Here is a 143,771-nt window from a genome sequence, read left to right on the forward strand (position 1 = left end):
AAGTTAAATTTCTCACGTACTAAATATTTGTGTTGCAGTCAACCAACTGATAAACCATTCAGGACTGAACACATGAGGCGTCTTGAATTTGCCTTCTGGTTCAAGGTAAAACTCTTCAAATTTTTCTACATTTATGAATGCACTCTCGCTAATAGTTATGTTGTGATTCCACCAGGTAAGCACGCCACCGCGACGTAGCGGTGGGAGGAGGAGCAGGATAGGGAGAAGCAAGACCCACAAGCGCTGGCTTCGACGAGAGCTGGGCATAACCAATGATGTCACGTCGCTTTTGCAGGTATCTGACCATAATTTGCTCGATTTGGTTGTGCAACGAGATCATGATTGGATTTTTTTTCTTTTTTGTGCCTGTTTGATTTCTGGTCTCCTTTTGTTTTGTTTCTTAAATTAATAATTGTAGTGATCGCAAAGCAAGCAGGAAACTGTATAAAACGGATACATGTGTTGCAGGAATTGCATTGATATGCTTAATCTTAGCAGAATATAAGAGGAATTCGTTCTTGATGATTTGATTTAGAGGTTGAAGAGTGGTGGAGGAACTTGGAAGCAACTCATGAGCCATGTATGAGCCATGGTTGTTCTGGTTGGCTAGACTGATTGATGGTGATGAATTGCAATGAAAATTCCAAGTCTGGAGCTTCGTCGAGGTGTGCTGGTTGTCAAGGTTCTGGCTTCAAGGTCCAAATCCGGCAGTTGGGACATGGAATGATTCAGCAAATGCAACATCCTTGCAATGAGTGCAAGGGTTCTGGAGAGACCATCAGCGATAAGGATAGATGCCCACAATGCAAAGGTGTTAAAGTTGTGCCAGAGAAGAAAGTTCTTGAAGTGGTAGTTCAGAAAGGTATGCAGAACGGGCAGAAGATCACATTCCCTGGCGAAGCTGATGAAGCGGTAATGACTCCTTAGTCCTCCGTTCTAAAGTTATTCCTCTGGCACAAACTAAACTTCTGTTCTAACTAATGTGTGCAACCTTGGGTTCTAACTACCTTGTGCTCGTGTGCAGCCTGATACTGCCACTGGAGATATCATCTTTGTTCTCCAGCAGAAGGAGCATCCCAAGTTCAAGAGAAAGGGCGATGACCTCTTCTATGAGCACACACTGACCTTGACTGAATCTCTATGTGGCTTCCAGTTTGTTCTGACTCACTTGGATAACAGGCAGCTGCTGATCAAATCGAACCCTGGCGAAGTTGTGAACCCCGGCGAAGTTGTGAAGCCTGGTAAGGAATCCGATTCATTGTGTTCAGGGCTGCTTGCGGTTTGAATTTGATAGTATTTGTGTTTGTGCCAGTGATCAGCCGGCTACACTACCACCTGAACCGGTTGCATTGCATAGACTCTTCCGAGTTTAACAAGTAGGTGTTGGTAGTTCGTCAGGGGCGTTTAGTTATTGACAATGGGGGATTTGGCTGCATTTTGTTACCTTTTGGTATATGTACTTGTTGGCGTTTCGAGACCGGGGGGTCCCTAAGCCGACGAGTGAATGTCGCTGCGTGCCCCAGCCCAGATGGGTCGAGCGCGTGGGCGAGCGCGAAGGGGGGAAGCGAGGTGACCGGAGACGGGCGTGAGAGAGGTGGAAATCCCGCGGCCTTCGTGTTCGTCCCGCGCCCAGGTCGGGTGCGCTTGCAGTAGGGGGTTACAAGCGTCCACGCGGGTGAGGGAAGCGAGCGGCCCCAAGAGAGCGCCTGTCCCGTCCTCGTCCCCGCGCGACCAACCCTCTCTAAGAGGGCCCTGGTCCTTCCTTTTATAGGCGTAAGGAGAGGATCCAGGTGTACAATGGGGGTGTAGCAGAGTGCTACGTGTCTAGCGGGGGAGAGCTAGCGCCCTAAGTACATGCCGATGTGGCAGCCGGAGAGATCTTGGCACCCAGCTGGTGTGATGTCGTGGCCGTCGGAGGAGCGGCGGAGCCTGGCAGAGGGACAGCTGTCGGAGCGGTTGAGTCCTTGCTGACGTCCTCCTGCTTCCGTAAGAGAGCTGAGAGCCGCCGTCGTCACAGAGCTTGCGGGGCGCCATCATTAACTATCTGGCGGAGCTAGCCAGATGGGACACCGGTCTTGTTCTCTGCGGCCCCAGTCAGCTCGGGGTAGGGTGATGATGGCGCTTCCTGTTGACGTGGCTGGCCTGCGCCCTAGGTTGGGCGTCGTGGAGGCTCCTCTGAAGCCGAGGTCGAGTCTGTCTTCCGTGGCCGAGGTCGAGTCCGAGCCCCTGGGTCGGGCGAGGCGGAGGTCGTTCGGCAGAGGCCAGGGCGGAGTCCGAGCCCTTGGGTCGGGCGAAGCGGAGTTCGTCGTCTTCTGGGGCTGAGCCCGAGTCCGAGCCCTGGGGTCGGGCGGAGCGGAGTTCGCCGTCTTCCGGGACTTAGCCCGAGTCCGAGCCCTGGGGTCGGGCGGAGCGGAGTTCGCCGTCTTCCGGGACTTAGCCCGAGTCCGAGCCCTGGGGTCGGGCGGAGCGGAGTTCGCCATCTTCTGGGACTTAGCCCGAGTCCGAGCCCTGGGGTCGGGCGGAGCGGAGTTCGCCGTCTTCCGGGACTTAGCCCGAGTCCGAGCCCTGGGGTCGGGGGGAGCGGAGTTCGCCGTCTTCCGGGACTTAGCCCGAGTCCGAGCCCTGGGGTCGGGCGGAGCGGAGCTTCCTATGGTGCCTTTGGCAGGACCTGACTGCCTGTCAGTCTCACTCTGTCAAGTGGCACTGCAGTCGGAGTGGCGCAGGCGGAGCTGTCCTTCTGTGAGGCCAGTCAGTGAAGCGGCGAAGTGACGGCGGTCACTTCGGCTCTGCCGGGCGGCGTGCGTCAGGATAAAGGTGTCAGGCCACCTTTGCGTTAAATGCTCCTGCGATTCGGTCGGTCGGTGCGGCGATTTAGCCAGGGTTGCTTCTTAGCGAAGGCAGGGCCTCGGGCGAGCCGGAGATGTGTCCGCCGTTGGAGGGGGGCCTCGGGCGAGACGGAAATCCTCCGGGGTCGGCTGCCCTTGTCCGAGGCTAGGCTCGGACGAGGCCTGATCGAGTCGCTCGAACGGACTGATCCCTGACTTAATCGCACCCATCAGGCCTTTGCAGCTTTATGCTGATGGGGGTTACCAGCTGAGAATTAGGCGTCTTGAGGGTACCCCTAATTATGGTCCCCGACAGTAGCCCCCGAGCCTCGAAGGGAGTGTTAGCACTCGCTTGGAGGCTTTCGTCGCACTTTTTTGCAAGGGGACCAGCCTTTCTCGGTTGCATTTTGTTCCGGTGGGTGCGCGCGAGCGCACCCGCCGGGTGTAGCCCCCGAGGCCTCGGAGGAGTGGTTTCACTCCTTCGAGGTCTTAATGCCTTGCGTAATGCTTCGGCTGGTCTGGTTGTTCCCTCATGCGAACTGGCCGTAGCCCGGGTGTACGGTCGGGGCCCAAGTTCTCGGGCTGGTATGTTGACGCTGTCAACGGTTCGGCCGGAGCCGGGTTTGCGAGAGCAGCCCCCGAGCCTCCGCACAGGGCGAGAGGACGATCAGGGACAGACTCGGCTTTTTTACATACGCCCCTGCGTCGCCTTTCCGCAAGGAGGAGGGGGGGAAAGCGCCATGTTACCCTCGATGGGCGCCGAACATGGTGTCTCCGGTGAGCTGCAAGCGGGTAATCCGAGTGGACGTCCGTGCCCCGTTCGTTAGGGGTCGGCTAGGGGCCCAGAGGCACGCCCAAAAGTACCTGCGGGTGATTTGCCGGACCCGGTCCCCTGGCGACGGGGTCCGAGGGCTCGATGCCTCCCTCCGATGGGATTCCGTTACAAGATCGCTCCCGCTGGTCTTGGAAATGTCCTAGGGTACCTCGGGAGCGCAGCTCGAGCCTTGGTTATGTATCGAACGTACCCCTGGTCATCCCTCGCTCGGCGTCTGAGGCGGCTGTGAACCCTTCGGGGGGCCAGCCTTCGAACCCCTGATCAGTAATGGGCGCGGAGCCTGAGTAGCCTGAGGCGGCCGTGGAACCCTTCGGGGGGCCGGCCTTCGAACCTCTGACCAGTAGTGGGTGTAGGGCCCACGCGATCTGAGGCGGCTGTTGAAACCCTTCGGGGGGCCAGCCTTCGAACCTCTGATCAGTAAGGAGGCTCGGAGCCTGGTTCCTTCATGGGGAAGGATCTTTTTCGGGGTATCCCCCTTTCCCGGTCCCTGTTGCAAGAGATAGAGAAAGAGGAAAAACGAAAAGGATACAAAATCGAACGACGTGGCGTACCTTTTTTTGGCGCGGTTATTACGGCGAAGGCGAAGCGTCGCCCGCTTCTCCTGCCAGAAGCGCCGCCTGTCCTGCCGCGGAGTTAATGCGACGGGGCGAGTGGTTGGCGGGGCGGCCGTCGCGCGTGCGCGAGCCGTTCGAGGAACGGATCACGGGCGCGTTGTCTTCACGCCGTGAGAGGAGGTTCTCTTGCTGCCCCCGGATGGGACGTGAGCTTGGCTGACGACGTGACCGCTGCTCCCGCCCGCCTGCCACCGTCATTACTGCCGGCCCACTTTCGGTCGCATTGACCGCCGCGCCAGGCTGGCGCTGCTGGGACGTGTGCCTGGTCGCCTCGAGTCGCGGTATTGGTTCCGCAACCGAAGAGGCGCGGTGGTGGCGCAAATGGCGGTGCAGTTGCTTGCATACAGCGTCCGGCGCGCCGGTTGCGTGACGCGTGGGCCTGGGCCTCCAGGCTGGGCGCGTTGGGAGTCGGAGGAGCGCGTCCACTTGGCGCGGTTGCATGCCGCCTGTATGGCTGCCCGCCTTTTTCGCCCGTTGGTCTGGGCAAAAGTGGAGGGTCACTTGTAACCGCCGGGCGGTCGTGTGTGCACCACTCGCGACGGTTTGGCTTCTTCTGCTCCGAGCCGGTTTGCATGACATGCGGGACCCAGCCCCCGCGCCGCAGGGGAGGGCCTTGGAGCGTGTTGGAGAAGACTCAGCCCGTGACGGTTGGGGGCGCTAGTAGGGAGAGTTGCCTTTAAAAGGAGGGCGACCCCTTTCGGAAGGCGACCATGTCTTCTCGCTCCCTTATGCATCGCGTCTCTTCACCTTCCAAGCCCCCGGATGGGGGATACCCGCCATCTTTTCGCCTCATCGTTGGAGGAACGCAACTCCGTGGGAGTTGGTACCTTTCAGCCATCGTTCGGCTTCAAGGATTTTCATCTGCCAGCCCGGCTGTACCCCCCCGCCGGTGGTCACCCAAGACGGTGACCACCAGTTCCTGGGTGGGGAGAAGCAAGTCGGGCTGCGATCTTGGTCCCACCCTCAGCTTCAAGGATGTTCATCATCCTCGCTGGGGTGGGGGCCGGGCTAAGCCGGCGCTCTACCTCCCGCGCGGGTTCGTGGGTCACCCTCTCCCGCGGCGTTCGAGGGAGAGGGCGCTCACTGGCCCTGTGGGCGGCCCGGACTTCGACAACGCGGGGCTGGTCGACGGCGGGCGTCGTCACCTCCAGTGTGTCGGGCTCGTCAGCTTGGCTCCCGGCGGCCCCTCCTGCCGGAGGGCGGCTGCCGCGCCGTGTGCACGGGTGGACCACCCCCAGATGCCGCGCGCTGCTAGGGCGGCGTTCGTGTTCTAGGGTGGTCATGCCTTTGCACCGGCGTGGCATCTTCACGCGGAGGATGGTGCCCCACTCGTCCGGGAGGATTTGAGTGGGGATCTGCCGGAGGGCTGATGGCCCCTGTCGTCGGTGCCGAGGCGGAGGCGGTTCGAGAAGTCCCCATCGCCGACGGGATCACCGCCACCATCCGCGCTTCGGGCCTCCGGCTCTTTGTACTTGTCCTCGCCCCTCGAGCGTTGGCGTGGGCGAGGGCAAGATTGCAGCAGCGCCCACCTTGAGGCCTGCGCCGCTGCAGTTCGGCCGCCCGGAGCGGGGGGCGTTGTCGTCGTAGTCAGAGCGGGCGGCGGCGAGCCGCTCGTCAGTCTTCTGTTGCTCCGCAGGCCTTCCCCCATGGAGTGGGGTTGTTCGTACCTGCGGAGGGGGAACCGGAGTTCCGTTTGTAATGGCACTTTGAATGCCAGTGTTTTTGTTCATTATGGTTGTCGAGGCCTGAACATGTATGTAATTTTGGCACGGAGCCGTGTTTTTTCCTCATTTTCGAGCACTAAGACTCGCCTGTTGATTATCTGAACCGCTTCACCAAGCATGAGTCGCCCCGTGTCAAGGTGACGAGTGAGGTATCCGTATCCCGGAGGCGTAGGAGTCCCTCGGCTCGGTCGGCCTTGTTGTCTGAGACTCCTCTAGCTTAGTTAAAGGGACCCCTTGGCCGCTCTTTGACGAGCCGATGCCAGGGGTAGCGATATCAGCACGAACAGAGGCGGAGTTGGCTCGAAAATGAAAACCTGGTTGGCCGGAGCCTAGCCGGGTCGTCCGTTAGCGGGACCGACGCCGGAGTTGACCAGCCGAGGCCTCGGGTCGGGTTGGCGCCCTTGGAAGATGGTTGGCCGAGGCCCCAGAGGTGACCGGCTGAGCCGCCTGCTCGGGCCGGATTCCCGGAGAAGACCCTGGCGGCGATGGCCCGGGCGTGGCAATGACGTCGTCCTTCGGAGTGGAGGTCTTCGGACCGCGTCGCCGTCCGAGGCTAGGTCGAACCTTGCCGAAGTTGTCGTCGATGCCGAGGGTGCTGCTGCCCCCTTCCAGCGTCAAGGCCCGAGCCTGCAGGATCAGATTGTCTTGTAGCGTGTGCCTTCTGCGGCCGCCGAGGCCAGAACACACACCCTCGCTGCGTTGTAAAGCTGCGTCTCCTTTCCTCTTGTTTCGAGTATCTGGACTTTTTTGTCGGTAACAGGGATGTTTGTGCGAGCGAGAGTTGCTTCTCGCGGAAGGTGATGAGTGAGGTATCCGTATCCCGGAGGCGTGGGAGTCCCTCGGCTCGGTCGGCCTTGCCGCTTACGCGCACTTTCACCCGTCCATGAGGCCCTGTCACCGACTCAGTCGAGAAGGCTCGAAGGATCACTTCGGCAGAAGAGCTTTCGAACGTGAAGACTTGTTCGGTCCGCGGAATCACTTTATCCGAGCGCGAGTTACTTATCACAGAAGGTGATGAGTGAGGTATCCGTATCCCGGAGGCGTAGGAGTCCCTCGGCTCGGTCAGCCTTGGCTGCTTACGTGTACTCCGTCGTTTTCAGGATCCACTTTTCGAAGTAGTCAGAAAGCACGAAAGATATTCTGGTAGAAGAGATCTTTTTTCGAGGAAAATTTCGACGCAGAGGGGGTTCCCCCCCTTTTAGCCCCCGAGGGAGGGTCGGGCTTTGCCGAGGCGAGGCCGACCCTTCCTTGATGACTAAACTTTGCGTGGGTGCGAGGTATATGAACAACTTTGAAAACATCTTAAGGGTAGAAGCGACGTAGCTGTTGGATGTTCCAAGCGTTGCCGTAGACCTCGCCTTGACTGTTGGCCAGCTTGTACGTTCCGGGCTTTAGAACTTTGGCGATGACGAAGGGCCCCTCCCAGGGGGGCGTGAGCTTGTGCCTCCTTCGGGCGTCTTGCCGCAGCCGAAGCACCAGGTCGCCCACCTGGAGGTCTCGGGGCCGGACCCCTCGGGCGTGGTAGCGTCGCAGGGACTGCTGGTACCGCGCCGAGTGTAGTAAGGCCTTGTCCCGAGCTTCTTCCAGCTGGTCCAGCGAGTCTTCTCGGCTAACTTGGTTGCTTTGATCGCTGTAGGCCCTCATCCTCGGGGAGCCGTATTCCAGGTCAGTGGGCAAGACGGCCTCGGCCCCGTAGACCAGGAAGAACGGCGTGAAACCCGTGGCTCGGCTCGGCATTGTCCTCAGGCTCCAGACCATCGAGGGGAGTTCCTTCATCCATCGCTTGCCGAACTTGTTGAGGTCGTTGTAAATCCGAGGCTTGAGCCCTTGTAGAATCATGCCGTTGGCACGCTCTACTTGCCCATTCGACATGGGATGAGCCACGGCGGCCCAGTCCACCCGGATGTGGTGATCCTCGCAGAAGTCCAAGAATTTTCTGCCGGTGAACTGGGTACCGTTGTCGGTGATGATGGAGTTCGGGACCCCGAAGTGATGGATGATGTTGGTGAAGAACGTCACCGCCTGCTCGGACCTGATGCTGTTCAGAGGTCGGACCTCGACCCACTTGGAGAATTTGTCGATGGCGACCAGCAGGTGCGTGTAGCCCCCGGGCGCCTTCTGCAAGGGGCCGACGAGGTCCAGACCCCACACAGCAAAGGGCCAGGTGATGGGTATCGTCTGCAGAGCCTGAGCGGGCAGGTGGGTCTGCTTCGCATAGAATTGGCACCCTTCGCAGGTGCGGACAATTCTAGTGGCGTCAGCCACCGCCGTTGGCCAGTAGAAGCCTTGCTGGAAAGCATTCCCAACAAGGGCTCGAGGCGCTGCGTGATGGCCGCAAGCCCCCGAGTGTATCTCTTGCAGGAGTTCCTGACCTTCGGTGATGGAGATGCATCGCTGGAGGATGCCCGAGGGGCTGCGGTGGTAGAGCTCCTTCTCATCACCCAGCAAGACGAACGATTTGGCGCGTCGCGCTACCCGCCGAGCCTCGGCTCGGTCGAGGGGTAGCTCTCCTTGGCGGAGATATTGCAGGTACGGGGTTGCCAATTTCGATCAGGCGTGGCTCCGCTCCGCTCCTCCTCGACGTGCAGTGCCTCGCCCTCGGAGGCCGAGGGTACCTCGGGCTGAACCGAGGGCGCCTCGGGCCGAGCTGAGGGTGCCTCGGGCTGTGCCGAGGGTACCTCGGGCTCGGGCGAGTCGTCGATCTTGACGGAGGGTTGATGCAGATCCCGGAAGAAGATGTCCGGGGGAACCGTTGTTCGCCCCGAGGCTATTTTTGCCAGCTCGTCCGCAGTCTCGTTGTAGCGCCGAGCGATGTGGTTAAGCTTGAGCCCGTAAAACTTGTCTTCCAGGCGCCGAACCTCATCGCAGTAGGCCTCCATCTTTGGGTCGCGGCAGTGGGAGTTCTTCATGACTTGGTTGATGACGAGCTGCGAGTCGCCACGGGCGTCGAGGCGCCTGACCCCTAGCTCGATGGCGATCCGCAACCCGTTGACCAGAGCCTCGTACTCAGCCACATTGTTGGACGCCGGGAAATGGAGGCGTAGCACATAGCGTAGGTGTTTCCCGAGGGGCGAGATGAAGAGTAGGCCCGCGCCGGCTCCCGTCTTCATCAGCGACCCGTCGAAAAACATGGTCCAGAGCTCCGGTTGGATCGGAGCCGTCGGTAGCTGGGTGTCGACCCATTCGGCTATGAAGTCCGCCAATACCTAGGACTTGATGGCCTTCCGAGGGGCGAACGAGATTGTCTCGCCCATGATTTCCACCGCCCACTTTGCAATCCTGCCCGAGGCCTCTCGGCACTGGATGATCTCCCCCAGGGGGAAGGATGACACCACAGTTACCGGATAAGACTCGAAGTAGTGTCGCAACTTCCGCCTCGTCAAGATCACTGCAAACAGCAGCTTCTAGACTTGTGGGTAGCGGATCTTGGTCTCGGAGAGTACCTCGCTGACGAAGTAAACTGGCCTCTGAACGGGCAATGCATGCCCCTCTTCTTGCCTCTCGACCACAATCGCGGCGCTAACCACCTGAGTGGTCGCGACGACGTAGACCAAGAGGGCTTCTCCATCAGCTAGAGGCACCAAGATAGGCGCCTTTGTGAGGAGCGCCTTCAGGTTCCCGAGAGCTTCCTCGGCCTCAGGGGTCCAAGCGAAACACTCGGCCTTCCTTAAGAGGCGGTACAGAGGCAGACCTCTTTTGCCGAGGCGTGAGATGAAGCGGCTCAGGGCCGCGAGACATCCATGACCCTCTATACGCCTTTTAAGTCCTTGATGGGCCCCATGCTGGTGATGGCTGCGATCTTCTCCGGGTTGGCTTCGATGCCCCGCTCGGAGACGATGAACCCCAAGAGCATGCCCCGGGGCACCCCGAAGACACACTTCTCGGGATTGAGCTTGACGCCTTTCGCTTTGAGGCATCAGAATGTCACTTCAAGGTCGGAGAGAAGGTCAGAAGCTTTCCTTGTCTTGACTACGATGTCATCGACGTAGGCCTCGACCGTGCGACCGATGTGTTGGCCGAACACATGGTTCATGCACCGCTGGTACGTCGCGCCCGCATTCCTCAAACCGAACGGCATGGTGACATAGCAGTACATGCCGAAGGGCGTGATGAAAGAAGTCGCGAGCTGGTCGGACTCTTTCATCCTGATTTGGTGATACCCTGAGTAGGCGTCGAGGAAAGACAGGGTTTCGCACCCAGCGGTGGAATCCATGATTTGATCGATGCGAGGCAGAGGGTAGGGAACCTTCGGACATGCTTTGTTGAGACCAGTGTAGTCTACACACATCCGCCATTTCCCCCCTTTCTTTCTCACAAGCACAGGGTTGGCAAGCCATTAGGGATGGAATACCTCTTTGATGAACCCTGCTGCCATTAGCTTGTGGATCTCCTCGCCTATCGCTCTGCGCTTCTCCTCGTCGAATCGGCGCAGAGGCTGCTTGACCGGTCGGGCTCCGGCCCGAATATCCAGCGAGTGCTCGGCGACATCCCTCGGTATGCCGGGCATGTCCGAGGGACTCCACGCAAAGACGTCGGCGTTTGCGCGGAGAAAGTCGACGAGCACTACTTCCTATTTGGGGTCGAGCCCGGAACCGATCCGGATCTGCTTGGAGGTGTCGCCGCTGGGGTCGAGAGGGACGGCCTTTACCGTCTCCACTGGCTCGAAGTTGCCGGCATGGCGCTTCACGTCGGGTACCTCTTTTGAGAGGCTTTCCAGGTCGGCGATGAGGGCCTCGGACTCGGTGAGGGCCTCGGCGTACTCCACGCACTCCACGTCGCATTCGAACGCGTGTTTGTACGTGGGGCCGACGGTGATGACCCCGTTGGGGCCCGACATCTTGAGCTTCAGGTAGGTGTAGTTGGGGACGGCCATGAACTTCGCGTAGCATGGCCTCCCCAGTACCGCGTGGTAGGTTCCTCGGAACCCGACCACCTCGAACGTCAGAGTCTCCCTTCGGAAGTTGGAGGGCGTTCCGAAGCAGACGGGAAGGTCGAGTCGTCCGAGGGGCTGGACGCGCTTCCCGGGAATGATCCCGTGGAAGGGCGCAGCGCCTGCTCGGACGGAGGACAGATCGACGTGTAGGAGCTTTAGGGTCTCGGCGTAGATGATGTTGAGGCAGCTGCCCCCGTCCATCAGGACCTTGGTGAGCCTGACGTCGCCGACGATGGGGTCGACGACGAGCGGGTATTTCCCCGGGCTCGGCACGTGGTCGGGGTGGTCAGCTTGGTCGAAGGTGATGGGCTTGTCGGACCAGTCTAGGTAGACTGGCGCCGCCACCTTCACCGAGCAGACCTCCCGGCGCTCTTGCTTGCGATGCCGAGCCGAGGCATTCGCCGCATGCCCACCGTAGATCATGAAGCAGTCGCGGACCTCGGGGAACTCTCCTGCTTGGTGATCTTCCTTCTTGTCGTCGTCGCGGGCCCTGCCACCCTCCGCGGGTGGCCCGGCCCTGTGGAAGTGGCGCCGAAGCATGACGCACTCCTCAAGGGTGTGCTTGACGGGCCCCTGATGATAGGGGCACGGCTCCTTGAGCATCTTGTCGAAGAGGTTGGCACCTCCGGGGGGCTTCCGAGGGTTCTTGTACTCGGCGGCGGCGACAAGGTCCGCGTCGGCGGCGTCGCGTTTCGCTTGCGACTTCTTCTTGCCTTTCTTCTTGGCGCCGCGCGGAGTAGACGCCTCGGGAGCATCTTCCGATGGGCGGCCCTGGGGCTGCTTGTCCTTTCGGAAGATAGCCTCGACCGCCTCCTGGCCAGAGGCGAACTTGGTGGCGATGTCCATCAGCTCGCTCGCCCTGGTGGGGGTCTTGCGACCCAACTTACTCACCAGGTCACGGCAGGTGGTGCCGGTAAGGAACGCGCCGATGACATCCGAGTCGGTGATGTTGGGCAACTCGGTGCGCTGCTTCGAGAATCGCCGGATGTAGTCCCGGAGAGACTCTCCCGGCTGCTGCCGGCAGCTTCGGAGGTCCCAGGAATTCCCGGGGCGCACGTACGTGCCCTGGAAATTGCCGGCGAAGGCTTGGACCAAGTCATCCCAGTTGGAGGTCTGCCCCGGAGGCAGGTGCTCCAACCAGGCGCGAGCAGTGTCGGAGAGGAACAGGGGGAGGTTGCGGATGATGAGGTTTTCGTCGTCCGTTCCACCCAGTTGGCAGGCCAGGCGGTAGTCCGCGAGCCACAGTTCCGGTCTCGTTTCCCCCGAGTACTTTGTGATAGTAGTCGGGGGTCGGAACCGGGTCGGGAACGGTGCCCGCCGGATGGCCCGACTGAAGGCCTGCGGACCGGGTGGTTCGGGCGAGGGACTCCGATCCTCCCCGCTGTCGTAGCGTCCCCCACGCCTGGGGTGGTAGCCTCGGCGCACCCTCCCGTCTAGGTGGGCCCAACGGTCGTGATGATGGTGCTCGTTGCCGAGGTGGCCCGGGGTCGCAGGCGCGGTGTTGCGCGTGCGCCCGGCGTAGACCGAGGCTTCCCGCATGAATCGGGAAGTCGCGGCATGAGGCTCCGAGGGGTATCCCTGCCTTCGGGAGGCAGAGCTCTCGGCCCGTCGGACCGCAGCGCCTTCCAGGAGATTCTTGAGCTCTCCCTGGATTCGCCGACCCTCGGTGGTTGATGGCTCCGGCATCGCGCGGAGAAGCATCGCTGCTGCAGCCAGGTTCTGACCAACTCCACTGGATGCGGGTGGTGGCCTGAGCCTGACGCCGTCGGCGACGCGGTGCTGGAGACCCTGGGGCAGGTGACGTATTTCTCCGGCCGGGGGTTGGCTCGCCCATGCCTGCCCGACGTCCCGCGCGGATCGGCTCAAGCGCTCCTGCTCCCTCGTCGAGCCTGGCCTGCGCCCCGCGGACCTGCTCGAGCTGTGGGTCGTGACCCCCCGCCGAACGGGGACCACAGCTAGCTCCCGCGGGATGTCCGCGCGAGGCACCGACCTAGGGAGATCACCGTCCTCCGGCATGCCGAGATGATTGCCTTCGGAGGGATCCCCTAGCTCGACGTGGAAACATTCGCAGCTTGGGCCGCAGTCCTCGTCGTCGAGGCTGCGGCTATCGTCGGAACAATCGGAGAGGCAGTAGTCACATGCGGTCATGAAGTCCCGCATGGCACTGGGGTTGCCAAATCCAGAGAAATCCCAACAGATGTTGGGGTCGTCATCATCCTCGGACCCAGGGGGCCCGTAGGTCGAGACGTCCGTCAGCCGGTCCCAAGGCGACCGCATGCGAAACCCCAGAGGGGTTGCACTCGCCTCTACGAGAGCGCCTGCCAAAGCAAGGTCGCTAGGCGGGTTGAGGCTGAGTCGAAATGACGTAGGATAGGAATCGGTGGGTACCTTTCGGTCGGCGAGCAGCGACATAGTCACGTCGAGGACTGATTGCACCGCCGTCCCAGGTACGAGGGCGACGTCCTGCAAGCTCTCCGCAAGTGCGCTGGCGTCGTCCGCTTGCTCAGGACTGGCGTGTCGCGGGGAGACGGCGCTCGCCTTTGTCTCAAACGCGGGGTCGACGCCCGGCGCGCCCCCCGTTGGGGCGCTGGGGACGTCGACTCGCTCGACAGCCGACGAGGCGCGGCCTCCCGCTTGGCCTTGGTTGCCCCACCTCCTCCTCCTTTGGCGGGGGAGAGGACGGGACGAGCTCGAATGTTGTTCTTCCACCACGCGGGGAAGACGTCGTCGATTCCGCCGCCGGCGGGCGGGCTGTCGGCCGCCATTGTCGTTGTCGCGCGGCGGTGGAAGGAGTATCATGTCGTAGCTGCCGTCGAAGGACATGAACCCAAGACTCCCGAAACGGAGCACCGTCCCGGTCCGGAGAGGTTGCTGGAGACTGCCCATCTGGAGCTTGACGGGAAGCTGTTCGTCAACACGCAACAGGCCCCTACCTGGCGCGCCAACTGTCGGCGTTTCGAGACCGAGGGGTCCCTAAGCCGACGAGTGAATGTCGCTGCGTGCCCCAGCCCAGATGGGTCGAGCGCGTGGGCGAGCGTGAAGGGGGGAAGCGAGGTGGCCGGAGACGGGCGTGAGAGAGGTGGAAATCCCGCGGCCTTCGTGTTCGTCCCGCGCCCAGGTCGGGTGCGCTTGCAGTAGGGGGTTCCAAGCGTCCACACGGGTGAGGGAAGCGAGCGGCCCCAAGAGAGCGCCTGTCCCGTCCTCGTCCCCGCGCGACCAACCCTCTCTAAGAGGGCCCTGGTCCTTCCTTTTATAGGCGTAAGGAGAGGATCCAGGTGTACAATGGGGGTGTAGCAGAGTGCTACGTGTCTAGCGGGGGAGAGCTAGCGCCCTAAGTACATGCCGATGTGGCAGCCGGAGAGATCTTGGCACCCAACTGGTGTGATGTCGTGGTCGTCGGAGGAGCGGCGGAGCCTGGCGGAGGGACAGCTGTCGGAGCGGTTGAGTCCTTGCTGACGTCCTCCTGCTTCCGTAAGCGAGCTGAGAGCCGCCGTCGTCACAGAGCTTGCGGGGCGCCATCATTGCCTATCTGGCGGAGCTAGCCAGATGGGACACCGGTCTTGTTCTCTGCGGCCCGAGTCAGCTCGGGGTAGGGTGATGATGGCGCTTCCTGTTGACGTGGCTGGCCTGCGCCCTAGGTTGGGCGTCGTGGAGGCTCCTCCGAAGCCGAGGTCGAGTCTGTCTTCCGTGGCCGAGGCCGAGTCCGAGCCCCTGGGTCGGGCGAGGCGGAGGTCGTTCGGCAGAGGCCAGGGCGGAGTCCGAGCCCTGGGGTCGGGCGAAGCGGAGTTCGTCGTCTTCTGGGGCTGAGCCCGAGTCCGAGCCCTGGGGTCGGGCGGAGCGGAGTTCGCCGTCTTCCGGGACTTAGCCCGAGTCCGAGCCCTGGGGTCGGGCGGAGCGGAGTTCGTCGTCTTCCGGGACTTAGCCCGAGTCCGAGCCCTGGGGTCGGGCGGAGCGGAGTTCGCCGTCTTCCGGGACTTAGCCCGAGTCCGAGCCCTGGGGTCGGGCGGAGCGGAGTTCGCCGTCTTCCGGGACTTAGCCCGAGTCCGAGCCCTGGGGTCGGGCGGAGCGGAGTTCGCCGTCTTCCGGGACTTAGCCCGAGTCCGAGCCCTGGGGTCGGGCGGAGCGGAGCTTCCTATGGTGCCTTTGGCAGGACCTGACTGCCTGTCAGTCTCACTCTGTCAAGTGGTACTGCAGTCGGAGTGGCGCAGGCGGCGCTGTCCTTCTGTCAGGCCAGTCAGTGAAGCGGCGAAGTGACGACGGTCACTTCGGCTCTGCGGGGCGGCGTGCGTCAGGATAAAGGTGTCAGGCCACCTTTGCGTTAAATGCTCCTGCGATTCGGTCGGTCGGTGCGGCGATTTAGCCAGGCTTGCTTCTTAGCGAAGGCAGGGCCTCGGGCGAGCCGGAGATGTGTCCGCCGTTGGAGGGGGGCCTCGGGCGAGACGGAAATCCTCCGGGGTCGGCTGCCCTTGTCCGAGGCTAGGCTCGGACGAGGCCTGATCGAGTCGCTCGAACGGACTGATCCCTGACTTAATCGCACCCATCAGGCCTTTGCAGCTTTATGCTGATGGGGGTTATCAGCTGAGAATTAGGCGTCTTGAGGGTACCCCTAATTATGGTCCCCGACAGTACTGATTATATTATTTATTGGTCTATACAACCAATGGGGTACTAAACTATATTGCTGGTTGTTAAGATGTGATCTGTGATGATTTTTGCCAAGTGAGCACCTGATTTTTTTATGCAATCAATTTTAGGTGTGTAGACAACCTATTTTTTTAGTTGATATAGATGGTGTTGATTTGTTAGTTAAAGCTATTGTCTTTGATGGTCACACTTTTATTGGAAATCTGCAATTCCTTTTATGTTGTAACAAAATTTAATATCTAAAAATGTTGTTGGTGTCTTGGTGGTACCATGTCAGTTGTCAACAGTCCAATTCCATTCTCATGGCTTTGATTCTGACGTATGATTATGTTTATTTTAAATTTGTGCAGATTCTTTCAAGGCAATCAACGATGAAGGCATGCCCATGTATCAGAGGCCCTTCATGAAGGGCAAGTTGTACATCCACTTCTCGGTGGAGTTCCCGGACTCGTTGAGCCCGGAGCAGTGCAAGGCCCTGGAGGCTGTTCTCCCGCCCAAGCCAGTATCACAGTACACTGACATGGAGCTGGACGAGTGCGAGGAGACGATGCCCTACGACGTGAACATCGAAGAGGAGATGCAGAGGCGGCAGCAGTAGCACCAGGAGGCCTACGACGAGGATGATGATGTGCCAGGCGGGTGGGCAGAGGGTGCAGTGCGCCCAGCAGTAGGCAGCTTGCGGCAAATTTGCTGTTTCGCTTTGGGCGACTATTGAGTTTACTCGCTTGTATTGGTCTGATGATACTTCGGTTACAAGAGTGCAATATTACTAAGGATTAGTTCCTATATAATGGCACATTGGCACTAACATTGTTATGCATTTTAATGCACCCGTAGCAACGCACGGGCATAGACCTAATAATACATATGGATTGAGCTTAATACTGGACTACTCAAACTAGACCTTAAGCGTATTGCTAAAGACCTTGAATCGGATCAGGCCCCCACGTTGCCTCCCGCACGGGCGACTTGGGCGGCAACCCTAGCCACCACACCTTCTCCCAATCCCTCTCTTCTCCCGCTACGCTGCCACTGGAGTAGGCCGCCGGGATGGCGGCGGCTGGGCCCTTTGGTGGTGTGGTGGCGCGAGTTGGTGCCTTGTGGGGGCTCATGGCTGGACGGGCCTTAGCCTGAGCAGTGGTGGATCCGCGATATAGAGCTCGGAGGGAGACAAATCTGTGGGGTGGTGTTCGCTGCGTCGACCGGGAAGGGGCTCGGCACCGGCGCGACTGTCGAGGGCGGAGAGGAGCTCAGTGCAGGCATGCGTCTGCCGGAGATGGGAGTGGATGGTTGGAGATGGCCCTCGGTGTCGATGCCTTGACGGTGCTCGTGGTTGGCCGGTTTTGGCAGACCTCGTGCAGGGCCTGGACGTCGACGCTCGAGGAGGGGCGCGGGCGGAGAGGATGCGTCCAGTGGTCTAGCGGGGTGTGTCGGCAGGGCTGTGCAACCGGCCAAATGGTGGCGATAGGTCCTCCTATCGTGTGGCTGCATATGACGGCGCAGGGTGGCGTGGGCCGGCAGGGCCTGGTGCAGGGTGGTGGTGGCAGCCGTTGGCTTCGGTGGCCGTGTGTGCCAGGGCCGATGGTGACAGTCGGCATCGGCTTTGGCGCACGCGACAGTGTGGCGCACGTGGCCAGGTGTTGCCCGGCTCTCTGTGCCCAGCCAGAGGGGATGGTGATCAATGCAGCTTTGTGGCTGCTGCGGCAGCCGGCGTGTCAATGCCCTCTGAAGGGTTTATGCGAGATGTCAGGATGACAGCGGAAGCTGCATGCTTTATCTCTAGGTCTTGGCATGACAATGTGTTGGAGATTTCTTGGGCAAAAGCCTCGGCGACGGTGATGCCTGTGGACGTCGCTTCTCCTATTGAGGGTGTCGCATTCCCCAACACTGTTTTCCTTGGACGAAAGTTCGGTCCATCTTGGACAAGTGACGGTGGCGTCCTAGACATCACTCGCTTCCTGAAGGTGTCGTTATTGAAGTTCATCTCAGCCACGACATCGCCTTCGGTTGTTATTTTTGCTTCTCGGCATCTGGTATGCGTGTGAAGGTGGGGCTTTGCAACGTGAAGTCGAAGCTATTGCTTCAGGTGTTGTGGCTCGACAATGATGTCACGAAACCCCCATTCTTCGTGGACTGGATTGTTTCGGAGGTCGGGAAATTGCTGGGGGCGGTCGGAGAATCAAGCTCGTTGGTGAAGAATCGGAGCTGCCTCACATGGGGTGTGTTTAGACTTGGTACCGACGGCGCACCACAATCTTCTTCCTTATGTGATGGTGTTTGGATGTAGGCGTCGTCGTGTTCCTTTGGCCATGTATGGCCTGTCTCGAGGAGTTAGAGCTGCTTGTTCCTTGTGTTGAGTTCGACAATGATGACACTGGATGGGTTGGGGGCTGCCTTTGTTTAGGCTGTTGTGCAGACTGTGTAGGTTTCGGACCCGATTTTCTTAAAACTGGATTAATTCTATTCTTCTTAATTGGAAGACAGAGCTCATGTCATTACGTTCAAAAAATATACCTTATAAATAAAAGGAAACTGAATGGACTATGATCTACATAAGATGGTGTTGGCACTGATTCGGGTGCCAAACACGGGAACAGACCGCCTGGTGGGGCTCTCTGCAGAGGCACGGACGGACTGTGGCACAGGGTCGGACGGTCCGCGACCTGGCGTAGGAGCGGCTCCTCCTCTGCACACTTCCAGACGGTCCGCGCCTAGGGCCGGATGGTCCACGATAGCGCAGAGGGTCTTCTTCTCCGCAAAGAACCCTAGAACTTGCCCTGGGAGAGATCTCGTCGAGGGGGAGAGTTCCAAGGGGTTGCTCCGGGTCGGCAGGCCACAGGTGCTCCTCTAATCGGCGTAGGGTCGACTAGAGATTGTTGTGGAAGACTAAACTAGATCTAATCCTAAGGCTAAAATTATTCCTACTCCTAGGAATTGGAAGAACGAAAAGGTAAATTGATAAATAGATTTGACTTGATCGATTGTGGGGGGTTCAATCGGCCGTAGCCCTTCATCTATATAAAGGGGGAGGTCTGGACCCGTTACAAGTCATTTCTCGAGCTAATTCCGCAGTTTTAGCTAACACATCATGCAAGAAACTCAGAACCCTAACTGATTCTGCGCACGCGCGGACCGTCCGCGCTACCACCGTGGACCGTTCGGCCTTAGAGCCGGACCATCCGCACGACACTTTTCTGTGCTCAACATATGCCCTCTGCCTTTTGGAGGAGGTTGACGAACCAAAAAGCATATGTACTAAGCCTGATACGAGTCACCGACTTTTCAACCAATAGGGTGATCATTCAATAGAGTTCTAATGCATATAGGCTGTTTCAGATTGCATCTTTCTCGGCCATGACCATGGATCAAAAGGTATAGAGTAGAGATGCCCCCAGCCTAAATAGACAAAGGGACTATGCATGTATCATGGATTCATCGCCGTACCATTCCACATTTAGACAGGACAATATATCGACAATGAGTAGGCGGGTGGAGAGCATCTTGGCATCACATAATGAATAGGCGAGGCTTGTTGCGTCGCCTTTCGAGTTGTTTTATTCGGTTGTTTTGTTTGGGGTTTCTTTACTGGACGATTGCATAGAATGGCCTTCTTGCTAGCATATTTGGAGAGCAATTGATCAAAAGTAGGCCCGGTTTTGTCTAGCCGACCATGTGTGTTACATGTGCTTTGCCCCTGCATCCCCTTCTTTGCTTTATGTGGAGGCTGGTGCCTCTGTCCATGGGTGGACTGTCCGGCTCGGTTGGCTGGACCGACTGCATGAGCATCGGACCGTCCACGCGCAGGTGACGGACAATTCGCTATGCTCGCGGCAGGGACCTTTGCTCGACTGTTCGATTGAGTCCGCCCCCGGTGCCTCCAGACTTGTTAGTCTTTTTGTCTGAAGCTTTACGAGCAACTCCTCCTTGTGATATATTCGACATAAGAGAATCACCAATGATGATTGAAAGTCGCCTAGAGGGGGGGTGAATAGGGCGAATCTGAAATTTATAAACTTAAGCACAACTACAAGCCGGGTTAGCGTTAGAAATATAAGCGAGTCCGAGAGAGAGGGCAAAAACAAATCGTGAGCAAATAAAGAGTGAGACACAAGGATTTGTTTTACCGAGGTTCGGTTCTTGCAAACCTACTCCCCGTTGAGGTGGTCACAAAGACCGGGTCTCTTTCAACCCTTTCCCTCTCTCAAACGGTCACTTAGACCGAGTGAGCTTCTCTTCTCAATCAAACGGGACACAAAGTCCCCACAAGGACCACCACACAATTGATGTCTCTTGCCTCGGTTACAATTGAGTTGATCACAAAGAATGAGAAAGAAAAGAAGCAATCCAAGCGCAAGAGCTCAAAAGAACACAACAAATCTCTCTCTCTTTTATCACTAAAGCTTTGTGTGGAGTTGGGAGCGGATTTGATCTCTTTGGTGTGTCTTGTATTGAATGCTATAGCTCTTGTAAGGTGTAGAAGTGTAGAAACTTGGATGCCATTGAATGTGGGGTGGTTGGGGTATTTATAGCCCCAACCACCAAAATGTGGCCGTTGGAAGTCTGCCGTCGCATGGCGCACCGGACCGTCCGGTGCGCCAGCCACGTCAGCCAGCCGTTGGGGTTCGACCGTTAGAGCTCTGACTTGTGGGACAGCCTAGCTGTCCGGTGGTGCACCAGACAAGTCCTGTAGACTGTCCGGTGCGCCACCCGCGCGTGCTCTGTCCTCTGCGCGCGCAGACGCGCATTTAATGTGTTGCAGTCGACCGTTGCGCGTGAAGTAGCCGTTGCTTCGCTGGCACACCGGACAGTCCGGTGTTACACCGGACAGTCTGGTGAATTATAGCGGAGCGGATTCCCGAAGCTGGCGAGTTCAGAGTTGCTTCTCCCTGGGGCACCGGACACTGTCCAGTGGTACACCGGACAGTCCGGTGAATTATAGTGGAGTGCCTCTGAGATTTCCCGAAGGCGAAGAGTTGAGCTTGGAGTTCCCTGGTGCACCGGACACTATCCGGTGGCACACCGGACAGTCCGGTGCGCCAGACCAGGGCTGCCTTCGAGTTGTCTTTTGCTCTCTTTGTTTGAACCCTTTCTTGGTCTTTTTATTGGTTTGATGTGAACCTATGGCACCTGTAAAACTCATAATCTAGAGCAAACTAGTTAGTCCAATTATTTGTGTTGGACAATTCAACCACCAAAATCTATTTAGGAAAAGGTGTAAGCCTATTTCCCTTTCAATCTCCCCCTTTTTGGTGATTGATGCCAACACAAACCAAATCAAATATAGAAGTGCAGAAATAAACTAGTTTGCATAATTTTAAGTGCCAAGGTTACTTAGAATTGAACCAATAAATATTCTCATAAGATATGCATGGATTGTTCTCTCCATATTAAAATTTTGGACCACGCTTGCATCACATGTTTTGTTTTTGCAATTTTTTTCTAAAATCTTTTCAAAGTCATTTTGCAAATAGTCAAAGGTAAATGAATAAGATTTTGAAAAGCATTTTCAAGATTTGAAATTTTCTTCCCTTGTTTCAAATGCTCTTCCTTTGACTAAACAAAAACCCCCCTTAATGAAATCCTCCTCTTAGTGTTCAAGAGGGTTTTAGATATTAATTTTGAAGAGGGTATACCAATTAGAAATTATATCACAAATAAGATACCAATTTGAAAATCTTTTTTGAAAAACTTCTTTAAATACAAATTGAAAATTTTTGAATTGGTGTGGTGGTGCGGTCCTTTTGCTTTGGGCTAATACTTTCTCCCCCTTTGGCATGAATCGCCAAAAACGGAGTCATTAGAGCCCTTTTAGCTACTTTCTCCCCCTTTGGTCAAAACGATAGGAGTGAAGATTATACCAAAGTGGAGAGCGATGCGGAGCGACGACGAAGGATGAATAATCGATGGAGTGGAGTGGAAGCCTTGTCTTCGCCGAATACTCCATTTCCCCTTTCAATCTATGACTTAGCATGAAATACACTTGAAAAACACATTTGTCGGTGTTTCGAAACCCGGGGGGTCCCTGGACTGACGAGTGAATTGTCGCCGCGTGCCCTAGCCCAGATGGGTCGGCGCGAGGCGGAACGCGAAGGGGGGAGAGAGCAGCCGGAGGGAGACAGGCGTGGGAGGTGGAACCCGCGGCCTTCATGTTAGCCCCGCGCCTAGGTCGGGTGCGCTTGCAGTAGGGGGTTACAAGCGTCCACGCGGGAGGGAGCGAGCGGCCTTGCGTGAGCGTCGTCTCGTCCTTCCCCGCGTGGCCAACCCTCTGTAAGAGGGCCCTGGACCTCCCTTTTATAGGCGTAAGGAGAGGATCCAGGTGTACAATGGCGGGTGTAGCAGTGTGCTAACGTGTCTAACGGTGGAGAGCTAGCGCCCTAAGTACATGCCATCGTGGCAGCCGGAGAGGTTTTGGCACCCAGTTTGTGTGGTGTCGTGGCCGTCGGAGGAGCGCTGGAGCCTGGCGGAAGGACAGCTGTCGGGGCTGTCGAGTCCTTGCTGACGTCCTCTTGCTTCCGTAAGGGGGCTGAGAGCCGCCGTCGTCACAGGGCATGCGGGGCGCCATCATTACTGGTATAGCAGAGCGAGCCAGATGGGACGCCGGTCTTGTTCCCCGTAGCCTGAGTCAGCTCGGGGTAGGGTAATGATGGCGCTTCCTATTGACGTGGTCGGTCCGTGCCCTAGGTTGGGCGAGGTGGAGGCTCCTCCGAGGTCGAGGTCGAGTCCGAGCCCCTGGGTCAGACGAGGCGGAGACCGTCGGCTGAGGCCAGGGTTGAGTCCGAGCCCTAGGGTCGGGCGAAGCGGAGTTCATCGTCCTTCGGGGCTGAGCCCGAGTCCGAGCCCTGGGGTCGGGCGGAGCGGCGTTCGTCGTCTTCCGGGGCTGAGCCCGAGTCCGAGCCCTAGGGTCGGGCGAAGCGGAGTTCGTCGTCTTCCGGGGCTGAGCCCGAGTCCGAGCCCTGGGGTCGGGCGGAGCGGAGTTTCCTATGACGCCTGAGGCCGGACTTGGCCGCTGTCAGCTTCACTCTGTTGAGTGGCTCAGCAGTCGGAGCGGCGCAGGCGGCGCTGTCCTCTTGTCAGACCAGTAAGTGGAGCGGCGAAGTGACTGCGGTCACTTCGGCCCTGTCGACTGGAGGGCGTGCGTCAGGATAAAGGTGTCAGGCCACCTTTGCATTAAATGCCCCTGCGATTTGGTCGGTTGGCATGGCGATTTGTCCAAGGTTGCTTCTTGGTGAAGACTGGGCCTCGGGCGAGCCGAAGGTGTGTCCGTTGCTGGAGGGGGTCCTCGGGCGAGACGTAGATCCTCCGGGGTCGGCTGCACTTGCCCGAGGCTAGGCTCGGGCGAGGCGTGATCGCGTCCCTCGAATGGACCGATCCTTGACTTAACCGCACCCATCAGGCCTTTGCAGCTTCGTGCTGATGGGGGTTACCAGCTGAGATTTAGGAGTCTTGAGGGTACCCCTAATTATGGTCCCCGATAATAGCCCCCGAGCCTCGAAGGGAGTGTTAATACTCGCTTGGAGGCTTTTGCCGCACTTTTTTGCAAGGGGACCAGCCTTTTTCGGTTGCATTTTGTTCTGGTGGGTGCGCGCGAGCGCACCCGCCGGGTGTAGCCCCCGAGGCCTCGGAGGAGTAGTTTGACTCCTTCGAGGTCTTAGTGCGTTTCGCAACACTTCGGCTGGTCTGGTTGTTCCCTCATGCGAGCTGGCCGTAGCCCGGGTGCACGGTCGGGTCCCAAGTTCTCGGGCTGGTATGTTGACGCTGTCAACGGTTTGGCCGGAGCCGGGTTTGCGAGAGCAGCCCCCGAGCCTCTGCACAGGGCGAGAGGACGGTCAGGGACAGACTCGACTTTTTTACATACGCCCCTACGTCGCCTTTCCGCAAGGAGGAGGGGGGAAAGCGCCATGTTGCCCTTGGAGGGCGTCGAACATGGTGTCTCCGGTGAGCTGCTGGTGGGTAATCTGAGTGGACGCCCGTGCCCCATTTGTTAGGGGTTGGCTAGAGGCCCGAAGGCGCGCTCCAAAAGTACCTGCGGGTGATCTGCCGGACCCGGTCCCCTTTTGACGGGGTCCGAGGGCTCGATGCCTCCCTCTGATGGGATTCCGTTACAGGATCGCTCCCGCTGGTCTAGGAAATGTCCTATGGTACCTTGGGAGCGTAGCCCGAGCCTTGGTTATGTATCAAACGTACCCAGGGTCATCCCTCGCTCTGTGTCTGAGGCGACTGTGAACCCTTCGAGGGCCAGCCTACGAACCCCTGATCAGTAGTGGGCGTGGAGCCCGAGTGGATTGAGGCGGCCATTGAACCCTTCCGAGGGGCCGGCCATCGAACCTCTGACCAGTAGTGGGCGCAGAACCCAATCGCTCTGAGGCGGCCGTTGAACCCCTCCGAGGGGCCAGCCTTTGAACCTCTGATCAGTAGGGAGGCTCGGGGTCTGTTTCCTTCACGGAGAAGGATCCTTTTCGGGGTATCCCCCTTTCCCGGTCCCTGTTGTAAGAGAGAGAAAGAGGAAAAGGAAAAGGATACGAAATCGAATGACGTGGCGTACCTTTTTTGACGCGGTCATTATGGCGAAGGCGAAGCGTCGCTTGCTTCTCCTGCCTGAGGCGCCGCCTGTCCCGCCGCGGAGTTAATGCGACGGGGCGAGTGGTCCGCGAGGCGGTCGTTGCTCGTGTGCGAGCCGTTCGAGGAACGGATCACGGGCGCGCCGTCTTCACGCAGTGAGAGAGGGTTGCCTCGCTGCCCCTAGATGGGACGTAAGCTTGGCTGACGACGTGACCGCTGCTCCTGCCCGCCTGCCACCGCCATTACTACCGGCCTATTTTTGACCGTATTTGACCGTCGCGCCTGGCTGGCACTACTGGGTCACGCGCAGGGTTGCCTCGAGTCGCGGTATTGGCTCTGCAGTCGAGGAGGCGCGGTAGTGGCGCGAGTGGCGGTGCAGTTGCTCGCACGTAGCAACCGGCGCGCCGGTTGCATGACGTGTGGGCCTGGGCCTCCATGCTGGGCGCGTTGGAGTCGAAGGGGCGCGCCCACTTGGCGCGGTTGCATGCCGACTGCATGGCTGTCCACCCTTTCACCCGCTGGTCTGGGCGAAGGTGGAGGAATGCTTGTAACCGCTGGGCAGTTGCATGCCCTGCGCGCGGCGATTTGGCTCCTTCTGCCCTGGACCAGCTTGCATGACGCGTGGGGCCCAGCCCCCGTGCCATAGGGGGAGGACCTTGGAGCGTGTTGGAGAAGACTTAGCCCGCAACGGCTAAGGACACAAGTAGGGAGAGTCGCCTTTAAAAGGAGGGTGACCCCCTTAAAAGACGACCATGTCTTCGCGCTCCCTTATGCATCGTGTCTTTCCACCTTCTGAGCCCCCGGATGGGGGACGCCCGCAATCCTTCCGTCTTGTCGTCGGAGGGACGCAACTTCGGGGAAGTTGGTACCTTTCAGCCATCGTTTGGCTTCAAGGATTTTCATCAGGCAGCCTGGCTGCATCCCCTCGTTGGTGGTCACCCAAGACGGTGACCACCAGTCTCTGGGTGGGGAGGAGCAAGCCAGGCTGCGATCTCGGTCCCGCCCTCAGCTTCAAGGATGTTCATCATCCTTGCTGGGGCGGAGGCCGGGCTGAGCGGAGCTCTACCTCCCGCGCGGGTTCGTGGGTCAGCCTCCCCTTCAGCATTCAAGGGAGAGGGCGCTCATTGGCCCTGCGAGCGGGGCGGACTTCGACAACGCGGGGCTGGTCGACGGCGGGCGTCGCCGGCTTCAGCACGTTGGGTTCGCCGGCTTGGCTCCCGGCGCCCCCTCCCGCCGCAAGGGCGGTTGTCGCGCCGTGCGCACGGGTGGACCGCCCAAGACATCGCGCGCCGCTAGAGCGGCGTTCGTGTTCTGGGGCTGTCCTGCCTTTGCAACGGTATGGGGCCTCCGCGTGGAGGTCGGTGCTCCGCTCGTCCGGGAGGATCCGAGTGGGGATCTACCGATGGGCTGACGCTCCGGTCGTTGGTGCTGAGGTGGATGCGGCTCGAGAAGTCCCCGTCGCCGACGGGATCACTGCCACCATCCGCGCTCCGGGCCTCCGGCTCTTTGTACTTGTCCTCGCCCCTCGAGCGTCGGTGTGGGCGAGGACAAGGTTGCAGCGGCGTCCGCCCTGAGGCCATCGCTGCTGCTGTGGGGACGGAACCGGAGTTCTGTTTGTATTGGCACCTTGTATGCCGGTGTTTTGTTCATTGCGGCTGTCGGGGCCTGAACATGTATGTATTTTCGGCGCGGAGCCGTGTTTTTTCCTCATTTTCGAGCACTAAGACTCGCCTGTTGGTTATCTGAACCGCTTCACCAAGCGTGAGTCGCCTCGTGCGAAGGTGACGAGTGAGGTATCCGTATCCCGGAGGCATAGGTGTCCCTCGGCTCGATCGGCCTTGCTGTCCGAGGCTTCTCTTGCTTAGTTAAAGGAACCCCTCGGCCGCTCTTTGATGAGCCGAAGCCGGAGGTAGCGGTGTCAGCATGGACAGAGGCAGAGTCGACTTCGAAAAGAAGATGTGGCCGGCCGGAGCCTGGCCGGATCGTCCACTGGCGGGACCGACGCCGGAGTTGAGCTGCCGAGGCCACAAACCGGGCTGATGTCTTCGGGGGACAGCTGGTCGAGGCCTCGGGGTGGCCGGCCGAGCCGTCTGCTCGAGCCGGATTCCTGGAGAAGACCCTGGCGGCGATGGCCCGGGTGTGGTGCTGATGTTGTCCTTCAGAGTGGAGATCCTCCGACCGCGTCGCCGTCTGAGGCTAGGTCAGACCCCGCCGAAGGTGTAGTTGACGCCGAGGGTGCTGCTGCCCCCTTCAACTGTCAACGTCGGAGCCTGCAGGATCGGGTTGTCTTGTAGCGTGTGTATGTTTTCTGCGGCCGCCGAGGCCCAAACATACCATCGCCGTGTTGTAAAGCTGTGTTTCTTTTCCTCCTGTTTCGAGTATCCGGACTTATTTGTCGGTAACAGAATTGTTTGTGCGGGCGAGAGTTGCTTTTCACGGAAGGTGATGAGTGAGGTATCCATATCCCGGAGGCGTAGGAGTCCCTCGGCTCGGTCGGCCTTGCCGCTTACGCGCACTCTTACTCGTCCATAGGGTTCTGTCACCGACGCAGTCGAGAAGGCCCGAAAAATCATTCCGGCAGAGGAGCTTTCGAGCGTGAAGACTTGTTCGGTCCGCGGAATCACTTATCGGAGCGTGAGTTACTTATCGCAGAAGGTCATGAGTGAGGTATCCGTATCCCAGAGGCGTAGGAGTCCCTCGGCTCGGTCAGCCTTGGCTGCTTACGTGTACTCCATCGTTTTCAGGATCCACTTTCGAAGTAGTCGAAAAGCACGAAAGGCATTCTGGCAGAAAAGATTTTTTTTCTTTTTTCGAGGAAAATTTTGACGCAGAGGGGGTTCCCCCCTTCTAGCCCCCGAGGGAGGGTCGGGCTTTGCCGAGGCAAGGCTGACCCTTCCTTGACGACCAGACTTTGTGTGTGAACGGGGTGTACGAATAACTTGGAAGCATCTTAAGGGTAGAAGCGACATAGCTGTTGGATGTTCCAAGCGTTGCTGTAGACCTCGCCTTGACTGTTGGTCAGCTTGTATGTTCCGGGCTTCAGAATTTTGGCGACGACGAATGGCCCTTCCCAGGGTGGCGTGAGTTTGTGCCACCCTCGGGCGTCTTGTCGCAGCCGAAGCACCAGGTCGCCCACCTAGAGGTCTCGGGACCGAACCCCTCGGGCGTGGTAGCGTCGCAGGGGCTGCTGGTACCGCGCCGAGTGTAGTAAGGCCATATCCCGAGCCTCTTCCAGCTGGTCCAGTGAGTCTTCTCGATTATCTTGATTGCTTTGGTCGGCGTAGGTCCTCGTCCTCGGGGAACCGTATTCTAAGTCTGTGGGCAAGATGGCCTCGGCCCCATAGACTAGAAAGAACGGTGTGAAGCCCGTGGCTCGGCTCGGTGTTGTTCTCAGACTCCAGACCACCGAGGGGAGCTCCTTCATCCATCGCTTGCCGAACTTGTTGAGGTCGTTGTAGATCCGAGGCTTGAGTCCTTGCAGAATCATGCCGTTGGCACGTTCTACCTGCCCATTCGTCACGGGGTGAGCCACGGCGGCCCAGTCCACCTGGATGTGGTGATCCTCGCAGAAGTCCAGGAACTTCCTGCCGGTGAACTGGGTGCCGTTGTCGGTGATGATGGAGTTCGGGACCCCAAAGCGATGGATGATGTTGGTGAAGAACGCCACCGCCTGTTCGGACCTGATGCTGTTTAGGGGTTGGACCTCGATCCACTTGGAGAATTTGTCGATAGCGACCAGCAGGTGCGTGTAGCCCCCGGGTGCCTTCTGCAAGGGGCCGACTAGGTCCAGACCCCACACAGCAAACGTCCAGGTGATGGGTATGGTCTGCAGAGCCTGAGCAGGTAGGTGGGTCTGCCTTGCGTAGAACTGACACCCTTCGCAGGTGCGGACAATTCTAGTGGCGTCGGCCACCGCCGTCAGCCAGTAGAAACCTTGTCGGAAGGCGTTTCCAACAAGGGTTCGGGGTGCTACGTGATGGCCGCAAGCCCCCGAGTGTCTCTCTTGTAAGAGCTCCTGACCTTCGGCGATGGAAATGCATCGCTGGAGGATGCCCGAGGGGCTGCGGTGGTAGAGCTCCTTCCCATCTCCCAGCAAGACAAAAGACTTGGCGCGCCGCGCCAACCGCCGAGCTTCGGCTTGGTCGAGGGGTAGCTCTCCTTGGTTGAGATATTGCAGGTACGGGGTCTGCCAGTTTTGATTAGGCGTGACCTCGCTCTGCTCCCCCTCGACGCGCAGTGCCTCACCCTCGGGGACCGTGCCGAGGGTACCTCGGACTGAGCCGAGGGTGCCTCGGGCTGGGCCGAGGCCTTCTCAGGCTCGGGCGTGTCGTCGGTCTTGATGGAGGGTTGATGCAGGTCTCGGGAGAATACGTCCGGGGGAACCGTTGTTCGCCCCGAGGCTATTTTAGCCAGCTCGTCCGCAGTCTCGTTGTAGCGTTGGGCGATGTGGTTGAGCTCGAGCCCGTAGAACTTGTCTTCCAGGCGCCGAACCTCATCGCAGTAGGCTTCCATCTTCGGGTCGCGGCAGTGGGAGTTCTTCATGACTTGGTCGATGACGAGCTGCGAGTCACCGCGAGCGTCGAGGCGTCGGACCCCTAGCTCGATGGTGATTCAGAACCCGTTTACCAGAGCCTCGTACTCAGCCACGTTGTTGGACGCCGGGAAGTGGAGGCGTAGCACGTAGCGTAGGTGCTTCCCGAGGGGCGAGATGAAGAGCAGGCCCGCGTCGGCCCCCGTCTTCATCAGCGACCCGTCTAAAAACATGGTCCAAAGCTCCGGTTGGATCGGAGCTGTTGGGAGCTGGGTGTCGACCCATTCAGCCACGAAGTCCGCCAAGACCTGGGACTTGATGGCCTTCCGAGGGGCGAACGAGATCGTCTCGCCCATGATCTCCACCGCCCACTTTGCAATTCTACCCGAGGCCTCTCGGGACTGGATGATCTCCCCCAGGGGGAAGGATGACACCACAGTCACCGGATGAGACTCGAAGTAGTGTCGCAACTTCCGTCGCGTCAGGATCACCGCGTACAGCAGCTTCTGAATATGTGGGTAGCGGATCTTGGTCTCAGACAGTACCTCACTGATGAAGTAGACTGGCCTCTGGATGGGCAATGCATGCCCCTCTTCTCGTCTCTCAACCACAATCACGGCGCTAACCACCTGAGTGGTCGCGGTGACGTAGATCAAGAGGGCTTCTCCGGCAGCGGGGGGCACCAAGATGGGCGCGTTCGTGAGGAGCGCCTTCAGGTTCCCGAGGGCTTCCTCGACCTCAGGGGTCCAAGCGAAGCACTCGGCCTTCCTTAAGAGGCGGTACAGAGGCAGGCCTCTTTCGTCGAGGCGCGAGATGAAACGGCTCAGAGCCGCGAGGCATCCCATGACCCTCTGTACGCCTTTCAAGTCCTTGATGGGCCCCATGCTGGTGATGGCTGCGATCTTCTCCGGGTTGGCTTCGATGCCCCGCTCGGAGACGATGAACCCCAAGAGCATGCCTCGGGGGACCCCGAAGACACACTTTTCGGGATTGAGCTTCACGCCATTCGCCTTGAGACATCGGAATGTCACTTCAAGGTCGAAAAGGAGGTCGGAGGCTTTCCTCGTCTTGACTACGATGTCATCAACGTAGGCCTCGACCGTTCGGCCGATGTGTTCACCGAACACATGGTTCATGCATCGCCGGTACGTTGCACCCGCATTCCTCAAACCAAACGGCATGGTAACATAGCAGTACATGCCGAAGGGCGTGATGAAAGAAGTCACGAGCTGGTCGGACTCTTTCATTCTGATCTGGTGATACCCTAAGTAGGCATCGAGGAAAGACAGGGTTTCACACCCAGCAGTGGAATCCACGATTTGATCGATGCGAGGCAGAGGGTAGGGAACTTTCGGACATGCTTTGTTTAGACCAGTGTAGTCTACACACATCCGCCATTTCCCCCCTTTCTTTCTCACAAGCACAGGGTTGGCAAGCCATTCGGGATGGAATACCTCTTTGATGAACCCTGTCGCCATTAGCTTGTGGATCTCCTCGCCTATGGCTCTGCGCTTTTCTTCGTCGAATCGGCGCAGAGACTGCTTCACGGGTCGAGCTCCAGCCCGGATATCCAGCGAGTGCTCGGCGACTTCCCTCGGTATGTCAGGCATGTTTGAGGGACTCCACGCGAAAACGTCGGCGTTTGCGCGGAGAAAGTCGACGAGCACTGCTTCCTATTTGGGGTCGAGCTCGGAGCCGACCCGGATCTGCTTGGAGGTGTCGTTGCAGGGGTCGAGAGGGACAGACTTAACCGTCTCCGCTGGCTCGAAGTTGCCGGCGTGGCGCTTCACGTCTGGCGCCTCCCTAGAGAGGTTCTCCAGGTCGGCGATGAGGGCCTCAGACTCGGCGAGGGCCTCGGCGTACTCCACGCACTCCACGTCGCATTCGTACGCGTGTCGGTACGTGGGCCCGACGGTGATGACCCCGTTGGGGCCCGGCATCTTGAGCTTGAGGTAGGTGTAGTTGGGGACGACCATGAACTTGGCGTAGCATGGCCTCCCCAACACTGCGTGGTAGGTTCCTCGAAACCCGACCACTTCGAACGTGAGGGTCTCCCTTCGAAAGTTGGAGGGCGTCCCGAAGTAGACGGGTAGATCGAGTTGTTCGAGGGGTTGGACGCGCTTCCCGGGGATGATCCCGTGGAAAGGCGCAGCGCCTGTCTGGACCGAGGACAGATCGATCCGCAGGAGCCCGAGGGTATCGGCGTAGATGATGTTGAGGCTGCTGCCTCCGTCTATGAGGACCTTGGTGAGCCTGACGTTGCCGATGATGGGGTCGACAACGAGCGGGTATCTCCCCGGACTCGGCACATGGTCGGGATGGTCGGCCTGGTCGAAGGTGATGGGCTTGTCGGACCAGTCTAGGTAGACTGGCGCCGCCACCTTTACCGAGTAGACCTCCCGACGCTCTTGCTTGCGGTGCCGAGCTGAGGCGTTTGCCACTTGCCCACCATAGATCATGAAGCAGTCGCGGACCTCGGGGAACTCTCCTGCCTTGTGATCTTCCTTCTTAGCGTCGTCGAGAGCCTTGCCACCCTCCGCGGGTGGCCCGGCCTTGTGAAAGTGTCGCCGAAGCATGGCACACTCCTCAAGGGTGTGCTTGACGGGCCCCTGATGATAGGGACACGGCTCCTTGAGCATCTTGTCGAAGAGGTTGGCACCTCCGGGAGGTTTCCGAGGGTTCTTGTACTCGGCGGCGGCGACAAGGTCCGCGTCGGCGGCGTCGCGTTTCGCTTGCGACTTCTTCTTGCCTTTCTTCTTGGTGCGGCGTTGAGTTGACGCCTCGGGAACATCTTCCGGTGGGCGGCCCTGGGGCTGCTTATCCTTCCGGAAGATGGCCTCAACCGCCTCCTGACCAGAGGCGAACTTGGTGGCGATGTCCATCAGCTCGCTCGCCCTGTTGGGGGTCTTGTGACCCAGCTTGCTCACCAGGTCGCGGCAGGTGGTGCCGGCGAGGAACGCGCCGATGACATCCGAATCGGTGACGTTGGGCAGCTCGGTGCGCTGCTTCGAGAATCGCCGGATGTAGTCCCGGAGAGACTCTCCCGGCTGCTGGCGGCAGCTTCGGAGATCCCAGGAGTTCCCAGGGCGCACGTACGTGCCTTGGAAGTTGCCAGCGAAGGCTTGGACCAGGTCGTCCCAGTTGGAGATCTGCCCCGGGGGCAGGTGCTCCAGCCAGGCTCGAGCGGTGTCGGAGAGAAACAGGGGGAGGTTGCGGATGATGAGATTATCATCGTCCGTTCCACCGAGCTGGCAGGCCAGCCGATAGTCCGCGAGCCACAGTTCTGGTCTCGTCTCCCCCGAGTACTTTGTGATAGTAGTCGGGGTTCGGAACTGGGTCGGGAACGTCGCCCGTCGTATGGCGCGGCTGAAAGCCTGCGGACCGGGTGGTTCGGGCGAAGGGCTCCGATCCTCCCCGCTGTCGTAGCGTCCCCCACGCCTGGGGTGGTAGCCTCGGCGTACCCTCTCGTCGAGGTGGGCCCGACGACTGTGGTGATGGTGCTCGTTGCCGAGGCGACCCGGGGCCGCAGGCGCTGTGTTGCGCGTGCGCCCGGTGTGGACCGAGGCTTCCCGCACGAATCGAGAAGTCGCGACGCGATGTTCCGAGGGGTACCCCTGCCTTCGGGAGGCAGAGCTTTCGGCCCGTCGGACCGCAGCGTCCTCCAGGAGATTCTTGAGCTCTCCCTGGATACGCCGCCCCTCGGTGGTTGATGGCTCCGACATCGCGCGAAGAAGTATTGCCGCTGCAGCCAGGTTTTGGACGACTCCACTGGAGACCGGTGGCGGCCTTACCCTGACGTCGTCGGCGATGCGGTGCTGGATGCCCTGGGGGAGATGACGTGCTTCTCCGGTCGGAGGTTGGCCTGCCCATTCCTTCCCGATGTCCCGGCGGATCGGCTCAAGCGTTCCTGCTCCCTCGTCGAGCCTGGACTGCATCTCGCGGATTTGCTCGAGCTGTGGGTCATGACCCCCCCGCCGGGACAGGGACCATAACTAGCTCCCGAAGGATGTCAACGCGAGGCACGGGCCTAGGGAGATCACCGTTCTCCGGCATACCAAGATGGTTGCCTTCGCCGGGACCCCCTAGATCGACGTGGAAACATTCGCGACTTGGGCCGTAGTCCTCGTCGTCGAGGCTGCGGCTACCGTCGGAATAGTCGGAAAGGCAGTAGTCACATGCGATCATGAAGTCCCGCACGGCACTGGGGTTACCAATTCCGGAGAAATCCCAACAGAGGTCAGGCTCGCCATCTTCCTCGGACCCTGAGGGCCCGTAGGTCGAGACGGCCGTCAGTCGGTCCCAGGGTGACCGCACACGATACCCCGGAGTGTTTGGACTCGCCTCTATGAGAGTGTCCACCGAAGCGGAGTTGCTTGGCGGGTCGAGGCCGAATCCAAAAGATGTGAGATGGGAATCGGTCGGTACCTTTTGGTCGACGGGCGGTGACGAAGTCACGTTAGGGACTGACGGCACCGTCATCTCAGGTACGAGGGTGACGCCCAGCAAGTCCTTCGCGAGCGTGCTGGCGTCGTCCGTTTGCTTGAGGTTGGTGTGTTGCGGGGAGACAGCGCTCGTCTTCATCTCAGATGCGAGGCCGATGCCCGACGCGCTCTCCGTTGGGGCGCCGGCGCCGTCGACTCGCTCGACAGCCAACGAGGTGCCGCCTCCTGCTTGGCCTTGGTTGCCCCGCCTCCTCCTCCGTCGGTGGGGGAGGGGACGGGACAAGCCCGAATGTCGTCCTTCCACCACGTGGGGAAGGCGTCGTCGATTTCCCCGCCGGCGGGCGGGTTGTCGACCGCCATTGTCGCTGTCGCGCGGCGGGGGAAGGAGTATCATGTCGTAGCTGCTGTCGAAGGACATGAACTCAAGACTCCCGAAACGGAGCACCGTCCCGGGTTGGAGAGGTTGCTGGAGACTGCCCATCTGGAGCTTGACGGGAAGCTGTTCGTCAACACGCAGCAGGCCCCTACCTGGCGCGCCAACTGTCGGTGTTTCGAAACCCGGGGGGTCCCTGGACTGACGAGTGAATTGTCGCCGCGTGCCCCAGCCCAGATGGGTCGGCGCGAGGCGGAACGCGAAGGGGGGAGAGAGCAGCCGGAGGGAGACAGGCGTGGGAGGTGGAACCCGCGGCCTTCGTGTTAGCCCCACGCCCAGGTCGGGTGCGCTTGCAGTAGGGGGTTACAAGCGTCCACGCGGGAGGGAGCGAGCGGCCTTGCGCGAGCGCCGTCCCGTCCTTCCCCGCGTGGCCAACCCTCTGTAAGAGGGCCCTGGACCTCCCTTTTATAGGCGTAAGGAGAGGATCCAGGTGTACAATGGGGGGTGTAGCAGTGTGCTAACGTGTCTAGCGGTGGAGAGCTAGCGCCCTAAGTACATGCCATCGTGGCAGCCAGAGAGGTTTTGGCACCCAGTTCGTGTGATGTCGTGGCCATCGGAGGAGCGCTGGAGCCTGGCGGAAGGACAGCTGTCGGGGCTGTCGAGTCCTTGCTGACGTCCTCTTGCTTCCGTAAGGGGGCTGAGAGCCACCGTCGTCACAGGGCATGCGGGGCGCCATCATTACTCGTATAGCAGAGCGAGCCAGATGGGACACCGGTCTTGTTCCCCGTAGCCTGAGTCAGCTCGGGGTAGGGTAATGATGGTGCTTCCTATTGACGTGGTCGGTCTGTGCCCTAGGTTGGGCGAGGTGGAGGCTCCTCCGAGGTCGAGGTCGAGGTCGAGGTCGAGGTCGAGTCTGTCTTCCAAGGTTGAGGTCGAGTCCGAGCCCCCGGGTCGGACGAGGCGGAGACTGTCGGCTGAGGCCAGGGTTGAGTCCGAGCCCTAGGGTCGGGCGAAGCGGAGTTCGTCGTCCTTCGGGGCTGAGCCCGAGTCCGAGCCCTAGGGTCAGGCGGAGCGGCGTTCGTCGTCTTCCGGGGCTGAGCCCGAGTCCGAGCCCTGGGGTCGGGCGGAGCGGAGTTCGTCGTCTTCCGGGGCTGAGCCCGAGTCCGAGCCGTGGGGTCGGGCGGAGCGGAGTTTCCTATGACGCCTGAGGCCGGACTTGGCCGCTGTCAGCCTCAGTCTGTTGAGTGGCTCAGCAGTCGGAGCGGCGCAGGCGGCGCTGTCCTCTTATCATACCAGTCAGTGGAGCGGCGAAGTGACTGCGGTCACTTCGGCCCTGTCGACTGGAGGGCGTGCGTCAGGATAAAGGTGTCATGCCACCTTTGCATTGAATGCCCCTGCGATTTGGTCGGTTGGCGTGGCGATTTGGCCAAGGTTGCTTCTTGGTGAAGACTGGGCCTCGGGCGAGCCGAAGGTGTGTCCGTTGCTGGAGGGGGTCCTCGGGCGAGACGTAGATCCTCCGGGGTCGGCTGCCCTTGCCCGAGGCTGGGCTCGTGCGAGGCGTGATCGCGTCCCTCGAATGGACCGATCCTTAACTTAATCGCACCCATCAGGCCTTTGCAGCTTCGTGCTGATGGGGGTTACCAGCTGAGATTTAGGAGTCTTGAGGGTACCCCTAATTATGGTCCCCGACAACATTAGTCATAACAAAGAAAGATATATGATCAAAGGTATATTCATGAGCTATGTGTGCAAAACATCAATAAAAATTCCTAGAGTCAAGAATATTTAGCTCATGCCTAAGTTTGGTAAAAGTTTGTTCATCCAATGGCTTGGTAAAGATATCGGCTAATTGTTCTTTGGTGCTAACATATGCAATCTCGATATCCCCTTTTTATTGGTGATCCCTTAGAAAATGATACCGAATGGCTATGTGTTTAGTGCGGCTATGCTCAACGGGATTATCCGCCATGCGGATTGCACTCTCATTATCACATAGAAGAGGAACTTTGGTTAATTTGTAACCATAGTCCCTAAGGGTTTGCCTCATCCAAAGCAATTGCGCGCAACAATGACCTGCGGCAATATACTCGGCTTCGGTGGTTGAAAGAGCCACATAATTTTGCTTCTTTGAAGCCCAAGACACCAGAGATCTTCCCAAGAACTGGCAAGTCCCCGATGTGCTCTTTCTATTAATTTTGCACCCTGCCCAATCGGCATCGGAATAACCAATTAAATCAAATGTGGATCCCCTAGGGTACCAAAGGCCAAACTTAGGAGTATAAACTAAATATCTCAAGATTCGTTTTACGGCCCTAAGGTGAGCTTCCTTAGGATCAGCTTGGAATCTTGCACACATGAATACGGAAAGCATAATATCTGGTCGTGAAGCACATAAATAGAGTAAGGAACCTATCATCGACCGGTATACCTTTTGATCTACGGATTTACCTCCCGTGTCGAGGTCGAGATGCCCATTTGTTCCCATGGGTGTCTTGATGGGCTTGGCGTCCTTCATCCCAAACTTGTTTAGAATGTCTTGAATGTACTTTGTTTGGCTAATGAAGGTGCCCTCTTGGAGTTGCTTGACTTGGAATCCTAGAAAATACTTCAACTCCCCCATCATAGACATCTTGAATTTTTGTGCCATGATCCTACTAAATTCCTCAGATGTAGATTCGTTAGTAGACCCAAATATAATATCATCAACATAAATTTGGCATACAAACAAATCATTTGCAAGAGTTTTAGTAAATAAAGTAGGATCGACCTTTCCGACTTTGAAGCCATTAGCAATAAGGAAATCTCTTAGGCATTCATACCATGCTCTTGGGGCTTGCTTGAGCCCATAAAGCGCCTTAGAGAGCCTATAGACATGGTTAGGGTACTCACTGTCTTCAGAGCCGGGAGGTTGCTCAACATAGACCTCTTCCTTGATCGGTCCATTGAGGAAGGCACTCTTCACGTCCATTTGATAAAGCTTGAAGCCATGGTAAGTAGCATAGGCTAATAATATACGAATGGACTCAAGCCTAGCTACGGGTGCATAGGTTTCACCGAAATCCAAACCTTCGACTTGTGAATATCCCTTGGCCACAAGTCGGGCATTGTTCCTTGTCACCACACCATGCTCGTCTTGCTTGTTGCGGAAAACCCACTTGGTTCCTACAACATTTTGATTAGGACATGGAACTAAATGCCATACCTCATTCCTTGTGAAGTTGTTGAGCTCCTCTTGCATCGCCATCACCCAATCCGAATCTTGAAGTGCCTCCTCTACCTTGTGTGGCTCAATAGAGGAAACAAAAGAGTAATGCTCACAAAAATGTGCAACACGAGATCTAGTGGTTACCCGCTTATGAATATCGCCGAGGATGGTGTTGACGGGGTGATCTCGTTGGATTGCTTGGTGGACTCTTGGGTGTGGCGGTCTTGCAACTTACTCATCCTCCTTGTCTTGAACATTTGCATCTCCCCCTTGATCATTGCCATCTTCTTGAGGTGGCTCATCTTCTTGATCTTCTTCTTCATCATCTTGAGCCTCATCCTCATCTTGGGTTGGTGGAGATGCTTGCATGGAGGAGGATGGTTGATCTTGCGCTTGAATGGGCTCTTCGATTTCCTTAGGACACACATCTCCAATGGACATGTTCCTTAGCGCGATGCATGGAGCCTCTTCATCATCTAATTCATCAAGATCAACTTGCTCTACTTGAGAGCCGTTAGTCTCATCAAACACAATGTCACAAGAAACTTCAACTAGTCCAGTGGACTTGTTAAATACTCTATATGCCCTTGTGTTTGAATCATATCCTAGTAAAAAGCCTTCTACAGCCTTAGGAGCAAACTTGGACTTTCTACCTCTTTTAACAAGTATAAAACATTTGCTACCAAAGACTCTAAAGTATGAAACATTGGGCTTTTTACCGGTGAGGAGTTCGTAGGATGTCTTCTTGAGGATTTGGTGTAGATACAACCGGTTGATGGCGTAGCAAGCGGTGTTGACCGCCTCGGCCCAAAACCGATCCGAAGTCTTGTACTCATCAAGCATGGTTCTTGCCATGTCCAATAGAGTTCTATTCTTCCTCTCCACTACACCATTTTGTTGTGGCATGTAGGGAGAAGAGAACTCATGCTTGATGTCCTCCTCCTCAAGGAAGCCTTCAATTTGTAAATTCTTGAACTCCGTCCCATTATCGCTTCTAATTTTCTTGATCCTTAAGCCGAACTCATTTTGAGCTCGTCTCAAGAATCCCTTTAAAGTCTCTTGGGTTTGTGATTTTTCCTGCAAAAAGAATACCCATGTGAAGCGAGAATAGTCATCCACAATAACAAGACAGTACTTACTCCCGTCGATGCTTATGTAAGCGATCGGGCCGAATAGGTCCATATGGAGGAGCTCGAGTGGCCTGTCAGTCGTTAAGATGTTCTTGTGTGGATGATGAGCGCCAACTTGCTTCCCGGCTTGGCATGCGCTACAAATCCTGTCTTTCTCAAAATGAACATTGGTTAGTCCTAAAATGTGTTCTCCCTTTAGAAGCTTGTGAAGATTCTTCATCCCAACATGTGCTAGTCGGCGATGCTAGAGCGAGCCCATGTTAGTCTTAGCAATTAAGCAAGTGTCGAGTTCAGCTCTATTGAAATCAACTAAGTATAGCTGACCCTCTAACACTCCCTTAAATGCTACTGAATCATCACTTCTTCTAAAGACAGTGACACCTACATCAGTAAATAGACAGTTGTATCCCATTTTGCATAATTGAGATACAGAAAGCAAATTGTAATCTAATGAATCAACAAGAAAAACATTGGAAATGGAATGGTCAGGTGATATAGCAATTTTACCCAATCCTTTGACCAAACCTTGATTTCCATCCCCGAATGTGATAGCTCGTTGGGGATCTTGGTTTTTCTCATAGGAGGAGAACATCTTCTTCTCTCCTGTCATGTGGTTTGTGCACCCGCTATCGATGATCCAACTTGAGCCCCCGGATGCATAAACCTACAAAACAAGTTTAGTTCTTGATTTTAGGTACCCAAACAGTTTTGGGTCCTTTGACATTAGATACAAGAACTTTGGGTACCCAAACACAAGTCTTTGATCCCTTGTGTTTGTCCCCAACATACTTGGCAACTACTTTGCCGGATTTGTTAGTTAAAACATAAGATGCATCAAAAGTTTTAAATGAAATGCTAGGTTCATTTGATGCACTAGGAGTTTTCTTTTTAGGCAATTTAGCACGAGTTGATTGCCTAGAGCTAGATGTCTCACCCTTATACATAAAAGCATGATTAGGGCCAGAGTGAGACTTCCTAGAGTGAATTCTCCTAATCTTATGCTCGGGATAACCGGCAGGGTACAAAATGTAACCCTCGTTATTCTGAGGCATGGGAGCCTTGCCCTTAACAAAGTTAGATAATTTTTTAGGAGGGGCATTAAGTTTGACATTGTCTCTCTTTTGGAAGCCAATGCCATCCTTGATGCCAGGGCGTCTCCCACTATAAAGCATACTACGAGCAAATTTAAATTTTTCATTTTCAAGTTCATGCTCGGCAATTTTAGCATCTAATTTTGCTATATGATCATTTTGTTGTTTAATTAAAGCCATATGATCATGAATAGCATTAATGTCAACATCTCTACATCTAATGCAAATAGAAACATGCTCAATGGTAGATGTAGAGGGTTTGCAAGTTTTTAGTTCAACAAACTTAGCATGTAAAATATCCTTTTCACTTCTAAGATCGGAAATGGAAGCATTGCAAACATCTAACTCTTTAGCCTTTGCAATCAATTTTTCATTTTCACATCTAAGGCTAGCAAGAGAGGCATTTAATTTCTCAATCTTAGCAATAGAAATAGCATGATCATTTCTAAGATTGGCATATGAATCATCACAAACATTTGAATCAACCTTAGCAACTAATTTAGCATTTTCATTTCTAAGGTTGGCAATAACATCATGGCAAGTGCTTAGCTCACTAGATAATTTTTCACATTTTTCCCTTTCTAGAGCATAAGCATTCTTAACCTTAACATGTTTCTTATTTTCCTTAATTAGGAAGTCCTCTTGGCTATCCAAGAGTTCATCCTTATCATGAATAGCGCTAATCAATTCATTTAGCTTCTCCTTTTGTTCCATGTTAAGGTTGGCAAAAAGGGTAAACAAATTATCCTCCTCATTACTAGAATTGTCTTCATCACTAGAGGATGCATATTTAGTGGAGGATTTAGATTTAACCTTCTTCCTTTTGCTGTCCTTTGCCATGAGGCACTTGTGGCCGACGTTGGGGAAAAGAAGTCCCTTGTTGACGGCGATGTTGGCGGCGTCCTCGTCGGAGGAGGAGTCGGTGGAGCTCTCGTTGGAGTCCCACTTGCGGCACACATGGGCATCGCCGCCCTTCTTCTTATGGTACCTCTTCTTTTCCTTTCTTCTCCCCTTCTTGTCGTCGCCCCTATCACTGTCACTAGAAATAGGACATTTTGCTATAAAGTGACCGGGCTTACCACACTTGTAGCAAACCTTCTTGGGGCGGGGTTTGTAGTCCATCCCCCTCCTTTGCTTGAGGATTTGTCGAAAGCTTTTGATGATTAAAGCCATCTCCTCATTGTCGAGCTTTGAGGCATCGATGGGGAGCCTACTTGGTGTAGACTCTTCCTTCTCCTCCGTTGCATTGAATGCGACGGGTTGTGCCTCGGGTGTGGAGGACGTGCCTTGCTCGATGATTTTCTTTGAGCCTTTAATCATTAGCTCAAAGCTCACAAACTTTCCTATAACTTCCTCGGGAGACATTAGCTTGTATCTAGGATCACCTCGAATTAATTGAACTTGTGTAGGGTTAAGAAAAACGAGGGATCTAAGAATAACCTTGACCATCTCATGGTCATCCCATTTTGTGCTCCCGAGGTTGCGCACTTGGTTCGCCAAGGTCTTCAAGCGGTTGTACATAGCTTGCGGATCCTCCCCTTGGTGAAGCATGAAGCGACCGAGCTCCCCCTCGATCGTCTCCCGCTTGGTGATCTTTGTCACCTCGTCTCCTTCATGCGCAGTCTTGAGCACGTCCCAAATTTCCTTTGCGCTCTTCAACCCTTGCACCTTATTATACTCTTCTCGACTTAGAGAGGCGAGGAGTATAGTAGTGGCTTGGGAGTTGAAGTGGTGGATTTGGGCCACTTCATCCGAGTCATAGTCTTCATCCCCTACGGATGGTACCTGTACACCAAACTCGACAACATTCTAAATGCTTGTGTGGAGTGAGGTTAGATGATGCCTCATTTTGTCACTCCACATATTATAATCTTCAACGTCAAAAACCGGTGGTTTGCCTAATGGAACGGAGAGTAAAGGAGTACGCTTTGAAATACGAGGGTAGCGTAGGGGAATCTTACTATACTTCTTGCGCTCATGGCGCTTAGAAGTAATGGACGGCGCGTCGGAGCCGGAGGTGGATGGCGATGAAGAATCGGTCTCGTAGTAGACCACCTTCCACATCTTCTTTTTCTTGTCGCCACTCCGATGCGACTTGTGGGAAGAGGATTCCTTCTCCTTCCCTTTGTTGCGGGACTCTCCCGATGGAGCCTTCCCGAGGCTTGTAGTGGGCTTGTCGCTGGTCACCATCTCCTTCTTGGCGTGATCTCCCGACATCACTTTGAGCGGTTAGGCTCTAATGAAGCACCGGGCTTTGATACCAATTGAAAGTCGCCTAGAGGGGAGGTGAATAGGGCGAATCTGAAATTTATAAACTTAAGCACAACTACAAGTCGGGTTAGCGTTAGAAATATAAGCGAGTCCGAGAGAGAGGGCAAAAACAAATCGTGAGCAAATAAAGAGTGAGACACAAGGATTTGTTTTACCGAGGTTCGGTTGTTGCAAACCTACTCCCCGTTGAGGTGGTCACAAAGACCGAGTCTCTTTCAACCCTTTCCCTCTCTCAAACGGTCACTTAGACCGAGTGAGCTTCTCTTCTCAATCAAACGGGACACAAAGTCCCCACAAGGACCACCACACAATTGGTGTCTCTTGCCTCAGTTACAATTGAGTTGATCACAAAGAATGAGAAAGAAAAGAAGCAATCCAAGCGCAAGAGCTCAAAAGAACACAACAAATCTCTCTCTCTTATCACTAAAGCTTTGTGTGGAGTTGGGAGAGGATTTGATCTCTTTGGTGTGTCTTGTATTGAATGTTATAGCTCTTGTAAGGTGTAGAAGTGTAGAAACTTGGATGCCATTGAATGTGGGGTGGTTGGGGTATTTATAGCCCCAACCACCAAAATGTGGCCGTTGGAAGTCTGCTGTCGCATGGTGCACCGGACAGTCCGGTGCGCCAGCCACGTCAGCCAGCCGTTGGGGTTCGACCGTTAGAGCTCTAACTTGTGGGACCGCCTGGCTGTCCGGTGGTGCACCAGACAAGTCCTGTAGACTGTCCGGTGCGCCACCCGCGCGTGCTCTGTCCTCTGCGCGCGCAGACGCGCATTTAATGCATTGTAGTCGACCGTTGCACGCGAAGTAGCCGTTGCTTCGCTGGCACACCGGACAGTCCGGTGTTACACCGGACAGTCCGGTGTTACACCGGACAGTCTGGTGAATTATAGCGGAGCGGATTCCCGAAGCTGGCGAGTTCAGAGTTGCTTCTCCCTGGGGCACCGGACACTGTCCGGTGGTACACCGGACAGTCCGGTGAATTATAGTGGAGTGCCTCTGAGAATTCCCGAAGGCGAAGAGTTGAGCTTGGAGTTCCCTGGTGCACCGGACAGTCCGGTGCACCAGACCAGGGCTGCCTTCGAGTTGTCTTTTGCTCTCTTTGTTTGAACCCTTTCTTGGTCTTTTTATTGGTTTGATGTGAACCTATGGCACCTGTAAAACTCATAATCTAGAGCAAACTAGTTAGTCCAATTATTTGTGTTGGACAATTCAACCACCAAAATCTATTTAGGAAAAGGTGTAAGCCTATTTCCCTTTCAATGATGTATTTTACTTTGCCTTTATCGGCCACTTCTAGCCGAACCAAGACCCTTTTGCCTGCTAGCTCTATTGTATTGATAGGAAATGGTTGTGTGTCCACTTGCATCTCCTGAATACTCAACCGACCCTCATTTATGGCCGATTGTATCTGTATTCAGAAAGCGTTACAATTATTGGTGGCATGGAAAAAAGAATTGATAGTGTTAGGTGGCAGGGTTGCGTACTACGCGAATCTGGTACCAGTCAAAGATAGCGAGAATAAACGAACACGGTAGGCTTCCCTATCAGCCAATTCTTCTAGGTGTACTAAGTACTGGCTTATGTGCTCATGCGTGCTCTTCCCGCCTTCACCGGGAAATTTGGAGAAGTCCGTGTTGGGGCGAAGGCAAAGACGCCACCCTTCGCTCGAGGCCTTCGCTGCAGCCGCTGGTCTGACAGAGACAAAACGGGCAGGGACACCCTTCACCAGATTCGGCACCAAACGAAGACCTGCGACGACGTCATCCCACAGTGCGGCCTCGTCCAGCTCAGAGGCCCACGTGTGATCCGGCCCATTGTAACGGGCCCTGCGTGACCGCCGCGTGTTACGGGCCTAATTTGTAAAGGCATCCCTGTAATTACAGTCTGTATCCCTGCTTTATGGGAATATTCTGGGGATAACCTAGGTAGCTGAGGGCACATGCGTCCTTAGCACAAGGTGCTGGGCGCTCAGGTACCTATAAATACCCCCACACAGTGCCCGTGAGAGGCCAGATTAACAGAGCTATTGCCATCTAGCGCGTAACCCTGTTAACGCCACTGTTCACCCTTGTTGGCCCCCCTTGCGAGTTGAGAGCAAGTTCCAACATTTGGCGCCCACTGTTCGTGCTACGAGAAAACCACCCGCGATGGCACCCAAGAGAGCTAACCCGAAGGCTGACGAGGCTGCGAAGGCAGCACTGCTTGCCGCAAGAAAGGGCAAGGCCCTCGCCCTCACCCAATCCACCCACCAAGAGGCCACTGAAGACAACGTTCCCCGCACCTATGAAGACGACACTCTCCGCACCTGTGGCCCTGAAGGACAATCGCAGCCACCCCCAGGCTTCGCCCCACTGGAGGGCGCGGACCTCACCGAGGATGGTGAAGTCCTCGGCGTCTTAGCGGAAGAACAGCTACAGCTGCGCGCCCTGCGCCTCAAGAACCGCAATCTCCAGAGGCAGAAAGAGATACTGGAGGCCAAGCGCCAGCGTGTGTCCGCACTAGCCAAAGTGCGGCAAATGATACGCGACGAAGAGCAGAAGGCCCAAGACCTCGAGCGGGAGATCGCGCTGATGCAGCGCGAAGGCCACCTTGGCCTGCAGCAAGGGCCACCCCTCCAGCAGCGCGCACAACTGGAAGACACGCGCGAAGGCCACCTCGGCCTGCAGCATGGGCCACCCTTGCAACACCGAGCACAACCGGAAGACCCGCGTTTCCCCCAGCGCGGCCACACCTTCCAGCACGCCGCGCCATTCCAAGGGGTCAACTATCTCGACGAGCGAAGTCCCCTGGCGCCACACCTGCAAGTGACGCCTTGGCCAACTAACTTCCGAGCAGGGACCTATCCCAAGTACAACGGCACCACCGACCCGGCGCAATACATAATGAGTTATCAGGTCGCCGTTGCATCTTCCGGAGGGACGACGCCACAATGGCGAAGTCTTTCATCATCGCCCTAGAGGGCCCAGCTCTCACCTGGTTCACCAGATTGCCTCCGCTGTCCATCGATTCCTGGAGAAGCCTCAGGGACAAGTTCCTGCTCAACTTCCAAGGGTACCGCCCAGACACCGACGCCTTGGCCAAACTCTCGCTCTGCAAGCAGCTGGAAAAGGAGACTCTGCGGGAGTATTACCGCAAATTTTTAACACTCAAGTCACAGCTGCCCTCAGTCAATGATCAGATCGCTATCCACTACGCTATCAGTGGCCTTCGCGCCGGCGTCCTTTACAGCCACTGCATCAGAGATCCGCCCAAGAACCTCCAGGAATTATATCAGCTATTTGAAAAGTACGCCAAATCCGAAGAGCTCCACCAGCGCAAGGTTGAGTCCCAAAGGAAGCCAAAAGATGCCCCACAGTCCAGCCGCACGTGGACGAGACTCCGCAGCCGGACTCCGGTCGAGACGGCCGCAACCAACAACAAGTGCACAATATCGCCAACCAGCACCCCGCTGCTGACGCCCCCTCGTCGCCAGGAGTATCCCCCCAGGGCCGCGGAAACGGAACTCGCGGTAGGGGTCGGGGGCGGGCGCAGCCGCCGCGCCGATTCTACTGCCTCTTCCATGGCGAAGACTGCGCCCACCAAACCAAAGACTGCCCAGAAACGAAGGCCACCAGAGATAGGATGGCACGGGCGCAGCCTGCCGACAACCCCAGAGTTGTCGCACACACTTACCAGCAACCCCCTCCACCATATATCCACGCCCCCGCTCCGCATCCACCGCACCACGCTTACCAACACCATTCGGAAGTACAAATCGTACCTCCCCCACCCCCACCACCACACCAACAACATCAAAACATCCCCCATGCTCCAAAGCAGGAAGACTTCGCCGATCAGCCATATCGCGGAGTCATTCACATGATAACTGGGGGGTCCAGCACTGACTTCGACACAAAGCGGCAGAAGCGGGACCACTACCGCAGCATCAACCACGTCGCCGTCACCGGCCCAGTCATGCAGACAAAGTGGTCCCACATTCCGTTAACCTTCGACGCACGAGACGTCGACCTACGCAGCGCCCCCCACTGCGACGCCATGGTTATCAATTGCAGCGTGGCTGGCTGGGACCTGCACAAAGTCCTAGCTGACAATGGCAGTCAGGCGGACATCATCTTCCTCCACGCCTTCGATCGCATGGGCATAAGCCACAGCCTGCTCAAGCCTTTGGACAACCCGTTGTATGGCTTCGGCGGCAAGGGCACCTTTCCTGTCGGTAAAATAGAGCTGCCTCTCTCCTTCGGTGTAGCACCCAATGCCCGAAGTGAGCAAGTAACCTTTGATATCGTGGATATGGTATATCCATACAATGCCATCATGGGCCGGGGCTCCATCAATAAGTTCGAAGCAGCCATTCACGGACTGTACCTATGTATGAAGATACCAGGTCCGTTAGGCGTCATTACGGTCTACGGCAATCAATAGACTGCGCGCAACATAGAGCGGGACTTCGTGCTCGGTCAGAGAAACCTGCACTGCCTCACGGCACAGCGCGAGGTCCCCGCGCCCGCCAGCCCAACCAATAAGCAGCACGACAAGGCACAGCTGCAGAGCAACGACGGGACCAAGACTGTCCCCCTCGATCAGGCCACGCCCAAGCAGACAGTCACTATCAGCGAAGACCTCACTTCGCATGAAGAGGAGAAACTCCTCTGCTGCCTAACCAAGAATAAGGATGTCTTCGCCTGGTCTGCCCTCGATCTGGTCGGAGTCAGCCGATCCATAATTGAGCACAGCTTGGGAATCGACCCTTCGGTGCGACCAAAAAAGCAGAGGCTTCGCAAAATGTCCGACGAGAAGACAGAGGCCGCCAAGGCGGAGGTGCACCGCCTCCTGGAAGCCAAATTCATCGAGCCCGTGGCTTATCCTACATGGCTCTCCAATGTTGTAATGGTACAGAAAAAAAGCGGGAAGTGGCGAATGTGCATCGACTTCACCAGTCTCAACAAGGCCTGCCCAAAGGACAATTTCCCGTTGCCGCGGATCGACAAAATAGTCGATAGCGCGGCCGGATGCGAGGTCATGTCTCTCCTCGACTGCTTCTCCGGTTACCACCAGATATACATGAAAGAGGAAGACAAGGCTAGCACCAGCTTTATAACACCCTTCGGCACATATTGCTTCATCAAAATGCCGGAGGGACTCAAGAACGCCGGGTCCACCTTCTCCAGGCTTACCAAAACAGTGCTCGAAGGGCAAGTTGGCAGAAATATATTCACATATGTGGACGACATCGTCGTCGCCAGCAGGAGCAAGGAGGACCATCTCGCCGACCTCGCCGAGACATTCGCGAACATGCGAGACGCACGACTCCGCCTTAACCCGGAAAAGTGCGTCTTCGGCGTTCGCCAAGGCAAAATATTGGGTTACCTGGTATCACACCGCGGCATCGAGGCCAACCCAACCAAGATCCAGGCCATCGTAAACATGACGCCTCCGCAGTCCGCTAGGGACGTCCAGCGCCTGACAGGCAGATTGGCCGCTCTCAACAGATTCATCTCTCGGTCCGCTGAGCGAAGTCTCCCCTTCCTCAAAACACTCCACGGTGCAAAAGACTTCGCCTGGGGACCAGAGCAGGCAGCGGCCTTCGCCTCACTAAAACAGTACCTGTCAGAGTTGGCCGTCCTCACAAGCCCCGACTCCTCGCTCCCCCTATTGCTCTACGTCGCGGCTTCGCCGCATGCGGTCAGCGCGGCACTAGTGCAGGAGCAGATAGTTGAGGGCGTGGTCAGGCAGTGCCCTGTTTACTATGTCTCCGAAGTACTGACACCGTCCAAGTGCAACATGACAGAGCTGGAGAAGATTGCCTACGCAGTCGTTATGTCTTCGCGCAAACTGCGCCACTACTTCGAAGCATTCAAGGTCCGAGTCACCTCAGACAGGGGACTCGGCGAATTGTTCAGAAACCCGGAGGCATCGGTGAGGATTGCCAAGTGGGCAGCCGAACTATCCGGCTACCACATCAGCTTCGAGCCCAGGACAACCATCAAGTCACAAGTCCTGGCAGACTTCGTCGTCGACTGGACTGGGCCAACAACACAGCCAGACCCGTCCGCAGAAAAGGTTTGGACGATCCATTGCGACGGCGCATGGTGCCATGCGGGGGCAGGCGCCGCTGCAGTCATCACCTCACCAGCCGGGGTCAAGCACAGATATGCAGCACGCCTCAGCTTCGCTCTGGAATCCGACAGATGCACTAATAATATAGCAGAATATGAAGCAGTCATCCTCGGCCTCCACAAGCTAAGGGCCCTCGGAGTCACCACCTGCATCATCAAAACAGACTCCAAGGTAGTTGCCGGCCAGGTCGAGAAAGACTATGCAGCAAAGGACCCCGCACTTATGCAATACCTCGCGGCCATCCAAAGTCTCGAGAGACAATTCAAGGGATTCACCCTGCAGCATGTGGATCGGGCCAAGAATGAAGAGGCCGACGCATTGGCCAAGGCCGCCGCCAGGGGCGAGTCCTTGCCCTCCGACGTGTTCTTTCACATCATCGGCACGCCAGCCGTCCGGAGCCCCGAAGGGCTCCAAATAACCAATGACAGCGAGGGCCACCGCATAGTCAACCTAATCATGACCGAAGACTGGCGGGCACCAATAACCCTGTTCCTACAGGGGTACTATCATCCAACCGACATCAGCGAGGCCAAGCGCCTCAGACATCGAAGCCGGGACTTCGCACTGATTGAAGGCCAACTCTACAAGAAAGGGGTCAGTTAGCCAATGCTTAAGTGCGTCACCGAAACCGAAGGCATCCAGATCCTACGCGAAGTCCACAGTGGCACGTGCGGCTCACACGCAGGGCCGAGGGCCCTAGCTGCTAAGGTGATCCGCTAAGGTTTTTACTGGCCTGCAATGATCTGCGCCGCAAATCGGGTCACAAGGTCCTGCGAAGCCTGCCAGAAGTTTTCTCCTCGGTCAGGCAGCCCCTCGCAGTATACAAAGCTGATCGCCCACACATGGCCTCTCCAGCGCTGGGGCCTGGACATTGTCGGGCCCCTGCCCACCGCCCAGGGGAACCTTAAGTTCACCTTCGTCGCTGTCGAGTACTTCACCAAATGGATCGAGGCAAGGGCTGTTTCCACAATAACGTCAAAAACTGCCCAGAAATTCTTTTGGCAAAATATCGTTTGCCGCTTCGGAGTACCGTCTGAACTAAAAGTTGACAACGGCAAGCAGTTTGACAGCCAAGACTTCAAGGATTTTTGCTTCTCCATTGGCACCAAGCTTGCCTTCGCCTTAGTCTATCATCCGCAGTCCAACGGAGTTGTGGAACGCGCAAACGGGAAAATCTTCACAGCTATCAAAAAGATGCTCCTCGATGAAAAAAAGGGCAGATGGACCGATTTGTTACCCGAGGCAGTCTGGGCACTGAACACAACTGAGTGCAGGGCGACCGGGTTTACTCCTTTCCGCCTTCTATACGGATCGGAGGCCATGACCCCACAAGAAATAAAACATGGGTCCCCGCGAACAGTTCCATCAGCCGTCCCCGACGTGGACGAGCCAACTTCAAAGGATCTCATTGACGGAGACCGAGTCTTCGCCCTGCAGGCCCTAAACAAATACCAAGCCCAGACAAAAGCATGACGCGACCACGCAGTCATCCCGAGGGAATTCAGCGAAGGGGACCTCGTACTCGTCCGAACAACTCGGACAGAGTCCAGGGGCAAGCTGGAGCCCAAGTGGGAGGGCCCCTTTATAGTCAAGACGAAAGCTTCCCCCAGCGCTTACAGGCTCACAACGCCAAACGGCGAAGACCTGGAGCACTCCTGGAACATCGACAACCTCCGCAAATTTTTTGTTTGACTCATCAGGGCTGATTTCGCCCTTGTAATTCGCAAAAACAATCTTATACCGGCCCGCACTCTTTTCCTCCCGGGGGTGAGGTTTTTAACGAGGCGGAGCCATGTAATATATGTGTGAAAAATTCCCCGCAAAAACATGCGTCGAAAAAAGACCGCGACGACGGTCTTCGACATTCGACCAATACGAGGTCACCGCGAGGCTAAGCGCTAGCCACCCTCGCGTGCGACAAATCCACGCAGAAGTCGCCTAAGGGTGCAGCCGGACTAGCACAACAAGTGCGAAAAAACCGAAGTCTACCGCGAAGACTATCCGCGCAGAAGTCGCCTAAGGGTGCAGCCGGACTAGCACAACAAGTGCGAAAAAACCGAAGTCTACCGCGAAGACTATCCACGCAGAAGTCGCCTAAGGGTGCAGCCGGACTAGCACAACAAGTGCGAAAAAACCGAAGTCTACCGCGAAGACTATCCGCGCAGAAGTCGCCTAAGGGTGCAGCCGGACTAGCACAACAAGTGCAAAGAAACCGAAGTCTACCGCGTAGACTATCCGTGCAGAAGACGCCTAAGGGTGCAGCCGGACTAACACAACAAAAGCAGAAACGACAACATCAAACCGTATGCGCCAAGACCGACTATACGCGCACCAGCACAGCATAACAAAACACACCAGACCAAGTACACAACGCCTTCGCAGGCATAGACAAGCGAGGGCACACAACCTCATCATACAAGCCTTTACACATATACAAGCGAGGGCACCACACTCTACATCGGCTCAACCTTAGGAATAATTCCCATCTCCCTATAATTAAATAACATTATCCTAAGCTCCTCACCCGCAAAAAGACTTCGCAGTTCCCCTTCACCTGTACTCACGGCGGCCAGCAAAGACAACAGTTCCTGCCGGCCAGCCCTACTCACATGAAGCCGACCCCCCTCCACCCCACTAACTCTACGCTTCGCAACCGCCCTTCGTCGCCGGCGCCCGGTGCTAGGACCAAGCACATCTTCTGTGTCCGCGGCGTGCGGTGAAGCCTCCGCCGCAGCCACATCCAAGGCCGCAAAGTAGTCCAAGTCCTCCTCCGACGACTCCTCAGTTCACTCAACCGAGCTCCCAGAGTCAGCAAAATCAGAAAACTCATATGCAGATCCACCACATTCATTACCACCATCCGCGGTCGAAGCCGCCAAAAATTTAGTAGTGGCGGTTGCGTGCGCAGGCCCAAAATCTTGAACCTGCGCAGCAACCAAAATTTAGCAACATATCCAAAATTCCCTAACTATCTACACCCACTACTCCACCTGCGGAGCCTCCGCCGTTGCCTCCGTCGTTGCCTCCGCCGTCGCCTCCGCCGCCACCGTCGCAGGATCTTCAACACTCGGCGCAGCGGCTGCGGGGGCATCAGGCGCGCCTTCGGCGGTCTCTGGGGGCAGGTCTCCGCTGGCCGCAGCGGATGCGGAGGCATCCGGTGCGCCTTCTGCGATCTCCGGGGGCGGCTCCAGGGCAGCCCCGGACACGGCCTCCGCCGGGGTCGGTTCCGGGTCAGGCAGCGTGTTGTTCAACGCCCCGAAGTCATCCACCCTGTCGCCACGCGCCGCCTAAGTCACAGCACGCAAATTCAGCAAAAACCACATATAGCCAACATCCAGCAAACTCCAAACAAACACCAAACGTTACCTGAGCCCTCGCCGTCTCGGCCCGCTCCCTAACCACCTCGCGACCGTGCGGACCCCACATCCGGTCGTAGATGGCTCCGGCGGATTCCTTCACTATGGGGTCCTCAACCTTGTAGATATCTCGCTCAAAGTCTTCGTCAGCTTGGTCGAAGACCTCGAAGTGCCGGCACCCTTCGCGAGAGAGCGCGTTCATCGCCCCTCGCAGGTGACCAGGGAGGCATACGACATAAACCCCTCCACGACAGTGGGGAGTGCCTGCAACTCCTCCTGCACCCACTCCAGGCAGCGAAGTCCGGGCTCTCGGTCCGGCACTTTGAAGTCACCAGTCCGCGCGCCCAGCTCATGGTATGTATCCATAAGCTGTTTGCGCGTCCGTTCGGCCTCCGCGCGCGTCGCGGCCACGGCCCTCTCCACGCGGCTCTCCAGGGCGATGAGCCGCTCCTGCAGCTGCTCGGCGCGCTCCCTGGCAAGATTGCCCTCCGCCCGTGCCAGATTAGCCTCCGCCTGCGCAGCCTGCGCCTTGACAAGGGCCTCGTTGGTCTCCCTCCTCTCCCCCGCCAATTGGCGTCGGAGGTCAGCCTTCTCTCCCTCCAGCGCGACCACCTTGTCCGCCAGCTTGCGGCACTTGCTGTCGGCGGCCGATTTCTCACGGACGGCGTCAGCATGTTGTGTCCGAAGTCTCTCGACTTCGGCAGACACAACTGCCGTGAGGGCCCCCGACGCTGTGCGGTTGGCGAAGTCAGCCACCTGCAGAACACACGTAAGACCGCGGCCCCAACAAGCCGACAAAAAAACGAATGAAGTCTAGCTCAGCGGACCTGACTTAGCGCCTCCGTCACCTCCTTCAGCCGGCGGGACGCAGCGCCCGCCTCATCCCTGACAGCCACGAGGGCCAACACCTCGCCTCCGGCGCTAAGAGCCCCGCCCTTCACCTTCGGCGCTACGGCAGCCGTCGTGGTCGCCGCGGCAGGCGCAACTATAGCAAGTTGGCCTTCGTCCGACCCTGCGACGTATCAACGAATAAATAAATAAAAAAAACGAGCCAACGACTTACCACCAAGGTAGTCGTCCACACTAATATCGGTGGCGAAGTCGGCGACACGCTTGCCTGCCGACGACAATGCTCGGGCCGCCTTCGCGACCTCCGGCACTCTGCTGGACGGCGGCACAGCCTTCATCGATTTGGAGCCTCCGGCGCCTGCCATTGCCTCCGGCGCTTTGCTAGATGCAGGGACGCCCGACTTCGCCTCCAGCGGCGGCTTGCCTCCGCCGGGGGCCGCAGCCTTCGCAGCCCCCCGCTGCCTCTTCGGCCTGGCTTCAACGAGCCTGACAACCGCCTGGCGCTTTTGTGCAGCTCCCTGGCGATCCTTGTCCATCACTGCCGACACAACAGCAGCAATATTCCGCCCGTAAGGAAAAACTCTCCATTCACGAACCATGCGAGATGTAAAAAAGTCCTCGCCAGCCGCGCGGGGGATAGGAACATTCCTAGGCCAACAACCCCCGGTAACCCTCAGCATCCGAGCCGAAGACTCCCGGAGCTCGGGCGAAGACATCCTTCCCCCCGGGGCCGCGCATGTCCTCATCAACTCTCTAGCAAAACCATCGGAAACCCCAAGTCCTCCCATAGCAGTACCTAATTTCCTCTTTTTAGAGGATGGGGCGGCCGCCGGCGCAGGGTCGTCTCCGGTCTCCACCACCGGCTTCTTTCCACGGCGGTCCACATCGTCTTGACCAGGATAGCCATCATACGGCAATTGATTCAATTCAAAAACCCTGTTCAAACGGTCATTCGACCCGCGGATATCCCAGCTGCGCTGGCCCTCTGTCCTCGGCACGTAACGTCCAACGAGCCGCACCGCCCCATCCTCCGCCTCACGCACAAAGGCGGCCGGATCGCGGCTTTGCAGATTCAGCGCGAAGGCGGGACTTCGCACCACCCTTCCACCATGGAAAGGCATCTGGCGAGGGCACACTTCGCCCAACGCCCAGCCATGCGCCAAGGGCCATACCCCGTACGCCACAAATTCTTCAACCAAATCGCGCCCACTGCTCAGGCCGGCGGCGCACCGAAGGGCCCCTTCGTCCGCATCCTCCTCCGCCACTTCAAAGGGCGGGTACGCTGAGTAAAAATGAGAATACATCTCGGACACGGGGAGTCCCTCATGGTCTTCGACGGTACCCTCAGCAACGTAAAACCAAAACTCATTCCAGTTGCCCCACTTGTTGCGGGCGCAAGGAACCAACTCGACTACCTGCATCGTGGTCTTGCCGGTCTTCGGCGTAAACGTGCAGGACCCATACTGAGCAACTTCGTCTCCAATCATCCTCTTCTGCCAGTGCAAACAATAATACTCCGCAAAGACTTCGACCGATGGTTGTCCGCCGTACGAAGTCGTCGACCAGACATACTTCGACAGAGCCACCACGGCATTCGGTGTCAGCTGATGTATCTGAACGTTAAACCTGCGCAGGACTTCGCCAACAAATCGGTGCGCAGGCAGGCGGAGACCGGCGGCGAAGAACACCTCGAACACAACCAACTCGCCCTCCGGCTCGGGGACTTCCTCCGTCCCCGGGACACGAGCAACTCCGCCGCCGAAGTAACCCAACCGCTGCATATCTTGCACGCGGACCGACGACATCCGCAGCACGCCAAAATCAACAGAATCGCCGGCGCGCAACTCCTCCACCATCAAACTACTCAGCGTCTTCTCAGACGAGGCGTCGACCGGCGGCGAGGGGTCGGCCGGTGGCGTAGCGGCAGCGGAAGAAGAGGAGGTCGGCATCGCTACGTATCGTCGGCGGCGGCGGGCGGTCTGCTTCACTCGAGCCAGATCTCCGGCGAACAAGAGCGCGGCGGGCAGACGAGCAGCAAGACGGTGAAAAAGGCGGCTAGGGTTTTCACGGAGCGCGGAAAGTGAAGTTCAAAAAGCGCCGACCCCCGCCCCCTTTTATAGACAGGGCGCGGCTCTTCGGGAAACCCACAATCCAACAGGGCGCGACGCTTCGGGAAACCCGCAATCCAACAGTACGCTGTCAATCAACGGTCATGTCAAAAACCCCCGCGGAACCACTTCGAGCGAGGGCAGCGTCTCCGCCATCTAGCGACGTCTTCGGCACCAGGTGACTTTGTCGAACTGGTCCCTCGGAGGGCAAATGTTGGGGCGAAGGCAAAGACGCCACCCTTCGCTCGAGGCCTTCGCTGCAGCCGCTGGTCTGACAGAGACAAAACGGGAAGGGACACCCTTCGCCAGATTCGGCACCAGACGAAGACCTGCGACGACGTCATCCCACAGTGCGGCCTCGTCCAGCTCAGAGGCCCACGTGTGATCCGGCCCATTGTAACGGGCCCTGCGTGGCCGCCGCGTGTTACGGGCCTAATTTGTAAAGGCATCCCTGTAATTACAGTCTGTAACCCTGCTTTATGGGAATATTCTGGGGATAACCTAGGTAGCTGAGGGCACATGCGTCCTTAGCACAAGGCACTGGGCGCTCAGGTACCTATAAATACCCCCGCACAGTGCCCGTGAGAGGCCAGATTAACAGAGCTATTGCCATCTAGCGCGTAACCCTGTTAACGCCACTGTTCACCCTTGTTGGCCCCCCTTGCGAGTTGAGAGCAAGTTCCAACAGTCCGGTATCCTAACCCCTTGTAGATATGACACAACGTCAAATCGGTGACTATAAGGTTTCCAATACGACTGCCCTATGCCTGACACACTAACACCGAGTTTGTCTCTAAACAACCCGGCTACCTCATCCCTAATTCTTTCCACCATATCTAGCGGCCCTCCACTAAGTTTGTGGGTGGAAATCCTAGGTTGCCTGACATCATTCTGTCGGCTTTCCTCCCAGGGATGTCCGAGATGTGTGCTAGGTGTCCTATTAATGTCACCTCCTCCTGCTCTACATCTCTAGGCTCTCTGGTGGCCAAAGAATATTCAGCCCTATGTTCATGAGGTGGCCTGGCATGGTTATAACATGTCGCCAGTGGGGCACCATAGTGTTGCTGCGATGGGTGTGGGAATTGTGGATATTGTGCAACTCTCGGTTCTACGTATGCATACTCGGACGGTCCGGCGTAAGGGGCCAGACGGTCCGAGAGTATATCCGGACTGTCCTACCGTATATGGTGCTGTCTGGGTAGTTTCGTACCCGGACCGTCCGTCGTAAGGGCTGGACGGTCCGCGATCGGGCCGAATGGTCCAGGGTTGTACCCGGACGATCCGGTCATGTATGGCGCGACTGGGGCGATCTGCGCGTGGACTCATGTAGAGTCGGACGGTCCGACGAAATACACCGTTCAGTCCATGACAAATCCGGGCGGGCTGGCGTAAGGTACCGGAAGGTCTGTGACAGAGCCAAATTGTCTAGGGTTGTACCCGGATGATCCGGCCATATATGGCACGACCTGAGTAATCCGTGTGCGGGCCTGTGTGGGGTCGGACGGTCCGAGAAGACTCTAGAACAATTCGACTGTGTCCAGAGCCTGTCGCGTGCCTGGTGACGACGACTGTGATGATGACACGAACGTGTGCATCGACATGCCATATGATGGTTGGGCCAAGGGTGACCCAATTGTAGCCGATGTGTTTGGCATGGGTGGCTCCGTATTAGACTCATGCGAGGGAAAACTAGGAGAAGTTGATTTCTCATATGAACGTATATACATTTTAATAGGTTCATCTACATATTGCTTTAACTGATCTCCTCGTTGTTCCATGAAAGTCGTAAGAGATAGATCTGGAGCACTTACAGCAGGAGCCTGGAGCGAAGGTAGGAGAGATTCCATATCGATCTCCCCTTGACGGATGATCTTCTGGTGGCGATCCACCGTGAAGTGTGATAGGTACTTTTCCGTCGCCTGTTTGCGCCGTTCGGAGAGTTTATGCAGCAGTTTCGCCTCCTCCTTGTCGCGTTGTTCGTTCCTTTGTCGCATGACCTCCTTCTCATCACGCATTACAAGGTCCTCAAAGGGTTGCTGGTCATCAGCCGGGAGTGCCTCCATGGCCGGCTTGATGATGTTGGTGGTGGAGAACTTGGTGTGATCTTTGGAACTGGCCATCTGTGAGCCGATTTTTAGCAGATCTAATCACCCTTGTCCCCAGTGGAGTCGCAAAAATGTGTGTTGGCATCGATCCGGGTATCAAAGACGGGAATAGACCGCCTCACGGGGCTCTCTGCAGAGGCGCGGACGGTCCATGGCACAGGGCTGGATGGTCCGTGACCTGGCGCAGGAGCGGCTCCTTCTCTGTACACTTCTGGACGGTTCGCGCCTAGGGTCGAACGGTCCGCGAAAGCACAAAGGGTCTTCTTCTCCGTGAAGAACCCTAGAACTCGCCCCGAGAGAGATCCTGTCGAGGGGGAGAGTTCCAAGGGGTTGCTCTGGGTCGGCAGGCCACCCGGTGCTCCTCTAATCGGAGTAGAGTCGAGTAGAGATTGTTGTGAAAGACTAAACTAGATCTAATTCTAAGGCTAAATTACTCCTAATCCTAGGAATTGGAAGAACGAAAAGGTAAACTAATAAATAGATTTGACTTGATCGATTGTGGGGGGTTCAATCGGCCGTAACCCTTCATCTATATAAAGGGGAGGTCTAGACCTGTTACAAGTCATTTCCTGGGCTAATCCCGCGGTTTTAGCTAACAAATCCCGCAAGAAACTCGGAACCTAACTGATTCTCCGCACGTGCGGACCGTCCGCGCTACCACCGCGGCACTTTTCAGTGCTCATCGGGTGTCTTGTTTGTCTGAAATATTGTCGGATGTCTTACTGCTATTCTCATGGCACTTATTTGTTTTGAAGTAATGAAACCGCAGTGCCTTAACTGTTCTCAAATTTTAATTTATGATTTCTATATCAAAGAAAATTGTAAAATTTAAATGATACAACACTGTAGTGAATTACACTGCGGTAGATGAACATAATGATTGCTGAGCATTGCTCTATATCTACCCAGCTTGTGCTTTCAAAAATCACAATGTAGTTCTGGATGAATGCTATTGCTATAATTTGCAGGGTTATGAGCTAATGTATTCTCCATCCACTAGTTGTTTTAAAAATACCGGTACTGGGGCCGCGCTGACATCTTGAATGTCCTGCAGGATATGAACTATCTGTCGCATGGTTGGCCTGTGAGCCTCATTGTCCTGAATGCACCAGCATGCAACCTTGCATGCTCTCTCTAGTTCTTGAAAATTCACGGCACTTAGTCTGGGATCCAAAATTTCAGAAATGTCACCTTCACTTATCCTTATTGCGGCCCACACTGGAAAGTACCTTATGGCTCCGCTCTCCATCAATTCTGAATTCCTTCTGCCCGAAATGATCTCAAATAGCATCATTCTATAGCTGTACACATCTGCTTTTGGTGTTATGGGCAGACCTCCAATCCACTCTGGTGCAAGATACCCTGCTGTTCCTCTCATAGTTGTCAAGGCCCTGCTAAAATGTCTATCCATAAGCTTCGCCAGACCAAAGTCAGCCAGTTTAGGACTGAAGTTTACATCAAGAAGTACGTTTTCAGGCTTTATATCACAATGTATTATGCACTCCTGACATTCATCATGGAGATACTGTAATCCCTTTGCAACACCTAGAATAATTAAAAATCTGGTGTTCCAATCCAATATCTTTTCATCCTTGAAGAGATGAGCATCTAAAGATCTATTCACCATAAAGTCATACACCAACATCCTTTCAGCCCCTCTCAAGCAGAACCCAATGAGGTGGACTAGATTGTTATGGTGAATTTTCCCTAAAACCCTCACCTCGGTGTGAAATTGCTTCTCTCCTTGTTTCATGCCTTGAAGCTTCTTGACAGCTATCGGTTTGGAGTCTGGGAGCAATCCTTTGAACACTGAACCAAAGCTACCTTGCCCCACTCTATCTGAAAAGTTCTTTGTGCAGTGCCGCAAAAACGAGTAATCATAGACGACGAGAGAGTAATTATCTGAGAAAGCCTTTCTAGATGAAGTCCTTTGAAACATCTTAACTGTTATGCTAAGAGCACATAGTGCCATAAAAATACTACCCAGCACTGCAAATAGCACAATAAGCCTCAGATGGTGTGCCTTTTTTTCGCTATCTTGAACTACATGATCAGATGCTGCAAGACGTATATACATATCTGAACCATCAGTATTACCATTAGGTAGTTGTTTAAGATCCCAGAGTTCAATATTCCAGATATTGCAATCCTGCTTGTGTGCATATGCAGTGCAAGAGCAAGTACTCAAGCATATAGATCTGCACCCCTCCATGCTTTGGACTTTCAGTTTTACTGGGTTTTGTGAAAACTTGATGTTGGTGATCTTGAGGAACGCATCACTCTCCTTTATGCCACTTGATATATTTGACTCAGCACATTGGATATCTGTTTGCCTAACACATCCTTGACTCCATGCTCCAAGACGCCAACTTCTTGCGGAAGCTGGTCTGAAACCTGGCAAGCAGAAGCATTGCTCATCAGAACCTGTCCTGCAGACTCCAAAAGGCCCGCATACAGAATATACGTCACATAGAGCTGCAGGAAAATACCACCCTGTTATCCATTCCTCCGAATCATTGGACCATGTGAGACGTTGTAGTTGACCATTAATGCTTAGAATTACTCTTGTGATTACTGACACATCCTTCGTAGTCCACCGAAACTTAAGCTCGCGACTGTTGTTAACGAAGTCATATATGAAGTCATGTACAGAATATACTCTTGTGATCTACTGGACTTCCTTGTGCTATTCGATGACCATATGGGTGCTCCTAGAGAGTTGAGTACTAAATTTCCATCCATAGTTATTGCAAGTTCTGGAGATGAAGCATTTGAAACAGGTATATCCCGATTGGCCACCCAAATAACTGTCCTCTTTGAAATAGTCCTGAACCAGATACCAACATAACAGTTCCCATTATTACCTGGGGAGAAGAATCCAAGCTCAAAATTCCCTTCTTTGGACACAATAGTTATATCGCCTGATAGAGGTTGGGTCCTGGAGATAGTATCAGTCGCACCAAATGTAATTGCGCAGAAATGGAGAAGAAATATGGGGAGAGTAATGGAAGGATGTGTCTTTTTGAGCAAAGCCATCACTCTGCACGGAAGTGTTGGACGTCTGGTGTTCAAGAATTTTATGCACTACTAGGGTGTTATCTTGGTCAAGCAGAGCGTGGTTTGATTTCTTTGCTCTTTGCTGTCAGCCTTCTTATTTGACTTGACTTCCCTTCACTTCTGAAATGGATGTCTTAATTTTTCTTCCTGAACTAATGGATGTAGTTGTTCCACATGGCACAAGCACAACCGTTCGATGATGTTTGTTAAGACATGAAACTCACTCACAGTTTAGTTAGGACAACTTTAGCAATAGTGTTGACACCTTTTTCGGGCGTCAATTACTCAACACGAATCAGCGGCTCTCTGCACAGGCGCAGACGGTCTGCGGCCAGGGGCCGGACGGTTCGCGACCTGGAGCGAGGCTAGGGTTTCCTGCCTGACGGCCGGACGGTCCGCGCGTGCGCAGGGGCGGCGGAAGTCGCCGGCGGCGCCTGGATCCCGCTCCCGGGAGGGACCCCGTCGGGGAGGAGAGATCCTAGGGAATGTCTAGGCTCGGCAGGCCGACCTAGACTCCTCTAATCGACGTAGAGTCTAAGAGAAGCGGAGAATTTGAGGATTGGGAGACTAAACCTAAACTAGACTAGAACTACTCCTAAGATAAAATGTAAATCGTATTGATTGAAGGTTCAATTGATTCATTAAATCGGTCGTATTCCTCTGCTTTTATAGAGGAGGGGGGCTGGACCTGTTACCAACAAAATTCCGAGCTTATCCCGAGATTCTCGCCAACAAACATAGCAAGAAACTCAGAACCCTAATCTGTTCGGCGCTTGAGCGGACCGTCCGGACCGCGGACCGTCCGGCCCCAGGGCCGGACCGTCCGACCTCTCATTCTGGCACCCAACATATGACCCCCTGCCTTTTGGTGGAGCTGAGCAAACCAAAAGCATCTTAACTCGATGTGATTACATCGGTTTTCTTAAGCATCTTGCCACATACTAGGATGGTACTGCTTGAGGAAACGCCCATTCAAAGCCTTGGGTAAATCCTTGCCTTGTAATGTTTGTAGTAAATAGGTGTTACCAGATATTACCTGTTTTACTTTATAAGGACCCTCCCAGCTTGGCGACAATTTTCCAAACTTCTGGTCTTTATTCCTTAAAAGCAGGATGGTCTTCCACACCAGGTCCCCTACTTGAAACGACTTTGTTTTGACCTTCTTGTTGTAGGCCCTGACTACCATGATCTTGTCCTTTTCTATTGCTCCCAAAGCTATCACCCTCTTGTCGGCTACCTCATCAATATTATCCATCATTGAATTATAATAATCAATGACGGTTAGATCATTTTGTTTGACGAACCTGACAGCATTCAAACTTATTTCCACAGGCAACACTGTTTCCTGCCCATAGACAAGCTCAAAAGGAGATACTTTAGTAGCACTATGTTTAGATATTCTGTGAGCCCATAAAGCATCAGACAAAATCTTATGTCAATGCTTAGGATTATCGGATATCTTCTTTTTTATCAAGTTAATCAATGTCCTATTACTAGACTCGGCCTGTCCATTGGCCTGAGCATAATATGGAGATGAATTAAGCAACTTAATCCTATATAATTCTGTCACACCCGGGCTTTAAGGAACAAAGTCGGGTGCATCTCATACATGCGCCAAAGAAGACAACATATATAATAACAGAGTGTATAGAGATAAATGTCACAATAAAATCATAGTACTTATTACATAGCGGAAGTCTTACAAAAATAAAATATGAATATCGCAGGAACTAAAATTTATCCTTGGCGCCAGAAAGCTTACTCGGAGACGCCACCTAGATCAAGTCGAAAGCCTCGGTGTTAGACGGCTCCTCTTCGACCACATGCTCTGTAACACCCAGTTTGTAATATATAGTAAAAGAGGAGAAAAGTCATTTCCTATATCTTATATATGTGGGATTGAACCTTTTTGCATCATCACATGTGAACCCCCTAGGAAAAAAACAAATAAATAATAACATAAAAGCCACTAAAATAGGTATCATGCTGGTTTTCATTTTTGTGTGCATCTTGTGACCACATAATAAATCATATGAAAAGAATATATTAAATCTCAAAGGGGAATTTGAATTCTAAAGGAAGAAGTCAAGAATTTAGAAAAGAGAGAAAGAAATATTATTCAATATAAAATAATATTATAATTAAATAACTTCACCACATGATGGGGTGACCAAATTGCATAGTCAACGAGAACTTGAACTTACACTTAAATTGAGTTCAAAAATTTAAATTCAAAAGAATTCAGAATAAAAGAAAACATAAAATAGTAAAAACAAAAGAAAAAAAGAAGAAAATCGAAGTGGGCTCCGAACCACCTTTTGGCCCAGTTTAGAATCATCCCTGCGCGGCCCGTTTAGTTTCCCCTCCCACGCGCGCGGCTGAAATTGGGCGTGGGCACTTGGCCGGCTTGAGGGCCCCATCGGGCGGTCTCTCTTGCGCGCTCACCGTCTCTCTGCGCGTGGACCCGGGACCTCGTGTTCTCTTATCTGTCGCCGACGTATGGGCCCTAGGTGTCAGCTCCATCCTCAACGAACACGCCGACTATGGCGGCATGCGCTGACTGCGCCCAATCGGTTGAGCGCCCAGCCGCGTCACGCCCATATAGGAACCACGACCTCGGGTTTGCCTCGCCCTCCTCTTTTTCCTACCCTCGCAACCACCGCCGCAACAGTGAGAGAGAGCCGTCCGCTTCACCAAGAGAAAAGAGAGCAGGGGGAAACGCCGCCGCGGATTCCCGTCGCCGGTGGGATTCAAGCGCCAGCGGGGCTATTCAGGTGTTGGGCTCCCCTCACAGCAACTGGGGGAAACGGCTAATTGGAGAAAACACGAGCTGTGGTAGGAGGAATTCCTCGCTGTCGCTGCACTTCCGCCGTGCGTCGCGGACAGGGCGGAACATCGCTCGAATTCTAGTAAGAATCCCGCCAACGCATTCCCACCATTGCCCTCTTCGTAAAGTAGCGTCTTCCGCAGGGACCGAGGGCTAGGAGCTTAGATCGGAGAACTACGGTGATGGCGCCGCCGTCTTCGTCGGTGTTGCGCCGCCGCTCGGCTGGGTGGAGAAGATAGGCTTTAGCCGTTGATTCATGAACGCGCGGTCCAGATTAGCCTGGGAAGAACTCTTCGCGTGCTTTAGATCGGGACCGTGCATTGTCGATCCATCGAATTCCAGGATGATCTGCTTACCGTCGTCGATCTGGGGATCGACGGTCTGGGTGTAAACGCGGCGACCGTCGTATCGAGTTAATCGGAGCCCTAGATATTAAATCGGACGGCCAGTAACTGGCCATACCCCTTCGCCCTGGTCATATTGCTAAAGAGTCCCTCTGCTTTCAGGAAATCAACCCGCCGTCCATGTGTTACTATTCTCTGTGTCTAGGCTATCTTACGCAGAGACCCCTGCGCTTTCTGAAATCGAGGCCTAGTCCAGAACCTGTATAAAATGAATAAATGAATTAGTAAATGTATCTTTAATGCAAAAACAATTGCTAGAACTTGGAAAATTCATATTTAGTTCATTTTAAATCCAAATTGAGCCATTCCAATTTCTAAAATTTTGTAATAAGATTTTCTATCATTTAGTGTCTCTGTTTGGACATGAAAACAGTTAGAAAATTAATTTATCAGTTAACCCTATTTCAAGCACATTAAATCTTAGGAAATTCATAACTTCAAATCTATAACTCTAAATTTAATGATTCCAGTTCCTATAATCTTATTTTAATATGTAGTTTTTTATCATGTATTTGATTTACATGTTTGGTGTGATGTTGATTTTTCCTATACTATGTATGTATTGTGTTGATGCGAGTAGACGAGCAAGCCACTGTGGATTCTGAGGTTCAGCAAGTAGAAGTAGCTGAGCAGGAGCTCATTGAAGGCAAGTCGTGCCCTTGATCACTTACTTTTCCCAGCCATGTTCTTATTAATTATAATGATCTGCATAGGTTAATTTTGATGGGATCCAATAGGTTACCCCAGTTTTGGTTATCTTTAAACCTTGATCACCCCTGAAATATTTTTGGGTAGTACCTGCTATTGCTTTATGTGGATTTGGGTATGAAGATACACTATTCAACATTATTCTGTTATTATCTTGTTATTGTTACTGTTCATGTTAAGATCATTAAATTAATGGGAACATGGAGCGACCACCCGGGAAAACAGTGCTACCACAAGGGTTTAATGGGACGCCCTTGGCTGATTAACTAGGAAAGCTAGTGGAGGTCTACCTTACCCGAAAGGGGCAAGGGCAGTAGGGGAGTGGTCAGTGTAGGGAGGTCCTTGGTTGATTTTGCTGCGATGGCAGTCAGGCAAGAACCCTGCATTGGAGCTTCCTATAAACTGTAGCGGGTTTTCTGAAGCTAGTGGAACTTTGTAAAGGCCTCGTAGTGTTACCCTGCCTCGCCTCCTCGGTAGAGGTGTATGGGAAGTCGCGATCCCTTGGCAGATGGGTAACATGACTTGTGGGTAAAGATGTGCAACCTCTTCAGAGTGTAAAACTAGTATACTAGTCGTGCTCACGGTCATGAGCGGCTCGGACCCTCACATGATTAACTTATGGAACTTAAATTTAATTGGACATTTGCATCGCATTTGGGATTATTTTACTGTTACTTTTCTTTATTATTATTAAGGTTTGGTATTTACTTACACTTAGTAATTGCTAATAAATATTTGACCAACTTATAAAAGCAATGCTCAGCTTCAGCCTTTATTCCATTGATCAGCCTTACACTTCATGAACTCCCACCTTTGGTGAGTTCATGCCACATTATTCCCCACGACTTGTTGAGCTATGAACGTATGTGAGCTCACTCTTGCTGTCTCACACCCCCACATAGGAGAAGAACAGGTGGTTCAGGAGGAGCCACATGGCGAGGAGTTTGATCTGATCTAGGTGGCGTTTCTCAGTTGACATTGGCGCCGACGATCCTTAGTTCGTTTTATGTTTATTCTTTTATTTTGTATTAAGTCTTCCGCTATGTAATAAATACTCTGATGTTTTATGACATTTATCTCTATACACTCTGTTATTATATATGTTGTCTTCTTTGGCGCATGTATGAGATGCACCCGGCTTTGTCCCTTAAAACCGGGTGTGACAGAAGTGGTATCAGAGGAATTGTTGACTGTAGGACGAAACCTAGATAGAATTGGACAAAACCCTTACCTACTTACCTTACTCTGATTCTCTTTATACTTACCTTGATCCTATCTCACCTTCTACTGTTCTACTCTGATTACTCTTATCTTTTCTACTCCAAGGCATGATGGATTTCACACCTTGGAATCCTACCCATGAACTTTTTCAGAGATAGGGAACCTAAGACGAAATTAAAATTATTTTCTCTATTAAAAATGTTGGTTGATTGTTCTGGTGATCAATGCTTGATTTGCTTCTTTGATTGATTGAAATATTATAGTTGGGCATCTTAGCATGTACCACCATAAGGTAATGTATTAGCTTTAGTAGGTGACACACTAATCTACTTAGCTAATAAATCCCCCACAGTAACATCCCTCGTAATTACTCGCCTTGTCTACAACTCTTTCTTTCTTACCCTGTGTTTCTAACCTAGATGGGCTACCCCTATAGTGTTATAAGAGAGCACTATAGATGTGATCCTTGGTATGTCATGATTAAGAAAGGCAAAATCAGTATGTACATTGTGCTAAAGGAACCATAAAACTCACCAGTTCTAAATGAGAAAGATTTGAAGTTGGAATTGCAGTAACTACCGCCACCAGACTAGCAGCATTCTTAGTAGATGGGAAGTTTGTTGGTGACAACATCCGTGTGGTTAAGGATTTTCCGGATGTCTTTTCAGAGGAGTTACTAGGGATGCCACCAGATACAGAAGTTGAGTTGGTCATTGATCTCTTACCTGGGCTACCCCTACTTTCAAACGGCCATACAAGATGTCCGTAGAAGAACTAAAGGAACTTAAGAAGCAATTAATGGGATTACAAGAGGCTGGGTACATTCGTCCGAATTCTTCACCTTGGTGAGCACCAGTACTGTTTCTACAGAAGAAGGATGGATCGCAAAGGATGTGTGTGGATTATAGGTCCCTTAATGATGTTATCATGAAGAACAAGTACCCGTTACCCCGCATTGAGGATTTATTTGATCAGATGAGAGGTGCAAGGGTATTCTCGAAAATTGATCTTCTATCGGGATACCATCATATGAAGATTAGGCCATCGGATATTCCCAAGACAGCTTTCTCGACTCGATATAGATTATATGAGTTCACTGTTATGTCGTTTGGATTAACCAATGCACCAGCTTATTTTATGAACTTGATGAACAAGGTGTTTATGGAGTATTTGGACAGATTTGTCGTAGTATTCATCGACGATATTCTTATCTATTCCAAGAGTGATAACAATCAAAAGGAACATCTGAGATTGGTGCTATAGAAGCTACGAGACAATCAACTCTACGCCAAGTACACTAAATGCGAGTTTTGGATTGACAAGGTCCCATTCCTTGGACATATCATTTCTAATGGAGGGATATCAGTGGATCCTGCTAAAGTCAAGGAGATAGTGGCATGGAGCATACCCACTACAATTACGGATATTCAGAGTTTCTTGGGGCTTGTAGGATACTATCGAAGATTTATTGAAGGATTTTCTAAGATTGCTAAGCCCATGACCTCACTTATGGAGAACGGAAGAGAGTTTAAGTGGGATGAGAAGTGCCAAGAAAGCTTTGATCAATTTAAGGAGAGATTGATGTCGCCACCAGTGTTGATTATGCCAGATCTACAGAAGGGATTTGACATTTATTTTTATGCATGTGGCTAAGGATTGGGATGTGTGCTCATGCAAGAAGGACATGTGATCGCCTATGCGTCTCGTCAGTTGAGGAAACATGAACTGAACTACCCTACTCATGACTTAGAGCTGGCAGCAGTTGTGCATGCACTTAAGATTTGGAGACACTACATCATGGGAACCAAGTGCCAAGTATACACGGATCATAAGAGTTTGAAGTACATATTCACTCAGAAGGATCTCAACCTTAGGCAACGCCGTTGGATGGAGCTTATTAAGGACTATAATTTGGAGATTCATTACCACCCAGGCAAGGCAAATTTGGTTGCAGATGCCTTGAGTCGGAAGGAGCATGTTCACTCCGCTTTCGTTGTCCAGTTACCTGATGAATTATCAAAAGATTTTGAGAGACTCAACCCGGGAATTATTACACATACGGAAGGAGTTACTATTGAATTGGAACCTACCTTGGAGCAAGAAATTCGTAAAGGTGAGGTTGGTGATGCTAAAATCCAGGAGATAAAGGATCTGATAACAGAGGGTAGAGGCCCGGAGTTCACGGAGGATGAGCAAGGCACTATATGGTTCAAGAATCGAATCTGCGTTCCCGATATCGATAGTCTTCGGGAAACCATCTTGAAGGAGGCACATGATTCAGTTTATTCTATTCATCTTAGGAGTACTAAGATGTATCAGGATTTGAAGCAAAAATATTGGTGGTATGGATTGAAGAGAGATGTGGCTGCACATGTGGCTATGTGCGATGTGTGCCAAAGAGTTAAGGCTGAACACCAGAGGCCAGCCGGACTACTGCATCCACTGAAGATACCTGAGTGGAAATTGGAAGAGATTGGCATGGACTTCATTGTTGGGTTACCTCGCACGTCTGCTGGATATGATTCTATATGGGTGATTGTGGACAGGCTAACTAAAGTAGCCCACTTTATTCCAGTGAAGACCACATATTCAGGAGCTAAGTTGGCAGAGTTGTACATGGCACGGATTGTCTGCCTGCATGGTGTGCCAAAGAAGATTGTGTCTGATCGAGGATCACAGTTTACCTCTTGGTATTGGAAGAAGTTACACGAGTCCTTGGATACAAGATTGAATTTTAGTTCGGCTTACCATCCCCAGACTGATGGGTAGACTGAGAGGACTAACCAAGTGCTAGAAGATATGTTAAGAGCTTGTGCCCTTAAGCATGGTGGTAGTTAGGATAAGAGCTTGCCTTATGCGGAGTTCTCTTACAATAATAGCTATCAGGCCAGTTTGAAGATGTCACCGTTTGAGGCTTTGTATGGCAGAAAGTGCAGGACCCCACTGTATTGGGATCAAACTGGTGAAAGGCAGTTGTTTGGGCCTAAGATTATACAAGAAGCAGAGGAACAAGTTCAACAAATAAGGGAAAATTTGAGAATTGCACAGTCCAGGCAGAAAAGCTATGCTGATACCTGGAGAAGACTGCTAGAGTTTAAAGAGGGAGATTATGTCTATTTGAGGGTGTCACCACTCCGGGGTATGAGAAGATTTAAAGTCAAAGGAAAGTTGTCCCCTCGCTTTATTGGACCCTTCTTAATCTTAAAGCGAGTGGGAGAGGTTGCATATCAAATGGAGTTACCGGATCATCTTTCGGATGTTCATGGTGTATTTCATGTATCTCAGCTGAAGAAATGTCTCAGGGTACCTGAGGAGCAATTACCAATGGAGGACCTTAGTGTTCAAGATGATCTAACTTATGCTGAGTACCCCATCAAGATTTTGGATACACTGACTCGTGTCACGAGGAATAAGGTTATAAAGATGTGCAAAGTTCAATGGAGTCACCACGGTGAAGATGAAGCAACTTGGGAAAGAGAAGAAGAGCTTCGTATAGATTTTCCCCACCTTTTCCCTAGATCTTCTTAAATCTCGAGGACGTGATTATTTTTAAGGGGGTAGGATTTGTAACACCCAGTTTGTAATATATAGTAAAAGAGGAGAAAAGTCATTTCCTATATCTTATATATGTGGGATTGAACCTTTTTGCATCATCACATGTGAACCCCCTAGGAAAAAACAAATAAATAATAACATAAAAGCCACTAAAATAGGTATCATGCGGGTTTTCATTTTTGTGTGCATCTTGTGACCACATAATAAATCATATGAAAAGAATATATTAAATCTCAAAGTGGAATTTGAATTCTAAAGGAAGAAGTCAAGAATTTAGAAAAGAGAGAAAGAAATATTATTCAATATAAAATAATATTATAATTAAATAACTTCACCACATGATGGGGTGACCAAATTGCATAGTCAACGAGAACTTGAACTTACACTTAAATTGAGTTCAAAAATTTAAATTCAAAAGAATTAAGAATAAAAGAAAACATAAAATAGTAAAAACAAAAGAAAAAAAAGAAGAAAATCGAAGTGGGCTCTGAACCACCTTTTGGCCCAGTTTAGAATCATCCCTGCGCGGCCCGTTTAGTTTCCCCTCCCACGCGCGCGGCTGAAATTGGGCGTGGGCACTTGGCCGGCTTGAGGGCCCCACCGGGTGGTCTCTCTTGAGCGCTCACCGTCTCTCTGCGCGTGGACCCGGGACCTCGTGTTCTCTTATCTGTCGCTGACGTATGGGCCCTAGGCGTCAGCTCCATCCTCAACGAACACGCCGACTATGGCGGCATGCGCTGACTGCGCCCAATCGGTTGAGCGCCCAGCCGCGTCACGCCCATATAGGAACCACGACCTCGGGTTTGCCTCGCCCTCCTCTTTTTCCTACCCTCGCAACCACCGCCGCAACAGTGAGAGAGAGTCGTCCGCTTCACCAAGAGAAAAGAGAGCAGGGGGAAACACCGCCGCGGATTCCCGTCGCCGGTGGGATTCAAGCGCCAGCGGGGCTATTCAGGTGTTGGGCTCCCCTCACAGCAACTGGGGGAAACGGCTAATTGGAGAAAACGCGAGTTGTGGTAGGAGGAATTCCTCGCTGTCGCTGCACTTCCGCCGTGCATCGCGGACAGGGCAGAACATCGCTCGAATTCTAGTAAGAATCCCGCCAACGCATTCCCACCATTGCCCTCTTCGTAAAGTAGCGTCTTCCGCAGGGACCGAGGGCTAGGAGCTTAGATCAGAGAACTACGGTGATGGCGCCGCCGTCTCCGTCAGTGTTGCGCCGCCGCTCGGCTGGGTGGAGAAGATAGGCTTTAGCCGTTGATTCATGAGCGCGCGGTCCAGATTATCCTGGGAAGAACTCTTCGCGTGCTTTAGATCGGGACCGTGCATTGTCGATCCATCGAATTCCAGGGTGATCCGCTTACCGTCGTCGATCTGGGGATCGACGGTCTGGGTGTAAACGCGGCGACCGTCGTATCAAGTTAATCGGAGCCCTAGATATTAAATCGGACGGACAGTAACTGGCCATACCCCTTCGCCCTGGTCATATTGCTAAAGAGTCCCTCTGCTTTCAGGAAACCAACCCGCCGTCCATGTGTTACTATTCTCTGTGTCTAGGCTATCTTACGCAGAGACCCCTGCGCTTTCTGAAAATCGAGGCCTAGTCCAGAACCTGTATAAAATGAATAAATGAATTAGTAAATGTATCTTTAATGCAAAAACAATTGCTAGAACTTGGAAAATTCATATTTAGTTCATTTTAAATCCAAATTGAGCCATTCCAATTTCTAAAATTTTGTAATAAGATTTTCTATCATTTAGTGTCTCTGTTTGGACATGAAAACAGTTAGAAAATTAATTTATCAGTTAACCCTATTTCAAGCACATTAAATCTTAGGAAATTCATAACTTGAAATCTATAACTCTAAATTTAATGATTCCAGTTCCTATAATCTTATTTTAATATGTAGATTTTTATCATGTATTTGATTTACATGTTTGGTGTGATGTTGATTTTTGCTATACTATGTATGTATTGTGTTGATGCGAGTAGACGAGCAAGCCACTGTGGATTTTGAGGTTCAGCAAGTAGAAGTAGCTGAGCAGGAGCTCATTGAAGGCAAGTTGTGCCCTTGATCACTTACTTTTCCCAGCCATGTTCTTATTAATTATAATGATCTGCATAGGTTAATTTTGATGGGATCCAATAGGTTACCCCAGTTTTGGTTATCTTTATACCTTGATCACCCCTGAAATATTTTTGGGTAGTACCTGCTATTGCTTTATGTGGATTTGGGTATGAAGATACACTATTCATGATTATTCTGTTATTATCTTGTTATTATTACTGTTCATGTTAAGATCATTAAATTAATGGGAACATGGAGCGACCACCCGGAAAAACAGTACTACCACAAGGGTTTAATGGGACGCCCTTGGCTGATTAACTAGGAAAGCTAGTGGAGGTCTACCTTACCCGAAAGGGGCAAGGACAGTAGGGGAGTGGTCAGTGTAGGGAGGTCCTTGGTTGATTTTGTTGCGATGGCGGTCAGGCAAGAACCCTGCATTGGAGCTTCCTATAAACTGTAGCGGGTTTTCTGAAGCTAGTGGAACTTTGTAAAGGCCTCGTAGTGTTACCCTGCCTCGCCTCCTCGGTAGAGGTGTATGGGAAGTTGCAATCCTTTGGCAGATGGGTAACATGACTTGTGGGTAAAGATGCGCAACCTCTGTAGAGTGTAAAACTAGTATACTAGCCGTGCTCACGGTCATGAGCGGCTCGGACCCTCACATAATTAACTTATGGAACTTAAATTTAATTGGACATTTGCATCGCATTTGGGATTATTTTACTGTTACTTTTCTTTATTATTATTAAGGTTTGGTATTTACTTACACTTAGTAATTGCTAATAAATATTTGACCAACTTATAAAAGCAATGCTCAGCTTCAGCCTTTATTCCATTGATCAGCCTTACACTTCATGAACTCCCACCTTTGGTGAGTTCATGCCACATTATTCCCCACGACTTGTTGAGCTATGAACGTATGTGAGCTCACTCTTGCTGTCTCACACCCCCACACAGGAGAAGAACATGTGGTTCAGGAGGAGCCACATGGCGAGGAGTTTAATCTGATCTAGGTGGCGTTTCTCAGTTGACATTGGCGCCGACGATCCTTAGTTCGTTTTATGTTTATTCTTTTATTTTGTATTAAGTCTTCCGCTATGTAATAAATACTCTGATGTTTTATGACATTTATCTCTATACACTCTGTTATTATATATGTTGTCTTCTTTGGCGCATGTATGAGATGCACCCGACTTTGTCCCTTAAAACCGGGTGTGACATGCTCTTCTCGTGTGTGGGGGGGGTGTGAGACAGCAAGAGTGAGCTCACACATGTTCATCGCTCAACAAGTTGTGGGGAATAATGTGGCATGAACTCACCAAAGGTGGGAGTTCATGAAGTGTAAGCCTGGTCAATGAAATAAAGGTTGAAGCTGAGCATTGCTTTTATAAGTTGGTCAAAATTTTATTAGCAGTTACTAAGTGTAAGTAAATACCAAACCTTAGAAATAATAAGTAAAAGTAATAATAAAATAATCCCAAATGCAATAAAATGACAGATTAAGTTTAAGTTCCATAAATTAATCATGTGAGTGTCCGAGCCGCTCATGACCATGAGCACGGTTAGTATACCAGTTTTACACTCTGCAGAGGTTGCGCATCTTTACCCACAAGTCGTGTTACCCATTTGTTACGGAGTTGATCAGACTCCATACACCTCTACCATGGAAGCGAGGCAGGGTTCCACTACGAGGCCTTTACAAAGTTCCACTAGCTTCAGACTACCCGCTACAGTTTATAGGAAACTCCAGTGCAGGAATCCCTCGCCTGACCGCCATCGCAGCAAAATCAACCCAAGGACCTCCCTACACTGAGCACTCCCCTACTGCCCTTGCCCCTTTCGGGTAAGGTAGCCATCCACTAGCTTTCCTAGTTAATCAGCCAAGGGCGTCCCATTAAACCCTTGTGGTAGCACTGTTTTCCCGGGTGGTTCTCCATGTTCCCATTAACATAATGATCTTATCATGAATAGAAAATAATGAATAGATAATAACAAGTGTAATCATGAGTAGTAAATATCTCTATACCCAAATCCACATAAAGCAATAGCATGTACTACCCAAAAATTTAGTAGTAAAACCAGTGGTGGAACAAGGTATAAAGATAGTCAAAATCTAGGGTATCCTATTGGGTCCCATCAAAATTAACCTATGCAGATCATTATGATTAATAAGAACATGAATGGGTAAAAGAAGTGATCAAGGGCACAACTTGCCTTCAACGAGCTCCTGCTCAGCAGTCTCTACCAGCTGAACCCCAGAATCCTCTATAGCTTGCTCGTCTACTCGCATCAATACAATACATACATAGTATAGCAAAAATTAACATCACACCATGGTCATCTTGAACACTCAGATCTTCCAATGGTAGTTGATCCTCAGGTACCCTGAGACACTTCTTCAGCTGAGACACATGGAATACATCATGTACATCTGACAGATGATCGGGTAACTCCAGTTGATATGCAACTTCTCCCACTCGCTTTAAGATCAGGAAGGGTCAAATAAAGCGAGGGGACAACTTCCCTTTAACTTTAAATCTTCTCATACCCCGAATCGGTGACACCTTCAGATACATATGATCACCCTCCTTAAACTCCCGTAGTCTTCTCCTATTATCAGCATAGCTCTTTTGCCTGGATTGTGCAATTCTCAAATTTTCTATTATCATTCGAACTTGTTCTTCTGCCTCTTGAATAAGCTCAGGCCCAAAGAACTGTCTTTCTCTGGTTTGATCCTAATACAGTGGAGTCCTGCACTTTCTGCCATACAGAGCCTCAAATGGTGACATCTTCAAACTGGCCTGGTAGCTATTATTATAAGAGAACTCAGCATAGGGTAAGCTCTTCTCCCAACTGCCACCATGCTTGAGAGCACAAGCTCTTAACATATCTTCTAGCACTTGATTAGTCCTCTCTGTCTGTCCATCAGTCTGAGGATGGTAGGCTGAACTAAAATTCAACTTTGTATCCAAGCTCTCATGCAACTTCTTCCAAAACCGAGAAGTAAACTGTGATCCTCGATCAGACACGATCTTCTTAGGCACTCCATGTAGGCAAACTATCCGAGTCATATACAATTCTGCTAGCTTGGCTCCCGTGTAATTGCTTCTCACTGGTATGAAATGAGCCACTTTGGTCAATCTGTCCACAATCACCCAAATAGAGTGATACCCAGCAGGGGTGCGGGGTAGTCCAACAATGAAATCCATACCAATTTCTTCCCATTTCCACTCGGGTATCTTCAATGGGTGCAATAGTCCATCTGGTCTTTGATGTTCTGCCTTAACCCTTTGACACACATCACACTTAGCCACATGTGCAGCAACATCTCTTTTCAGTCCATACCACCAATACTTCTGCTTCAAATCTTGATACATCTTAGTGCTACCAGGGTGGATAGAGTAGTCAGAATCATGAGCTTCTTTTAAAATAGTCTCACGAAGGCTATCAATCTTCGGAACACATATCCGATCCTTGAACCATATAGTACCTTGCTCATCCTCCGTGAATTCTGGAACTCTACCTTCCATAATCAGATCCTTAATCTCTTGAATTTTAGCATCACCAACCTGACCTTTACGAATCTCTTGCTCCAAGGTAGGTTCCAACTCGATGGTAACTCCTTCATTGTGTGTAACAATTCCCAAGTTGAGTCTCTCAAAGTCTTTTTAATATATCTTTCATGCAAAAACAGAGGCACAAATGGATAAACAATAATATTATGAAAATTTAGGAATTGGAATGGACCAATTTGGAGTTCATATGCATTTTTTATGAATTATACAAATTCCAGGGTTTATTTTCGTATTAAAAATCCAATTTCCAATTCATCTAATCAATTTAACTCTGCATTGGACTAGGCCTCAATTTTCAGAGAGTGCAGGGGCCTAAACCGAAGTTTTCTACGACTCAGTGAACAATGCCACCATGACGGCGGGTTCTAATCTATAATTCCCGAGGGGCCTATCTGTTAATTCGACTGGCCGAAGGGGTATTGATAGACACTGGTCATTGGATTAGAATCGAAGGGTCACGATTAGATCTATCCACCAATCACTCGGCCATCGACTAGAGCCCTCGGATCTCGATCTAAAGGTCTCGATTCAATGAACGCCCAAACGCCATCCGACCGCCCGATTTCACATCGACGGCGATGATCCAGCGACTGAAACGTTATCCGATTCTCTAATCCGAGCCGCTCGTTGGAGACCGGACGGTGCTCGGGTATCGTCTTCTTCTGTGGTTTCTAACGGCGGTGCCGCGCTCGCACGGCGGCGCAAACGCCGATGAACACCACGCTCGACCCCATGGTGGTAATCCCTATGTTCTAACAGTGTTGACCCAGTGCGCAGATTAAGGCGAATTCACGGGTGGTAGTATTACCGGCAATTGCAGCGCGGACGACGCTGGCCACGACGCTTGGCGGACGCGCCCCGGTTTCACAACTCCGGCGAGCGATTAGAAGCGCGCCGATGGATTTCTTCGCCCAGAGATGCCACGATTAGATTCGGTAGCTGCCCACGATCACTCCTGGTCACAGGCCAACGACCCGACGTCGTTTAATCGGTAGAACGGCGGCGGCGGACCTCAGCCCTCTCGGTTCTCACGACGGTGGTGTAGGTCGGCTTGGTTGCGGCTATTCGTGCGTTGACGAGGTAGAGGGGAGGGTAGGGACCCGGCTACGCCCTCTTATGGCCGCCCGAGATCGGCCCGCGCGCTACTCCAACGGAATCCGCGAATCGCGCCATGCCGAGCTCGCCCGACTTGCGCGGCGCAGGAAGAGGGAGGTGGGCGCCCGACAGGGAGGGCCCACAAGCCAGTGAGTATGTGCGAGTCGGCCGCGGAGGAGCGTGAGTCTGCGTGCTGGGTCCCACTGGTCGGCCTGCGGCAGATACGCGCGCGCGGGACATCTGCTCCGCCGCGCGGTAAAGGAATACTAGGCCGAGCGAGTTTGGGCCCAAGTCGGGTTCTGGCTCTTCCTTTATTCTTTTCTGTTTTTATTTTTTTTCTTTTCATTTTCAAATTTCAAATTTGAATGTGGATCTTGTTCTGAATTTTAACCCTTGGCAAAATGTTCAACTTCATTTCTCTAGTGTAATAATGGTATTTGTTTTTATATATTTATTCTCACCCACAAAATATTTTATTTCTCCTTCTTTCTAATTTCTAGAATTTCTTTTACATCTAAATTCCACTTTGGCCTTTGGTATATCTCTTTTCACATTATTTTTATGTTGTCACAAAGTGCACACATGAGTGAAAAACCAGCATGATGCCTGTTTTAGTGGTGTCCTTTGTCATTTATTTATTTGTTTTCATGTGATGTTCTCATGAAACTATAAATATAGATAACACACTGTAATACCCAACTTGTATTTAGTGGAAGATAACCAAAAAGGAGAAAATGATATCCCTTGGTATATAAGTCGGGCGAGCTCGGCATGCGCGATTCGCGGATTCCGTTGCAGTAGCGCGCGAGCTGATCTCGGGCGGTCATAAGAGGGCGTAGCCGGGTCCCTACCCTCCCCTCTACCTCGTCAACGCGCGAACAGCCGCAACCAAGCCGACCTACACCACCGCCGTGAGAACCGAGAGGGTTGAGGTCCGCCGCCGCCGTTCTACCAATTAAACGACGTCGGGTCGTTGTCCTGTGACCAGGAGTGATCGCGGGCAGCTACCAAATCTAACTGTGGCATCTCTGGGCGAAGAAATCCATCAGCGTGCTTCTAATCGCTCGCCGGAGTTGTGAAACCAGGGCGCGTCCGCCAAGCGCCGTGGCCAGCGTCGTCCGCGCTGCAATTGCCTGTAATACTACCACCCGTGAATTCGCCTTAATCTGCGCATTGGGTCAACACTGTTAGAACATAGGGATTACCACCGTGGGGTCGGGCGTGGTGTTCATCGGTGTTTGTGCCGCCGTGCGAGCGCGGCGTCGCCGTTAGAAACCACAGGAGAAGACGATACCCGAGCACCGTCCGATTTCCAACGAGCGGCTCGGATTGGAGAATCGGATACCGTTTCAATCACTGGATCATCGCCGTCGATGTGAAATCGGGCGGTCGGATGGCGTTTGGGCGTTCATTGAATCGAGACCTTTAGATCGAGATCCGAGGGCTCTCGTCGATGGCCGAGTGATTGGTGGATAGATCTAATCGTCACCCTTCGATTCTAATCCAACGACCAGTGTCTATCAATACCCCTTCGGCCAGTCGAATTAATAGATAGGCCCCTCGGGAATTATAGATTAGAACCCGCCGTCCTGGTGACATTGTTCACTAAGTCGTAGAAAACTTCGGTTTAGGCCCCTGCACTCTTTGAAAATTGAGGCCCAGTCCAATGCAGAGTTAAATTGATTAAATGAATTGGAAATTGGATTTTTAATATAAAAATAAACCCTGGAATTTGTATAATTCATAGAAAATGCATATGAACTCCAAATTGGTCCATTCCAATTCCTAAATTTTCATAATATTATTGTTTATCCATTTGTGCCTCTGTTTTGGCATGAAAGACATATTAAAATTATTCTTTTACTTAATCATGTATTAAATACATAAAACATTAGAAAATTCATAACTTAAAATCTATAACTCCAAAATTAATGATTCCAGTTCCTATGATCTCATTTTAATATCTAGATTATTACTGTGTATTTTATTTACATATTTGGTGTGATGTTAATTTTTGCTATACTATGTATGTATTGTATTGATGCGAGTAGACGAGCAAGATACAGAGGATTCTGGGGTTCAGGTGGTAGAGACTGCTGAGCAGGAGCTCGTTGAAGGCAAGTTGTGCCCTTGATCACTTCTTTTATCCATTCATGTTCTTATTAATCATAATGATCTGCATAGGTTAATTTTGATGGGACCCAATAGGATACCCTAGATTTTGACTATCTTTATACCTTGTTCCACCACTGGTTTTACTACTAATTTTTTGGGTAGTACATGCTATTGCTTTATGTGGATTTGGGTATAGAGATATTTACTACTCATGATTACACTTGTTATTATCTGTTCATTATTTTCTATTCATGATAAGATCATTATGTTAATGGGAACATGGAGAACCACCCGGGAAAACAGTGCTACCACAAGGGTTTAATGGGACGCCCTTGGCTGATTAACTAGGAAAGCTAGTGGATGGCTACCTTACCCGAAAGGGGCAAGGGCAGTAGGGGAGTGGTCAGTGTAGGGAGGTCCTTGGGTTGATTTTGCTGCGATGGCGGTCAGGCGAGGGATTCCTGCACTGGAGCTTCCTATAAACTGTAGCGGGTAGTCTGAAGCTAGTGGAACTTTGTAAAGGCCTCGTAGTGGTACCCTACCTCGCTTCCTTGGTAGAGGTGTATGGAGTCTGATCAACTCCATGGCAAATGGGTAACACGACTTGTGGGTAAAGATGTGCAACCTCTGCAGAGTGTAAAACTGGTATACTAGCAGTGCTCACGGTCATGAGCGGCTCGGACACTCACATGATTAATTTATGGAACTTAAACTTAATCTGTCATTTTATTGCATTTGGGATTATTTTATTATTACTTTTACTTATTATTTCTAAGGTTTGGTATTTACTTACACTTAGTATCTGCTAATAAAATTTTGACCAACTTATAAAAGCAATGCTCAGCTTCAACCTTTATTTCATTGACCAGCCTTACACTTCATGAACTCCCACCTTTGGTGAGTTCATGCCACATTATTCCCCACAACTTGTTGAGCGATGAACATGTGTGAGCTCACTCTTGCTGTCTCACACCCTCCCCCCCCACACATGAGAAGAGCAGGTGGTCGAAGAGGAGCTGCCTAACACCGAGGCTTTCGACTTGATCTAGGTGGCATCTCCCAGTCAGCTTTCTGGCGCCAAGGATAAATTTTAGTTCCTGCGATATTCATATTTTATTTTTGTAAGACTTCCGCTATGTAATAAATACTCTGATTTTATTGTGACATTTATCTCTATACACTCTGTTATTATATATGTTGTCTTCTTTGGCGCATGTATGAGATGCACCCGGCTTTGTTCCTTAAAGCCCGGGTGTGACAGAAGTGGTATCAAAGGAAATGTTGACTGTAGGACAAAACCTAGATAGAAATGGACAAACCCTTACCTACTTATCTTACTCTGAATCATTCTATACTTACTCTGATTCTCTCTTTACTTATCTTGATCCTGTCTCACCTTCTACTATTCTACTCTGATCATTCTTATCTTCTCTATTCTAAGACAAGATGGATTTCAAACCTTGGAATCCCTACCCCTATGACATTTTTAAGAGATAGGAGGCCTAAGACCAAACAAAAAAAACTATTTTCTCTATTTTAAAAAATGTTGTTTGATTGTTTGATGATAAATGTCTGATTTGCTTCTTTGATTGATTGAGATATTATATATGGACATCTTAGTATGTACCACTATAAGGTAATGAATTAGCTATGGTAGATAAAACATTAAACTGCTTAGCTAATAAATCCCCCAAAGTAACATGATTCGTAACTACTGCCTTGTCTACTATTCTCTTACCATATGTATCTAACACAGATGGTCAATACCATGCGGGGTGGTGGAATTGATTTGCCTCCTAATCGACACACTCGGTGGATATATAGACAACCCCAGCCACAACCAACAGAGATGAATCCTCCTAATCCTCCACCAGGCGGAGTTGACCCACTGATTGCTGCTCAAATGAGGATGATGCAGCAAATGGTGGATACTATGGCGGATATGCGTGCTCAGGTGCAGCAAGAACGCCAGGAGATGCGTCAGGAAAGAGAAGAGATACGCCAGGAGTTGCGCCAGGAGCGAGAAGAGATACGCCAGGAAAGGAGGGCGCAACAGCAGCTGCAATAGCAATTTTAGTAACAACAGCAACAGCAGCAACAACAACAAGTATCATTGCCTCCACCACCACCACCAGTTCCACCCCGAGATAAGCACCGAGAGTTCATGAGTCATAAGCCACCTACATTTGCAAGCTCTCCTGATCCACTAGACGCGGATGATTGGCTGCAATCTGTGGAAAACATGTTGAATATTGCACAATGCACTGACCGGGAGAAGGTTTTATATGCTTCTGGACGTCTGACAGGTCCTGCTGCTGACTAGTGGGATTCTTATACCGCTGCCCATGACACCGCTAATACTATTACTTGGGCAGAGTTCAGTGCACAGTTCAGGAACTACCTTATTCCAGCTGGTTTGATGAAGATCAAGAAGGAGTCTCTATCATTGAAGCAAGGCAACATGTCTGTCAGCGAGTACAGAGATAAGTTTATTCAGCTCTCCAGATATGCTCCGGATGAAGTTGCTGAGGATGAAAGGAAGCAGGAACATTTTATTGAAGAACTTAATGGACCCCTACAGTATGCGCTGGTTGCACACACATTTCCATCATTTCAGAGGCTGTTAGATAAGGCTCTTGCTATTGAACACAAGCGTGTTCAACTGGGTGATTTGAAGAGGAAGGCTATCTCACAGGGACAGGGTAGCAGCAGTGTTTGTCCCCGCTACGCTTCGCCATAGGGTACACTGACTCGACCAGGAGGGCCACGCCCAGTTCAGTATGCTCCACAGGGGTCTCCACGGACACCTCCTACTCGTCAGGCTACTCCCACTGGCACCCCGACGAGGTCTGCAGGACAGAAGACTGGCCCTACATGTTTCAAGTGCAGTCAGATTGGGCACTATGCTAATGCTTGTCCGATGGGAAATTCTGGTACACGAGCTAAGAACAAGCAACAGACTCCTGGCATGGGATATTCTATTGCCAGAGTTAATCAAGTCAGCGTTGACGCTACTCCAGATGGTGCAGACATCGTACTTGGTATGTTTTACGTTAATGCAATTCCTGCAACCATATTATTTGATTCTGGTGCTACACATTCTTTCATGTCTGCTCGTTATGCCAACACAAATGAGATACCACTGCTAAACATGAGAAAACCAATGATAGTAATCACACGTAAAGGGCCTATTGAGGCAAATCAAATGATACGTAGATTGACATTAACCATTATGGGAAGAGAATTTGAAGCTACCGCTATAATATTAGAGGCTAGCAGTATAGATCTGATCCTTGGTATGTCATGGTTAAGGAAGGCAAAGGCCATCATAGCATGTGGTAGAGGTACTATAGAGCTCACTAGTCCTAAAGGAGAAAGATTTCAAGTTAATATTGCAGTAACCACCTCATCCAAGCGTGCAATGTTCTTTATACCTGAGGAGTTTGTTGGTGACAACATCCGTGTGGTTAGAGATTTTCCGGATGTCTTTCCAGAGGAGTTACCAGGGATGCCACCTGATAGAGAAGTTGAGTTTGTTATTGATCTCTTACCTGGAACTGCCCCTATATCTAAACGACCATACATGATGTCCGTAGAGGAGTTAAAGGAGCTGAAGAAGCAGTTAACCGAGTTGCAAGAGGCTGGGTACATTCGTCCGAGTTCCTCACCTTGGGGAGCGTCGGTCCTGTTTGTACAGAAGAAGGATGGTTCGCAACGGATGTGCATGGATTATAGATCACTTAATGATGTTACTGTGAAGAACAAGTATCCATTACCCCGCATTGAGGATTTGTTTGATCAGATGAGAGGTGCTAGGGTATTCTCGAAGATTGATCTCCGATCGGGATACCATCAGATGAAGATTAGACCATCGGATATTCCTAAGACGGCTTTCTCGACTCGATATGGATTATATGAGTTCACTGTTATGTCATTTGGATTAACCAATGCACCAGCTTATTTTATGAATTTGATGAATAAGGTGTTTATGGAGTATTTGGACAGATTTGTCGTGGTGTTCATCGACGACATTCTTATATATTCTAAGAGTGAAAATGATCATGAAGAACATGTGAGGTTGGTGCTACAGAAGCTACGAGATAATCAACTCTACGCTAAGTTTGGCAAGTGCGAGTTTTGGATTGACAAGGTGCCATTCCTAGGACATATTATTTCTAATGGAGGAATAGCAGTGGATCCTGCTAAGGTCAAGGAGATAATGGAGTGGAGAGTACCCACTACAGTTACCGAGATTCGGAGTTTCTTAGGGCTTGCAGGATATTATCGGAGATTTATTGAAGGATTCTCTAAGATTGCCAAGCCTATGACCTCGCTTCTGGAGAAAGGAAGAGAATTTAAGTGGGATGAGAAGTGCTAAGATAGCTTTGATCAATTAAAGAACAAGTTGATGTCGCCGCCAGTGTTGGTTATGCCAGATCTACAGAAAGGATTTGGCATTTATTGTGATGCATGTGGACAAGGATTGGGATGTGTGCTTATGCAAGAAGGACATGTGATCGCCTATGCGTCTCGTCAGTTGCGAAAACATGAATTGAACTACCCCACCCATCACTTGGAACTGGCAGCTGTTGTGCATGCGCTCAAGATTTGGAGACACTACATTATGGGAACTAAGTGTCAAGTGTACACGGATCATAAGAGTTTGAAGTACATATTCACTCAGAAGGATCTCAACCTTAGACAACATCGTTGGTTGGAGATTATTAAGGATTATGATTTGGAGATTCACTACCACCCGAGCAAGGCGAATTTGGTTGCAGATGCCTTGAGTCGGAAAGAGCATGTTCACTCTGCTTTTGTTGTCCAGCTACCCGATGAACATGTGTGAGCTCACTCTTGCTGTCTCACACCCCCCACACACACAGGAGAAGAGCAGGTGGTCGAAGAGGAGCTGCCTAACACCGAGGCTTTCGACTTGATCTAGGTGGCGTCTCCCAGTCAGCTTTCTGGTGCCAAGGATAAATTTTAGTTCCTGCGATATTCATATTTTATTTTTGTAAGACTTTCGCTATGTAAAAAGTACTCTGATTTTATAGTGACATTTATCTCTATACACTCTATTATTATATATGTTGTCTTCTTTGGCGCATGTATGAGATGCACCCGGCTTTGTTCCTTAAAGCCCGGGTGTGACAAATTCAGCAAATTCACGTACCTCCTTTGACATAAAAGAAGTTCCTTGATCTGTAGTCAAGATCTGGGGAATGCCGAATCTATGAATAATATGCTTAGTTATGATCTCAATCTCAATTACCTCCTTGTGTGTCATGTTCTTCAGAGCAACGGTTTCAGTCCATTTGGTAAAGTAGTCAGTGGCAACTAACACGAACCGATGCCCCTTTGATGATGAAGGATGAATTTCTCCTATAAAGGCTAATCCCCATCCTCTAAAAGGCCAAGGCTTGATGATAGGATGTAATTCAGCTGCAGGGACCAACTGTAGATCGCCGAATTTTTGACACACTTGGCATCCTTTGTAGTACTTGAAACAATCAGCTATAATGTTAGGCCAATAAAAACCAGACCTTCGCAACAACCACTTCATCTTTGGAGTCGATTGATGGGTACCACAAATTCCTTCATGTACTTCGGCCATGGCTAATATAGCATCATCTGGGCCCAAGCACTTAAGCAGGACGTCGTTGACTGTTCGGCGGTAGAGTTCATCACTCATCAAAACATACTTGAAAGCTGTACGCTGAATGTTCTTATCTGTCCTGATATTGGGATTTCGAAAATAATTAGTTATGGGCGTCCTCCAATCACTTGCATTGGCTTCATTATCAGCCGAATTAATTAGGAGAACTTTCCTGGTAACCCCGGACAGTCCGGAGTCTTTACTCGGACGGTCCACGACCTGGGGAATTGGCCCTGCACCGGTTATCAGATTTTCAGTGTTTTAAATCTCCCTCGCTTTATCCGATAAACTAATGCATCTTGTGCCAAATTGTTAGCTCTATGATTCTCAACTCTAGAGATATGTCGAATACTGAATTCGTCAAAAGAATGAATTATGCCCCAATATTTTTTAAGGTAACTGTCGGCGTTTCGAACCCGGGGGGTCCCTGGACCGACGAGTAAATTGTCGCCGCGTGCCCCAGCCCAGATGGGTCGGCGCGAGACGGAGCGCGAAGGGGGGAAGAAGCCGAAGGGAGACAGACGTGAGAGGTGAAATCCCGCGGCCTTCGTGTTTGTCCCGCGCCCAGGTCGGGTGCGCTTGCAGTAGGGGGTTACAAGCGTCCACGCGGGAGGGAGCGAGCGGCCTCACGCGGGCGCCGTCCCGTCCTTCCCCACGCGGCCAACCCTGTAACACCCCTGGTGTTACTATAACTAAAACTTGAGCATGGCATCATGAGCATTGGCATTGCATATGTTTGACACACCTAGAGTGCATTCACTAGGCAAAAATTTCAAACAAGTTGTGTTGTTTAAAGTGTTTTGCAAAAAGAACCCTGGTTAAAGGACTTAACCCTAAATAGTGGTTAAAGGGGTAAAACTTAACCCAAGTTAAGAAAACCTAAAAGCTTTAGGGTAAAAGTCATAAAATGACCCTAAGAATAAACTTGAATCACTTTTGTACCCCTGGGATACCAGAAACCCTAATTAAAACCCTGGAAAACCCTAAAACCAAACCCTAGGGGCTTATATGCAAAATTGGTCCACTTTTGGACTAAAGTGCAAAAACCAAGCCAAATAAGTATTTTAAGTCCTTTGGTTCACAAATATGTGGACTTGAAAGCAAAACCCTGAGATTTGGACTTAAGTGCAAAAGAGCCACACTTTTTCTCAAATGCTTAAGTCTGATTTTCAGTGATATTGGCTCAACTTTGGAGCTCTACATCTTCCAAATTATTGAGAATTTGCCCTAGGTCACCACATCAACTATGTAGATCTATCTTAGGTGAACAAATTTGCTTAAGAGTGCAAGCCATGTTCCTGTGAGAAATTTAGAGACAATCATGCCTAAAGTCAGGCTGTCAGGTTGGATAAGTCTGAAAATCAGACTGGCAGATTGATGCCATCAACTTCAAGCTTAAATTCAAGCATGATCCAATGAGTTTTTGTGGCATCATCATATTACAAAGTTGTAGAGGGCATATTGCTCTACACTTTTGCTGCAGAGCTTGACATGTGTTGACATTAGAAATTAAGAGAAAATGATGCTCCAAGTTCGGCTGACAGGCTGTCTGAATGGGATTTGCCATGGTACAGTAGACTGAAACAGATCAGACCGCCCGCGCCCAAAAGATCTCGCCGCCGGTGGCCGTCGCCGTTGATTGCCGTTCACCGTGATTCGTGCGCCGTGGACACCAGATAAGCATCACTCAGTAAGAATTTTCACCGCCGTGAGCTGGACTCCACTCCGGTGACCCCTCCCGTGCTTCCCCCTCTGCTTTGCGGTGGAACGATAGGCTCGCCGGAGAACCGCCGCTTCCCGGCATTACGCCGCGTGGCCTAGCGTTCTACCGTGTCACCGTGACTTTCTTGGGTCGTCCCATCGTCGCCGGGGAGCTTGCCACCGCAGTAGCCACGTATTCACCGCGCCAGGCTTCTTCCTCACCTCCGGCCGCCGCGTTGCTCGTCCAAAATTTACGGCCACCGTTCACTCCACCTATAAATTGAGCCCTCCCCTAGCTGCGTAACGCCATCACCCCCTCGGCCACCAACAATCGCTAGCAATCGTGCCTCCGAGAGCCTGAATTTTGGTTTTGCCCCAAATCCCTCTCCGCCACCGTAAACCACCCATCACCGCGGCCAGCCCTTTCCAGGTTAGTTCATCTCTCTCTCTCCCTTGTTTAAGCACCCTGGTTACTCTGTGATGCTTGCCGAGCCTTCAATTTAAACTAGGAGACCACCAGTCGCCGGGAACACGACGATCTAGCCGCCATGCTCTCGGTCACCGTGGCCAAAGCTCCTTAGTTGGTCTTGGATGCAATTAGGTTAGGGGAAATGATTAAGGTAGCCCCAATTTCATTTATGTTGCTCGGAGAACCTAGCTGTTGCCCCAATCGGCCGGTACAGAGGCTCGCCGGAGCCTCTCCGCGCTCGACGCCGTCGTGGACCTTGGTGTGCGAAGAAATAGAACGTGGAGGACCCCGTGTAAACTGTCAGTGATACAGAGAAAACAGTGAAAGGACCTATCCTCATTTAGTGAAAACCCGAGGGCGTTTCCGCAAAGCCGCCAGCGCGGGCGCGCACGCGGGCGCCTTTCCCTCTGGGTTGGGCCGCTTAGGCCAGTTTGAGCCCAATACTGTTGAGTCTTTGTCTTTTTCTTTTTCAGTAGAGTTTTGAAAATATGTTATAAATTGTAGAAAAATCCTAAAATTTTGAAACCAATTTTCCTAGAACCCTAATTTCCTGTAGTATTTAATAAAAATAAGTTTGTGATTTTTAGTGGAAGTAAGAAATTTTAGGGTATTTAAAGTAGTTAAAAGTCTTGGTTATAGATTTTTAGAAAATAATTGATAAGTCCTAAAATGCCCAAAATTTTTATATGAGTGTTATATAATATTTAGAAGCCTTGGGTAGAGTTTGAATTGATTTGGACCTTGTTTGATCACCAAACCCCAAAACACCCCCCCTGCCTTATGAACTCCTTTACCGACTCCAGAAACCCTAAGTTCCCGGAACTCCGTGAAGGCAAGTTGTATTCAAGACATAAATGATAAGTTTATGTTATCTTTGCATCCTCATGAGCATCCCATGGCATCCATTCTTATACTTATGTATGGTTATGATTAGAACGTGAAGAAGAGGTAGAAGTCCCCGAAGACAGGACACCACCACCTTCGGAATCCCAGGCCGGGAATAGTTTCTACTTCGATATCTGTGGATCCGAACCCGAATCACCTGTAAACGAAGGCAAGCCCCGGTGCATTTGCCACCTTCCTTGCTATTTTAAAATCTTTCTCACTTGATTGCTGCATTAGGTGATAGGAGTTGCTTGATAAAACCATTCCTGCATTACCTTCCTTGAATTGGATTACCTTCCTTAATCACCTGTTTTACAAAAGCTTTTTAATGCTTAGCTTTGCTTTAGAAAAACAAAAGGTTTTGTTTTTACAAAAGATATTGTGGCGAAAGTAGGTGGGATGTTTTCGAAAATAAAACTTGATGGTGGATCCATCATGGCCATGATGGATTCAACATCGGAAAAGATGTACCTCTGCCAGGTACCAAGTTTTGGGTTAAATGATTAAGCTGAGACCGGGCGGGTGACTTGCACGAGAAGAGAGTCTCGGTGTAGTGTCTCCGTCTGAGTCGATTAAGGACCTTGTCGATGTAGGCCTGCTGACCGAGGACCCTTTAACTGGTCACATGCCTCGTCATGGGTAAGCCTTGCCTCGGGTAGACTAAGGCCGGAATAAGATAACACGAAATGGGCGTGGAGCGGTGGCGAGAGTAGCGTGTACCCTCCGTGGCAAGAGGCTGGACGGTGGTGTAGCTGTGCTCTCGGTTTGCGTGAACCTGATCCGGTCTTAAGAACCCCGGTGGCGGGTTGACATATGCAAGGGTGAAGTGCTACATATGTCGTGTGATTGGAGATCCTCAGCTGAGTATAATCGATTCGGATCGCCGTACCTCCGCGGTTATGGAGACTTGGCCACTAACTTACACGTAGAACTCCACTAAAAGATAAAGGGTTTTTTGTTAAGAAATTGGCTAGTGCAGGACCAGTGATTGAACTAGGGTAGAAAGAACTCTAGTGCAGGTAATTTTACTTAACTCGACAAATTAAAACTGGATTTTTAAGGATCCACTTTAGTAAGCGTTTCTGCAAAACAGAGTCTTTGAATATTGAAAAGCCTTACCTTGACTCCCATATAACCAGCATACCCTTGAGAGTCTTTTCTTTAGTCGGGTAAGACTTGCTGAGTATTCCATACTCAGGGTTTATCCCTTCGTTGTTTTTAGGTGAGGAAGTAGCAGACTTTTGCTGCTTCTGTGCCAAGGTGGTTCCAAAAGAAGAAAATCAAGACTGAAGTGCGGGAGGACTCGGTCCTCCACCTAGGATCTTTTGCTTTTGTCTTCTCGGGAGGAGTTTGTGCCTCCCTGGTTTGTATAATATTACTTCTATGCACTCACTTTTAGTCTGGTCTGTAATAAAAATAACTCAAGCTTGCTTTTGAAATAAAATGTAAGTTTATGTAATTCGCTTCCGCATTTCTTCATCTCCGATGTTCTGTAATGTCTACAAGACGGGTGAGACGTTCCTGGTAAGGTAAGGAAAGATACCGAGCTTGTCAAGTAGTTCAGGGGCACCTACAGGGTTGTCTGATGTCCGTTGGACAAGGACAACTGTAGGTGGGCCTAATTACTTGGGAGGTTCTGTCACAGCTGGTATCGGAGCCTAGCCCTTCTTGGCAGATATTATGAGGCATCTTCAAAAGATTTTCAAAAGTCTTACCTCAAAATTCTTTTCTCTTCTTACCTAAAGTAATCTGAAGAGTCTATTTTAAAGACCAGATAGGAAGAGTGCAACGTATAGAAGGTTGAATCGACTAAGGTTGATTCTGTAATTATACATGCATCATGCTAAGCACTATACTAATAACATTTTCCCCCTTAGAAAAGATGCCGCCGCGTACCAGGCTAACGGCCCGCAAGTCTATGGGACCAATTGGGGTGCCTCGGCATCAATTGGCTCCCCGACATGAAAGTAGCAGCAGTGGAAGTAACGACCCCATCGGAGACCTTGAAGCTCGTGTGAGTCGACTTCAGGCAGCACTGCAACATAGGACTGATGCTTGGGTCGCTGACGGAGATAGAATCAACGAACTGAGAAGGGACATCCGACACTTGCAGGATCAACTCGCTGATCGAGACTTAGCACTTGATTGGGCCGTACAGTCTCGTTTGCTAATGTGTGCTAAGGAAGCAAGGGCTCAGGCCCGAGTTAAAGAACTTAGCTCGACTGTTGATAACCTGCAGGTTTACTGCAATACTTTGCACGAGGAAGTCCATATATTATACTCACAACTACACCCAAGTGAGCCTGCACAACCTGCTGAGGCAGAAGCTGGACCATCTCACGTTGCGGGACGTGCGCTGGGTGGGGAGTTGGACCTTTTTGAGCCCCCTCCTTCTTTGAGGTTGGTTGATGTCTGGACTCCCACACCTGAAGATGAAGCCGCCAAGAGTAATGGCAAGCAGGAATAAAGGTGTAATAGAAGTAGAGTAGTGTATTGTAGGGTATTGTAGGGTGTACTGTTGTATAATGGGTATTGTATCCTGTTAATAGGTTGAACTTTTGTATAATGGGTATTGTATCCTGTTATGTAATATCGAGTCTGTATCATTACTTTTTATAGTAATGTAAAATGGAAGGTTTTCTCTGGCACATTATGTTTACTTCAAATGTTTTTGCCACAGATGCCGACCAGGACTCGAGGACAGGATGCAGCAGGAACTTCTGGGGGACGGGATGTTACCCCAAACCCACCTCCAGTTCCTCCCACGTTAGTCGAGGTGATTGCCGCCTTGGTGAATGCCACCGCCGATAATACCCGCTTCCTTAGGGAAATGGCGGGTCAGCAGCAGTTCCAGCAGCAAGCAGCAAGAGGTTATCCGCAAGGTCCTCGTGAGACTACCTATCTGGACTTCTCTGAAACTCGTCCACCCCTATTCGTCAAGGTAGAAGATCCCCTAGAAGCTGACGAGTGGATTCGGGTTATCGAGCAAAAATTTGGTCTTCTTCGTTGCTCAGAGACGCAAAAGCCGTTGTTCGCCGCACAACAACTCCGTGGTCCTGCCAGTACCTGGTGGGGAAATTTTATGGCTATTCAACCTAACAACCATCAAGTCACCTGGAATGAGTTTAAAGCAGCTTTCCGTGAACACTACATCCCCGAAGGAGTGCTGCATATGAAACAAGAGGAGTTTATGAAGTTACAACAAGGTGGAGATACTATTACTCAATATCTCAACAAATTCAATCACCTGTCGCAGTATGCTATCGACCAGGTGAATACGGATTTAAAGAAGAAGAACTGTTTTATGCGGGGTCTGAATGATCGGCTACAAAGGAAAATGGCCACATGCATAGATCTCACGTATGGAAAGGCTGTCAGCACGGCCTTATCTGTGGAAGCCAAATACACAACTTCTGGGAAGAACAAGGGATTCGGTGGTGAGAGGCCTAATCAGGGCCAGGCGAAGAAACCACGGTTTGTGATTCGACCCTCAAACCAAAATCGCACTTTTTCTCGTCCACCTTCATTTCCCTTCAAACAGCCTATCATTATCCGCCCCAATAATACCCCCACTACCCCAAAACAGCCGGGTGCCCCAGGCACTCGATTTCCTGCCTTGCCTAGTTCTTCAACTGGGTGCTTTAATTGCGGCAAGTCGGGACATTTTATCAAAGACTGCCCATATCCTAGGCAAAATCAATCTAATGCTTCGCAAGGATCTGGGAAATCAGTTCAGCCTAAAGGAAATGCTATGGGGAAGAATACGAAGAAAACGGGGCGTGTATATTACACTCAAGTGGCTACTACACCGGAAGGAGAGCCGGTGATGATGGGTACGTTTCCCGTGGCCAGTCACCCAGCAATTATTCTTTTTGATTCTGGTGCTTCACATACATTTATTAGCAAGAAGTTTGTGGAACAACATCATATTGCATACCATGAATCAAAGGAGGGATTTAAAATACATTCACCTGGGGGACACATTTATACTAAAGAAGTGGCCTATGGAGTGCCAGTAACAATGGCCGGACGGAACTTTCCTGCTAATATGATCGTTCTAAAAGGCCAGTATATAGATGTAATCTTGGGTATGAATTGGTTAACCCAACACAAGGCAATCCTCAACACTGAACTCAGAACCGTCAGGTTGAGCTATAACCAAGAAGAGATTCTCTTGACTCTCCCCGCAACCAATCCAGCCAAAGCTTCTGGTAGAGTTTATGAAGCCATTGTACCGGAAATCAAGAACATTCCGGTAGTATGTGAGTTTCCAGATGTATTTCCGGAAGATTTGCCTGGACTTCCCCCTGAAAGAGATGTAGAATTCGTAATTGAGCTAAAGCCCGGTACGGCTCCCATCTCCCGAAGATCGTACCGTATGCCCCCTAATGAGTTGGCGGAATTGAAGATTCAATTGCAAGATCTACTGAATAAAGGATTCATCCGGCCAAGCTCGTCCCCGTGGGGTTGTCCCGCCATTTTTGTTAAGAAGAAGGACCAAACCTTGAGAATGTGCGTGGATTATCGACCCCTAAATGAGGTCACTATCAAGAATAAGTACCCCCTTCCCAGGATCGACATCTTATTTGATCAACTGACTGGGGCGAGGGTATTTTCCAAAATTGATCTCAGGTCGGGCTATCATCAAATCCGTATTCGGCCCGAGGATATACCGAAGACCGCGTTTACTACGCGGTATGGATTATTTGAATACTTGGTAATGTCTTTTGGGCTCACAAATGCTCCTGCCCATTTCACTTATCTAATGAACTCGGTGTTCATGCCCGAGTTGGACAAATTCGTGGTAGTCTTCATCGACGATATATTGATATATTCTAAGAATGAAGAGGACCATGCTCAGCATCTACGGATTGTATTGACGCGCCTCGGGGAACATCAGCTTTATGCCAAGTTCAGCAAGTGCGCGTTCTGGCTGGAAGAAATTCAATTTTTGGGGCACGTGTTATCAGCTAAAGGAATTGCGGTAGATCCTAGCAAGGTCAAAGATATTCTGGAGTGGAAACCCCCAACAACTGTTCACCAAGTCCGGAGTTTTCTTGGACTAGCTGGGTATTATCGCAGATTCATACCAGATTTTTCTAAGCTTGTGAAGCCAATCACAAGTTTGTTAAAGAATGACATTAAGTTCAATTGGTCTTCTAAGTGCAATGAAGCCTTTGAGCAACTGAAGACACTATTGACCACTGCTCCGGTTTTGGCTCAACCGGACATCACTAAACCTTTTGATGTATATTGTGATGCATCTGGCAGTGGGCTCGGCTGTGTACTGATGCAAGAGGGCCGAGTGATCGCGTATGCTTCAAGGCAGTTGCGCCGACATGAGGAGCACTATCCAACTCATGATCTGGAGCTAGCTGCTGTGGTTCATGCCCTAAAGATCTGGCGTCACTATCTGCTGGGTAATATCTGTCACATATATATAGATCATAAAAGTTTGAAGTACATCTTCACCCAGTCAGAGTTAAATATGAGACAAAGATGATGGCTTGAGCTCATTAAAGACTATGAACTGGAGATCCATTATCACCCAGGCAAGGCCAATGTGGTGGCAGATGCGTTGAGTCGTAAGACTTCCTGCCACTGTCTTATGGCGAAGACCTCCGAGAACACTTTGTGTCAAGAAATGGAAAAGCTAAACCTGGGAATCATCCAACAAGGGACTCTAAATCAGTTAAAGCTTGAGTCAATCATCTTGCAAAGAATAATTGATGCTCAAAAGGATAATTTGGGTATGAAGCACATTCGAGAGAAGATAAAGGCTGGAGTAGCCAAGTGTTTCAAGGAAGACGATCAAGGTGTGATATGGTTTAAAAACCGCATAGTAGTGCCAAAGAACGAAGAACTCCGCCAGCAAATTCTTGATGAGGCACATCTTAGTCGTTATTCTATTCATCCCGGAAGCACTAAGATGTATCAAGACTTAAAACAACGTTACTGGTGGACGAAGATGAAAATCGAAATTGCACGCTATGTGGCTAAATGCGACACTTGCAGACGTGTCAAGGCCATACACATGAAAACTGCTGGTCCATTACAATCCTTGCCAATCCCAACATGGAAATGGGAAGACATCAGTATGGACTTTATTGTGGGACTACCCAGGACAGCAAAAGGGTATGACTCTATTTGGGTTATAATTGATCGGCTTACAAAGATTGCTCACTTTCTGCCAGTCAAGACAAATTTCCCAATTACTGTCTATGCCCAATTGTACATTGCTCGTATTCTTAGTCTGCATGGTGTTCCAAAGACCATAATGTCGGATGGTGGACCTCAACTTGTAGCCAAGTTTTGGGAAGCACTTCACAAATCCTTAGGTACTAAGTTACTCCACAGTTCGGCCTATCATCCTCAAACCAGTGGACAGACTGAGAGAGTGAACCAAATACTTGAAGATATGCTACGGGCATGTGTCCTGGACTTCTCACCAAAATGGGATGAATGTTTGCCTCTAGCGGAGTTTTCATACAATAACAGTTATCAAGAAAGTATCATGATGGCACCTTTTGAAGCTTTATATGGACGTAGGTGTCGAACTCCGCTAAATTGGTCTGAACCTGGAGAAAGATATTTATTTAGGCCTGATATGGTGAAAGAGGTCGAAGAAAAGGTTCAGAGAATTATTCATAATATGAAAAAGGCACAAGCTCGTCAGAAGAGTTATGCAGACATACGGCGAAGGCCCTTATATTTCCTAGAAGGAGACTATGTTTACCTAAAGGTCTCACCAATGAAGGGTGTATCGCGTTTCGGGGTTAAAGGGAAACTTGCACCCAGGTACATTGGTCCATTCCTGGTGCTTGAGCAATGTGGACCAGTGGCATACAGACTTCAGCTCCCCGAAACATTGTCTGCTGTGCATAATGTGTTCCACGTGTCACAACTGAAGAAGTGTCTTCGGGTTCCTGATCGAACCGTTGAAGAGACTGATGTTGTCCTGGAACCAGATTTAACATACTCGGAACATCCTATTCAAGTTCTAGATCAAAAGGACAGGGTCACCCGAAGAAAGACTCTCAAATTCTACAAGATACAGTGGAACCAGCATTCGGAAGATGAGGCTACATGGGAAACCCAAGACTTCTTAGATAAGAATTTCCCAGGCTTTTTAGCCTCATGTAAATTGTAAAGTCTGTATAGCTGTGTAATAAAGAAGTAACCCCCACATCACCCCTGCCTTGTACCAAAATTAAAGAAATAAAAATGTGATGTGTTTCCTTTACCGTTACCTACCCTAGGATTTTTAATCTCGGGACGAGATTCTTTTATGGGGGGAAGGATGTAACACCCCTGGTGTTACTATAACTAAAACTTGAGCATGGCATCATGAGCATTGGCATTGCATATGTTTGACACACCTAGAGTGCATTCACTAGGCAAAAATTTCAAACAAGTTGTGTTGTTTAAAGTGTTTTGCAAAAAGAACCCTGGTTAAAGGACTTAACCCTAAATAGTGGTTAAAGGGGTAAAACTTAACCCAAGTTAAGAAAACCTAAAAGCTTTAGGGTAAAAGTCATAAAATGACCCTAAGAATAAACTTGAATCACTTTTGTACCCCTGGGATACCAGAAACCCTAATTAAAACCCTGGAAAACTCTAAAACCAAACCCTAGGGGCTTATATGCAAAATTGGTCCACTTTTGGACTAAAGTGCAAAAACCAAGCCAAATAAGTATTTTAAGTCCTTTGGTTCACAAATATGTGGACTTGAAAGCAAAACCCTGAGATTTGGACTTAAGTGCAAAAGAGCCACACTTTTTCTCAAATGCTTAAGTCTGATTTTCAGTGATATTGGCTCAACTTTGGAGCTCTACATCTTCCAAATTATTGAGAATTTGCCCTAGGTCACCACATCAACTATGTAGATCTATCTTAGGTGAACAAATTTGCTTAAGAGTGCAAGCCATGTTCCTGTGAGAAATTTAGAGACAATCATGCCTAAAGTCAGGCTGTCAGGTTGGATAAGTCTGAAAATCAGACTGGCAGATTGATGCCATCAACTTCAAGCTTAAATTCAAGCATGATCCAATGAGTTTTTGTGGCATCATCATATTACAAAGTTGTAGAGGGCATATTGCTCTACACTTTTGCTGCAGAGCTTGACATGTGTTGACATTAGAAATTAAGAGAAAATGATGCTCCAAGTTCGGCTGACAGGCTGTCTGAATGGGATTTGCCATGGTACAGTAGACTGAAACAGATCAGACCGCCCGTGCCCAAAAGATCTCGCCGCTGGTGGCCGTCGCCGTTGATTGCCGTTCGCCGTGATTCGTGCGCCGTGGACACCAGATAAGCATCACTCATTAAGAATTTTCACCGCCGTGAGCTGGACTCCACTCCGGTGACCCCTCCCGTGCTTCCCCCTCTGCTTTGCGGTGGAACGATAGGCTCGCCGGAGAACCGCCGCTTCCCGGCATTACGCCGCGTGGCCTAGCGTTCTACCGTGTCACCGTGACTTTCTTGGGCCGTCCCATCGTCGCCGGGGAGCTTGCCACCGCAGTAGCCACGTATTCACCGCGCCAGGCTTCTTCCTCACCTCCGGCCGCCGCGTTGCTCGTCCAAAATTTACGGCCACCGTTCACTCCGCCTATAAATTGAGCCCTCCCCTAGCTGCGTAACGCCATCACCCCCTCGGCCACCAACAATCGCTAGCAATCGTGCCTCCGAGAGCCTGAATTTTGGTTTTGCCCCAAATCCCTCTCCGCCACCGTAAACCACCCATCACCGCGGCCAGCCCTTTCCAGGTTAGTTCATCTCTCTCTCTCCCTTGTTTAAGCACCCTGGTTACTCTGTGATGCTTGCCGAGCCTTCAATTTAAACTAGGAGACCACCAGTCGCCGGGAACACGACGATCTAGCCGCCATGCTCTCGGTCACCGTGGCCAAAGCTCCTTAGTTGGTCTTGGATGCAATTAGGTTAGGGGAAATGATTAAGGTAGCCCCAATTTCATTTATGTTGCTCGGAGAACCTAGCTGTTGCCCCAATCGGCCGGTACAGAGGCTCGCCGGAGCCTCTCCGCGCTCGACGCCGTCGTGGACCTTGGTCTGCGAAGAAATAGAACGTGGAGGACCCCCGTGTAAACTGTCAGTGATACAGAGAAAACAGTGAAAGGACCTATCCTCATTTAGTGAAAACCCGAGGGCGTTTCCGCAAAGCCGCCAGCGCGGGCGCGCACGCGGGCGCCTTTCCCTCTGGGTTGGGCCGCTTAGGCCAGTTTGAGCCCAATACTGTTGAGTCTTTGTCTTTTTCTTTTTCAGTAGAGTTTTGAAAATATGTTATAAATTGTAGAAAAATCCTAAAATTTTGAAACCAATTTTCCTAGAACCCTAATTTCCTGTAGTATTTAATAAAAATAAGTTTGTGATTTTAGTGGAAGTAAGAAATTTTAGGGTATTTAAAGTAGTTAAAAGTCTTGGTTATAGATTTTTAGAAAATAATTGATAAGTCCTAAAATGCCCAAAATTTTTATATGAGTGTTATATAATATTTAGAAGCCTTGGGTAGAGTTTGAATTGATTTGGACCTTGTTTGATCACCAAACCCCAAAACACCCCCCCTGCCTTATGAACTCCTTTACCGACTCCGGAAACCCTAAGTTCCCGGAACTCCGTGAAGGCAAGTTGTATTCAAGACATAAATGATAAGTTTATGTTATCTTTGCATCCTCATGAGCATCCCATGGCATCCATTCTTATACTTATGTATGGTTATGATTAGAACGTGAAGAAGAGGTAGAAGTCCCCGAAGACAGGACACCACCACCTTCGGAATCCCAGGCCGGGAATAGTTTCTACTTCGATATCTGTGGATCCGAACCCGAATCACCTGTAAACGAAGGCAAGCCCCGGTGCATTTGCCACCTTCCTTGCTATTTTAAAATCTTTCTCACTTGATTGCTGCATTAGGTGATAGGAGTTGCTTGATAAAACCATTCCTGCATTACCTTCCTTGAATTGGATTACCTTCCTTAATCACCTGTTTTACAAAAGCTTTTTAATGCTTAGCTTTGCTTTAGAAAAACAAAAGGTTTTGTTTTTACAAAAGATATTGTGGCAAAAGTAGGTGGGATGTTTTCGAAAATAAAACTTGATGGTGGATCCATCATGGCCATGATGGATTCAACATCGGAAAAGATGTACCTCTGCCAGGTACCAAGTTTTGGGTTAAATGATTAAGCTGAGACCGGGCGGGTGACTTGCACGAGAAGAGAGTCTCGGTGTAGTGTCTCCGTCTGAGTCGATTAAGGACCTTGTCGATGTAGGCCTGCTGACCGAGGACCCTTTAACTGGTCACATGCCTCGTCATGGGTAAGCCTTGCCTCGGGTAGACTAAGGCCGGAATAAGATAACACGAAATGGGCGTGGAGCGGTGGCGAGAGTAGCGTGTACCCTCCGTGGCAAGAGGCTGGACGGTGGTGTAGCTGTGCTCTCGGTTTGCGTGAACCTGATCCGGTCTTAAGAACCCCGGTGGCGGGTTGACATATGCAAGGGTTAAGTGCTACATATGTCGTGTGATTGGAGATCCTCAGCTGAGTATAATCGATTCGGATCGCCGTACCTCCGTGGTTATGGAGACTTGGCCACTGACTTACACGTAGAACTCCACTAAAAGATAAAGGGTTTTTTGTTAAGAAATTGGCTAGTGCAGGACCAGTGATTGAACTAGGGTAGAAAGAACTCTAGTGCAGGTAATTTTACTTAACTCGACAAATTAAAACTGGATTTTTAAGGATCCACTTTAGTAAGCGTTTCTGCAAAACAGAGTCTTTGAATATTGAAAAGCCTTACCTTGACTCCCATATAACCAGCATACCCTTGAGAGTCTTTTCTTTAGTCGGGTAAGACTTGCTGAGTATTCCATACTCAGGGTTTATCCCTTCGTTGTTTTTAGGTGAGGAAGTAGCAGACTTTTGCTGCTTCTGTGCCAAGGTGGTTCCAAAAGAAGAAAATCAAGACTGAAGTGCGGGAGGACTCGGTCCTCCACCTAGGATCTTTTGCTTTTGTCTTCTCGGGAGGAGTTTGTGCCTCCCTGGTTTGTATAATATTACTTCTATGCACTCACTTTTAGTCTGGTCTGTAATAAAAATAACTCAAGCTTGCTTTTGAAATAAAATGTAAGTTTATGTAATTCGCTTCCGCATTTCTTCATCTCCGATGTTCTGTAATGTCTACAAGACGGGTGAGACGTTCCTGGTAAGGTAAGGAAAGATACCGAGCTTGTCAAGTAGTTCAGGGGCACCTACAGGGTTGTCTGATGTCCGTTGGACAAGGACAACTGTAGGTGGGCCTAATTACTTGGGAGGTTCTGTCACAAACCCTCTGTAAGAGGGCCCTAGACCTTCCTTTTATAGACGTAAGGAAAGGATCCAGGTGTACAATGGGGGGTGTAGCAGTGTGCTAACGTGTCTAGCGGAGGAGAGCTAGTGCCCTAAGTACATGCCATCGTGGCAGCTGGAGAGGTTTTGGCACCCGGTTCGTGTGATGTCGTGGCCGTCGGAGGAGTGCCAGAGCCTGGCGGAAGGACAGCTGTCGGGGCTATCGAGTCCTTGCTGACGTCCTCTTGCTTCCGTAAGGGGGCTGAGAGCCGCCGTCGTCATAGAGCGTGTGGGGCGCCATCATTACTCGTATAGCGGAGCGAGCCAGATGGGACGCCGGTCTTGTTCCCCGTAGCCTGAGTCAGCTTGGGGCAGGGTAATAATGGCGCCTCCTGTTGACGTGGTCGGTCCGAGCCCTGGGTTGGGCAAGGTGGAGGCTCCTCCGAGGTCGAGGTCGAGTCTGTCTTCCAAGGCCGAGGTCGAGTCTGAGCCCCTGGGTCGGGCGAGGCGGAGACCGTCGGCTGAGGCTAGGGCTGAGTCCGAGCCCTAGGGTCGGGCGAAGCGGAGTTCGTCGTCCTTCGGGGCTGAGCCGGAGTCCGAGCCCTAGGGTCGGGCGAAGCGGAGTTCGTCGTCTTCCGGGGCTGAGCCCGAGTCCGAGCCCTGGGGTCGGGCAGAGCGGAGTTCGTCGTCTTCCGGGGCTGAGCCCGAGTCCGAGCCCTGGGGTCGGGCGGAGCGGAGTTCGTCGTCTTCCGGGCTGAGCCCGAGTCCGAGCCCTGGGGTCGAGCGGAGCGGAGTTCGTCGTCTTCCGAGGCTGAGCCCGAGTCCGAGCCCTGGGGTCGGGCGGAGCGGAGTTCGTCGTCTTCCGGGGCTGAGCCCGAGTCCGAGCCCTGGGGTCGGGCGAAGCGGAGTTTCCTATGGCGCCTGAGGCCGGACTTGGCTGCTGTTAGCCTCACTCTGTCGAGTGGCACAGCAGTCGGAGCGGCGCAGGCGGCGCTGTCCTCTTGTCAGACCGGTCAGTGGAGCGACAAAGTGACTACGGTCACTTCGGCTCTATCGACTGGAGGGCACACGTCAGGATAAAGGTGTCAGGCCACCTTTGCATTAAATGCCCCTGCGATTCGGTCGGTTGGCGTGGCGACTTGGCCAAGGTTGCTTCTTGGCGAAGACTGGGCCTCGGGCGAGCCGAAGGTGTGCCCGTTGCTGGAGGGGGTCCTCGGGCGAGACGTAGATCCTCCGGGGTTGGCTGCCCTTGCCCGAGGCTGGGCTCGAGCGAGGCGTGATCGCGTCCCTCGAATGGACCGATCTTTGACTTAATCGCACCCATCAGGCCTTTGCAGCTTTGTGCTGATGGGGGTTACTAGCTAAGATTTAGGAGTCTTGAGGGTACCCCTAATTATGGTCCCTGACAGTAGCCCTCGAGCCTCGAAGGGAGTGTTAATACTCGCTTGGAGGCTTTTGTCGCACTTTTTTGCAAGGGGACCAGCCTTTCTCGGTTGCGTTTTGTTCCGGTGGGTGCGCGCGAGCGCACCCGCCGGGTGTAGCCCCCGAGGCCTCGGAGGAGTGGTTTGACTCCTTCGAGGTCTTAATGCATTTCGCAATGCTTTGGCCGGACTGGTTGTTCCCTCATGCGAGCTGGCCGTAGCCCGGGTGCACGGTCGAGTCCCAAGTTCTCGGGCTGGTATGTTGACGCTGTCAACGGTTTGGCCGGAGCCGGGTTTGCGAGAGCAACCCCCGAGCCTCTGCACAGGGCGAGAGGACGGTCAAGGACAGACTCGACTTTTTTACATACGCCCCTGCGTCGCCTTTCCGCAAGGAGGAGGGGGAATCGCGCCATGTTGCCCTTGGAGGGCGCCGAACATGGTGTCTCCAGTGAGCTGCTGACGGGTAATCCGAGTGGACGCCCGTGCCCCATTTGTTAGGGGTCGGCTAGAGGCCCGGAGGCGTGCTCCAAAAGTACCTGCGGGTGATCTGCCGGACCCAGTCCCCTTTTGACGGGGTCCGAGGGCTCGATGCCTCCCTCTGATGGGATTCCGTTACAAGATCGTTCCCGCTGGTCTCGGAAATGTCCTAGGGTACCTCAGGAGCGTAGCCCGAGCCTTGGTTATGTATCGAACGTACCCAGGGTCATCCCTCGCTCTGCGTCTGAGGCGGCTGTGAACCCTTCGAGGGCCAGCCTACGAACCCCTGATCAGTAGTGGGCGCGGAGCCCGAGTGGTCTGAGGCGGCCGTTGAACCCTTCTGAGGGGCCGGCCTTCGAACCTCTGACCAGTAGTGGGCGCGGAGCCCGAGCGCTCTGAGGCGGCTGCTGAACCCCTCCGAGGTGCCAGCCTTCGAACCTCTGATCAGTAGGGGGGCTCGGGGCCCGTTTCCTTCGCGGAGAAGGATCCCTTTCGGGGTATCCCCCTTTCCCGATCCCTGTTGTAAGAGAGAGAAAGAGGAAAAGTGAAAGAATACGAAATCGAGATGACGTGGCGCACTTTTTTTGACGCGGTCATTATGGCGAAGGCGAAGCGTCACCTGCTTCTCCTGCCAAGGGCGCCGCCTGTCCCGCCGCGGAGTTAATGCGACGGGGCGAGTGGTTCGCGGGGCAGCCGTTGCGCGGGTGCGGGCCGTTCGAGGAACGGAACACGGGCGCGTCGTCTTCACGCCGTGGGAGAGGGTTCTCTTGCTGTCCCACGAGGGGACGTGAGCTCGACTGACGACGTGACCGCTGCTTCTGCCCGCCTGCCACCGCCATTACTGCCGGCCCATTTTTGGCCGCATCGACCGTCGCGCCTTCTGCCGCGGCTGACTGGCCCGTGACCGATGCGCCTGGCTGGCGCTGTTGGGTCATACGCAGGGTTGCCTCGAGTCGCGGTAGTGGCGCGAGTGGCGGTGCAGTTGCTCGCACGTGGCAACCGGCGCATCGGTTGCATGACGTGTGGGCCTGGGCCTCCATGCGTGGCGCGTTGGAGTCGGAGGGGTGCGCCCAATTGGCGCGGTTGCATGCCGACTGCATGGCTGTCCGCCCTTTCACCCGCTGGTCTGAGCAAAAGTGGAGGAATGCTTGTAACCGCTGGGCGGTTGCATGCACCGCGCGCGGCGGTTTGGCTTCTTCTACCCTGGACCAGCTTGCATGACGCGTGGGACCCAGCCCCCGTGCCGTAGGGGGAGGACCTTGGAGCGTGTTGGAGAAGACTCAGCCCGCGATGGCCGAGGACGCAAGTGGGGAGAGTTACCTTTAAAAGGGGGGTGATCCCCTTGAAAGGCGACCATGTCTTTGTGCTCCCTTATTCATCGCGTCTTTCCACCTTCTGAGCCCCCGGATGGGGAACGCCCGCAATCCTTTCGCCTTGTCGTTGGAGGAACGCAACCTCGTGGAAGTTGGTACCTTTCAGCCATCGTTCGGCTTCAAGGATTTTCATCAGGCAGCCCGACTGCATCCCCTCGCCGGTGGTCACCCAAGATGGTGACCACCGGCCCCTAGGTGGGGAGAAGCAAGCCAGGCTGCGATCTTGGTCCCGCCCTCAGCTTCAAGGATCTTCGTCATCCTCGCTGGGGCGGAGGCCGGGCTGAGCCGGAGCTCTACCTCCCGCGCGGGTTCGTGGGTCAGCCTCTCCCTCAGCATTCAAGGGAGAGGGCGCTCACTAGCCTAGCAGGAGGGGCGGACTTCGACAACACGGGGCCGATCGGCGGCGTACGTCGTCAGCTTCAGCGCGTTGGGCTCGCCGGCTTGGCTCCCGGTGCCCCCTCCCGCCGCAAGGGCGGTTGTCGCGCCGCGCGCACCGGAGGACCGCCCAAGACGTCGCGCGCTGCTAGGGCGGCGTTCGTGTTCTGGGGCTGTCCTGCCTTTGCTCCGGTACGGCGCCTCCGCGCGGAGGTCGGTGCTCCGCTCGTCCGGGAGGATCCGAGTGGGGATCTGCCGGTGGGCAGACGGCTCCCGTCGTCGGTGCCGAGGTGCCGGTGGCTGGAGAAGTCCCCGTTGCCGACGGGATCACCGCCACCATCCGCGCTCCGGGCCTCCGCCTCTTTGTACTTGTCCTCGCCCCTCGAGTGGAGTCATGGGCGGGGACATCGTTGCGGCGGCATCCGCCCTTAGGCCATCGCTGCTGCAGTTCGGCGACCCGGAGCGGAGGTCAATGTCGCCGCTGCTAGAGCGGGTGGCGGTGGGCGACCAGGAGCCCTGTCGCCCCGCGGGCCCTCCAGTGTGGGGGGTTGTTCGTACCCGCAGAGGTGAAACCGGAGTTCCATTTGTAATGGCACCTTGAATGCCGGTGTTTTGTTCATTGTGGCTGTCGGGGCCTGAACATGTATGTATTTTTGGCACGGAGCCATGTTTTTTCCTCATTTCGAGCACTAAGACTCGCCTGTCGGCTATCTGAACCGCTTCACCAAGCGTGAGTCGCCTCGTGCGAAGGTGACGAGTGAGGTATCCGTATCCCGGAGGCGTAGGAGTCCCTCAGCTCGGTCGGCCTTGCTGTCTGAGGCTTCTCTTGCTTAGTTAAATGACCCCTCGGCCGCTCTTCGATGAGCCGAAGCTAGAGGTAGCGGTGTGAGCACGAACAGAGGCAGAGTTGGCTTCGAAAAGAAGATTTGGTCGGCCGGAGCCTGGCCGGGTCATCCACTGGCAGGACCGGCGCCGGAGTCGAGTTGCCGAGGCCGCAAGCCGAGCCGATGTCCTCGGGGGACAGCTGGCTGAGGCTTCAGGGTGACCGGCCGGAGCCGTCTGCTCGAGCCGGATTCCTGGAGAAGGCCCTGGCAGCGATGGCCCAGGCGTGGTGCTGATGTCGTCCTTCGGAGTGGAGATCCTCCGACCGCGTCGCCGTCCGAGGCTAGGTCGGACCACGCTGAAGGTGTAGTTGACGCCGAGGGTGCTGCTGCTCCTGTTGGAGACTCGTTCTCAAATGCTATGAATTAAGAACAAGGCAACATAAAATGTTAAATGTCAACGCTCTTCGTCCGATGAAGCATTATTCCTTTAAGGATTAATGAACTTCGGACGAAGGTTAAAGACGATACAATTACGAAGGTTAAATCTTCGTAATTGAACTCTAATAGATTATATAAAATAATACGAAATATGAAGCATCAAAGACAAATAAATTATAAATGAACAACATCACTTTCATATTATATCAATTTAATATATTCAAGTATTAGATACATTTATACCTCTGCCTTGACAAAGATTAATTCCTGAGTGATGCGATTGCAATTACAGGAATGCCTGAACAGTAAAGGAATATTGTTCACTATTTATAGGCACAAGACACAGCCTGTGAGGAATTACAATCATGCCCCTCATAAAAGTTTACAACAACGACTCAAACACTTATGGACTAAAAGGCCATTCTACTTTTAAGTCGGTTTGTAATTCCGAAGCTTCATGAACAGCAACCTTCGGTCATCACGTGCAGACAGCTTCAGCCGAAGCTGTTTCTTCCTGCAGGACCTTCGGCGACGAAGCATGATCCCAACAGTAGCCCCTTCGCGGTGCTAGATCGTTTTTCGTAACGAGCTTGATCCGTGAAAAAAATATCTTAGGCTTCAGGAAGCCGAAGGTCCGAAAAATACCTTCCTTGAGCTCGTTGTCGAGAAACGATTCAGTTTCCGAGCGCATAGTGGTCCCACCCTGCAGGGTTACTATTTGGCCTCTGCGGTCCACCGCGCAACGGGTTTAAGCAGCTGTTTGCCTGGTGTAAAAATCCTGACGATTCACCTTCTTACCTGCAGCACTATATAAACAGACGGGTAGGTGTGAAGTTACCACAGCATTCATTGCTATTGCACTGTTTTGCTGCCAAAAATTTTAACCATAGCCGAAGCTTGACTCTCGCAATCAGACGAAGCTCCAGTTTAAAGCCTACTTCGTCAGAAGAAAAAGCTTCGGAAGAAAAAGTTTTTTTAGTTCCCAAGAAATTCAGAATTAAATGGCCAGAGTGCGCTCTACCGCTAGAGTTGAGCGTGAGGGAGACGAAGTCGAAGGAGCGGAGACTGTTCCTATCTCCGAAGCGATGCAACGATCCGGACTGGTGACCTCGGAAGGAATCCGTACTGCCGAGACAGAGCAGACTGTTGCCGAGACAGAACAAGTTGCTGCCGAAGCGGAAGAAGGAAATATTGAGGAAGCTGATCCCGATGATGATTACCATATTGTCGTGCCAAGCAAGCCCAGCCACTTGGACTTTGGAAAGTCGACTGTCTCCAAGGCTGATCTCTCCAAGATGGTGAAGTTGGGTTATTTCAGTGAGAATGAGAAGAAGCTACTTCGCTTTGGGGGGGAAGAAACTACCCCGAAGCCAGGAAAGGATGAAATAGTTATTTTCAAGAGCTTCCTAAAAGCTGGGTTGCGATTCCCCTTAAATAGGATGATCTCTGATGTGCTGCAAAGATTTGGCATCTATTTTCACCAACTTACTCCCAACGCGATTGTCAGGCTCAGCATCTATATCTGGGCTCTCCGAAGCCAGGCGGTGGAGCCGTTTGCCGACAGCTTCTGTCGAGTTCATGAGCTGCATTACCAAACTAAGGCCAGAAAAGATGGATTGCATGAAAATTTTGGTTGCTATAATTTTGCTTATCAGAAAACCACGAAGTTTCCCGTGATCAGCTACTGAAGCAAATGGCCGGCAGGCTGGAAATCAGAATGGCTTTATGTCAAAGTTGACGAAGACAAAGAGAAGCTGGTTCAGAGCCCTCTTGAACTAACCTTCGGAGAAACAAGACCCCGATGCAGAATGGAAGTAGAAGGTCCAACTTGGGCTGCACTGGGCGAATTCAAAATTATTGCAGAACATATTGGCACTAGAGATTTAGTGCAGGAATTCCTGGCCTTCAGGGTTTTTCCAACTATGAAAGAGTGGACAATGCCGAAGCTTAAAGGGGAAAAGAAAAAAGGGGAACTCGTCCGACTGCCCTACCATTATAAGTTCAAGAAATACTTTAAAGTACCCTGCCAAGAATGGCTTGATACAATTGAAATAATGAGTAATGAAATTCTTGGGAATTACTCTAAAAAAGAGGACCAACTAATGACAGCGGCCTTCGGCACTCGACCAAAACGAAGGCTGAATAGGGTGCTTGATGCCATAGGATTTGAATATGCTGACTACGGCCGACTGGGCGGAGATGCTGGAGGCCCAAAGCGAAAAAGGATTGCTTGCGCTACTGACGAAGAGGTCGTCAAGGTAGCCAAAAAGAAAAAGAAAGATTCTGAAAGTCTTAGCGCTAAAGAGTTAAATCCTGAGCCGAAGGTGGCCACTACAAGAAAGAGAAAAAGTGAATCCCCAGAGCCGGAAACACCGGTCCGAGAAGAAGATACTCCTGCTTCTCCTTCTGCTGTTGAAGTAGAAGAGATTATGAAGGTAATGACTGAACCCTTGCCTATCAGGTTAAGTCCGCTGGCACTGGAACTGACGAAGTTTTTTCAGAAGGACAAGACAGCTTCGGCAGCAGAAAGTCATGCGAAGCCGAAAAACGGAGAATTATTCAAGTAACAGATGTGATCCATCAGACGCCGCCATCGGCAACGGTGTCAAAAATTGTCTTTGCTGAAACTGCCGAAGCCGAAGCTACTGGAATGAAAACTAGTGAAGCTGAAACCGGCGAAGCTGAAGCTACCGGGGCCGAAGCCGGGGCCACCGAAGAGTCGAACCTGGAAACCACACTTGAGGTTATTGACAATATACTCCTGAAAATGGCTGAAGAAGAAGCTACTGTGGCTGCAGTGAATACGGCAACTGAAAAGGGGAAAGAGCAGATTGATGAAATTTCAGAAGAAGAAGATTTTAACTTTCAAGATTTGCTCGGACAAGAATTAACAGACGCCGAAAAAGAGGAGTTGAAAAAATATGCCATATCTTGCGGATATAAATTAGGGGCTATGCTATTTGGTGGGGTCAACGAAGGGAGACTAAGATGCCTTCGGAACCGCACCGAGGCCAAAATTGTTAGAACCCTTTCAAAAAGCATTGGCTTGCCGAAGCTGGAAGCGGACTTATGCCGTTATCCACGACAACACATCGCCGGAAGCTTGCTTTATGCTAACTTCAAGGTAACGAATATTTTTGTTATTTTATTACTATTATTATTAACTTTTTGGGTCGTGTTCTAACGAAGATCATTTCGACAGAGCATATTATTAAGCAAGGTTCTAAAAATGCAACAAGACCTGGAGGAAGAGAAAAACAAATCCGTCATTCAAGATTTGGCTGAAAAAGTTGAAAATCACGAAGCCAATCTGAAAAAGAAAGACTTCGCAATCCAAAACCTTGAAATCATGGTCAAAGAGCACGAAGGTGTATTAGAAAAGAAGGATTTTGTTATTCAGACCATGGAGGGCTCTTTGGCCGAAGTCCAAACTGAAAATGACAAATTAAAGAATGAATTGCTTCGTCAATCAGAAAAATTTGAGCAAGAAAAGAAATATTTTGAAGCAAGCCTGAAAGCTGAAGTGGATAAATACTCAAATTTGCAGAAATCCTTTAGAGAACTTCAGGAGAAGTGCTTAAGCTTCGGTAGCCGATGTGTGCAGCGGCTGAAGGATGTGTTTCACTCTGTCGGAGCTAGCTCTTCGAAATTTACACCTTTAGCTGAGAATCTGCCAAGAACATTAGAATATATTGAAGACAAAGTTGACGCCCTTGACGAAGTTATTGGTGGGCACGCCGACTTCTGCGCCCTGGTAGCTTCTCGGGGCACAGCTACGGCTTTTTTGAAGGCTGGCTGCACGCATGGAAACATTGTGAACAGACCAAACTTCAGCTTGTCAGCTTCAGATTTGATGGATATCCCAAGCTTAGCCAGAAGTATCGGAAATAGATTCATGACCCAGATCTGGGTAAGTGGCGGGCGGAAGATGGCAGGCGACGAAGCTCGAAGCCATCTTAAGCCGGTAAGAAACTTATGTTTTGTTACTTTTACCTTCTCCTTTGAAATTTGTACCTTTCTTACTCTGCTATTTGGTATATACAGGATGACAAAGCTGAAGATTGACAATGCTGAAGTTTGGCAAAACTGAAGACGAAGCCTTAGCTGAAGCTTAAAGTTGCTTATAATATGCTTTCCTGCAAAAATTCTTGGAGAAACTCTTGTAATATAGATATGGAATATCTTATGTAAATTTGTACATACCTTGTAATATATCATGTCTCCCTTATTCATATTCAATCTGCTTTGCTGTGGACGAAACTTCTCTTTTGAGCCGAAGGCGAAAAACACCTTCCCTTCTTTTCGTACACAACGAAGCATAGAAAATTTTTCCTTCAAACCTTTTCCTTATTTTCTGAAGCATCTGTCTTTTTTGTGTAGCATAATGATGATTCTATATATGTCTAAATGGATGTTTATGAATTCAAATGACATGATGACATGCAATGTGCAAATGAATATTAGGACAAATGTTCAAAAACCATAAGTACGACCCTTCATCCCCTCAAGAATGATAAAAATCTTTTTGCCGTTTACTTTTCGGCTTCACCGTTTACTTTTCGGTGTATCAGCGTTGACTTTTCGCTGTAAGCCTCCCTTAGGAGCTTCTTCGCCTTTTACTTTCGGCGGAATCAGCGTTTATTTTTCGCTGTAAGCCTCCCTTAGGAGCTTCTTCGCCTTTTACTTTCGGCGGTATCAGCGTTTATTTTTCGCTGTAAGCCTCCCTTAGGAGCTTCTTCGCCTTTTACTTTCGGCGGTATCAGCGTTTATTTTTCGCTGTAAGCCTCCCTTAGGAGCTTCTTCGCCTTTTACTTTTGGCGGTATCAGCGTTTATTTTTCGCTATAAGCCTCCCTTAGGAGCTTCTTCCTGTTTTCTTTGCACTCGAAGGTGCATTCTCAGCTTTTACATTTACATTTTTTGGGGGATATCTCTCCTATAGAATTGAAATAAGGAAAAGAAAAATTACATGTTGCGGCCCCATTAAAAACCTTTCTCCCCCTTTGGAAAGGAAAAGGGTGCCACAAAAAAGAATATAAAAAATTACATCGAACTAAACATAATATCGCCGAAGCTCATCCGCATTCCACGATCTAGGAATGTCATTGCCGTCCATATCCTTCAATCTGTAGGAACCGGGTCTTGACGAAGATACTACCAAAAAGGGGCCTTCCCATTTCAGCTGTAATTTGCCTACTGTTTTAGGGTTAGCTACTCTTCGAAGTACCAAGTGTCCTGGTTCAATATTCTTCAGCTTGACCTTTCTATCACGCCATTTTATTGTTTCAGCTTGATATTTATTGATGTTTTCCATAGCTTGAAGTCTGATCCCTTCAATAGCATCTTTTTCTACAGAACAATCAGCTTCGTTTTCGCCTTCTGCCGAAGCTACTGTCCTCATTGATCCTGTTTTGGCCTCTTCTGGGGTTATTGCTTCGTCACCAAACAATAGTTTAAAGGGTGTAAAGCCTGTTGATCTTGACGTAGTTGTGTTATGACTCCACACCACTTTGTTTAACTCGTCTGGCCACTTTCCCCTGGGCTGATTGAAGATTGACTTCATTATTCCTGTCATTATGATCCCATTGGCTCTTTCAACAAGTCCATTTGACTCTGGGTGTCGGACTGATGCAAAATGGATCTTCGTGCCGATTTGATTACAAAATTCTCTGAAGGCTTCAGAATCAAACTGTGTTCCATTATCCACAGTGATAGCCTTCGGCACTCCGAAGCGACAAACAATGTTTTGCCAGAAAAACTTTTGAATAGTAAATGAAGTTATTGTGGCTAAGGGCTTCGCCTCAATCCACTTGGAAAAATATTCCACTGCCACCACCACATATCTTAAGTTCCCCTGTGCTGGTGGTAATGGACCTAGCAAATCCAGACCCCACCTTTGCAACGGCCAAGTGGGTTGTATTAATTGAGTTAAAGACGAAGGTTGTTTTTGATCTCTTGCACATTTCTGACAACCTTCACACTTTTGAACTAAATCCGCTGCATCCGAAGCTGCCTTTGGCCAATAAAATCCTTGGCGAAAAACTTTCCCAAGCAAGGGCCTAGATCCAATGTGAGATCCACACAGACCTGCATGTATGTCCTTCATTAATTCTATACCTTTGGATCTAGATAAGCACTTGAGTAATGGGGAACAGACCCCACGCTTGTATAACTCCCCTTCTATTATGACATATGGTCGAGCTCTTGCTTCTATTCTCCTGTTATAAGCTTCGTCATCTGAAAGAGAATTACCCTGAAGGAAAGAGATGATCTCAGTTCTCCAATCTTCACTATAAACAGGGGATATGTTAAGGATTGCTCTTTCAAGAAGCTCGACCGAAGGTGCTTTTATTGTTTCAAAAAATACTTCCGAAGGTATAGGCAGCCCCTGGGCTGCTGACTTAGCCAATAGATCAGCGTATTCATTTTCTCCACGAGGAATATTTTTGACAGAGAAACCTTCGAAGGAAGTCTCAATCCTTCGGACTGTATCTAGATACTTTTCAAGCTTCGGGTCTCTTGCTTTGTAACTTTTGTCAATATGACCAGAAATAACTTGGGAATCAGTTTTAAGGATGGCCCTTCTGATTCCCATTGCCTTTAATTTCCGAAGACCCAAAAGCAGAGCTTCATACTCGGCAATGTTATTTGTGCAACTAAAATCAAGTTTTGCCGCATAACAAGTTTTAACTTTGGAAGGTGAAACCAACACAGCAACCGCTCCCGCTCCGAAGGTTCCCCAAGACCCATCGCAAAACACTATCCATGCTTCGGCGTCTTTATTTGTTTCTTCCTCCTGAGCCCCTGGCGTCCAGTCAGCAATGAAGTCTGCTAACGCCTGGGACTGAATCGAAGATCTATGAACATATTCAATGCAAAATTCATTGAGCTCTGCAGCACATTTTCCAATCCTTCCAGTAGCTCCTCGGTTCCTCATAATATCCTTCAGAGGTTGTGAAGAAGGAACAATTATGTTGTAAGCTTGAAAATAGTGCCGAAGCTTCCTGGAGGCCATCAAGACAGCATACAGTACCTTCTCCAACTCTGTATAATTTTTCTTTAATAAACTAAGAACCTCGGATACAAAATATATTGGGGCCTGCCTCTTAACTTGGCCTTCAAGCTTCTCCTGAACAAGTGCTGCACTTACCGCTGAGTGCGAAGCTGCCACATATAATAACAAAGGAGCCCCTGGCATAGGTGGAGTTAGTGTTGTTAGATCTATCAAATACTGTTTCAGCTGTTCAAAAGCCTTCTGCTGGATTGGTCCCCATTGAAAGACTTCGGCTGACTTCAGCACTTCGAAGAATGGTAAGTTTCTCTCTGCTGATCTGGATATGAATCTATTGAGAGATGCCAGCCTTCCTGTCAATCTTTGAGCCCCCTTTTTTGTACTTGGTGGCTCCATTCGAAGTATAGCTTCGATTTTACTTGGGTTGGCCTCAATTCCCTTTGTTGAAACTAGGCAACCAAGAAATTTCCCCTTCTTTACTCCGAAGACACATTTTTCTGGATTCAGCTTTAGACCAGCCTGTCTAAAATTAGCGAAGGTCTCCTGTAAATCAGCAATGTGGTTATCCTGCTTCGTGCTCTTTACAATGATATCATCAACATAAGTTAGTACATTCCTGCCTATCTGAGAATGGAGAACCTTTGCTGTCATTCTGCTGAAGCTTCCTCCAGCATTCTTAAGCCCTTCAGGCATCCGAAGGTAACAGTATGTCCCACTAGGGGTTATGAAACTGGTTTTTGGTTCATCCTCTTTCTTCATCCAGATTTGATGATAGCCTGAATAGCAATCCAGCAAACTCATAAGTTCTGATGAAGCTGCTGCATCGACTAAAGAATCTATCCTTGGCAATGGAAACTCATCCTTCGGACATGCCTTATTGAGATCAGTAAAATCGATGCACATTCTCCATTTACCATTGGCCTTCTTCACCATAACAGTGTTAGCCAACCATTCTGGGTATTTTACCTCCCTAATAACTCTGGCACTGAGGAGTCGTTTCACTTCATTCCGAGCACCTTCGGCTTTGTCATCAGACATCTTCCGAAGCCTCTGTTTCCTGGGTCTGAAGGATGGATCAACATTGAGCGAGTGCTCAATAACATCCCTGTTAACTCCACAAAGATCATTAGCTGACCAAGCAAAAACATCTTTATTGTTGAACAAAAACCTTATCAAGGTTTTCTCCTGCTCTTCGGACAATTGAGATCCCAATAGCACCTTCTGCTCTGCTATATCCTCACATAAGAGCATGGGTTTCGGCTGGTCAGCCGAAGCAGCTTTTTCCCTTCTGAACTTGTATTGCTTACAAGCTTCAGTTCCATCTATATTATTGATTTCTTTTGAGTCTGTCCAATTTCCCTCGGCCCTTCTGGCAGCTTCTTGACTTCCATGAATAGCAATGGGCCCTTGGTCCGAAGGTATCTTCATGCAAAGATAAGATGGATGCAGAATTGCTTCGAAGGCATTAAGAGTACCAGGACCAATGATTGCATTGTAAGGGTACTCCATGTCAACAATATCAAACATAACTTGCTCAGTCCTTGTGTTGTTGATGATTCCGAAGGCCACTGACATTAATATTTTGCCGAGTGCTACAATCTGCCTTCCTCCGAAGCCGTAGAGGGGATGTGTGGCATCAAGAATTTTATCTTCGGGCTCTTGCATCTGTCTGAAGGCCTTAGCAAATATGATATCAGCTGCACTGCCTGTATCAACCAAAACATTGTGGACCAGAAATCCTTTGATAACACAAGAGATAACCATAGCATCATTGTGTGGGTAATCCTTGAGTTGAAGGTCCTCTTGGGAGAAGGTAATAGGAATGTGAGACCATCTTGACTTGATGAAGGGTCCTTGCACCCCGACATGTTGTACCCTTCTTTGTGCTTCCTTCTTCTGCTTCTTGTTGGCTGGTTCTGAACATGAACCGCCCGTTATCGGGAATACCAGCTTCGGAACCGAAGCAGCTCCAGCTTGAATATTGAACGAAGCCATGAGCTCAGAAAAGTGGATGTGACTTCACCGGAGGTGGGCGCCAATGTTGGAGACTCGTTCTCAAATGCTATGAATTAAGAACAAGGCAACATAAAATGTTAAATGTCAACGCTCTTCGTCCGATGAAGCATTATTCCTTTAAGGATTAATGAACTTCGGACGAAGGTTAAAGACGATACAATTACGAAGGTTAAATCTTCGTAATTGAACTCTAATAGATTATATAAAATAATACGAAATATGAAGCATCAAAGACAAATAAATTATAAATGAACAACATCACTTTCATATTATATCAATTTAATGTATTCAAGTATTAGATACATTTATACCTCTGCCTTGACAAAGATTAATTCCTGAGTGATGCGATTGCAATTACAGGAATGCCTGAACAGTAAAGGAATACTGTTCACTATTTATAGGCACAAGACATAGCCTGTGAGGAATTACAATCATGCCCCTCATAAAAGTTTACAACAACGACTCAAACACTTATGGACTAAAAGGTCATTCTACTTTTAAGTCGGTTTGTAATTCCGAAGCTTCATGAACAGCAACCTTCGGTCATCACGTGCAGACAGCTTCAGCCGAAGCTGTTTCTTCCTGCAGGACCTTCGGCGACGAAGCATGATCCCAACAGCTCCCTTCATCTGTCAAGATCCGAGCCTGCAGGATCGAATTATCTTGTAGTGTGTGTATGTTTTCTGCGGCCGCCGAGGCCCAAACACACCATCGTCGTGTTGTAAAGCTGCGTTTCTTTTCCTCTTGTTTCGAGTATCTGGACTTATTTGTCGGTAACAGAATTGTTTGTGCGAGCGAGAGTTACTTTTCATGGAAGGTGATGAGTGAGGTATCCGTATCCCGGAGGCGTAGGAATCCCTCGGCTCGGTCGGCCTTGCCGCTTACGCGCACTCTTACTCGTCTATAGGATTCTGTCACCGACGCAGTCGAGAAGGCCCGAAAAATCATTTTGGCAGAGGAGTTTTCAAACGTGAAGACTTGTTCGGTCCGCGGAATCACTTATCCGAGCGTGAGTTACTTATCGCAGAAGCTGATGAGTGAGGTATCTGTATCCCGGAGGCGTAGGAGTCCCTTGGCTCGATCAGCCTTGGCTGCTTACGTGTACTCCGTCATTTTCAGGATCCACTTTCGAAGTAGTCGAAAAGCACGAAAGACATTCTGGCAGAAAAGATCTTTTTCCGAGGAAAATTTTGACGCAGAGGGGGTTCCCCCCTTTTAGCCCCCGAGGGAGGGTCGGGCTTTGCCGAGGCAAGGCTGACCCTTCCTTGATGACTAAACTTTGCGTGTGAACGAGGTATACGAACAACTTGAAAGCATCTTAAGGGTAGAAGCGACGTAGCTGTCGGATGTTCCAAGCGTTGCAGTAGACCTCGCCTTGATTGTTGGCCAGCTTGTACGTCCCGGGCTTCAGAACTTTGGCGATGACGAACGACCCTTCCCAGGGAGGCGTGAGCTTGTGCCGCCCTCGGTCGTCTTGTTGCAGCCGAAGCACCAGGTCACCCACCTGGAGGTCTCGGGACCGAACCCCTCGGGCGTGGTAGCGTCACAGGGACTGCTGGTACCGCGCCGAGTGTAGTAAGGTCATGTCCCGAGCCTCTTCCAGCTAGTCTAGTGAGTCTTCTCGATTAGCTTGATTGCTTTCGTCGGTGTAGGCCCTCGTCCTCGGGGAACCGTATTCTAAGTCTGTGGGCAAGACGGCCTCGGCCCCATAGACTAGAAAAAACGGTGTGAAGCCCGTGGCCCGGCTCGGCGTCGTCCTCAGACTCCAGACCACCGAGGGGAGTTCCTTCATCCATCGCTTTCCGAACTTGTTGAGGTCGTTGTAGATCCGAGGCTTGAGTCCTTGCAGAATCATGTCGTTGGCACGTTCTACCTGCCCATTCGTCATGGGGTGGGCCACGGCGGCCCAGTCCACCCGGATGTGGTGATCCTCGCAGAAGTCCAGGAACTTTCTGCCGGTGAACTGGGTGCCGTTGTCGGTGATGATGGAGTTCGGGACCCCAAAGCGATGGATGATGTTGGTGAAGAACGCCACCGCCTGTTTGGACCTAATGCTGTTTAGGGGTCGGACCTCGATCCACTTGGAGAATTTGTCGATGGCGACCAACAGGTGCGTGTAGCCCCTGGGTGCCTTCTGCAAGGGGCTGACTAGGTCCAGACCCCACACAGCAAACGGCCAGGTGATGGGTATGGTCTGTAGGGCCTGAGCGGGCAGGTGGGTCTGCCTTACGTAGAACTGACACCCTTCGCAGGTGCGGACAATTCTAGTGGCATCGATCACCGCCGTCGGCCAGTAGAAACCTTGTCGGAAGGCGTTTCCAACAAGGGCTCGAGGTGTTGCGTGATGGCCGCAAGCCCCCGAGTGTATCTCTTGTAGGAGTTCCTGGCCTTCGGCGATGGAAATGCATCGCTGGAGGATGCCCGAGGGGCTGTGGTGGTAGAGGTCCTTCCCGTCTCCCAGCAAAACGAACGACTTGGCGCGCCGTGCCAACCGCCGAGCTTCGGCTTGGTCGAGGGGTAGCTCTCCTCGGTGGAGATATTGCAGGTACGGGGTCTGCCAGTTTCGATTAGGCGTGACCCCGCTCCACTCCTCCTCGATGCGTAGTGCCTCACCCTCAGGGGCCGAGTGTACCTCTGGTCGAGCCGAGGGTGCCTCGGGCCGAGCCGAGGGTGCCTCAGACTGAGCCGAGGGTGCCTCGGGCTCGGGCGTGTCGTCGGTCTTGACGGAGGGTTGATGCAAGTCCCGGGAGAAGACGTCCGGGGGAACCGTTGTTCGCCCCGAGGCTATTTTAGCCAGCTCGTCCGCAGTATCGTTGTAGCGCCGGGCGACGTGGTTGAGCTCGAGCCTGTAGAACTTGTCTTCCAGGCGCCGAACCTCATCGCAGTAGGCTTCCATCTTCGGGTCGCGGCAGTGGGAGTTCTTCATGACTTGGTCGATGACGAGCTGCGAGTCACCGCGAGCGTCGAGGCGTCGGACCCCCAGCTCGATGGCGATGCGCAACCCGTTGACCAGAGCCTCGTACTCAGCCACATTGTTGGACGCCGGGAAGTGGAGGCGTAGCACGTAGCGTAGGTGCTTCCCGAGGGGCGAGATGAAGAGCAGGCCTATGCCTTTTCCTGTCTTCATCAGCGACCCGTCGAAGAACATGGTCTAGAGTTCCGGTGGGATCGAAGTTGTTGGGAGCTGGGTGTCGACCCATTCAGCCACAAAGTCCGCCAAGACCTGGGACTTGATGGCCTTCCGAGGGGCGAACGAGATCGTCTCGCCCATGATTTCCACCGCCCACTTTGCAATTCTACCCGAGGCCTCTCGGCACTGGATGATCTCCCCCAGGGGGAAGGATGACACCACAGTTACCGGATGAGACTCGAAGTAGTGTCGCAACTTCCGCCGCGTTAGGATCACCGCGTACAGCAGCTTCTGAATTTGTGGGTACCGGATCTTGGTCTCGGACAGTACCTCACTGATGAAGTAGACTGGCCTCTGGACGGGCAATGCATGCCCCTCTTCTCGTCTCTCAACCACAATCGCGGCGCTAACCACCTGAGTGGTCGCGGCGACGTAGATCAAGAGGGCTTCTCCGGCAGCGGGGGGCACCAAAATGGGCGCGTTCGTGAGGAGCGCCTTCAGGTTCCCGAGGGCTTCCTCGGCCTCAGAGGTCCAAGTGAAGCACTCGGCCTTCCTTAAGAGGCGGTACAGAGGCAGGCCTCTTTCGCCGAGGCGCGAGATGAAACGGCTCAGAGCCGCGAGGCATCCCGTGACTCTCTATACGCCTTTCAAGTCCTTGATGGGCCCCATGCTGGTGATGGCCGCGATCTTCTCCGGGTTGTCCTCGATGCCCCGCTCGGAGACGATGAACCCCTAGAGCATGCCTCGGGGAACCCCGAAGACACACTTCTCGGGATTGAGCTTCACGTCTTTCGCCTTGAGACATCGGAATGTCGCTTCAAGGTTGGAAAGGAGGTCGGAGGCTTTCCTCGTCTTGACTACGATGTCATCGACGTAGGCCTCGACCGTTCAGCCAATGTGTTCGCCGAACACGTGGTTCATGCACCTTTGGTATGTCGCACCCGCATTCCTCAAACCGAACGACATGGTAACATAGCAGTACATGCCGAAAGGTGTGATGAAAGAAGTCGCGAGCTGGTCGGACTCTTTCATCCTAATTTGGTGATACCCTGAGTAGGCATCGAGGAAAGACAGGGTTTCGCACCCAGCGGTGGAATCCACGATTTGATCGATGCGAGGCAGAGGGTAGGGAACTTTCGGACATGCTTTGTTCAGAACAGTGTAGTCTACACACATCCGCCATTTCCCTCCTTTCTTTCTCACAAGCATAGGGTTGGCGAGCCATTCGGGATGGAATACCTGTTTGATGAACCCTGCCGCCATTAGCTTGTGGATCTCCTCGCCAATGGCTCTGCGCTTTTCTTCGTCGACTCGGTGCAGAGGCTGCTTCACGGGTCGGGCTCTAGCTCGGATATCCAGCGAGTGCTCGGCGACATCCCTCGGTATGCCGGGCATGTCCGAGGGACTCCACGCGAAAACGTCGGCGTTTGCGCAGAGAAAGTCGACGAGCACTGCTTCCTATTTGGGATCGAGCTCGGAGCCGATCCGGATCTGCTTGGAGGCGTCGTTGCTGGGGTCGAGAGGGACGGTTTTAACCGTCTCCGCTGGCTCAAAGTTGCCGGCGTGGCGCTTTGCGTCTGGTACCTCCTTAGAGAGGCTCTCCAGGTCGGCGATGAGGGCCTCGGATTCGTCTAGGGCCTCGGCATACTCCACGCACTCCACGTCGCATTCGTACGCGTGTCGGTATGTGGGGCCGACGGTGATGACCCCGTTGGGGCCCGACATCTTGAGCTTGAGGTAGGTGTAGTTGGGGACGGCCATGAACTTGGCGTAGCATGGTCTCCCCAGCACTGCGTGGTAGGTTCCTCGGAACCCGACCACCTCGAACGTGAGGGTCTCCCTTCGGATGTTGGAGGGTGTCCCAAAGCAGATGGGTAGATTGAGTCGTCCGAGGGGCTAGACGCGCTTCCCGGGGATGATCCCGTGGAAAGGCGCAGCGCCTGCTCGGACCGAGGACAGATCGATCCGCAAGAGCCCGAGGGTCTCGGCGTAGATGATGTTGAGGCTGCTGCCTCCATCCATGAGGACCTTGGTGAGCCTGACGTTGCCGATGACGGGGTCGACAACGAGGGGGTATTTCCCCGGGCTCGGTACGCGGTCGGGGTGGTCGTCTTGGTCGAAGGTGATGGGCTTGTCGGACCAGTCTAGGTAGACTGGCGCCGCCACCTTTACCGAACAGACCTCCCAACGCTCCTGCTTGCGGTGCCGAGCCGAGGCGTTTGCCACTTGCCCACCGTAGATCATGAAGCAGTCGTGGACCTCGGGGAACTCTCCCGCCTGGTGATCTTCCTTCTTGTTGTCGTCGCGAGCCCTGCCACCCTCTGCGGGTGGCCCGGCCTTGTGAAAGTGGCGCCGGAGCATGGCGCACTCCTCAAGGGTGTGCTTAATGGGCCCCTGATGATAGGGGCATGGCTCCTTGAGCATCTTGTTGAAGAGGTTGGCACCTCTGGGAGGTTTCCGAGGGTTCTTGTACTCGGCGGCAGCGACAAGGTCCGCGTCGGCGGCGTCGTGCTTCGCTTGCAACTTCTTCTTGCCTTTCTTCTTGGCATCGCGCTGAGTTGACGCCTCGGGGACATCTTCCGGTGGGCGGCCCTGGGGCTGCTTGTCCTTCCGGAAGATGGCCTCAACCGCCTCCTGACCAGAGGCGAACTTGGTGGTGATGTCCATCAGCTCGCTTGCCCTGGTGGGGGTCTTGCAACCCAGCTTGCTCACTAGGTCGTGGCAGGTGGTGCCAGCGAGGAACGCGCCGATGACATCCGAATCGGTGATGTTGGGCAGCTCGGTGCGCTGCTTCGAGAATCGCTGGATGTAGTCCCGGAGAGACTCTCCTGGCTACTGGCGGCAGCTTCGGAGATCCCAGGAGTTTCCAGGGCGCACGTACGTGCCCTGGAAATTGCCGGCGAAGGCTTGGACTAGGTCGTCCCAGTTGGAGATCTGCCCCGGAGGCAGGTGCTCCAGCCAGGCGCGAGCGGTGTCGGAAAGGAACAGGGGGAGGTTGCGGATGATGAGGTTGTCATCGTTCGTTCCACCTAGTTGGCAGGCCAGCCGGTAGTCCGCGAGCCACAGTTCCGGTCTCGTCTCCCCTGAGTACTTTGTGATAGTAGTCGGGGTTCGGAACCGGGTCGGGAACGGCGCCCGTCGTATGGCGCGGCTGAAAGCCTGCGGACCGGGTGGTTCGGGCGAGGGACTCCGATCCTCCCCGCTGTCGTAGTGTCCCCCACGCCTGGGGTGGTAGCCTCGGCGCACCCTCTCGTCGAGGTGGGCCCGACGGTTGCGGTGATGGTGCTCGTTGCCGAGGCGACCGGGGGCCGCAGGCGCTGTGTTGCGCGTGCGCCCTGTGTGGACCAAGGCTTCCCGCATGAATCGGGAAGTCGCGGCGTGATGTTCCGAGGGGTACCCCTGCCTTCGGGAGGCAGAGCTTTCGGCCCGTCGGACCGTGGCGTCCTCTAGGAGGTTCTTGAGCTCTCCCTGGATACGCCGCCCCTCGGTGGTTGATGGCTCCGGCATCGCGCGGAGAAGTATTGCCGCTGCAGCCAGGTTCTGGCCGACCCCACTGGAAACCGGTGGCGGCCTTACCCTGACATCGTCGGCGACGCGGTGCTGGATGCCCTGGGGTAGATGACGCACTTCTCCGGCCAGAGTTTGGCCCGCCCATTCCTGCCCATTGTCCCGGCGGAACGGCTCAAGTGTTCCTGCTCCCTCGTCGAGCCTGGCCTGCATCTCATGGATTTGCTCGAGCTGTGGGTCATGACCCCCCGCTGGGACAGGGACCACAGCTAGCTCCCGAAGGATGTCAACGCGAGGCACAGGCCTAGGGAGGTCACCGTTCTCCAGCATACCAAGATGGTTGCCTTCGTCGGGACCCCCTAGATCAACGTGGAAACATTCACGACTTGGGCCACAGTCCTCGTCGCCGAGGCTGCGGCTACCGTCGGAACAGTCGGAAAGGCAGTAGTCGCACGCGGTCATAAAGTCCCGCATGGCACTGGGGTTACAAAGTCCGGAGAAATCCCAACAGAAGTCGGGCTCGTCATTTTCCTCGGACCCCGAGGGCCCGTAGGTCGACACGGCCGTCATCCGGTCCCAGGGTGACCGCATACGATACCCCAGAGGGTTTGGGCTCGCCTCTATGAGGGCGTCCACCAAAGCGAAGTCGCTTGGTGGGTTGAGGCTGAATCCAAAAGGCGCGAGATGGGAATCGGTCGGTACCTCTTGGTCGACGGGCGGTGACGAAGTCACGTCAGGGGTAGACTGCACCGCCGTCTCAGGTACGAGGGTGACGCCCAGCAAGTCATTTGCGAGCGTGCTGGCGTCGTCCGTTTGCTTGGGGTTGGCGTGTTGCGAGGAGACGACGCTCGTCTTCGTCTCAGACGCGAGGTCGATGCCCGACGTGCCCCCCGTTGGGGCACCGGCGCCGTCGACTCGCTCGACAGCCGACGAGGTGTCGCCTCCTACTTGGCCTTGGTTGCCCCGCCTCCTCCTTCGTCGGTGGGGGAGGGGACGGGGCGAGCTCGAATGTTGTTCTTCCACCGCGCGGGGAAGATGTCGTCGATTCCGCCGCCGGCGGGCGGGTTGTCGGCCGCCATTGTCGCTGTCGCGCGGCGGGGGAAGGAGTATCATGTCGTAGCTGTCGTCGAGGGACATGAACTCAAGACTCCCGAAACGGAGCACCGTCCCGGGCTGGAAAGGTTGCTGGAGACTGCCCATTTGGAGCTTGACGGGAAGCTGTTCGTCAACACGCAGCAGGCCCCTACCTGGCGCGCCAACTGTCAGCGTTTCGAACCCGGGGGGTCCCTGGACCGACGAGTAAATTGTCATCGCGTGCCCCAGCCCAGATGGGTCGGCGCGAGATGGAGCGCGAAGGGGGGAAGAAGCCGGAGGGAGACAGGCGTGAGAGGTGAAATCCCACGGCCTTCGTGTTTGTCCCGCGCCCAGATCGGGTGCGCTTGCAGTAGGGGGTTACTAGCGTCCACGCGGGAGGGAGCGAGCGGCCTCACGCGGGCGCCGTCCCGTCCTTCCCCGCGCGGCCAACCCTTTGTAAGAGGGCCTTGGACCTTCCTTTTATAGGCGTAAGGAAAGGATCCAGGTGTAGAATGGGGGGTGTAGCAGTGTGCTAACGTGTCTAGCGGAGGAGAGCTAGTGCCCTAAGTACATGCCATCGTGGCAGCCGGAGAGGTTTTGGCACCCGGTTCGTGTGATGTCATGGCCGTCAGAGGAGCGCCAGAGCCTGGCGGAAGGACAGCTGTCGGGGCTATCGAGTCCTTGCTGACGTCCTCTTGCTTCCGTAAGGGGTCTGAGAGCCGTCGTCGTCATAGAGCGTGCGGGGCGCCATCATTACTTGTATAGCGGAGCGAGCCAGATGGGACGCCGGTCTTGTTCCCCGTAGCCTGAGTCAGCTTGGGGCAGGGTAATGATGGCGCCTCCTGTTGACGTGGTCGGTCCGAGCCCTTGGTTGGGCGAGGTGGAGGCTCCTCCAAGGTCGAGGTCGAGTCTGTCTTCCAAGGACGAGGTCGAGTCCGAGCCCCTGGGTCGGGCGAGGTGGAGACTGTCGACGGAGGCCAGGGCTGAGTCCGAGTCCTGGGGTCGGGCGAAGCGGAGTTCGTCGTCCTTCGGGGCTGAGCTCGAGTCCGAGCCCTGGGGTCGGGCGAAGCGGAGTTTGTCGTCTTCCGGGGCTGAGCCCGAGTCCGAGCCCTGGGGTCGGGCGGAGCGGAGTTCGTCGTCTTCCGGGGCTGAGCCCGAGTCCGAGCCCTGGGGTCGGGCGGAGCGGAGTTCGTCGTCTTCCGGGGCTGAGCCCGAGTCCGAGCCCTGGGGTCGGGCGGAGCGGAGTTCGTCGTCTTCCGGGGCTGAGCCCGAGTCCGAGCCCTAGGGTCGGGCGAAGCGGAGTTTCCTATGGCACCTGAGGCCGGACTTGGCTGCTGTCAGCCTCACTCTGTCGAGTGGCACAGCAGTCGGAGCGGCGCAGGCGGCGCTGTCCTCTTGTCAGACCGGCCAGTGGAGCGGCGAAGTGACTACGGTCACTTCGGCTCTGTCGACTGGAGGGCGCGCGTCAGGATAAAGGTGTCAGGCCACCTTTGCATTAAATGCCCCTGCGATTCGGTCGGTTGACGTGGCGACTTGGCCAAGGTTGCTTCTTGGCGAAGACTGGGCCTCGGGTGAGCCGAAGGTGTGCCCATTGCTGGAGGTGGTCCTCGGGCGAGACGTAGATCCTCCGAGGTCGGCTGCCCTTGCCCGAGGCTGGGCTCGGGTGAGGCGTGATCGCGCCCCTCGAATGGACCGATCTTTGACTTAATCGCACCCATCAGGCCTTTGCAGCTTTGTGCTGATGGGGGTTACCAGCTGAGATTTAGGAGTCTTGAGGGTACCCCTAATTATGGTCCCCGACAGTAACTATTTAGAGTACCATCAAAACATTGATATTCTTCTAACACCTGTTGGACGACCAGCTGAGAATCACCAAATGCCTTCACATGTTTTACTCCCATACAATTTAAAAGTTCCAAGGAGAACAAAAGGGCTTCATATTCGGCTTGATTGTTAGTGCAATAAGTTTTCAATCGGCTAGAGAAGTCGAAGGAGACATTACTTGGTGAAACAAGCACAATGCCAATTCCTTGCCCCTCATTGCAAACCGATCCATCAAAATATAAAGTCCAAGGAGAAATAGTGAGGTATGATATGTCTAATTTATGAGTGTCATTAATCCGATGTTCTACAATAAAATCTGCTACGACCTGGCCTCTCATGGATTTCAATGGTTCATAGGCCAAGTCATATTCTATGAGTGCATAAGCCCATTTACCAATTCTACCACTCATAATTGGGTTATGCAACATGTATTTGATCACATCGGCTTGACCAGAAACCGTGCAATGACTAGACAGTAAATATCATCTACACTTGGTGCATGCATAAAACAAGCATAAGCATAACTTCTCAATAAAAGTGTACCTCGTTTCAGCATCCACCAACCTCCGACTTAGATATGTCACCGCATGCTCCTTTCCTTCAGTTTCTTGTGTCAGAATACCCCAATGACCTTATCTTCAGCTGCAATGTATAATCGGAATGGTACTCCTGCTTGTGGTGCTTTTAATACGGGAGCCGAAGACAAGTATTTTTTTAATGAGATCAAATGCTTCCTGATGCTCTGCCCCCCCAAGTGAATTCGACATCATTCTTAAGCCGAAGGATAGGGGTGAAGACATCAATCTCCCCGGCTAGGTTAGAAATAAACCTTCGTAAATAATTCACCTTGCCGAGAAACTTCTGCACTTCGACCTTACAGGTCCGAGGTCCCACATTCCGAATAAACTTGATTCGGTCAGGGTCTATCTTTATACCATGTTCATGGATGACAAATCCTAAAAACTTACCAGCCGACACTCCAAAAGCACATTTACGTGGGTTCATTTTCAAACCATACCGACGCATCTTATCAAAGGCTTTGCGCAAATCAGCTAAATAAGAACTAAACTCAGCCAATTTACTACAATATCATCAATGTAGACTTCCATAGTGTTTCCCAACAGCTCGTGAAAGATCAAATTCATAGCCCTCTGATAAGTAGCGCCGGCATTTTTTAGACCAAATGTCATGACAACCCACTCAAATAAACCAATGAAGCCTGGACATATAAAGGCTATTTTAGACGCATCTTCTTCGGCCATGAAAATCTGATTATATCCGACATTACCATCAAGAAAGCTAATAATTCTATTTCCTGATGCATTATTGATTAATGTGTCGGCTATGGGTATGGGATACTCATCTTTAGGAGTTGCTCTATTTAAATTGCGAAAATCAATGCATACTCTAAGCTTACCTGACTCCTTCTCCACCGGCACAATATTGGAGACCCACTCTACGTATCTGCAAGGTCTAATAAAATTAGCTTCTAGCAGCCGGTGGATTTCGTCCTTGATTCATGGGAGAAGATCTGGACGAAATGTTCTAGCTCTCAGCTTGAAAGGTCTGAAACCGGACTTAATGGGCAGCCGATGCTCTACGATCTCTCGGCTTAATCCTGGCATCTCAGTGTAATTCTAAGTAAAGCAATCCGAATATTCCTTCAATAGACCGATCATTTCATTTCTAGGATCGGTCTCCAGGGTCTTGTTTACAAAAGTCGGCCTTGGAGTTTTACCATTTCCTATGTCGATCTCCTCCAAAGGATCGGCCGATGTAAACCCCTATCCTAGATTATCGAGATATCATGTCCCCCACAGAGGAATCAAATGATCTTTGTGTGATGGCGGACTCTCTGGTCTCGGGGGCCGAATCATCCATAATAATGTCTTTACGTTGTGGTAGATGTTCGGTCTTAAAGACCGAACTGTTTTGTGAAAGACCGGACCATCCGGCCTAGAAGCCGAACTATCCATGAGAAAGGACTCATGAATTTTGTGTGTACTCATCATTTAAACTTTATTTAGGATTTAGCCGATTCTCCATCAGCTCTAGCATTACAGGAATGAAACCCTTCTTATCTATACTTATGAACTGGTAATCAGAAAAATCTACTCCTGCAAGACATGTAGCAGTCTCATAAGTCTAGAGTACAGGGGCATCGGCCACAGCGATGCAGGCCGATACATCAGCATGTACTTGTTGTACATCATCGCCTACCCATTGTATTAACATTTGATGTAATGTAGAAGGTATACATTGGTTGGCATGAATCCAATCTCTGCCTAGGATTAGACTGTAATTTCCTTCTACATCAGCGACGAAGAATGCAGCAGCAAGGGTCTTAGTCCCGATGGTTAATTCAACGGACGTGACTCCCCTGGCTTTGATCGAACTATCAGTTCCAACACCACTGAGGGTCATGTTGGTCTTGACAAGTTCGTCATCTTGTTTACCTAATTTTCTGTACAATGAATAAGGCATTAGATTTACAGCCACCCCTCTGTCTACCAACATTTTAGCAATTGGTATCGTATCAATGTGACCGCGCACGAAGAGCGGCTTTAATGATTTACTGATTCCTTTGGTTTAGTAAAGGCGACTTCTTTAGGACCAAAATCAAACTGGGCAACAACAGGTTCATCGTCAACGACAATAGTACAATCGACGGAAAATGTAATAATATTTACATCCATACCTAGGCGCTCTGGAGAAGCTTCGTAGTCGACCAGGTCTTCTCCCAGCAGGTCGTCCTCCTCCATTGATGTCGGTACATCGTCGGAGGCATCCTGGTGTGGTGCGGACGGTCCGGACTCAGGGGTCGTCAAAGTCACCTAGAGGGGGGTGAATAGGCAAATCTGAAATTTATAAACTTTAAGCACAACTACAAGCCGGGGTTAGCGTTAGAAATATAATCGAGTCCGAAAGAGAGGGCGAAAACAAATCACAAGCAAATGAAGAGTGTGACATGGTGATTTGTTTTACCGAGGTTCGGTTCTTGCAAACCTACTCCCCGTTGAGGTGGTCACAAAGACCGGGTCTCTTTCAACCCTTTCCCTCTCTCAAACGGTCACTTAGACTGAGTGAGCTTTTCTCCTCAATCAATTGGGACACTTAGTCCCCACAAGGACCACCACACAATTGGTGTCTCTTGCTTTGATTAAAAAGATGTTGAGAACAAGAAATGGGAAGAAGAAAAAGCGATCCAAGCGCAAGAGCTCAAAAGAACACGGCAAAACTCTCTCTTCTAGTCACTAATTGCTTTGAGTGGAATTGGGACTTGGAGAGATTTTGATTCAATCTATTTGTGTCTTGTATTGAATGCACTAGCTCTTGTATTAAATGTGTTGGCTGAAAACTTGGATACCTTGAAGTGTGGTGGTTGGGGGGTATTTATAGCCCCAACCACCAAAGTGGCTGTTGGGGAGGCTGTGTGTCGACGGGCGCACCGGACTGTCCGGTGCGCCACTGGACACTGTTCGGTGCGCCAGCCACGTCACCCAACCGTTAGGGTTCGACCGTTGGAGCTTCTAACAATTGGGCCACCGGACAGTTCGGTGGTGCACCGGACAGGTCCTGTTCACTATCAGGTGCGTCTTCTGGCGCCTGCTCTGGCTCTGCGCGCGCTGTCCGCGTACGGTAGCTTCACTGTTCACTTTTGCAGACGACCGTTGGCGTTGTAGCCATTACTCCGCATGGCACACTGGACAGTCCGGTGAATTATAGCACAAGGCTCTCCCAAAAACCCGAAGCTGAGGAGTTCAGAGTGAATATCCTTGGTGCACCGGACACTGTCCGGTGCGCTAGACCAGGACAGTCTTCGGTTGATTCTTGCTCCTTTCTTTTGAACCCTATCTTGGACTTTTTATTGGTTTGTGTTGAACCTTTGGCACCTGTAGAACTCATAATCTAGAGCAAACTAGTTAGTCCAATTGTTTGTGTTTGGCAATTCAACCACCAAAATCATTTAGGAAAAGGTTTGACCCAATTTCCCTTTCAATCTCCCCCTTTTTGGTGATTGAAGCCAACACAAACCAAAGCAAATATATATAAGTGCAGAATTGAACTAGTTTGCATAAGGTAGGTGCAAAGGTTGCTTGGAATTAAATTGGTTTAATTTTCATAAGATATGCATGGATTGCTTTCTTCTTATTTAACATTTTGGACCACGCTTGCACCACTTGTTTTGTTTTTGCAAATCTTTTGGAAATTCTTTTTAAAATCCTTTTGCAAATAGTCAAAGGTATATGAATGAGATTTAAGGAAGCATTTTCAAGATTTGAAATTTTCTCCCCCTATTTCAAATGCTTTTCCTTTGACTAAACAAAACTCCCCCTCAATGAAATTCTCCTCTAAGTGTTCAAGAGGGTTTTACCAATTGAGATAGAATTTTCAAATATACCAATTGAAAAACATTTAAAACTTAAACGTATTTCGAAAAATTTTGAAAATATGGTGTGGTGGTGTGGTCCTTTTGCTTTGGGCTAATACTTTCTCCCCCTTTGGCATGAATCGCCAAAAACGAATACTTCGAGTGAAATATGAGCCCTTTTAAAATTCTCTCCCCTTTGGCAAACAATATATGAGTGAAAGATTATACCAAAGTGGAGAACGGTGCGGAGTGACGGCGAAGGGTAGATAATACGATGGAGTGGAGTGGAAGTCTTGTCTTCGCCGAAGACTCCATTTCCCTTTCAATCTATGACTTAGCATGAAATACACTTGAAAACCACATTAGTCATAGCACATGAAAGAGATATGATCAAAGGTATATAAATGAGCTATGTGTGCAAAATATCAATCAAAATTCCGAGAATCAAGAATGTTTAGCTCATTCCTAAGTTTGGTAAAGGTTTTCTCATCTAGTGGTTTGGTAAAGATATCGGCTAGTTGTTCTTTAGTGTCAATATAGGCTATCTCGATATCCCCCTTTGTTGGTGATCCCTGAAAAAGTGATACCGAATAGCTATGTGCTTAGTGCGGCTGTGCTCAACGGGATTATCCGCCATGCGGATAGCACTCTCATTATCACATAGGAGAGGGACTTTGCTAAATTTGTAGCCATAGTCCCTGAGGGTTTGCCTCATCCAAAGCAATTACGCGCAACAATGGCCTGCGGCAACGTACTCGGCTTCGGCGATGGAAAGAGCTACTGAGTTTTGTTTCTTTGAAGCCCAAGACACCAGTGATCTTCCCAAGAACTGACAAGTCCCTTATGTGCTCTTTCTATCAATTTTACACCCTACCCAATCAGCATCTGAATATCCTAATAAATCAAAAGAGGATCCCTTGGGGTACCAAAGACCAAACTTAGGTGTATAAACTAAATATCTCAAGATTCGTTTCACGGCCCTAAGGTGAACTTCCTTAGAATCGGCTTGGAATCTTGCACACATGCATACGGAAAGCATAATATCCGGTCGAGATGCACATAAATAGAGTAGAGATCCTATCATCGACCGGTATACCTTTTGATCTACGGATTTACCTCCCGTGTCGAGGTCGAGATGCCCATTGGTTCCCATGGGTGTCTTGATGGGTTTGGCATCCTTCATTCCAAACTTGGTGAGTATGTCTTGAATGTACTTAGTTTGGCTGATGAAGGTGCCCTCTTGGAGTTGCTTGACTTGAAATCCTAAGAAATACTTCAACTCCCCCATCATAGACATCTCGAATTTTTGTACCATGATCCTACTAAACTCTTCACAAGTAGATTTGTTAGTAGACCCAAATATAATATCATCAATATAAATTTGGCATACAAACAAATCTTTTGCAATAGTTTTAGTAAAGAGAGTAGGATCGGCTTTTCCGACTTTAAAGCCATTAGTGATAAGAAAATCTCTTAGGCATTCATACCATGCTCTTGGGGCTTGCTTGAGCCCATAAAGCACCTTAGAGAGTTTGTAAACATGATTAGGGTACTCACTATCTTCAAAGTCGGGAGGTTGCTCAACATAGATCTCCTCCTTGATTAGTCCATTGAGGAAGGCACTTTTCACATCCATTTGATAGAGCTTAAAGCCATGGTAAGTAGCATAGGCAAGTAATATGCGAATTGACTCAAGCCTAGCTACGGGTGCATAGGTTTCACCGAAATCCAAACCTTCGACTTGTGAATATCCCTTGGCCACAAGTCGGGCTTTGTTCCTTGTCACCACACCATGCTCATCTTGCTTGTTGCGGAAGACCCACTTGGTTCATACAACATTTTGATTAGGACGTGGAACTAAATGCCATACCTCATTCCTCGTAAAGTTGTTGAGCTCCTCTTGCATCGCCAGCACCCAATCCGAATCTTTAAGTGCATCCTCTACCCTGTGTTGCTCAATAGAGGAAACAAAAGAGTAATATTCACAAAAATGAGCAACTCGAGATCGAGTGGTTACCCCCTTATGAATATCGCCGAGGATGGTGTTCACAGGGTGATCTCTTTGGATCGCCTGGTGGACTCTTGGGTGTGGCGGTCTTGGTCCCTGATCATCTTCCTTGTCTTGATCATTGGCATCTCCCCCTTGATCATTGTCCTCTTCTTAAGGTGGCTCATCCTCTTGATCTTCATTTTCATCATCTTGAGCTTGATCCTCATCTTGGGTTGGTGGAGATGCTTGCATGGAAGATGAAGGTTGATCTTGTGCTTGTGGAGGCTCTTCGGATTCCTTAGGACACACATCCCCAATGGACATGTTCCTTAGCGCGACGCATGGAGCCTCTTCATCATCTAGCTCATTAAGATGAACTTGCTCTACTTGAGAGCCGTTAGTCTTATCAAACACAATGTCACAAGAAACTTCAACTAGTCCAGTGGACTTGTTAAAGACTCTATATGCCCTTGTGTTTGAGTCATAACCAAGTAAAAAGCCTTCTACAGCCTTAGGAGCAAATTTAGATTTTCTACCTCTTTTAACAAGAATAAAACATTTGCTACCAAAGACTCTAAAATATGAAACATTGGGCTTTTTACCGGTTAGGAGTTCATATGATGTCTTCTTGAGGATTCAGTGTAGATATAACCGGTTGATGGAGTCCCAAAATCGATCCGGTGTCTTGTACTCATCAAGCATGGTCCTTGCCATGTCAAGTAGAGTTCTATTCTTCCTCTCCACTACACCATTTTGCTGAGGTGTGTAGGGAGAAGAGAACTCGTGCTTGATGCCCTCCTCAAGGAAGCCTTCTATTTGTGAATTCTTGAACTCTGTTCCATTGTCGCTTCTAATCTTTTTGATACTTAAGGCGAACTCATTTTGAGCCCGTCTCAAGAATCCCTTTAAGATCTCTTGGGTTTGAGATTTATCCTGCAAAAAGAACACCCAAGTGAAGCGAGAATAGTCATCCACAATAATAAGACAATACTTACTCCCGCCGATGCTTATGTAAGCGATCGGGCCAAATAGATCCATGTGGAGTAGCTCAAGCGGCCTGTTGGTCTTCATGATGTTCTTGTGTGGATGATGAACGCCAACTTGCTTCCCTGCTTGGCATGCACTACAAATCCTGTCTTTCTCAAAATGAACATTTGTTAGTCCCAAAATGTGCTCTCCCTTTAGAAGCTTGTGAAGATTCTTCATTCCAACATGGGCTAGTCGGCGATGCTAGACCCAACCCATATTAGTCTTAGCAATTCAGCAAGTATCGAGTTCAGCTCTATTGAAATCAACTAAGTATAGCTGACCCTCGAGTACTCCCTTAAATGCTACTGAATCATCACTTCTTCTAAAGACAGTAACACCTATATCCGTAAAAAGACAATTGTAGCCCATTTTGCATAATTGAGAAACTGAAAGCAAGTTATAGTCTAAAGAATCTACAAGAAAAACATTGGAAATAGAATGGTCAGGTGATATAGCAATTTTACCAAGTCCTTTGACCAAACCTTGATTTCCATCCCCCAAATGTGATAGCTCTTTGGGGATCATTGTTTTTCTCATAGGAGGAGAACATCCTTTTCTCCCCAGTCATATGGTTTGTGCACCCGCTATCAATGATTCAACTTGAGCCCCCGGATGCATAAACCTACAAAACAAGTTTAGGCCTTGTTCTTAGGTACCCAAATGGTCTTGGGTCCTTTGACATTAGAAACAAGCACCTTGGGTACCCAAACACAAGTCTTTGAGCCCTTGTGCTTGGCCCCAACATATTTGGCAACTACTTTGCCTGATTTGTTAGTTAAAACATAAGATGCATCAAAAGTCTTAAATGAAATAATTGGCTCATTTGATGCAGTGGGAGTTTTCCTTTTAGGCAATTTATCATGAGTGGATTGCCTAGAACTAGATGCCTCACTCTTGTACATAAAAGCATGATGAGAGCCAGAGTGAGACTTCCTAGAATGAATTATCCTAATTTTTTGTTCGGGATAACCAGCAGGATATAAAATGTAACCCTCGTTATCCTGAACCATGGGAGCTTTGCCCTTAACGAAGTTAGATAATTTCTTAGGGGCATTAAGCTTGACATTGTCTCCCTGTTGGAAGCCAATGTCATCCTTAATGCGAGGGCGTCTCCCACTATAGAGCATGCTTCTAGCAAATTTAAAATTTTCATTTTATAAGTCATGCTCATTAATTTTAGCACTAAGTTGAGCTATGTGATCATTTTGTTGTTTAATTAAAGCTAGGTGATCATGGATAGCATCAACATTAATGTCTCTACATCTAGTACAAATAGAAACATGATCAATACTAGAAGTAGAGGGTTTGCAAACATTTAATTCATCAATCTTAGCATGTAACATGGCATTTTCATTTCTAAGATTGGAAATAACATCATTGCAAACATTTAAATCTTTAGCCTTAGAAATTAATTTTTCATTCTCAATTTTAAGTCTAGAAAGTGATTCATTCAACTTGTCAATTTTAGTAATCAAACTAGTATTATCATTATTAAGGTTGACAAGAGAATCATCACACACATTTAACTTTTCAACCTTAGAAATTAATTTGGCATTTTCATTTCTAAGGTTAGAAATAGTGTCATGGCAAGTGCTAAGCTCACTAGTCAATTTTTCACATTTTTCTATCTCCTGAGCATAGGCATTTTTAACCTTAACATGCTTTCTGTTTTCCTTAATAAGGAAGTCCTCTTGGATATCCAAGAGTTCATCCTTCTCATGAATAGCACTAATTAATTCATCCAATTTTTCTTTTTGTTGCATGTTTAGGTTGGCAAAAAGCGTGAACAAATCATCCTCATCATCACTAGAGTTATCCTCATCACTAGATGTTGCATATTTAGTGGAGGCTCTAGATTTTACCTTCTTCTTTTTGTCGTCCTTTGCCATGAGGCACTTGTGGCCGACGTTGGGGAAGAGGAGGCCCTTGTTGACAGCGATGTTGGCGACGTCCTCGTCGGAGGAGGAGTCGGTGGAGCTCTCATCGGAGTCCCATTCCCGACACACGTGGGCATCGCCGCTCTTCTTGTAGTACTTCTTCTTTTCCTTCCTTCTCCCCTTCTTGTCGTCGCCCCTGTCACTGTCACTTGATAATGGACATTTAGCAATAAAGTGACCGGGCTTACCACACTTGTAGCAAACTTTCTTGGAGCGGGGCTTGTAATCCTTCCCGCTCCTTTGCTTGAGGATTTGGCGAAAGCTTTTGATGATTAGCGCCATCTCCTCGTTGTCAAGCTTGGAGGCGTCGATGGGGAGCCTACTTGACGTAGACTCTTCTTTCTTCTCCTCTGTCGCTTTGAATGCGATGGGTTGCACCTCGGGTGTGGAGGTGGCGCCTCGCTCGATGATTTGTTTGGAGCCTTTGATCATCAACTCAAAGCTCACAAACTTTTCTATAACCTCCTCGGGGGACATTAGCTTATATCTAGGATCACCACGAATTAATTGAACTTGTGTAGGGTTAAGAAAAACGAGTGATCTTAGAATAACCTTGACCATTTTATGGTCATCCCATTTGGTGCTCCCGAGGTTGCGCACTTGGTTCACCAAGGTCTTGAGCCGGTTGTACATGGCTTGTGGCTCCTCCCGTTGGTTGAGCATGAATCGACTGAGCTCCCCCTCGATCGTTTCCCGCTTGGTGATCTTGGTGACCTCATCTCCTTCATGTGCGGTCTTGAGTACGTCCCAAATCTCTTTGGCACTCTTCAACCCATTCACCTTATTATACTCCTCTCGACTTAGAGAGGCGAGGAGTATAGTAGTGGCTTGGGAGTTGAAGTGCCGGATTTGGGAAACTTCGTTCGAATCATATCCTTCATCCCCTACGGATGGTACATGTGCTCCAAACTCAACAACATCCCAAATACTAGTGTGGAGTGAGGTTAGGTGAAGCCTCATTTTATCACTCCACATACAATAATCTTCACCGTCAAAAACCGATGGTTTGCCTAATGGGACAGAAAGTAATGGAGTACGTTTAGAAATGCGAGGGTAGCGTAAGGGGATCTTACTAAACTTCTTGCGCTTATGGCGCTTAGAAGTGATGGACGGCGCGTCGGAGCCGAATGTAGAAGGTGATGAAGAATCGGTATCGTAGTAGACCACCTTCTTCATTGTTGTAGATGACCGTTGGTGCTGTAGCCGTTACTTCTCATGGCACACCGGACAATCCAGTGAATTATAGCGGAGGGCTCTCCCACCAAAGCTGAGGAGTTCAGAGTGAATCTCCTTGGTGCACTGTGCACCACCAGGGCAGTCTTCGGTTGATTCTTGCTCCTTTCTTTTGAACCCTATCTTGGACTTTTTATTGGTTTGTGTTGAACCTTTGGCACTTGTAGAACTCATAATCTAGAGCAAACTAGTTAGTCCAATTGTTTGTGTTTGGCAATTCAACCACCAAAATCATTTAGGAAAATGTTTGACCCAATTTCCCTTTCAGGTCGGACTGTCCGTGCCTTGTGTATATGGTCCATCCTTTTTAGCCGGGTTGTCTGCCATACCTGCAGGGTGCTACACAAGTGTTGTTTTATTTTCTATTTTTGTGGCCGATGCTTTTCCTCCACAGCCTTTGGTCTCCATTTCTTTTGCGGTGGCGGGTACTATGGATGTGTGTCATTGAATATCTTTTTCGCCTCCTTTTCCTGGTTCTCTTTTGCTCTTAGGCGCTGTAATTTTTGCTTTTGGGACCGTGTCAATCCCGCTAGGCACCATCGAGGCGTGGAGTATTTTGGATCGACTATTTTGAAGGCAGTTGTATCTTCTGTTTTGTTCGTGTTGGCCGATTCACCAAAAATCATCGGCCCTTCACTTTCTTTCTGTATGACGACATCCGCTGTACCTATTTTGATGATGTCTTTTTTTGTCGTTCTTTCAGTTGCTACAGGCACATGCCCCCTGCTGGATTGGTCGACCTTTGAGGCCGAGTAGTCCGACAATCTTGTTGGGCCTGTGTCTGGTGACCGGATTGAGCGGCACCCAATCGGTCTTGTACTGGTGGTGCTAACCTGTCGAATACAGATGTTTGGGGTGCCCCCAAGCGGGGTATTGTGGCATCCCAAGTGGATATGGTGGCATGCTCCACATTTGATTTGGGACATGTGGTGGAGGTATGTATGCGTATGGATATGGCATAGGTGGATATGGGGGTGGAGGTGTCCATGTAGGTATGTTAGGTCTTAATTTGGACAGTATGACCTTCCATTTTTTTCCGATTGGTGAGGTGGTCCAATCAATCTTACCTGATATTGCTCATGAATGGGTGAGCGAGGTCGCTTTGTTGGCCGGTCAATGGGGCCAGCCTTCTTTTTCACATATTTGGACAATAATTGATCGAAAGTCGGGTCGGATTTGACCAGTCGACCAACTGCTTTAAATGTATTTGTTTTCCACGTACCTATCTTTGGTCGTCGTGGTTTGAAGGTGCGCGGTCATTGCGGGTCTTGAGTATGATCGGACCGTCCGCTGGAATTCTCCGGACTGTCCGGCATGGTCCCGGACCATCTGCGCCTGTGCGTCAGACCGTCCGAGATGCGTAGCACGGGCTCCTGCTCCTGCCCCTTGGTGTGCGCTTGCCCCCAGTGCTGGAGGTTGTGATGGTCACCTTAAGAGTCTCCCCTCCATCGGGAGTCTTCTCGGCCACCACTTTCCTGCAAGAAATTTTATGATCTCCATCGGCCTCTCTTGTGTTGTCGATGATTATCTCTTTGTCTTTGCCCTTATCGGTTGTGTTTGGCCGAACCAGTATCCTCTTGCCCTCAAAATCGATCATGTTCATCGGAAAGGGCTCCGTGTCCACCTGCATTTCCTGAAATTTCAATCATCCTTCGTTAATGGCCGATTGAATCTATCGACAGAATACATTACAATCATTAGTGGCATGAGAAAATGAGTTATGCCACTTGCAGTATGCACGATGTTTCAGTTCATCGGCGGATGGAATAGTGTGATTTATTTTAATGTTGCCATTTTTGAGTAATTCATCAAATATTTTATCACATTTACCAACATTAAATGTAAACTTAACCTCCTCTTGTCGTTTCTTTTGAACCGGCTGCAAGGAGGAACAAGCCGAAGATTTGGCCTATTTTGGCCAAACCATTTCAGCCGTGTATACCTCTGCTGATTCGTCATCCGAGCTGCTCTGGTCGCACTCTACTATATGCACATTGTGATGAATTGTTTTGGTAGTTTCTTTGCTTCGGCTCTCACAAGACAAAGCTCTTTGATGTAATTGTGCTAGCGTAAAGAACTGGATACCTTCTAATCTTTCTTTTAAATAATATTGTAGTCCATTGAAGGCTAATCCTACTAGCTGTTTTTCCGCTAATTGTATTTGGAAGCATCGGTTTCTTGTATCCCGGAATCTCCGGATATAGTCATTAACCGATTCATCTTTCCCCTGTCGCAAGGCCACTAGGTCTTCCAAATCTAACTCATAGTCACCGGAGAAAAAGTGGTCATGAAATTTTTGTTCTAAATCCCCCCATGATGAAATAGAATTAGGAGGCAATGTGGCGTACCATGCGAATGTTGTTCCTATCAAGGATAACGAAAATAAACGCACGCGGAATGCTTCTATTTGGCCAATTCTCCTAATTGTGCTAGAAACTGGCCAATGTGTTCACGTGTGCTTTTCCCTTGATCACCCAAAAATTTTGCGAATTCGGGTATCCTGGTTCCCTGTGGGTCTGGGTGATGATCAAATCGGCTGTCATAAGGTTTCCGATATGATTGCCCCCTAGGGACCATGCTTACTTCGAGTTTATCTTGGAACGCCCTAGCTATTTCTTCCCTCACTATATCGATGGCAGTCGGTGCGAGACCACCGGCTCTCTGGTCAAACATAGGTGGGGTTGGCTGGATATTAGCGTGTTGTCTTCCCCCATTGGTTTGAGCTATGTGATGCATTACCATTTACCCTATATGACTCATAGGATTGATCGTTCCTTTCCGGCCTTCTAGGCGGGGCCGAAAAGCTTTCCTGGGCTCGAGATTTTGTATTAATGGGCTGATGCATCGTATAGTGTGATGGGAAGTGTTGCTGGGTCGGGTGAGGATTTAGGTAACAATCCTCCTCAAAAAACTCATGCGCGGACTGTACGGTCATGTACCCGGACCGTTTGTGATTATATGCGGACCGTCCGTCGCTGTATGCGGACCGTCCGACTGGGTAGTTTAAATTCTACGCAATACGATGTGGCTCGAGCACATGTGTTGGTAATTCATTAAAAATGGGTCCGGCCGTTACTGGCCCGGACGGTCCGCGCTCACGTGCGGATGGACTGGGCATGTGCAGATCGGCTGATTTACTGCCGATTTGCGGTTGCTCAGGGTATGTGTCCATCGGCATCCCATAAAGGGGTTGTGACTGGTCGTGACAACCTATAGCCGATGTGTTACGTGTGTTTCCCCCTAATTCAACCTCGTGCAAAATTTTTTTTGCAATGGTAGATTTATCAAATGCACGTACTTGTCTCCTATAATCGTTTTGCATACCCCCTATGATATTTTGCATTTGTTCTCGCTGTTCATCTACATAATTCTTAAGAGATTGTAGCTCGTTTGTGCTACTTACATTGGGGATATCTGGTGTGGGTCGGAGCGAAGCCGGATCCGTCGCCCGTTGTCGGATGACTTTATTGTTCATGTCCACCTTGAAGTTCGCCAGGAACTTCGCCTTTGCCTCTTGAATCAGCTACTCCTTGTGCTCCTCGAACTGGAGTTGTTCGTCAGCCGGCAAGGTTTCCCAAGTCGGCTCTATAATGTTGTTGAGGGAGACTTCAGAACTATCCCTTCAACCGGCCATTGAGGGCCATTTTGATAGGTCTAGATGTTTGTTCTCCAGCGGAGGAGTCGCCAAAAAGTATGTTGACACATTTTTCGGGCGCCAATCACTCAACACGAACCAGCGGCAGTGCTCTCTGCACAGGCGCGGACGGTCCGTGGCTAGGGGCCAGACGGTCCGCGACCTGGAGCGAGGCTAGGGTTTCCTGCCTGACGGCCGAACGGTCCACGCCCACAGGCCGGACGGTCCGCGCGTGCGCAGGGGCAGCAGAAGCCGCCGACGGCGCCTGGATCTCGCTCCCGGGAGGGACCCCGTCAAGGAGGAGAGATTCTAGGGGATGTCTAGGCTCGGCAGGCCGACCTAGACTCCTCTAATCAATGTAGAGTCGAAGGGAAGCGGAGAATTTGAGGATTGGGAGACTAAACCTAAACTAGCCTAGAACTACTCCTAGGATAAAATATAAATCGTATTGATTGAAGGTTCGATTGATTCATTAAATTGGTCGTATTCCTCTGCTTTTATAGAGGAGGGGGGCTGGACCCGTTACCAACAAAATTCCTAGCTTATCCCGAGATTCTCGCCAACAAACATAGCAAGAAACTCAGAACCCTAATCTGTTCGGCGCTTGCGCGAATTGTCCGGCCCACAGGCGCGGACCGTCCGGCCCCAGGGCCGGACCGTTCGACCTCTCATTTTGGCGCCCAACAAATAGCCTCCAAATCAAAGCTGCAACCTTTTGTTTTTCTTTTTTTCTTACTTATTTGACCCAACAAGAATTCAAACAATAATGTTACAAGTTTGACAGAAAAAGGCCCCAGACCCGCTTACGTCGCCCTGCTTGGGCGGCTCGGGCAGCAAATCCTAGCCACCGCCTCTGGGCGCCACTCCTATCCTGTTGAGGTTGTCGTCCTTGACCTCTCGCCCTCTGTGTGGGATCCCTCGTCTCGGTCTTCTTGGGGTTTCACGTTGGTGCTCGACCGGCGTCGAGACTCTAACTTGAGGGTTGGGGCCTGCTGGGTTGGTGCGTCGATGAACGGTAGAATGTGACAACGCGCGACGGCTTAGTGGGTGACATCGGCGTGTCTGGTCCTCCAGTTTGTGTGGTTGTCGGCGCTGTGGAGGCTTTTCGTCACTCTGCTGGGCTTGGTGTTCGGCGATGTGGATCATTGCTCGTGGTGAAGAATAGGAGATGCCTCGCATGGGACATGTCGAGGCTTGCAACGATGGCGTGTCGTGGCCTTCTTCCTTGTGTGCCTGTACTTGGGTGTAGGTGTTGTCGAGTTCCTTTGACAGTGTGCAGTCCGTCTTGAGTAATCGGAGTTGCTCGTCGCTTGGGTTGAGCTTGGCAACAATGACTTTATATGGGGTTTGTGAGTGTGGGGCTGCCGTTGTCTAGGTTGTTTGTGTCACACCCGGTTTTTAGAAGGCAAACCGAATGCGAACCATGTACGTGCCAGGATCAGTTATTCACGTACACAGCTGTTACATAACATGGACATCATCACACAGTGCTCAAAATAGTATTAAAAGGGAAATAGTCGATTACATCATACGTCTGAGACGTCCATATAGTCCTTACAATAAATCAAAGTGCGGAAAAGAAACATAGATAACCGCGGCCTTCACAGGCAGGCGACTGGGGGTTGCCGCTAACCCACACCTAGAACTCGTCGTAGTCTTGGAACTCCTGGAAGTCTCCTTCCACAGCTTCATCTTCGCCTGAGCAGTGGTTGCAATGCTGACAACCTGGGGATGGGGGGGGTTTGGTGTGTAGAGCAAGGGTGAGTACACATCAACATACTCAGCAAGTATCCTGTTTTGGCTGTAGTGGACTAGCTTTATGTGGGGATAAGTCAAGCAGTTGCTTTTAGTTGGTCAGATTATTACTTACTAGTAGAAAGCCAAGTTTTAGCATTAACCCAAGTTATTAACCCAAACGTACTCCTTTCCAAACGGAAAGAGTACCACTTACCAGCACCAGAGTCATAACCAGAACCATCAATCTCATAACCACCTGTACCAAAGTATCTCTGATCAAGTACCACTAATCACTGGAGCTCCCTTGGCCGCTCATAACCGCGAGCACGGCTGATATATCAGTTTTCAAACACTCTGCAGAGGTTGTGCACTTTACCCACAAGCCGTGATTCCCATTCTGCCCGGAGATCATGACTCTCCATTGATCACTACCAAGGTGACCCAGCAGGGCATCACTACGTAGCCTTTACAAAGATTCCCCGGGGCTGTAGCCACCCGTTAGGTTTCCTAAATGCACCACACTCCTCCCCAAGGGGCGAACCCAAACTTGGCGGAGCGAGCCGCATACACCGAGCCCCATTGACGGCACGACGGCTAAGTGAACTACACCCCGGATCCTCTAATTATTCAGCTAAGGGCATCCCATTCCACCCTCATGGTTGCACTGTTTTCCTGGGCGGTCATCCATAGAACAGGTCCTTACGGAGAGGCACTCGAGAAACCGCTCGAGCTCCCTTGAAGACCACAAGTACAACATCATAATAAGAGAAGGGAAAACAGCGTATCATAGATATTCTCATCATGTTCATTGAATAGAGTTAAGCAATAGCATAAAGCTAAACAGTAATAATCCAACCCAGATAGGTAAACAAGGACATGGATAACAAAAGCTAGTCAATCCTTAGGCATAAATGTGTAAAGCGGGAGGTGAATTAAATAATGAATAGGACAGAGATAGGTCAAGGGACACTTGCCTCCACCAACCGACTGCTGCTCAGGGGCTTCTCCTGCGAGTTCCTCGGGCTCTTCAACCGGATCGTTCTCTATGCGAGCGCAAACATACATACATCCACATATTTAATACCAAAGAACAGTACACCATACAATAGAATGCAATAAGTAAACAGACGTTCCACGCGGGCTCGCGAGTACGGTTAAGAGAGAAAGAGGAAAAGACAGTCGAGAAACGATCACGTTACATGATTATAAATTAATCACTCGCTTAATAGAAGGAAATTAATGTAGACACTATGTTTAGCGTAAAGTAAAGTCATGTTTCATGTCTAATTATTATAAGCAGGTGGAGATAAATAAAAGGATGGTCGCGCGGAGAGACGCGCGACAAAGCTCTCTAAAACAAATTAAGAAGTTAACGACTCGTCGCGCGACCGAGCACGCAGCGAGACACTTCGCCTTAGTTACGAGGAGACGTTAAGCGTCGCGCGACGAAGCGCACGACGACATACGTCGACTAAACTGAGTCCAAAGTGAAACGTCGCGTGAATACACACGCGGCGTTACACCTTAAACAACCTGAAACAAAAATGGATCGTCACGCGACGAAGCGCACGACACAACACAAGATAGAATCTGAATTTAGACAAATCCGTCGCGCGGCGAAGCGCGCGACGCAACACGCTAATTAACAAATAATCACCGCGAGCGCGGGCGAGCGGGGACACGGTCGGGCGAGGCCGGGACGGGGGCAGGGCGACCGGGCCGGGGCCGGGGCGGTTGAACCGGCCAGGGGCGGCCGAGTCGGCCGGGGCCGCGCCGGGGGCCGCGCACCGGCGAGCAGGGGCGGGCGGGATCGCCACCGCGCGCGGGGGAGGGGCGGGGAGCGCCGCCGCGGGCGAGCAGGGGCGGGGAGCGCCGCCGGGCGGGCAGGGGGCGGGCGGGCGCCGCCGCGCGCGGGGGGAGGGGCGGGCGAGCGCCGCCGCGGGCCAGGGGAGGGCGGGCGCCGCTGCGCGGGGCCGGGCAGGGGCGGGCGGAAGAGCGCCGCCGCGGGGGGAGGGGACGGGGCGGGCGCCGCCGCGCGCGGGGGAGGGGCGGGTACGGGCGGGGTCACCACGGGCCGGGGTGGGGGCGGGCGCCGCCACCGCGCGCGTGGGGGAGGGGCGGGCGCCGCGGCCGGGGGAGGGCGGGCGCCGCCGCGCGGGGCCGGGCAGGGGCGGGGGGCGCCGCGCCGCCGGCGAGCAGGGGTGGGCAGGGGCGCGCGCGAGCAGGGGGAGAAAGGGGGGGGCGCGCGTGGGGAGAAGAAGAGGAGGGAGAGAGAGAGAGAGGGAAGAGAAGGGGAGGGGAGGGGAGCTCACCTCTGGGTTCAAAATCCGGTGATCGCCGCCTCCAAATCCTAGGGCACCACGGGGAGAGAGAGGTGGAAGAGGGAGAGGAGAGGTTGTTGCGCGGGAGATCCAAATGAGAGAGAGGGGGGAGGGGGGCGCATGGGGGGTTTGGGCGCCAGGGGCGCGCTGGCCGGGGCGGGCCGGGCCGGCTGGGCTGGGCTGGACTAGGCTGGGATGGGCCGGGTCACTTCGCGGATCGAAAACCCACGACGAGCGCGGACCACTAAACGGAATTAAATCGCGAACCGAAATCCGGAACGGAACGAGACGAACACTCATCATCAGACAAAGAAATGCGCTTCGGCATGATGCAACACCCATGACACTTAGGTTTTGGTTTATACATGACACTGACACCTGCCGCTATACTGGTTTGAAATTGGGAAGAAAGAGCAAACGGGGAAAGAGAAAAGAGAGTAACGCCCGAATTTGGTGAAAGAAAAGTAGAAAAAATTCTACCCCCAAATTCAGGGCGTTACAAACCTATCCCCCTTAAAAGAATCTCGCCCTCGAGATTCAGGGTTGGCTAGCAAAGAGCTCAGGGTATTTAGCCATCAGATCGTCTTCACGCTCCCAGGTTGCTTCTTCCTCAGAGTGGTGATTCCATTTGACTTTGCACATTCTGATGGTCTTCCTTCGGGTGACTCTGTCTGCAACCTCAAGGATTTGCACTGGCTTCTCAACGTAGGTCAAGTCCTCTTGGACTTCAAGACCTTCCATTGGCAACTGCTCTTCTGGCACACGCAAGCACTTCTTCAACTGAGACACATGAAAGACATCATGCACAGCAGACAAATTCTCAGGCAAACTGAGCTGATAGGCCACTTCTCCACGTCTTGCAAGAATCTGATACGGACCAATGTAGCGGGGTGCTAGCTTGCCTTTCACTCCGAATCTTCTGACTCCTCTGATCGGTGACACTTTCAGATAGACAAAGTCTCCGACTTCGAAGCTCAGCTCTCTTCTTCTTGTGTCTGCATAGCTTCGCTGCCTCGATTGCGCTATCTTAAGATTCTCTCGGACCATCTTGATGTTCTCTTCGGCTTCAAGCAAAATGTCTGGCCCAAACACCTGCTTTTCTCCAGGCTGATCCCATTGCAACGGAGTTCTGCAACTCCTTCCATAGAGCGCCTGAAATGGTGACATCTTCAAACTGGCCTGGTAACTGTTGTTATAGGAAAACTCTGCATAAGGCAATCTCTTGTCCCATCCGGACTGATCTTGCAACGCACAGGCTCTCAACATATCTTCAAGAATTTGATTGGTCCTTTCGGTTTGGCCATCTGTCTGCGGGTGATAAGCTGAACTGAAATTCAGATGCGTGCCCAAAGCTTCATGCAAGTGCTGCCAGAAATGAGAGGTGAACTGCGTTCCTCTATCTGACACTATCTTCTTTGGCACACCATGAAGACAAACGATCCGAGACATATACAACTCTGCCAATACTGCACTGCTGTAGTTGGTCTTGACAGGTATGAAGTGGGCTGACTTGGTCAAGTGGTCCACCACTACCCAAATGGAATCGTAGCCGGCTCGAGTGCGAGGCAATCCGACTATGAAATCCATACCAATTTCATCCCATTTCCACTGAGGGATCTGCAACGGTTGCAACAATCCAGCAGGTCTCTGGTGCTCTGCCTTAATCCTTCGGCAACTATCGCACATAGCCACATGCTCTGCGATTTCCCTCTTCATTCCGTACCACCAGAATTTCCTCTTCAGATCCTGATACATCTTCTCACTGCCAGGGTGAATCGAATAGGCTGTCTCATGAGCTTCCTTGAGAATCAACTCCCGAATGGACTGGACATTGGGAACACACAAGCGGTCTTTGAACCATATCACGCCTTCTGCATCTTCTCGAAAATCTTTGCCTCTGCCATCTAGAATCAGTCGCCGGATCTCACTGATTTTCTCATCATTCTTCTGCGCTTCTTTGATTTCGCGCTCCAAGGTAGGTTCCAACTCAACTGTGACTCCTCGCGAATTGTTCAGAAAACCGAGACTCAACTTGTCAAACTCTTTGGCCAACTCATAAGGCATCGGACGAGCAACCATCAGATTGACTTGACTCTTTCTGCTCAAAGCATCTGCCACTACGTTTGCTTTGCCTGGATGGTAATGAATCTCCAACTCATAATCTTTAATCAACTCTAACCATCTTCGTTGCCTCATGTTCAACTCTGACTGAGTGAATATGTACTTCAGACTCTTGTGATCTGTGTAAACATCGCATTTCTGTCCATACAAATAGTGCCTCCATGACTTCAGTGCGTGAACCACTGCTGCCAACTCTAGATCATGGATTGGGTAATTCTTCTCATGAACCTTCAACTGTCAGGACGAGTAAGCCACAACTCTTCCCTCTTGCATCAACACACATCCCAGACCTGTGTAACAAGCATCGCAATACACCGAGAAGGGCTTGTGCACATCAGGCAAGACTAGGACAGGCGCTGTAGTCAACTTCTCTTTCAGCGCTTCAAAGGCCTCTTGGCATTTCTGGGTCCACTTGAACTCAACTTTGTTGCCTAGCAACGCTGTCATTGGTTTCGCAATCTTCGAAAACCCTTCAATGAATCGCCGATAATATCCGGCCATTCCAATGAAACTCTTGATTCCTCGAGCATCTGTTGGCGCTTTCCAGTTCAAAATGTCTGCCACTTTCTTTGGATCCACAGCCAATCCTTCCTTGTTGATTATGTGACCCAAGAACAGGACTTCACTGATCCAGAACTCACACTTGCTCAACTTTGCATACAACTGGTGCTCTCGCAATCTCTGCAATACCATCTTCAAATGATCTGCGTGCTCTTCTTCGCTTTGAGAATAAACCAGAATGTCATCAATGAATACCACCACAAACTTATCAAGGTAATCCATGAATACACTGTTCATCAAGTTCATGAAGAACGCTGGCGCATTGGTCAAACCAAAAGACATCACTGTGAACTCATACAAACCATATTTGGAAATGAATGCCGTCTTCGGAATGTCCGAAGGTCGGATCCTGAGCTGATGATAACCTGACCTCAGATCAATCTTGGAGAACACACTGGCTCCTCTCAACTGGTCGAACAGATCTTCAATTCTGGGCAAAGGATACTTGTTCTTGATCGTGACCTCATTCAAAGCTTGATAATCGATACACATCCTTTTGGTGCCATCTTTCTTCTCCACAAATAGGACAGGGGCGGCCCAAGGCGAGGTGCTTGGCCGGATGTAACCTTTCTCTGACAGCTCATCAATCTGTTCCTTAAGCTCAACCAACTCTGGTCTAGATATTCTGTAAGCTCTCTTGAAGATAGGGGCGGTTCCGGGAAGAAGCTCTATAGCAAACTCAACTTTCCGCTCTGGTGGCATACCCGGTAAGTCCTTTGGAAACACATCTGGGAATTCGGACACAACCTTGATCCTCTCAATTGGGTCTGCTTCACTGCTATCAACAGCTAGCTGATAACAACTTCCTTTCTTTGGCTCAGGCGGGACTAACTCAGACACTCAGTCACCACTTCCTCTCCTAGTGGGGACACCAACTTGATTGTCCTTTTATCACAACTGATAACTGCCTGATACTTATCTAGCCAATTCATCCCTAGGATGACATCTATTCCCTGAGTACCCATTACTATAAGGGTGGCGGGAAACGCTATCCCCCTTATTTCCACACTTATATTCAAACAAATGCTATCGGCTCGAATTCTACCACCGGCTGAGTCAATTTGAATGGGGGTTGACATGGTAGTAATTGGAAGATTATGTGCTTCTACCCATGATGCAGTAATGAAAGAATGTGTTGCTCCAGTATCAAATAACACTTCTGCAATATGGGAGTCGACTGGGAACATACCTACTATCATGTCGGGGGTCTCCTGAACTGCTTCAGCCTCCAAGTGGTTCAGTCTCCCATGATTATAGCGCGGCTGAGAGCGATTGCCTGCTCCAGGCTGAGACACATTCTGCTTTGCTGGGGCATTGGGGCCTGACTGCTGCTGGGCTGCCTTCTTCGGACATTGCATCACCCAGTGGCCTTGCTCTCCACAGTGGAAACATGCTCTATTTCCAACCTGAGCTGGTGCTGCCTGATTGTTCTGCTGGTTTGCTGGGGCAGGAAGGCGAGGTGGTTGCTGATTCTGCCTCTGAAACTGACCTCCTGACTGATTGCTCTGACGGTTCTGGTACTGGTGCTGAGGATACTGCCTTTGGAACTGCTGATGCTGCTGAGGTGGACGCTGGTTCTGCCTGAACTGCTGAGGTTGATTGCCTGAGAAACGAGGACGATTGCTGCTTCCAGGCTGGGGTCCACTGATCTTGCGCTTACGATCTTCCATCTCCTTACGCTTCCTCTCTGTCATGATTGCTCTGTCAATCAGGTGATGGAATGTCGGGAAGGTGTGATTCATTAGTTGGTACTGCAGAGGGTCAACCAAGCCTCTCAGGAAACGGTACTGTCGCTTGGCGTCGGTGTTGACATCTTCAGGAGCATAGCGAGACAACTGCAGAAACCTGTCCCGATACTCACTGACAGACAATGGCCCTTGCTTGAGAGCCAGGAACTCCTCCTTCTTCACTGTCATCAGACCTGCAGGGACATGGTACTGACGAAAGCTACCTCTGAACTCTTCCCAGGTGATGGCGTCAGGGTGGGCATGGGTGGCAAGGTAAGACTCCCACCATGATTGGGCTGCTCCTCTCAACAGACGGGGACCATACAGGACTTTCTCCCTGTCATCGCACTGAGCGGTATGCAACTCCCGCTCCACAGTGCGCAGCCAATCTTCAGCATCCATGGGGTCAGAAGAGTGAGCGAACGTTGGTGGATGACCTCTCATGAATTCAGCACGCTTGTCTCTGGGCATCTGAGGCTGAGGTGGGGCCTGCTGCTGCTGCTGCTGAATGGCGGCCAAAGTCTGACCGATGGCTTGAACTGCCTGAGTCTGCATCAGAAACATCTGCTCGATCGACATCGGGGGCGGGGGCGGCAGATGCTGCTGCTGGGGCACCTCCTCCTGTTGAGCGGCTCGCTCCTGCTGAGCACGCCTTCCTCCTCTGCGCCTGTTCTCTGACATCTGCAGAATGCAACCACACATCAGAACTGATCTGGCGAATCTTGCAGCATAAGAAAAGAGAATAGAATTCTTCAACAGCACTGAACAGATGAGCATCTTCACTGATCTCCAACACAGACCACATAGCTTCTCAGATAAAGAGGAAAGTGGAATGAAAAGGTTTCCCAACTATATAACTAACTCCATTAACATAATAGGTAAACCAAAATGCAGGGGGTACCCACACTCTGGTGACAATCATTACAAAGATCCAAATCAAACATAGTTCATCGTGACAAACATAAATGCACAGGATATAGCAAACTACCCTGTCTAACTAAGACTAACTAAGACCGAGACTAACGCTAAGACTGAAGCTTCTATGTATATATTTCGTATTAATTACAAGATCCAACTCTAACGATCTATGGTTCTAGAGTTATCTTGGTCTTGCAGGCGGGATTGCCATAAGACTGGTGTCCACGCTGAGGTGAGCGGTACGGGTGCTGAGTCCCGACGGGAGCGGGGGAACCACCATCCAGGTGACGACGTTCCGCGCGCTCAGCCCGCAGTAGGGCGATCTCAGCATGAGCC

The 143,771-nt window shown here is 51.2% G+C and overlaps 1 protein-coding gene and 2 pseudogenes across 1 annotated transcript; 1 reads left to right on the forward strand and 2 right to left on the reverse strand.

Moving 5' to 3' along the window:
• The first annotated feature begins 603 nt into the window (after positions 1 to 603).
• LOC103645122 (dnaJ protein homolog 2-like) lies at positions 604 to 16,349 on the forward strand (annotated as a pseudogene).
• On the reverse strand, positions 16,287 to 55,729 carry LOC103645123 (uncharacterized; annotated as a pseudogene).
• Positions 55,730 to 56,523: 794 nt separating this feature from the next.
• Positions 56,524 to 58,838, reverse strand: LOC103641638 (G-type lectin S-receptor-like serine/threonine-protein kinase At2g19130). Its single transcript, XM_008664975.2, has 2 exons — positions 58,579 to 58,838; positions 56,524 to 58,108 (listed from the first exon to the last, which is right to left on the reverse strand). Exons 1-2 carry the CDS (start codon positions 58,748 to 58,750, stop codon positions 56,685 to 56,687), a joined length of 1,596 nt encoding a protein of 531 aa, XP_008663197.1. The 5' UTR covers positions 58,751 to 58,838; the 3' UTR covers positions 56,524 to 56,684.
• Between the last annotated feature and the right edge of the window lie 84,933 nt (positions 58,839 to 143,771).

Source organism: Zea mays, chromosome 1 (assembly GCF_902167145.1).
Source record: "Zea mays cultivar B73 chromosome 1, Zm-B73-REFERENCE-NAM-5.0, whole genome shotgun sequence".
In the NCBI taxonomy this organism is placed as follows: Eukaryota; Viridiplantae; Streptophyta; class Magnoliopsida; order Poales; family Poaceae; genus Zea; species Zea mays.

Excerpts from the sequence above, each read along its gene's own strand:
- LOC103641638 (XM_008664975.2), bottom strand. The coding sequence starts at position 58,750 with ATGGCTTTGCTCAAAAAGACACATCCTTCCATTACTCTCCCCATATTT. Across the intron at positions 58,109-58,578 it reads GCTTGGATTCTTCTCCCCAG|GTTTCAGACCAGCTTCCGCA; the intron begins GTAATAATGGGA and ends TCTGCTTGCCAG.